Below are 119,563 nucleotides of genomic sequence, written 5' to 3'. Positions count from 1 at the left end.
ATGGTTTAGTTAACACATCTGCTACATTTTCTTCACTTGATACATAAGTACAGGTGATTACATTGTCTTGTACACAGCAATGTACATTTTGGTATTTTACAGAGATATGTTTGGAACACGATTTGAAACCCTCTGTTTTACTTAAGGTTATACAAGCTTGATTATCAATGTAAACTTGTACTGGTTCTCTACAATTTACATTTAAATCTGTTAACAAATGCTTGAAATAAATCACCTCGTTGCACAATTCACTCAACGCGGCGTACTCTGATTCCGTTGATGACACACTTACAACGTCTTGCTTGCGTGACCGCCAGCTGATTAAAGCTCCACCGACCATTATGACCAGTCCTGTGACAGATTTTCTATCCGGCAAATTTCCCCAGTCACTATCACAATAGCAACTCAACATTTCATCCTCTGAAGAATTTAATTGTAACATATAGCCAATTGTCTGTTTGAGGTATCTCAGAACTTGTTTTACCCCTTTCCAGGCATTTAGTGTGGGTTTTGAGACCAATCTACTTAATATGCCTACTGCATAGCTAATATCAGGTCTGGACCACTGTGCTAGATACAATAAACTTCCAATTACAGAATGATATACATCAGGATGTTCAAATTCAGGACTCTCATCTGTATGAAGTGTTTTTATGAAACCTGGATCCATAGGCACCACTGCCCCTTTGCAATCCTGCATCCTGTATGTAGTCAGTAGTTGTTTAACTTTGTTCTGCTGACTAATTAGGCAGCTGCCATCTTGGGCCCAGCACACTTCCAACCCTAGATATGTCCTAACCGGGCCTAAGTCTTTCACTTTGAACTTACTGGACAATTGCTTGGCAAACCTTTTAGTTTGTTTATCTGTTTTGCAGGCATACAATACATCATCTACATAAATCAGACAAAACTCTTGATCACTGCCTGTACCACGTACATAAACACAATTGTCAGCTGTACTCTGCTTGAAACCAAATGACACTAAGGCCTCATGGAAACATTTGTTCCAAGATCTTGCAGCCTGTTTAAGACCATACAGAGCTTTGTTTAATTTCAACACTCTATTGGAACCTGTCTCATAACCAGGCGGTTCGGCCAGATACAGGTCTTCTGATATTGATGCATGTAAATATGCAGTCTGGATATCAAAATGGTTTAACAGGAGTTTTCTCTTTGCTCCAAGCGTTAAAATCAGCCTTACACTGTCCCCCTTAGCAGTAGGGGAAAAAGTCTCGTCATAATCTTTTCCAGGCCTCTGAGAGTATCCTTGAGCCACTAAACGAGCTTTGTATTTGTACTCTCCTGTCACCAGAGGTTTAAGTTTGTACACCCACCTGCAGCCTACAATCTTTGCCCCCTCAGGCGCTGCTACTGGTGTAAAAACCTTGTTCTCATTCAGAGAGGACATCTCTTCCTCCATTGCCTGCTTCCAGAGCTCTGCCTCCTCTTTTGGTAACTTTAACACCTCCTGAAAACTCTTGGGTTCTGCAATCACACTAAACACATTTGCAGTATCTGGAGAAAAACGCACTGGAGGCACTCCTTTGTTTTGTCTTTTAGATCTTCTGGGAGAAAATTTTTTTTCTGACCCACTTTCCTCCTCAGAACTACGACCTCTCTTTTGTTGCTTAGCAACTGGTCTCTGGCTAATTCCACTTTCTTGAGAGCTCTTATCTGAACTTTCCTCCCCCTCAGACTCTGATTCTCTATGTTTACCTTCAGAGTCATGAAGCTCCTGGGAAGGTTCAAACCAAACCTCAGTATTGGCATGTAGTCTCTCCCAGCCACTATGTTCACAAAAACTGGCATTCCTGGAGATCACAATGCCATTTGTCCCTTCAGCAAAGCGAAAACCTTTTCCCAGCTCCTGGTAACCCACAAACACTAACTGTTTGGTCTTAGGATCTCCCTTCTTCCTCATTTGTTTTGGAATTAAGACCCAGGCTTTTGATCCAAACACATGCAAATGGTCAATTTTGGGTTTTTTCTGAAACAATTTAAAGTACGGGTTTGTACCTATTGTTTGATGAAAGAGCCTATTTTGGAGATAACACGTGGTGAGCATGCTCTCCCCCCAATAAGACATGGGCAAATCAGCATCATCAAGCATGGCAAACATCATATTTTGTAAAGATCTGTTTTTTCGCTCTGCAACGCCATTCTCCTCTGGGGAAAAAGCGTTCGTTTTTCTATGCCCAATGCCACGCTTTTGTAACCAATCTCTAAAAGCATTTGACATAAATTCGCCACCTCTGTCCGTCTGAATCCTTCTGAGTTTAATGGACAGAAATCTTTCCACAGATGCCACCCAGCCTTTAAACTTAGTGAACACGTCACCCTTATTCTTCATGGGAAAAACCCAAGAATAACGCGTGGCGTCATCCACAATTGTTAATGAAAAACGCGATCCACCCCTGCTTACAGCAAATGGACCAATTACGTCCATGTGAACCAGCTGTAGCGGTGACTCACTAACTCTGTCACTTCTGGGGTAAGAGACTCTGTGGGTTTTAACCTTTTTACAAACATTACAATCAAGGTACTTGTTACAACTCTTTAAATCACCCCCATCAGCCAATTCAGACATTTTTAGTACACTTTTCCAGCAAGCATGCCCCATTTTCCTATGCAATAAGTGCACACAGTTGTCATGTATAGCTTTGTTATTCACTGCAGGCTGAGATTTACTGACTACTGCTGCAACTTGAGATCCTGCTTTAAGCCAAAACAAGCCTCCCTCTGACTTAGCAGTGCCTAAAATTTCACCAGCCTTCTTAATAATGCAACTGTCTCCTTCAAAATGCACTTTAAACCCAGCTTTTAGCAAACAATCTACAGACATCAGATTGCTCCTTAATGACGGCACACAAAGTACATTTTGCAGGCATTCACGAAGACAAGGAACAAAAACTGCACCCCCCGAAATCACTTCGGAAGTACTTCCGTCTGCTAGAGCCACCTGGCTGCGCTGTGCTGAGTTCTTGGAAACAAACAATTCATCTGAATTTACAGTGTGCCGAGACGCTCCCGAATCGACCACCCAGACAGCTTGTTTCTCATCAGCAATCTTGACCTCGGCGGTCACCAGTTGAGCCGACTGTTTTTGTTTGAAGAACTTCTTTTTCCGCTGCTGCTGCTGCTGCTGCTGCTGATCTCGACTCTGCTCCTGCACCGGCAACTGAGACTTGACCAACTCAGGACATTGTCGTTTTAGATGCGCTGAAGACCCACATCGGAAACAACGTCTAACAGCAAACACTGACTCCTCACCGGTATGCTGCTTTTGCTTCACCTCTGGCACGGCATGAGAACTCCTTCCAAACCGCCCGCCTGTAGAAGCCTCTGCAGCAAACGACCTTTCTTGCCTCTTCTGCCATTCTTCAACCAAACGCCCAGTAACGTAACTGATTGATAAATCACGCTCCTGTATGCCTTCTAGAGACAAAACTAAATTACAAAACTAAATTATCCCAGCTTTCCGGAAGAGAACTCAAAATAATAGCCACCTTCTCCTGCTGGTCTAATGCACAGTCTCTTTCCTGTAGCGCAGCAAACTTTAACTGTAAACTGTGTAGGTGTTCCTGCATTGTAACCCCAGGCTGTAACATTGCCTTGTACAATGCCTTGCGAATGAACAGCTTGGAAACCGCTGTCTCACGCACATGGAGTTCTTTAAGTGCTTGCCACACACCTCTAGCTGTCTTGATTCCCCTCACATACGGCAACTGGGAATCTTCCAGCCCCAAGACAATTGTGGCCCTTGCTCTTTGGTCTTTATCGAGGTCTTCATCATCAGGCTTCGCAGGAAACTTACTCACCACTTGCCAGAGACGATCCCTCTGCAGCACTGCCTGCATGCGTTCCGACCACAGCAAGTAATTGGAGTCATTCAGACGCCCCAAAGCCATCTGAACTGGTTGTGAGGCCATCTTGAGAGTGATGTCCCTGGAACCCGGAACCAGCTACTCACGACCACCGAGAGAGAAAACAGGAACCACAGCACCCAGCACTCACACGCTGCAGCTGTTGTCCTTGTGTCCACTGCGTCACCAGCTCACAACAGTCAGGAACCAGCCAGTGTCCATCTGCTGCACCAACAGGAGCAACAACTTCTGGAACTACTGGAACCAACACCGTTGATGCTGACACCACCACAACTCAGGCTGGCAGCACAATACCCATAACCTCATGGAACTTTGAAGTGTCAGGCATAGCTCTAATGGCTTTAGCCCAAACGTAGCAGAGTTTCCTGCACAGCGAAGAAGCTAGTTGAGGTGGAAATGACTAGTCAGCTAGACTCAGAATAACTATTTACAGGATTTATTAAAAGGAAAAATAAAACCAGCAGAGTTTCTGCATACAAAACAAAGCAAAATAAATCCTTTCTTTCTCTCTCTCTCTTAACCATGCACAGCACTCCTACCCCTAACACACCAAACTGTGCTAGCAATCCCTAGATAACAGAGTTGAGTGCTGGTCGTTAACCAATCAGAGTAAGTAGTTTCTAGGTCAAGCTGACCTTGGCTTTCTGCCAAGACTAAATTGACACTGCCTTGAGTTAATTGTGTGAAGCCAGAATCTGTAAGTTTCCCATGAGAACCAATTAACAGAAACTGAACAGAGGTACCACTGTATATGGTTTGAGGGGGAACTCATCAAGCAGAAGCATTTCTCAAGAATTACAGGATATATATGAATTGTGGCTAACTTCATGTACGCTCTGCTTCAAACACCAGCGGTGGGAGCGCATTGGAGCTGGAGTAGTGTGTACATAGCCCATGTGGCTGAGCAAAAAGCAAGAAAACTCAGAAGTCCATTGTATTCAGTGGAGCTTACTCTCAGGTAAATATGCATGGATCACAGACTCAATCATGATATCAATGTGGGCTCTTTGTTGACACCTACTTTTTGGAAGGCTGGAGCATAACCCCTTCCCTTTCTCAGCCTTTTGCTTTCCAGATGTTTTGGACTGTTCAGGGCTGTGTGGAGGGCACCAGTTCTAAGCCTAAAACCCTATTTGTAATTGTGGTACAAGCAACGCTTGTATTTTTAAAGGATAGCCTAAATCTGGCAGGAAGGAAACAATTGAGCTAGACGGGAAGAACAGAACTATATGCCTTAAATGGGAATGTATCCCTTAAATAGGCACTGTGCTTTTCCCACATCTTGAATGAGTAATTTTGGAAACATCTGGAGAACCTTTCTTTAAAAAAAATACCAAGTTCATACTTCATGTTTCCTCACCACCGCCCTCAAAGCACACTGCACGTCATAATGGGATATAAATGCTACTGGTAGTAGCTGGTGATTTAACCATGGAGCTTTTTATTGCTGCAAGGTTCTCGTGACAAGGAACACAAACAGCAACAGGATGATGAACGTTCTTGGTCTGCTTCGGGATAACAGTTCATGTGGCCTGCAACTATCTACCTAGGCTGGCCTACGTGCTCACATTTTGTGGGATTCAGCAATCTTTGGGAATTTCAGCAACTAGTATTCAGAGACCTCCAACAATGTGGCTTGTAGCCTTTGACAGCCTTATCTTCCGTGAATTTGCCTAACCCAATTTTAACGCCCTCCGAGATGGCAGCCATCACTACGACTTGTGGGAGCAAATTCCATAGTTTAACTATGCGTTGTTAATTTATTTTTTAAAAAAAGAATAGCAAAGAGCTATGAAAAAGGCAGCTGTGGTTCAATATAAGCAAGTGTAGAAGAAGAAGAAGAGTTTGGATTTGATATCCCGCTTCATCACTACCCTAAGGAGCCTTTCCCTTCCTCCCCACAACAAACACTCTGTGAGGTGAGTGAGGCTGAGAGACTTCAGAGAAGTGTGACTAGCCCAAGGTCACCCAGCAGCTGCATGTGGAGGAGCGGGGAAGCGAACCCGGTTCACCAGATTACAAGTCCGCTTCTCTTAACCACTACACTACACTGGTGTAGGGCAATGCACATTGGGACACCAAAAAAAAACCCCCAACTTCACATATAGCCTGGTGGGGTCTGAACTGACAGTGACCGACCAAGGAAGAGTTATTGGGGTCTTGATGAATAGATAGATGTTGACCCAGTATGTAGCAGTTATGAAAAAAGGCTGAAAATAAAACTGCCAATATCATAATGCTACTACGTTCAACACTATGGAATTCACTTGCACAATATTCAATTAAACACATGAACTCGGACAGCTGTGCTACTTCCTTCCTTTCACCTGCGTTCGGCTTGCATATTTGTGAATCACCCACATATTGCAGAAATGCCTCGTCACCACCAGAGATTTGGCTCCTCCAAAACTAAGCCAAACCCTGGTACCACTTCCTCTTGAACGTCACACTGTTTGGGGAAGTAGGGTGTGTGGCAACAACAAAAAGTGAAGAAAAACCATGGAGACACGAGTCCAGATTGCAGCTTCCTCTGCCGGATTCATCAGCCACCTCTTCAAAAGCTCTTCAGGACTTGGCAAGCCACATGTTTGCAGGCAACCGTGTACAGATAATAAATACTAGATCTCATCCAGCAATGACAGCCTGATAATTTACGTACTGCCCTTTGACAATAGACAACAGAGCAGTTTAAAATCAAATCAAATTTTAGAGAACACAACAGACTGCAAATCAAATCTAATATCAGCGGGGAGAACAATTCTGTAACCAACACGCAGAAAAAAAAGGAAAAAGGAGCATTAAATTGTTCACCATGGCCATCAAAATTGCCCTGTTCCTCCTCCAAAAGCTAATAAAAAGAGGTGCCTCTTGACCTGTTTCTGAAAAGAATAAAAAGCCAGTGACATCTCAGAGAGGAATTCCACAAATATGGAGCCACCACTGAAAAGGCCCTCCCCTGCCTCTCGCGTTAGATTGACATGGGTATAGAAAATCAGTTTCATGCCTGAAGCTGCCCCACCAACACCTTCTTGACCACCTTGCACCCCAAAAAGAAAATATAGCTAGGAGAGATTCATTTCAGGGGAATTCAGCCCATTTATTTAAAAATTATTACGTACCACTTCAGATCCAAAAAGCAACCATGTTCTCTAATCTCATACAAGTAAGTAAAATGATAACACTGACTAGACCTGATAGTAAGTGGCTTCTGATCTGGTTGGTTTCATTCCTAAGAAAATTTACACATGCACACCAGAACAAAATGTATTTTGATGTGCTGGAGAAGACACATTTGTACTGTGGACACTGTTAACTCTACCACATCTCCTCCAAGTCTTTGAAAAGTTGTATATACATACAAATTAAGAATCATAGAGTACTTCCATATGCCACTTCGGCTGTGCATTCATGATGACATGCAATCGTGATTTTATGTGGGATGCAGTCATATACAACCCAACTTTTAATGCTATTCACATCTGCAGAAGTTTTGGGGTGGTCACATTGTTTCATTTCCAATCAGTGCCTATCCTGTAACTTGCTGCCAAACTCCTTTTATAGCACAAATGTTCTGGGGGTTTTTGATAATTATTATTATTATTGAAACTTTTCATCATACAATACAATACAATAAAAACAAATTAATCTAAATAAAGATGACAACAAAAAGGAGAGGAAAATAGATGGATGAGGGAAAATACAATGCAAAGTCCTCTCTCAAAGTTCTCACACAGAAGGGGATGGACCCTCCCAGCTCTGACCTGGGAGTTCCTTTTCTTCTCCCAGCCTCCACCCTGGGAGATCTTCCCTTCTACGCCTCTCACACAGGGTCTTTCATGTTCTGGTTTATTTTTGTCCCCACTTTGTTGCACAACACTCCCTCTGGACAGCAATAATGTGCGGAATCCTCAAAGAACAACTGAGAAAACAGAATAAATCCACCACCAATGCGCTAATGTTGTGTCAACAACATTTTGCAGTATCCTCTGTTCTTGCTTTTGCTCTCTTCTCTTTTGTACTTTATGTGGTTCTTTGCTTGGGGTTAAGGAGGGGTTAACGTGCAGGTGGTGATGCTTAGCTATTGAAGGACCCTGTGCTAGAGGCAAGGTAGGAAATCTCTCCCAGGGTGGGAAGATGGGAAAAGAAAGGGATGCCCCCAGGTGAGAGCTGGGACATGGGAGGGTTCACTTTTCTCTGTGTGGGACAAGTTAAGATTTACCTGTGAAATAGGACTTAGTAGCCTTCCCCCCCCTCCCCCTCAATTGTTGTTTAGATTGTTTTTATTGTGATGTATTATGAATAATCGGGACGCGGGTAGCGCTGTTGTCTAAACCACAGAGCCTAGGGCTTGCCGATCAGAAGGTCAGTGGTTCAAATCCCCGCGACGGGGTGAGCTCCCGTTGTTCGGTCCCTGCTCCTGCCAACCTAGCAGTTTGAAAGCACGTCAAAGTGCAAATAGATAAATAGGTACCGTTCTGGAGGGAAGGTAAACGGCGTTTCCGTGTGCTGCTCTGGTTCGCCAGTAGCAGCTTAGTGACCCGGAAGCTGTACGCCGGCTCCCTTGGCCAATAAAGCGAGATGAGCACCGCAACCCCGGAGTCGGCCACGACTGGACTTAATGGTCAGGGGTCCCTTTACCTTTACCATTATGAATAGTCATAATAAAATCTTATATAAAAAAGAAAATGTCGCATAATGTACCCCTGAAAAGGCAACAGCCTGAAATTGCCCATAAAAGAGAAGGGGCTGGAAGATAGATTTTGAAACAAATGGGAAAGAGGATAGTATCCTTAAACCTTTCAGAAAACAGTGCAGAGAAATCAGGAACAGAGCAGCACCTTGGCTTAAGACCCTATGCATAATTTGGTCTCTGTATACAGAAACACATAAAGTCATTGTGGGGAGGAAATCAAAAAGGAGTTTGCTGCTCCGTCAATTCCTGTGGTTCCAAAGAATTTGGGACATTTCTGTTGTTAATAATAGAGAAGTGGCACAGCAGCAACAAAGGGATCTCTCTTGGAGTGATTTCAGACGAAGGGTTTTTCCCAAGCTCTGGACAGCCTGATTCAATATGCCAAACACATGCACACCATCTGGAGGCTGTGGCAAACCCTGTCAGCTGATCATTCCTAATCCCAAAGATGAGCATCATGAGAACTGCATTGCATCAAGTGGACTGGATGGCTTTCTGGGCTTTTGCATTGGTAATTGCTAGCTTAATTGCCTTGGGTGGCCAGTGGCTATTAGCTACTGCACACATCCCATTGTTTCCATGAAAGCCAAAATAAACTGTTCAACAGTTTAAATGTAGGCAAGAAAGAAACAAAACTTGCTCATCCTCCTGACACCAAATGGCCCAGACACCACCAACAGAATTTGCTGCTGTAGTAGCAGGATCAGGCCAGCTTCTCTACTTGGGATGTGTGTGTGTGTGTGTCTGTGTGGTAAAGTGGGCTTGGGAAGGGATTGCAGCATTCCTCCTTTCCTCTGTCCAAACTTCTGTCCTCTAGGTGGCAATGAACAATATTTTTCCCTTGAGTTTCTGCAGATTGCCTCTCAACATGGCATTTTGCCACTAGCACCCACACCCTGGGATAACTCAGTTGGTAGAGCAGGAGACTGTTAATCTCAGGGTTGCAGATTCGATCCCCATGCTGGGCAAAAGATTCCTGCTTTGCAGGGGGCTGGACTAGATGACCCTCGGGGTCCCTTACAGTTCTATGATCTTGCATTGTTCATAGACTCTTCCAAAGCAGAAGCTATGCCTTCAGAGAGCCGTGACCGCTTGCGCTTCTGTTTTTGCAGATTAAGCACTGGGTGGAGCTCATTTGAAACAAACAGATAAAATGGAGCTCAGTTTCATTAAAGGGAAAGGGTATTGGGGTTAGGGTTCCTGCATAAATCTGAAATTACCCATTAAGAAATAAGTCAGTGGGGAGGGTACTACCTTAGAGAGATGCAGGAAGATGGAAGCTGTTTCCACCCTATCCTTCTAGCACCATTTTACTTTCCAAAAAAGTATTGCTGTAGGAGTGCGGTGTTAAGGCTTGGACAGGAAACAACTGCCAACTGCCTTAAGAGCCCTAGAAAAAACCCCAAGACACGGGTGGCGCTGTGGGTTAAACCACAGAACCTAGGGCTTGCCAATCAGAAGGTTGGCGGTTCGAATCCCCGTGACGGGGTGAGCTCCTGTTGTTCGGTCCCAGCTCCTGCCAACCTAGCAGTTTGAAAGCACACAGTGCAAGTAGATAAGTAGGTACCGCTCTGGCGGGAAGTTAAACGGCGTTTCCGTGCACTGCTCTGGTTCGCCAGAAGCGGCTTAGTCATGCTGGCGACATAACCTGGAAGCTGTACGCCGGCTCCCTCAGCCAGTAAAGCGAGATGAGCACCGCAACCCCAGAGTTCTCCACAACTGGACCTAATGGTCAGGGGTCCCTTTACCATCCTTTGTTAGGGAGATTGTCCTTCTGAATGGCTAGGAAAGACCAGCTAAGGGTGAGGTAATCTAAGGGGCCCTCCAGTGTGTTTTTGCAGGTAATAACATTGCAGGTGTTTGGTTTGGTTCCTAGACCCTTGATCCTCTTGGTCGCTCTCCTCTGCACATGCTCCAGCTTGTCAATATCCTTCTTAAATTGAGATTCCCAAATTGGACACAGTACTCCAGGTGTGGTCTGACCTAGGCAGAATCCCTTCAAATGTTACTGCTTCTGGCAGGGGATGCCTCTTTTCTGTGACTTCTGCAGGACCACCTACACTGACTGGCAACACCTTTCCAGGGCTTCAGGCACGTAATCTCTCCGAGCCCTACCTGGAGATGCTGGGCGTTAAATTTGGGACCTTCTGCATGCAAGCTCTCCCAATGAGTTACTGCCCTCCCCCTATTATATATTGTGTTTTATTTTATTTTATTTTGTGAGCCAGCCAGACTGTGGCATTTGGGCAGCCAAACAGGAGGGGATTGTTGTAGTTATAAGAGAAGCTGCACCTGTTGGATTTCTTTTCCCTTTTACCCAAGTGCCAAACATCTAGTAGTCCTCTAATGGCCTCGAGTTGGCACTTCGATGCTGCAATCGTCCTTTGCAATTCTCACTAACTAAAAACAGGAACCTGAGGTTATTAGTGTGCCTCTTTATGTCAAGAACATTTTGCCCAGTGCTGGAATGCAGCTGTTGCTGTGGAAGGAAGCACAGTAGACATTCTGTTTATGCCAGCATTATTGCACAACCGTTAGTTCAGAAGGGAAATGGAGAATATTTCGTCTGTCCAAAATAAGCTGTGGAAGTATAGGCAGCCTCAACTAGCTCATGATGAATGTGGTGTATGTTACTAGTTAACAGGGAATCTTATTTGCATGCTACATTAGAGAGAGAGATTATCTCAAGAAACCTCCATGCCATTTCCATTGCGCTGCATTTAACATCTCATTTCTAACAGTGCTTTAAAAGTAATCAAAATCTTGTTGACCTAACTAAGCTTGTCAAGTCTTAATCCAGAGATCAGGCCTATACCAACCATAAAAAGCCCTGTGATTTGCCAGACTATGGGTAATGCCATATATACTTTTTAAAAAACAAACGTGGTTAAGCTGGTCATTTTTAATCTGAAGGAAAAGCAGTCATGTGGGGCCCTGATCTGGAATAGCCAGATAGTTCCAGACTGAATGGCCTCCTCAGCCATTCTGCTATTTGCCCTCCAGGGTGGAACTAGCTATCAACTTATCTTCCAAGTGTGCCATTATTATTTCATAGGATAATAGAGTTGGAAGGGACCTGCGGATCATTTCGTCCAACCCCCTGCAATGCAGGAATTTGCAGCAGCCCCATACAGGGATCGAACCTGCAACCTTGGCGTTATCGGCACCACGCTCTAACTGAGCTTTATTGCATTCATAGGCCAACTTTTCTTTGAGGAGCTCAAGGTAGCGTATGTGGGTTCTCCTGCTCCTCATTTTATCTCAAGATCAAACCTGTGAGATTAAGAGTTGGTGAGTGGCCCAAAGTACCCAGTGAGCTTCATGGCCCATGTGGGGATTTGAACCCTGGTCTCCGGGTTCCTAGTCCAGCCCTCTAACCAATGCACCAGGTTTATTGTCCGTACTACTAGTTTGTTTTGCTTTTTACTGCTCCTGTCTCATCCTGTTTTCACAAACTGAGCAGCATGACTGAGCAGTAAGGACATACCCCCTCAAGTGTCCCAGATCACAGAAGCCATTCGTCTTGTTTTTTGGTCTGGCAACGGCATGAAGCAAATTTTTTTGTAGGAGAGAAATTAGGCACCAGCCTGTGAGGGCAACTGGGGAGGGGGGAATGACACGTTTGTGAACATCATGCCTCCCTCCCTAAGTTGGGCAGAAGCTCCCTGGGCTTTGGGAAGGAGGCATCAGGGGAAGATTTAGGGGACTAGCCTGGTCCCCCTAGTCCACTAACTGCACAATGCTGCTTCAGTGGGTGAAAGCTCATGTGGCAATGCCCATTCCTGGGGGGGGGGGAGTCTCCCTGCACATAGAAAACTAGCAAGTCAGGCATATGAATTCTAGCCAAGGCCTGGTGAGGCAAGCTTGGGACAGCTGGGTGGGGTGGCAGATCGGGCCCACGAGGACAGCGCCACTCGCTGCTTGCCACTCGCCTCCTCTGCCTGCCTCTTCCTCCTCCCTTGCCAACACTGCTGATGTCAACTCCACTGTTGCTGTCAACCCCTGCATCACCCTCTTTTTTGACCTCCTCCCCCCTCCCCCTTTATTGGTGTGTGTTTGTGTGTATCACATTTTCTATTTGCAGCAAAACATCCTGGGCCAGCCCTGATTCTAGCTAAGTTGTCTCTCCATCGTGCTAGCTTTCTGTGTGCAGAGAAGTCCCTCTTCTCCCACCACAAACAAAATCTAAGATTCCATTCTGAAGTTCTAGGGGCCAAGTGAATATCCAGACCATGTGAGTCTGCTGCATGTGAAGATCAATCTTATATCTGCAGGCTGCAGTAAGGTGCAGCATCATTAAATCATGGACTAAAAGGATATTTATAAAACACAGAAACCTGCTGTTATTTTATTTTTTTTACTCCAGGTTACCGCCGTGTGATTTTCTTGTGGTTCTGGGATTTTTCTAACAACTTAAAAATAAAAATTGGGAGGGAGACAGATGAAGCTAATGAGCCCTCCTCCCAAAATTGCCTGCTTCTAAAGTTAGGAGAAAGCTTTGTTGGGTTTTTTATCCTCCCTACAGTTATGTACATGGGATACTTTCAGGTTCTGCGGACATGATGACTAATATTAGCTTCTATTGTACATTGCCCCAGTCTCTTTTATGTCAAAATGTGAGAAAGCAGTGGCATTTTCCCCTCTCAGCAAAGGAAAAATCATGTGAACCATATTTGCTATTCCCTTCTGGGCCATTTGTCTTCCTTTTATTTTTTAACTCACAAAAGCTCGAGTAAAATTAGCTGATGCTTGAAAGATATATTCAGTGCTTTTTTCCATTAAAAATGTTTAGGGGTACTCTAATTTCCCTACTCATATTGAAATACTGCCAAACTTAGATTCACAAAATGTTTAGGGGTATGCGTACCCCTGCGTCCCCCCAGAAAAAAAAGCACTGGGTATATTTAAAAGAGCTTTCTGCAAAACTCAGCCCCAGATTGTTTGTGGGTCAAATGGTAAAGGATGAGCACAGATTTGCACACAATGTACTAAGTCGTGATTGCAAAAGAAAAGAAGACCGCAGAAGGAGTCACTACCACCCATCTAGACTTCTCCTCTCTTTACAGCAATGTGGACAGGAATCTGAAGTTGGGGAGTCAGGGGCTGTGTCATGGACTGGATGGATGCAGAGGAATGATTCGAGGCACCAGCTGGGGAACCCCCAAGGGAAGTAGGCTCAGAGCCAGGGAATTGGTGGTGGGACGACGACAAGTTGTCAGAGGGAGAAGACAGAGCTGACTGGGAGGAGGAGGAGGCATCAGATGCTGAAGAGGCAACAGGGTTTAGTAAGCAGGGAAAGGCTGTGTCAGAGAACAGTCCAGAATCAGAGACAGAAGTGGAGGCATTGATGAGTCAGGCTGGTGAAGAAGCCAAGGTGCCTCCCCCTACTGCTGTGACTAACTTCTCTCCCCACTGGTACCCGCTTCTGATGCTCCTGGTACCCGCTTCTGATAGACTGGGAGTTCAGACCCAAGAGCAATCAGGGATCAGAAAACAAGCCACAAGTGGACAGAGAAAATGTGTTCTCTCTCTCACTCTCATAACACTGGCTGAACATTGGAAGATTCAGGACAGATAAAAGGGATTTTCCCCTGCAGCCTATGTTTGAATTATGGAACTGGCCCCCACAGGAGGCAGTGATGGCCACTGACTTGGGTGGCTTTCAAAGTGTGGTGGACACATCCCTGCAAGGAATATCCTACAAGGCTATCTATGGCTACCAGCCAAGATGGCTATGTTCTGCCTCCACAGCCAGAGGCAGTAATGCCTCTGAACGCGAGTTGCTCAAAAACACAGGAGGGGAGAGGGCTCTTGAGTTTGGGTCCTGTTTGAAGGTTTCCCACAGGCATCTTGTTAGCCATTGTGAGAACACGATGTTGAACTATATGAGCCATTGGCCTAATCCAGCAGATTCTTATGGTCTTAGGAGTCAAGACCCATGAGTCAGAAATGAAAATCCAAGAGTAATCGGAAACAGAGGACATACCAGAAAGCAGAATGACCAAAGAACGAGAACCCAAGAGTAAGGCCAGTTACGTATGTCAGATCATATTGTGCAGTCAAAGGACACTTTCTAGACTGTCCTTATTTTGGGGTTGGATTCAATCGCATACTGGCAAATTCAAGTTGGGCAATTATCATTTCAGAGCCAGTTCTGAAAAACTGGCATTCTTAGTTGCTGGAGATTATGTTAAATGCACAGGCCGGGGAGACAGCAATCTTCCCCACTAATATATCTCTCAAAGGACCGAGAATAAAAGCGTGAGTTCACACTGGGAAACTGGCATCTAGGCTTGTCTAGGAATGGGACACAAGACCCAAGATAAAGAGACTGGAGCATTTTGTTCCAGCTATTTTCCCAATGTGGAGGCCACACAGAATTCCAAGCAAAAATCTTGTCAGATGTTTGGACTGACAACAAACTCTTTTAATTAAACAAGCTGCTTCTAAGTGCTTCTTCATCTTCAGTGATGACAAACCAAACCTTATTCGTTTAGTGCTGAGGGTTTCTCTCTTTGTGTGTGTATGTGTTTAAGGGAAATTTTAGGGCAATTGTTAGGGCTCAGCCAATATCAGCACAGCTCTAAGGCAGACAGCAAGTCTCCCAAATGGATGGGTTTGAATTAGATTTTATGCATTCATATTTTTACATGCACTAATTAGCAGAAAAAAGACCTGCAATTCTATCCACACTTGTCTGAGAGGAAATCATACTGAACTCATAGGGGGTAATGTGTATACAAGTATGCTGTAAGACTGCAATTCTGTGCGTGCTTATTTAGGAGCAAATCCCATTGAACTTCATAGGGCTTTCTTCTGAGTAAACATGTATATTAAGTTAAATGCCAGACATATTTTGTACAGTCTGCTAGGGTTCTCGATTTCTGAAGCAGGCTTCTTTCCCTGGTCATTCCATATCAGTATGCTCAACTACAGTTAGCAGGTGGTGATGTTGCTCTCTACGCCATTGCTTCCAGGCTGGATCACCGTAATTAAGATGCCCACATGCAAAAGATGATGGCACCCTTGAACCCTTAATAGTTGTAGAGAATGGGGATTATCAGCAGTTATATGTAGCTTGGGATTGCCCTGGAAGACAGTCTAGGTAGAAGCTTCAATTGGTTCCAAAGGCTGTGGCCAAATTTGAGTCTGGAGCTGGTAGGATGGACCATATAAGCCAATTTAATGGGATTCCTATTTGTTTCCGGGCTCAGTTCAAGGTGTCAGCTTTGGCTCTTAAATCCCTAAACAGACTGGGACCAGCTGTTGGCACCCACCTGCCTCAAGAGACAATGGAGTGCACCTGGGGGGGGTGAAGCCAAACTGCTCTGATGGCAGCACTGAAGTGACCTCTCCGGGGCACAAGCCTGGGCAGTGTGGATGGAGGTTGTTATGTACTGAAGTTCTCACCTTGGGCCAGCAGGGGGATACTTTAGTTTTCACTCAGGTCCACATATGCAAATAAGGAATTGAAAGTGACGTTCAGTGATTGGATAGTTACAGAAAGTTGTTACTGTTGCATTGTACTGGAGCTCTATATAAGCAGGCTGGCTGAACCTGTCAGTTCAGTTCTGTTCTGGCCTGTGAATAAACAAGAGCTGGTTGAAGAATCGCTGTGTCGTCTGATATGTTCACCCACAACTTAACAGAGGTCCTGGGCTGCTCAGATGACAAGACTTCCCTCTCGGCTTCACTGATGTGGTCCAAAGGAAAGCAGAGCAATATGTTAGGCGCCAGCTTAGCTGCAGGAGTTGCCAGAAGGAGACGTACAAGGCGCCATCCAGCTGTCTTTGGTACACCACTGCAGATTTGTGTAGGGTTTATTCCTCAGCGTTTTCTTTTCCTGAAGATATCCCACAAGGCAGCAGAGCTTTAGGAGCAGAGTTTTCCTTCTCCTAGGTGGGATACCTTCCCAGGCTGATGAGCTCCATTTGCCTCTAACCTCCGTCTACATCATGTACAGAAACCACCTTCTTGACTATGGGTAGACAAACTAAGGCCCAGGGGCCATCTCAGGCCCAATCACCGCCTCAATCCGGCCTACAGACAGTCCGGGAATCAGCGTGTTTTTACATGAGTAGAATGTGTCCTTTTATTTAAAATGCATCTCTGGGTTATTTGTGGGGCCTGCCTGGTGTTTTTACATGAGTAGAACGTGTGCTTTTATTTGAAATGCATCTCTGGGGTTTTTGTGGAGCATAGGGATTCTTTCATTTCCCCCCCCCCTTCAAAATATACTCTGGCCCCCCACAAGGTCTGAGGGACAGTGGACCGGCCCCCTGCTGAAAAAGTTTGCTGACCCCTGCTCTTGACTGTTTAACCCACTATTGGGTCTTATCAGCAGCAGGAAGAAGCTGACAGGCATTGAGTTGGTTGCAAGGAGGAAGGCAGGCTGGTGGGCCCTGGTTGGGGAATGCTGAAGTCGGTGGGACGGTGGCCCCATTTACCCTAATGGACCCACCTTTCACTGGAGATACCAGAGATTTAATTTAAACCGGGACTTTCTGTACACAAAACATGTGTTCTACCACATAGCTATGGGTCTTCTTGCCAACATATTTAGTCATTGGCTACAGGCTCCACCTGGCAAGCCCTTATTCCCCTGCTCCTTGCCTGCAGTCTGAACTAGTTCAACTATGGATACATATCATGGCGCTGCTGACTTTGTGTTTTGTCCCTGGCTAAGGGCCAAGCCTAACAATTATATTCTGTGCAACAACTGCACAGTTGTTATTCATCTGTTGTTTTGCAGGATCCAGATGTTTTCCCTCAAGTTCGTGCCCCTGTTCTGTGGAAGTTTTGTTCTCCCCAGCAGCACTCACTCAGGTTGCAATATTTTGCTGCCTGGAAAATACAGATTTCCCTGTGCGTTTATACCCATGCATCAGCATATTTCTAAATTCCAGATGCTCTGCATATGAATTTTCCAGAAGCATCTGCTTGCCAATGTGAAAAAAGAATTCAAGACTAGACTGACCTCTGGTCTGATCCAGAAGGATTATCATATAATATGTTCTTATCCTTAAAAATCCGTACAAGATTATGAAAGGAACTTAATGCCTCTTTCTCCGTCTCATCTAACTTAACACTACTGTTTTGTTAGAATGCTTGGCTTAAGCTTTAATAAAGCCAACATATTTAGCTATGTGTGTTCTGCTTTTAGAAAATAGTTTTGGTTAGCATTTCTTTCATCTGCCAAGTATTACATTTCTTTCCCTTTTCCCTTTCCCATAAAATTGGGACATATTGTACGTCTGCTGATGTCCAACTCCTGGCTATCCTTTAGCTACACCAGGAACACAGTTAACAGATCCATTTTATTTATCTGTTTAAAGTAAACCACAGATGCATGTCTATCAAGAAAATCTGCATTCCTCGACTGTCCCTTTTCACCAGGGACAGTCACAATTAAATATTTCCTACTTCTGGCAAAGTACTGTCCCTAGGCTGTTGAGTTCCCAGGATTATTTGGGGGAGCCAATACTGTTGAAGTGGTATAAGCATGCTTTAGGTGGATTTATTTATTCTTTTATTTTATTAAATAAAATTTATATACTACTTGAAAAAACAAAACCACAAAGCAATTTACAAAAATATAAAGCAATAATATCAAGAGAAATTTACAACAATAGCTAAAAACATACAAAAGTTAAATTACGAAAACAGGTTAAAATTCACATCAACGTTCCAGGTAGGCTAGTCTAAACAAGAATGTTTTTAGCAGGGGCCAACAATAATACAGTGTAGGCACCTGCTTGATATCAATAGGCAGGGAGTTCCAAAGTGTAGGTGCTGCCACACTAAATGATTGAGTTCTTACAAATGCAGAAAAGGTGTTATGTGGCATCTGTAGTAATGCCAATTCTGCTGATCAAAGCATTTGAGCGGGTACCTGTGGGGTATGGCGATCTCATAGGTAAACTTGTCTCCCCAGCCTCTTCTGGGGGGGAAAAAACTTAAACATGTAGCAGAGTTCCCAAAATATAGCCCAGAGGCAATTGTACTTCATCCAGCAGAGCTTTACTTGCTACTTAAGGCAAATGAGCATAATGGTCACAAATCTAGTACATTCAGGATTGGCACAGTCCATAAAAATCCAGTTGCAGCAGACTTAACAATAAAACTTACAATGGCTTATAATAAGAGTAAACCTTAACACTATAGCTTACAGAACACGAGAACAAAGAGGCAGAAAGAAAACGTGAGTGAGACGCAGGCTCCTCCTAGCCTGACTAGAATAGTCAGCACGACCTTGACAGAAAAGATAACAGAACCAGTTTAAAGCAGCTGTACTCAGCTTCCCAGAAGAAATAACCCAAACAAAAACCTTCTGCCTGTTTCTTTCACATAGAAAGAAAACTTCTTAGAACCCTCTTGAATTAGGTGGAATAGGAAAGATCTCTACACATCAGATCAGTGCTTTCTGCACTAAGAAATGCAAACTGACAAAACTGGCCCTAATATGTTAAGGGCTTTATGTACTAATAGTAACACTTTGAACTTGGCCCAGGAGCAAATTGACAACCAGTACAGATCTCTGAGCCCAGGTGTTATATGTGGGCTAGACCTCACTTCTGGTGGGTATGTCCGCATTACAGCTTACTCCACATCCACTACACTCCCACTGGTAATTTTTGAAGCTACATTCATACTACGTTAGCCACAGTCCATACCAATCCTGTAGTTTCTTGACAAATGCTGCTGTCTGATATGTTTGTTTTTTTCAAACCAGCTTCAATCCAATAAGAAAACCGCATGCAGTATAAGTGATGACAACATACCCTAACAGTCATCATTGTGCAGGAAAAAAATGAACGCACAAACACAGATGACAGTTAAATGAACAGGAGTTCCAGTGGGGTTTCAGGGACGGGGAAACCAAAAAGATCATACATGATGGATGAAGCCGTCCCACCGCCCTCTGATGCGAACAACTCTGTGCAAAGGAAGCTTGAAACTCACCCGAGTGGATATGACCTTTGACACTTTGTTGGAGATCCCTGATTTCTCCTGGGCTCCGTCTCTCCTTCCTCTACTACCATTCCCATAATTCTCTAGGAAGAGAGAATGAGTTTTAAACCTGCTTAAGTCCACTGAAGATGATTGAGAAGAATGCCAAGCCTGAAGACATTAAAAATTTGTTCACCTTGCATAGGTCAATGACATGGTTAGCTATATACAATTCCAGTGCAATTTCATTTTTTGCTTTTGATCATCTCCCTTCCTAATTTATTTCATGTCACATTCTGTGAGCTTGTCTGACTTCCCAGTTAAAATTAAAAAGGGGGGAGGGGCAAAAAACTAGCAGCAAGCCTAATTTGCCAAATAAGATTGGATCGCTACGAAGGAAATAAAATACCCCTTTCCATTCCAGGCTTTATAAAGCCCATCTAATAATGGAAAACGGTTTGCTAAGATTGTGAATGGCTTTTGTGTCTTTAAAATGCAGTCATTAGTTTCTGGCCATTAGCAACTGTCAATAATACTTAGCATTTATATTATACTCCATTCCAAGTGTCCCAAGTGCCTCTCATACATTATCTCCATAATCCTTCAAACAGCCCAATGCCATTACCATCTTCCTCCTCCACATATTATGCTCCTCTCAGTGATGTAATTCAGGCTAATATTTTCTGGAAGAGGACAAACAGAGAATGTTGTCGTGACTTTCCCTACCCTCAGGTTTTATAGGTATTTTTGATAATGTGTTTCAATAGCCAGTTGTGTGTTGGCGCATTATCTGGTCATTTGAATCGCCCCAAGCCCAGACGTTATCAACTGGTCAAGACAAGAAGGCTCTGGACACATTGCTGACTTAAAACACAGCTATATTGTTCTTTTGCTCAATTTGGATTGAAGTTATAATAACTAACAAGATGAAAGATGAAAACAAATTTTTAATAATTCCAGTGGCACCTTTAAGGTCAACTAAATATAAGCTTCCAAGGTATGAGCTTTCCTGTGTAATACACACTTCGTCAGATACTCTGAAGCAGAGGTCGCTTCAACCTTATAACTGTCGATGGACTGTTATGGCAGTCGGTTCCACAGGGAAGGGCAAGGGATTTTTAAAGGGATAGATGACCAAATTTAGCTTTAGTATGTATAATGGGACATGAATCCAATATCTCTCTTCAGACCAGGTCTCTCCATAGTTTTTAGTTTGGTAATGAGTTGTAATTCAGCAACTTCTCTTTCAAGTGTATTTCTAAAGTGCTTTTGCAATAAGACAGCTACTTTAAGATCTTGTATAGATTGTCCTGGGAGATTGAAGAGTTCTCCTATTGGTTTCTCTGTTTTATGATTGCTAACCATAGCTGTCAACTTTTCCCTTTTTTTAAGGGAAATCCTATTCGGAATAAGGGAATTTCCCTTTAAAAAAAGGGAAATGTTGACAGCTATGTTCCTGATGTCAGATTTATGCCCATTGATCCTTCCCAAAAGGGACGTGGGTGGCGCTGTGGGTTAAACCACAGAGTCTAGGGCTTGCCTATCAGAAGGTCGGCGGTTCGAATCCCCGCGACGGGGTGAGCTCCCGTTGCTCGGTCCCTGCTCCTGCCAATCTAGCAGTTCAAAAGCATGTTGAAGTGCAAGTAGATAAATAGGTACCGCTCTGGCAGGAAGGTAAACGGCGTTTCCGTGCGCTGCTCTGGTTCGCCAGAAGTGGCTTAGTCATGCTGGCCACATGACCTGGAAGCTGTACGCCGGCTCCCTTGGCCAATAAAGCAAGATGAACGCCACAACCCCAGAGTCGGCCACGACTGGACCTAATGGTCAGGGGTTCCTTTACCTTTACCTTTTATCCTTCCCAAACTATTGGTGGGAGTGCACCGGATGCAGTGTAAATTGCAGGTCTCATCAGTGCTGCACATTTTAAAATCCCAATTGGGTATAAATATACTGGGAACGGGTCCTCCATCTTGCCCATACTTTAGTCTCAAGCTACTCATGGACATAACTGCAAGAAGAAATCTAGTACAGAATGTATGGGGCCTGGTAGGGGAAAACAAGGAGCATAATAAGTTGCAGAAGATGAGTGAGAGCCAACAAAGGCATCTGGAAATGGGCTTGGTCATGGTTAAAGTAGCAGCTGAGGATAATAGATAGCAATGACAGTTCTTTGGATTGTCTGATTGCAGGCAAGTGAGTACATGGAAGGTTCCTGAGCTTGTTACAGTAGCATCTTCACATTTTCTGAGGTGTTGGCCACTCATACATTATAGCTAACAACTCTGCCAGGTATCGGGGTGGGGGGGGGGAGAGAATCTAAATTGTTTCAGCCTTCATGCAGCTTTCCTCCTCCAGCACTGAAATGTCCTCTTTTTCAGAGCTTCAAGTTTCATAGACCTTTGCAGTTGCACACAGAACTGTGCTGCTCAGATGCAAGACACATGACCCATTAATCCCCATTAGGATGATTCATGCCCAACAAGTCTTCACTTGGATAGTTTACCACATGGATATAATCTTTTATCATGTGGTGGATGTTTGCCATATTATGTGGTGATTCAGTTAGGGTTTTTGTCCTTAGGTCATGAGTTTTGCTGTGGTGTCTGCAACATGCTGGTTCAAAATCCTGGTCAAGTCCATACAGTACCTGTAATCCCAAGTACAGTCAGGCATAAGTTGAACTGAAATCAATACGGCTTACTCTCAGGTAAGCAGGGCTAAGAATGGAGCCTTAGATGCGAAAGCCAGACACAGTTCAAATCCCTGCTCAACCATGAAGCTCCCTTTGAAGCTATAGGTTTCTACACCATACATTTAAAGCTCATGGCTTCTCCCAGAGAATCTTGGAAATTGTATGTCTGTGAGGGGCAAACTTCAGTTCCCGGGATTCTTTGTGGGAAGCCATGTGCTGTAAATGCTCTCACAATGTAGGGTTGCCATATTTTGAAGAGCAAAAAAGAGGACACATTTGCCGACTTTTCACTATGGACCTCTCTGATGACTCTCATTTTACATACCCATGAGAAAGAGGACATGTCCTGGAAAAAGAGGACATACGGCAACCCTATGACTTAATGCATGGGTAGGCAAAACAAGGCCCAGGGGCCGGATCCCGCCCAATCACCTTCTAAATCCGGACCGCAGTCAGTCCAGGAATCAGCATGTTTTTACATGAGTAGATTGCGTCCTTTTATTTAAAATGCATCTCTGGGTTATTTGTGGGGCCTGCCTGGTGTTTTTACATGAGTAGAATGTGTGCTTTTATTTAAAATGCATCTCTGGGTTATTTGTGGGGCGTAGGGATTCGTTCATTCCTCCCCCCCCAAATATAGTCCAGCCCCAACAAGGTCTGAGGGACAGTGGACTGGCCCCCTGCTGAAAGTTTGCAGACCCCTGACAATGTACAGTATGGATGTGACCATGCTTGCCTGCATGCATACATACTGGACATGCAGACACATGGGTCCACCTCCTCAGTCGATCTGTGATGATCCACTGAGGGGGGCTCATTGCCCTGCCCCACTCATTAATGATCAGTCTTAAGAGCAGCGAGGGGTGATTTACATCCTCATTATTGGGCACCGGAGCTACCCATATACCCCCCCTTTTGCCACCACCAAAAATTAGTCAAATTTTGAAAGGGAGGAATTTGCTTAGAGAAGCAGGGGTTAGTCACCCATGCGGTAGAGCATGGACAGCTACATATGGAATAAGCTGTTCTGTTAGGCATTGGGGGGAATAGTAAGGTAAAGATGAGCTCCAGGAATCACAAGCATATCCACCCAGTTGTGTTCCATCTTCACTGGCTGTCAATACACATTAGGCTTTGATTCAAGGTGCTAACACTTAACTATAAAACCTTGTGATGACTAAAGTCCCACACATTTCATAAAATCTCTCCTTACACAAGGCTGTATACACATTACTGACTCAAACCACAGCTATCTTGTTCTTTTTTCCTTTTTTTAATAATAATTTTTATTGGTTTTACAATTTAATTTTACATTGTCAAATAAGAAAAATACAGTCCAAAAGTATAGAATTCTCTGAATTCTCAGACTTCCATCCTCCCTTTCATGGGGTCCACTAGTGATCATTTTCAGTGCATATCATTATGCCTCATACTGTATATCCATAAATCTTTATTTTCTCCTATACTTTTCACATTGCATTATTCCAATCCTGCTAACATTTTTAACTATTTACAGTGTTCTGTCAAATATATTACAAATTTTCCCCAGTCTTTGTCAAAGTTTTTATCAACCTTATTCCTGATTTTCACAGTCATTTTGGCCATCTCAGCATAGTCAGGTCGTTCTTTTTTCCAACTTGGGTCAAAGCTGCTTTACAGGGAAATGCATCAAAACGTAGAATTTAATTAAAAATGAAAGGATAGACATGGGTTGTGTTCAATGTCATGTGTGTACACCATTTCCCAAACCTGCGAAACTTATGAGGAATGGTTGATGGAGCTGGGTACATTTAGCCCTGGAAAAGAGGAGATTGACTGGGAGGAGATATGTAAAGGACTGACACATGGAAGACAGAGGAAACTTGTTTTCTTTTTCTCCAGAGGGTAGGACCTGAACTTCAATATACAAGAATGGAAATTCCGACTAAACATCAGGGAGAACCTTCTGACATTAAGAGCCATTTTACAGTGAAAGGGAGGTTTGAGGACAATCTACTATGAGTTGGTGGATCTTGCTGGTGAAGACAGGCGAGTTATTGCTGCTGACTGAGGTGTGTCACTCTTTTGAGTCAGGACCACTGTAGATTTTGGCAATCTGTCATGGATTCTCCAGTTGAGATTCCTGCATTGCAGGAGATTGGATCAGATGAGCCTATGAAAAGGTACCAATATTATGTTTTACCAATAAAAGACAAAAACACCCCAATAAATTCAACCCCGCTTCCTCATTAATTCCTCATGAGCCATGTCATCATCGCTTTGAATGCGGTAATTTCTGCAGGTGCTTGTGTACTTCGCCTAGAGTCCAAAGGGTGGGTTGCCAGCAGAACAACAATATGGGAGGCAAGCCAGGCACGTACGGCGACAGGCCCATCTTTCCCCCTTTTTGGCGGGAATATACCGAGGCCGAGATTTTCCCTCAAGCCCTGCGACGGTTACGAGTTCTCCCCCACCCGCCCAGTCGCTCAGACCGTTGGTGACCGTTGCCGATTAAAGAGAACGCGGGGGGGCGGGGGAGGAAAGAGCGCGTCGCGCGGCAACTCCCGACTGATTTCGTCACCGCGTTCCTGCTTGTTACGCGGGAGAGGGGCGGGGGCAAGAAAGACGCATTGCCGCGGGGTGGGTGCGGGGAGGCGGGCCGGGCGGCGAGGGGGAAGAGCGGCGGCGATGGAATGTCACGTGGCAGGGGCGGAGGGGGTGTGGCCCTAATTTTTTTTAAAGAGCATGTCACGTGGCTAGGCGGGGGGGGCGGGCGGGCGATAGAAGGGAGGGTGGGGAGAGAGAGAAAGAGTAAGAGCGTCACGTGATGCCGGAGGCCCGGAAAGCTCTGAGGTGGAGCTGAGCGTCTCCTCCGTCCGCCATTTTCCTGCGGCGACCAGCTGTGCATGTGTGCGTGAGGGAAGGAGAAGGGAGGCTTACGGTGGTGGCGGCGGCGGCCGAGCGGCAGGCCGCGGTAGTGGTCGAGGCCGAGGAGGCGGGGAAGGAGGAGGAAAGAGGAAGGAGGAGAAGCCTCTTCCCGGGTGACAGGCCCGGCCCTTCCGAAGGCGGAGCGCTGCCGGGCGTCCTCAGCGGCCGCGGCGGCGTTGTTGAGTCCAGCCGGGACCGCCCTCCTTTCCTCCCTCCCTCCCTCCCTCCTTCTCCTTCTCCTCTTCCTTTCCCCGTCCCTGCTTCACCAGCCTGGTTGAGGAATAGCAGCGGCAGCGGAGTGTCTCTGAATCCGGCACCGCCATGTCTGGGCAGAGCCTGACCGACCGCATCACGGCGGCGCAGCACAGCGTGACCGGCTCGGCCGTGTCCAAGACCGTCTGCAAGGCCACCACGCACGAGGTGATGGGCCCCAAGAAGAAGCACCTGGACTGTGAGTCGAGACGGACTTCTCTTCGCTCTCTCTCTCTCTCCGTTTCTCCCTCCCCCCCCTCGCGCCCCGACCTTCGCCATTCTCGCTGTCGCCTTCTCTGCCCTCCCCGCCAACCTCCCCAAGCAGCTCGCTGCCCGTCCAGGCCCGGTTTTATTCGCCGGCCAAATACTGTACTTGGATTCCAGTTCCTGTGCTTTGCTACAATATCTCAACGTAGGAACGAACACCCCCCTTTTTTCTACTCCCACTTTTCCACCATCCCCTCTGAAATGAGAGATGAAAATAGACGGCACCCTCTTCTGGTTTTTACTCATTTCATTTATTTAGCCTATTAGATGCTTGGTTTCCAAACGACATACATATGTATTATATATATATATGCACACACACACATATATACATATGTGTATGTGTGTATGTGTGTGTATAGATAGATAGTACCTACCATATATACACACGAACACTCACTCTACCATAAGGGAATAAAAAGGAGATCATATGGTACATTAATATATCATGTAACATATATTACCTGTTACCTCACAGTGTAATTTTGGGCAGTTACTTTAGAATATACGTGTAATTGGTTTAGAAAGGAAGGGTCTATCAGTGGCTTTTAGCCGAATGGTTGCTGGCACACAAAAGTGGGGAATGGTGATTGTCTTCATGCAGACTTCCTAGACTAGATTGGATTTTGGTTGGACCTAGTAAGACACATGTTGTGTTCTTCAACTTTGGTCCCCAATCTTTCAGTGGTTTTCTACTGTGTCATCTCTTAAAACGTTTTTGATCTGTTGGGAATCACATCATTGCATTCTCTTGATACTCCCCCCCCCCCCGCCAAAGTACAGTGTCTACTGTAACCATGCCAAACCATTGAATTGTTAGTTGATCTCCTCCAGATGTTTAACCAGTGCAACTTCAATATTAGTACCATTTTAGCCTATTGAAAGAAGTATAAGGATTAATGATTTAATTAGCTACAGCTGCTGCTTGTTTCCTGGCTATTTTATTTTTCTTCCTATTCTAATGGTTTGTCAGAAACAGTATAGCGGCTGCTGATAGTAACAATAATAACTCATTTACTGAATTGGTTAACTATTAGACTAATCTACCAATCAAACCAATTAAAGTTTCAGTACAACCATTATCCTTAGGCATTTTTTCCCAGTGTGACACTGAGTAGTTCACCACTTCCTTTATGAAACTTGCCTTTGTTATTTGATATGCTACATCTTTCCCTTGGCACTGTAATCTTCCTCCTAACTGATAAATGAAGCACACCTCCTGATATTTGAAATGTCTCAAACCTGCCTTCATTCTCCTGACAGTCTCTGTATATGTAATTTGAGCCTGTCTCCCTTACCATGTTACTTATTTCAGGTTTCTCTTTCCATTGTACCCCTTGTCTAGTGTATAAATCAGGGATAGCGAACCTGTAGCCTTCCAGATGTTAGTGGATTACACTTCCTATCATTTGTGGTCATTGGCCATGCTGACTGAGCTGATGGGAACTGATCCAACAACTTCTGAGGAGTCATTTCTCATTCCTGCTATAGAACGTGACTTTGGCAGCAACCACTTACTACTACTTCTGTGGCCTAGCTGCTCATCTTCAGGAAATTCTGCTCAGAAGAGGAACTGACAGCATCTACTTATGCATTGAAGTTACATTGTATCAAGATTTTAAATGTTGAAGTACATAAGTAGTGCAATTGTATCTTTAGCTTTGACAGCTTTCTGAGAATAAAAGTTTTCCAAGTTGCAGTTTAGAAAAATAACCTTCTTGCCAGGGCTGCTTGCAGAAAATTCTCAGAATGTTTGAGTTTTGCAGACTGTATATGTCTAAGTGGACATGTATGTCTCTGTACATACATGAGAGATATCACCAGTAGTTGGGAGCCTCTTAAACTGATTCTTCTGTACCCCTGTTAAAGTGAGAAAGGTTTGGGGAAATGACTATTTAGAAGTTGGAATGATGTTTATGCCATCTTGGCACCTTTTGTTAAAGCTTGAAATATGGTCATGTTAATCTATTGCGACCAAATAAACACTTAAGCACTTGAGAGTCCAGCTGTGTGATCCACTGTTTGTCTTCAAATGTCTCCATACTCAAGCAGCTTAATAAGGGACTACTAGCTTGTGACCCTTCAGATGTTCTTGCACCTGAGCTTCCATCATCCCTGACCTTTGGTCATGCAGGCTAAAGGTAATAGGAGCAGGAATTCAGTAACATCTTGAGGGTTACAGGTTAGCCACCCCAAAAATGTGTAGCCATCCATTTTGCGGGGTGGATTGAGGCAGTGGAATTTCACTTTGAGTCTGGCACCTCACCCGTTGATAATTCTGGCTGCCTCTAATGTGAGATCCCCAAGGAAAAAGCTAATATGTAGTATCCCCAAAGGCATCCCTGCAAGCATCTTCTTTGTATTCCTTGCCTATCGTAGTTTCATAAAGTTGTGAATGCCGCTTTAAGGTACTTGGTTCCTCTTTTGAGGGTCCTGTCATTTGTTTCATTTCCTACTTTGTAATATGATGGAAATGTCTATGCACTTTTTAAGTTACAAGTTTGCATAGTGAAAATAAGTTTGAAGTCTTCTGCTTCTTAATGGGTGTGTGGGCTCAGTATTGAAGTAAGTGGGTTGCATGTGACTGATGGGAATCTTAACATTATGAAGCTCTTTAATAGTCTGATATCACCAGGCTTTGAGCAGCACCATAATGGAAGTAATTTTTAATTCTGCTGTATTATCAGGACTGTTGTGTTTTATATGTTTATGAAATTGTCCTATGGATGTAGAACCTGATAGTGGGTGCAAATTTTGGTACCCACTATGATTTTTTTTTTTAAAAAGGCGAGCTTTCTGTGTTCAAGTTGCAACCAACCACTTGGGAAACATACTTCATATGATGCTTTATCCTATGATGCCTATTACTTACTTCATGCATTCTCCATTACAGGTAATTGACCCCAAACTCCATGTTCTTTTATTCCATTTTCCTCTGATTCCTTGTTCCTTAACACACACACCCCCCACACGCCAGATTCTTATGAAAAAGAGTGCTTATGTGAAAATATATTAGTTTCACTATTTAGTTTTTTTTTGGCAGTTTTAAGAATATATAATACATAGTCAGAATTACCATTGACATTAAATGCTGTTGGAACAGCTTGGAGAGGTTCTATGCATGCTTTTACATTTGGTTTGAGAAGATTTTTTTTAATGCACATCTGAACAGCGGGTGCATGATATGTTCTTTGAAATTTTCCTGTAGAAATCTCCTGATGGCAGATGAAAACAAACAACCTTATCTGCCTAGAAGAGTGATCTGCAGCTGTAGAGAGTTCCAGCTGGTTTCTTATCACTTGTCCTACAGATGTTTCAAAGCCTGGTCTCTGCTTTAAAGCTTTTGAAGGGGGGGGTTGGCTTGCTGCACCCTGCCAGTTTTAGAAGTAGAGGACAAATTGTTGGGTTTATTCTTTTATGTTTGACAAGCAGGTAGAGTGCTCAAGTTTGTGGTTCTGATTTGGAAAGATTGCACTAACACAGGCTTCCTCAAACTTGGCCCTCCAGGTGTTTTGAGACTGCAGTTCCCATCATCCCTGACCACTGGTCCTGTTTGCTAGGGATCATGGGAGTTGTAGGCCAAAAACACCTGGGGGGCGAGTTTGAGGAAGCCTGCACTAAAAGCTGTAGGTGTTGCATGCCATAATCTCTTTGGGAAGACGTGGTGGCTTAAATCTTGTTCATATGCAGTGGCATAGGATGGGGGAGCACAGGGACGGTTGCCCTGGGCACAATGCCACTGTGTTGCAGTGGTCCCGAAAGTGTTGCATGGCTGGAAAGGAGGTGGCTTCCTTTCCCATTCCTCCACAGCTGGGATGGATCACCAAATCAGATCCATGTCCTTTGCTTACAGATGCTGTGTACCACACACTTCTCGCACAATTGCTGGCACTGCTGGAGCACCCAGTGGGAACAAAGGTGGCCACATGAGCCTTGATTGGCAGTGTGTTGGCTCCTGGGTTGGACTGGCAGAGCTTCTTGTGAGTGCACTATGGAGAGCTGAAGTGGCTGGTGCAGGGTGAGTTGTGGCGCCTGAGGAGCTCTAGTTGAGCGGGTTGAGTCTGCATCCAGCACCTCCTGGGGAAGCCTGTACCTCAGAGTTTATGCTAAAAATAGGGGAGGAAGACCCATGGCAACATGCTATCCCCCTTCCCCAATTTTGCACCTTGCTCTGGGTGCTGGCAACCCACGCTGTGCCACTGTTCATATGCAAGGTCTGAGCACTATATGTGATATTGGAAAGAAAATTTCAGCCAAGTCACATTGTTATGAGATGGTGGGAGAATGGCTATGCTTTCTCCTTAGCCTGTAGTTTACTGGCTCACTATTGATTCATGACTGTGATAATGTTGTACTCTGCTTGTGGCTATACTGTAGCTTTCATTGCTTAGAGCAGCCTTTCTCATCCTGGTGATACTGATGCTCTTGACCACAGTTATCACCTTCCTGGACCATTGGCCATACTTTCTGGAGCTGATGGGAGTTGTAATCTCAGAAATCCTGGGAGGCAACAGGTTGGGGAAGGCTGGTTTATCTGGGGAGAGCTGGCAGATGGTTCTGTCTTCCTTTACAGAGTTGGAAGTGGAGGAGGAAGATTTAGTCTTTTTTTACACTAAAGTGTGTCATAGCAACTTCCAAAGGAAGTAGATTGCCTTTAGTCTCTTTTAGACTCTTAGAAAACTTGTTTGCTAGTACCCGTAAGTAACACTAGTAATTTCCCTTTAGGATAACTTTTAAGTACAGTATTACACAAATGAAGGCCTGGATTCTGAGTGAGGTATTCCATACTATTTAATGAATGTGTATTTTTGGTTTCTATATTTTAAAAGCATCTCTAGTAGTGTAACTGTATTAATGTGATGGTTGTTGGGTCATTCTCAATAAGGTATTGATGGTATTTTGAGGTGTAACTCTGTCTAGGGTGACAAACAATACATGTCTCAGAAGTGTGTTTGACACAGGCTGCTAAACTATGCCATCTCAGAGGTAAATCTTAGTGTATTCCTTGGGGCTTACTCCCAGGTAGCTGGGATTAGGATTGCAGTTTTACTGGCCCAATAAAGTACCTTGCATTTATACATGTATTACTATTAAAACTACAAGGGAGGGTGCTCAGATATTTAGCATTCAATAAAAAGCCCACATTGACTCAGATTGGTGAATTTAGTTTTCTAAGGTTCTCTTGGCAACGAAGTAAAAACTTTATGAAGGCTTTCAAAGCTGGAATCATGGAGTTCAAGGAGAAACATCTGGGCTTATGAATGTTTTGGACTTCCAAAGCCTGATTGCACAGTGTTCTTCCTTATTTGCTCTCTGTAAGCAGCATGTGGATACTGAATGGCTAATCCCTTAACTGACAACATTCATTTGATACTAGAAGTATTCCAGCTTCCTAGTAATGCCTTTTACCATATGGTCTGCTGCCTCTGAAATCCTGGGATTGAAAAATTCTTCCTTTGCAATCTTCCACTATACCAAGCACCTAATTTTTCTTCCTCCCTTGCTTAAAGCATCATTAGTTGAGGAAATAAAAGTATTCTTATGTGTACATTGTATGTTTAGATTGTCTTGTGTCTCAGTTGTAATGGCTTTGTGGGTTGGAGTGGAAGAGGATCTAATTCTATAGGGGGAAAAAATCTCTTGTGGAGATGGTCTGGCACATACAGTCAGCCTGGCAGTGTTGTTCTCCTTTCACAGGAATTCTTGGAAGTTGGGCCAAACCTGAATTGTGTAATTTGTACAGCTGCTCAAATTGGGATTGGTTGTATAACTTCAGACCTCACACACTTTAATATTTAAATTACAACATGTGGAATTATTCCATGAAGTTTTTGGAGAGCATTTTATTTGCTGGATTTGATGCTTGTTTCCTAGAAGGCACCTGAAAATTCCTTCAAGTATAAAATAAGATTTATTGTTTCAAATTACCAATGCCAACATTCAGGAGGGAAATTGAAAAAGTTTTGTCTTATGTTAGGATTAGGTATAACCAGCTCCTAACCTGCATTGCCCATCTCAACGCAAATGAACCACTGTACAGTATATTCAAACATAATGAGTAAAAAACAACTGTTTCAAAGTGCAATCCAAAAAGTACAGCGCACGCTGGAGTGTAAAGTTTGAGTAGACATTGTATTCCAGCAACTGAAACTCTTCATTCTAGAAAAAAATATGCTGTTTCATGAAATCACAGTCAAATGACATCATGTAAAACCTTTTTTGCAGACTTGGTTATTGACAAGTAAGGTAGCTTTGGCCTCAGTTCAGCTTAGTGGGGAGCATTGTTGCTGAGATGTAATTATCCTAGTTTAAAAGATTTTCTGTCTTAACAATATTGCTATTAGAATACTGTCACATGCTCTATGCTACAGGGAAAACCTGAGAGGTTGTATTGGCGAAAAGTTTTCTAATTCCTTTCAAACTTAAAACTGTGTTCCCTGATTTAATATCTCTCACTGTAAAACAGTTCTAAACTATTAATATATCTGCATGTACAATACATATAGATTTATGTTTCCTACTGAATCCTTCAATCACAGGGCTGTCATACATAATTGCTCTAGTCTGTGTTCATCACAAAAAGGCAGATTGGTCCACAGGATCTGATATCAAATCCCGTTTGAGCTGTGGACTAATTGGCAACAGACAAATCACAATCTGTCTCAGTTTCGAATCAGAAGGAGGAATAATGACCACCTTGTTGCTCTTTTTAAAGGCATGTGCAGCATTGTAAATCAAACATAACAGTAGCTAATTCTTTTTTTTTCCCCCAAGCAGTAGCTAATTCTAAGCTCAGGCAGCTGGTCTGTTTCATCAAGAGCGTTCTGTACTACTGTATATACACCTCACCTGGCTCGTGCATAATATGTGGTTAAGGCATCAATATTTTTGTGTTTCTGGCTGCTGCTTTTAATATTCAAAGTACAATTTCACCTCACTTTAAAAAAGCTTTCTTTGAAAGCAACCCCCTCCCCAAGCTTCTGAAAAGTGCATGATTCATTTCCCAATACTGGAAACATTTTGGCAGAGTATTGGGCACAAGAGATATCATTTGAAATTGCATCGTGTAGCAAGAGGGTGGACCCTTCTGCTAGAGAAAGCGAAATTAAGTTGAAGGAACTCAGCTGCTGTAAACACAGAGGAGAGGGGAGTGCATGAGTCAAGACTTGCTACGGCTCATGAAATGATGATCAGAATTTGTGCTGGGTATCTGTTGTAATGTGGGTGTCAAATAAAGTAACAAGATGTGCTTAATTCATTGTGGAAAATGAGGATGGTAAACTGGACCTGCAACATGCCTACTTCTATTGGGCATCTGTAAAAGAACTACATTGCTTAGTATCACCGTTGACACAATTTGTGTTGAGTCTCTCATATTTTAATCATTGGCAATTTTGAGGCTTTGCTGTGGTTTGCAGCACTGCTTTATTTTGCTTAAAATGTTGAAAATATTTTGTTCCATAAGTAAAACTAACTAAAACTTCCTCTAAAATCAGTTACGACAACTAGACAGATTTTTGTCAACATCTCCCCCCTTCACCATTTTTGAAATATTCAATTAACTCTTATTATTTTAGTCAGGGTTGAAATAGACTCGGATATCATCTCAAATATTTAATTTTGTTTGATTTTCTTGTAAACTGGGTTCTGATTTTTTTTAAAAAAAATGAAAAGCAGTGTATAAGTACTTGAAAAAAATTGAAAAAAAATTAAAAAATTAGATTAGAATATTGTCTGATGCTATGTTAATCCAGGTATAGGAGATGAACTAATTATTTAGGTAGAAAACAATCTTATCCAACAATAGATAACTTTTGTCAGTTCCCTAGCAATAAATAAAATCTAGAATCCATCAACACTTCTTATAATGAGCAAATCCCTGACAGAGTTTACCGTATTTTTCGCTCTATAAGACGCACCCGACCATAAGACGCACCTAGTTTTTAGAGGAGGAAAACAAGAAACAAGAAATCAATGCAAAGCCACTTGAGCAAAGAGGGAGGCGTGCTCCGGCTGCGCTCAAGAGGCTTTGCGTGGCTATCGCTGAAGCCAGAAGAGCAAGAGGGATTGGTGCGCACCGATCCCTCTTGCTCTTCTGGCTTCAGCGATAGCTGCGCAGCCTGCATTCACTCCATAAGACGCACACACATTTCCCCATACTTTTTAGGAGGGGGAAAGTGCGTCTTATAGAGCGAAAAATACGGTATATTCCTTGATTAGGCACCTGTTAACATTATTCTATTGTCTTTCATGCAGCAACGGTGTGCAGAAAAATCTGAATCCTGGATTCCTGGTTTACAGCATCTTTCAAGCCACTTGTCTACATGCTTGTTTCACTTAATACTGCATAGATAAGAGACTATGTAAAGTTCCTGAGTGGCGCCCTGTGACTTGGCAAAGGGCAAACCCATTTGGCTCTGTATTCTTGGTACTTTTTGGTGGTTAAATGGACAGTACCTAGGGAATGAAGTCAGCCAAGGGTTTAGGTCAGGTTTTAGGTTTCAGCCTGCAGCCCATATTAGATTGTTACCCCATGGTACTGTAGAAGCTTACACTTCTTTCGTACAGAGGTGCTTATTTCTGTTCTTGCATGGTATGTGTGCTACAATTTTAATTTGAGATCTCTTTTTGGCATGGCACTCAAGGGACAAGGAATACTTAAGTGTTCCCAGCTTCTGAGCTACACCTTTCCATATTCAGGTCAGTGGTAGTCAAACAGGCTCATAAGTAATCTCATTCCATCTTGATTAGATATTGATGATGAGCATAATGGATGCTGTAAAACTAGCACTGAAGTATTGCGTTTAAATGTCAAGTATATGCTTATTCTCTTTTTTTTTAATTAAATATTTATTAGCATTTTCAAGAATTAAACAAGAGCAAAAAATAAACAAAACAAAAGAAAAATACAAAAATACATAACAAAATTAAACAACAAAAAAAGAAAAAATAGAGAAGAAACACATAAAATTATTCATACTTATTGTTCTTAACCTTATTTCTCAGACCTCCTCACACCTCCCCTTCTTGTATTCCAATTTAAATTATCAGTTCAGCAAGTCCTTAACTTATTTCTTTACCTTAATTTATACATTTATTCTAACATACCATTATTTTACTTTGCTTCTTTTTTCCATTTCCTCCATTTATTTTTTACAATCTTAAGTATATGCTTATTCTCTATATGAAAACTTGGGCAAAATATGCGTACTGCAGTGGCAACTACTAAAGGCAATTTTTTATTTTTTTTAAAAGGAAAACTGAGTTAAGAAAACTAGAGGCATGTTCAGGTATTTGTCTGACCATGTGAACATTTAAAGTGTGAATGCACATGCAGATGTCATCCCAATGTCCTTGTGTACCTCATGCTTCCCCGGACCCTGACCTTCACTGTGTTAAACAGGGGTCTTGTATTTGAGTTCAGTTAAATGTTATTAGGCATACACACACATACCATAGTAGGGGTGGAGATGAGGGTCTCCGTGAAAACAGGGCCGCTGATCATGCTAGGCATTTTACTTGAGTTACTTGAGTGATAGCGTGTAAATCCCCCGACAGAGTCCTTTCTGACCCTTGCTCTTTCCATGATAGTTTTGTAAAGTTATGAACAACCTCATGCCACATGTGCTAGGATATTTTCCGCAGTGTTGGTTTTACTTATAATAGCTTTCTGCCTGCCTTGGGTCTAACTAAACGGCCTCGGTCCTGTATACCCGAAGTAGCGTCTCCACCCCCATCGTTCAGCCCGGACACTGAGATCCAGCGCCGAGGGCCTTCTGGCGGTTCCCTCATTGCGAGAAGTGAGGTTACAGGGAACCAGACAGAGGGCCTTCTCGGTAGTGGCGCCCACCCTGTGGAACACCCTTCAGATGTGAAGGAAATAAGCAGCTATCCTATCATTAAAAGACATCTGAAGGCAGCCCTCTTTAGGAAAGTTTTTAATATTTAATGCTGTATTGTTTTTAACACTCGACTGGGAGCCGCCCAGAGTGGCTGGGGAAACTCAGCCAGATGGGCGGGGTATAAATAAATAAAATAATAATAATTACAACCGTATTTTTCGTCCCATAGGACGCTCCGTCCCATAGGACGCACCTAGTTTTTTGGGGGGGGGAAATAAAGGAAAAATTTTTTTTCTTTATTTCCCCCCAAAAAAGCAGGTCGGAGAAACCGAACCAGGTCGAGGAACAGCGGGATGGCGGCGCTGCGCCTCCCTGCTGTCCCCCGAGCTTGTGGGGCTGGCCGATGTCTGCCCAGCGCGAGGGGCGCTCTGATTCAGGGCGCCCTGCCCGCTGGGCGGCAGGTTGCTATCCGCAGCGTGGGGAGCCCTGCGGGGAACTCCTGCAGGGCTCCCCACGCTGCGGATGTATGCCCGGCACGAGGGGCACTCTGATTCAGGGCGCCCTGCCCGCCCGCTGGGCGGCAGGCTGCTATCCGCAGCGTGGGGAGCCCTGCGGGGAACTCCTGCAGGGCTCTCCACGCTGCGGATGTATGCCCGGCGCGAGGGGCGCTCTGATTCAGGGCGCCCCGCCCACTGGGCGGCAGGCTGCTATCCGGAGCATGGGGAGCCCTGCAGGGCTCTCCACGCTGCGGATGTGTTCCCGGCGCGAGGGGCGCTCTGATTCAGGGCGCCCCGCCCGCCCGCCGGGCGGCAGGCTGCTATCCGCAGCGTGGGGAGCCTTGCGGGGAACTCCTGCAGGGCCCCCCACGCTGCGGATGTGTTCCCGAAGCGCCGGGCGCCCTGAAAGCAGAGCACCCGACGCTCCGGGAAGCAGGCTGTTATCCGCAGCCTAGACATCCCTGCGGGACCTCCCACAGGGCTGCCTAGGCTGCGGATGTCTTCCTGAAGCCTGGAGAGTGAGAGGGGTCAGTGCGCACCGACCCCTCTCGCTCTCCAAGCTTCAGCGAAAGCCTGGATTCGCCCCATAGGACGCACCCAGATTTCCCCTTCATTTTTGGAGGGGGAAAAGTGCGTCCTATAGGGCGAAAAATACGGTAAATACTACTTTCTTGTTCAATAGTTGCTAGCTGTACAATGAGCAGTCCTAAAGAGTTAATGTCATGCAAATTTTTGTTGCACCTTGGTTTAAACAAGCAGTTAAGATTTGTGGGCTTCTTATTCTATGGATAATTTATATGGGTCAGTTAAGGCATTTGCTATCTTGGGTGTATGGATGCATGTTCTTTAAGACTTTACAGATTTTTGGCTTTGACAGGTTACTGGTGGCTTTGGGTCTTCTATAATAGTGTTCTTGTTGGACCCGTGACACTGTCAATACAATTATTGAAGCCCTTAGACTCAAACAAAAACAGGATTTTCCCTGCCTTAAAAATCAATGCATTGTATGCCAACATGTGTCAGTTATACTCCATATGGATGGAACTACTTTCTGACAATTATGCTTTTCGTGAAAGCAAAGCAATCTCATATTCATAATGCTCTGTCATTAATTCTTTGACTTACTGTGAAATCCTTGTTGCAAATTAGATATTTTAGACTTTGTACTTTGCATGCTTGGTTAGGGTATCTGGTGGGCTATAGGTTTCCCATTCTTGACTTGGATATATTTCAGATGCTGCTTCAGATGATTTACTACTTCTTGACGGATTTTTTACCTGTTGAGTACTGCTCCTGCTGGATAGTATTTTGATGCAATTCTGAAGTATGCTCAGCTAAATAAAATTATTGGGTTCTGTTGCAAAATGATGCCAAGAAGGATGCAAGGAAGGTAGCTCTGTGGGCAGAATGTGGTATTGTAACATTGGAAGCCAAGTGATGAAAGACTTGCCAATAGTATTCAGAGCAGAAGCAGCATACTGCTTGTAAAACACCTTCTTAGATTACGTTTCTGTTATAGTATGTTGGTTAATTGTAATTGGCTCCTTGAAATATGGCCACACCAAATGGCATTGTTCCAGAAACCTGCTGAATCTTGGTATGCAGAGTCGATACCATCAAGGAGGTTGTACACTGTCCTTTCTTGTATGCCCATTAATCTTACCATGAAAGTATCTGTCAATGATTATTTAGGATATCTTGTTTTAAGGCTGGTTGTTTAACCTGTTGCACACTTCAGTGCTGCTGTGCAAAGCAATGGGTTAATAATGATCTTTAGGAAGAGCGATAAGTTATTGTATTAATATTGGAGGACTCCTGAGGCCCTGACGTTAAAGATTTGTGCAACAATACTTGATTCGCATAGGATTTTCAAGTCCTCCTTCTTTGTCAGGCAAGCCAGGGATAGACAAAATATTGATCTTGATCTGCTGATTGACTGTTGGGTTATTTGTGGTATATCAACAAGGATTTATGCCTCCTAGTTGTTCAACAAGAGTAACAACAACAAAATGACTCTTTCCTGGCCTAAATTTTATAGCTGAAATGATGGAAACTGGGATAAGCAGGAGGTTGTTTGTTTGTTTGTGGGGGGGTAATAAGTTCCATTTTAATGTGGTGATCAAAACAAATTCCTGGACACAGAATTTAATTATTTAAGTGCTTTTTTGCCCCAGGCTTTGGTTGATGGACCTCAAGGTTTTAGAACAAAACAATCCTGATCCTGCAAGCCTGAAGTCTGCCCACCTCTGAGGCAAGCCACCTCAGACTTGGGTCAGTAGCTGCCTCTGGTATGATGAGTTAATAAAAAGTGGGGTAAGAGAAGCTGTACCTTTTAATGTTTGCCTAAAGGGCCTCTTAAATGGCAGCTTTATTCTGTTTGCCTTTCCCAGTTTTTTTCATTGAGAGCTGATGCATAGTGCAGCATGTGGTAACTTTATCTCTGCAACAAGTTTTAATCATAGCATATAGTACAGCACAAAGTATTGGCTGTCTACCAGCTGATCCCTTATTTAAACCCAGAAAATGATAAATCTCCCTAGCACAATTTATAGCTTGAGATAAAAAGAATACAGCAAAGAGTATTGTGAAAGTCAGAAAAGATAAAAGCAGTTGGACGTTTTTTGATATTAATGTTGAAAAAGACAATAAAATGGCTCATCAATGTTAAAAAACAGAAATGTTTTTGAAAGGTAGACCAATGTGTGTGGTGCTTCAAAATACTGAGGAGAGACTTTGTGTTGTGACAGTGGACTACTAGACAGTGCAGAAGAGCCTAATAATAATAATAATAATAATAATAAAATATTAGCTGAAAAAGGCCCATCTAGTGCAGCTTCCTCTTCCTGCAGTGGCTAACTATGGGAAGTCCATAAGCAGGACCAAGAGCAACAGCACTCCCTCATTCATTTTCTGATAGTGGAGGTTATAAATAGCCATCATAAGTGGGAAACATTGAGAACCGTTTTTCTCGTTCCCTGCTTTATGTAACATGGTATCTGATAAATTGTCCAACTATGGATTTTGGATTTACCTAACTCAAGATACTCCTTTGGCCTGCATTTGTACTCAGACGTTTGAACAAGGGAACAAAGCTGGGTTTACTGAGGGATGCCTCATTTTGAATAAAAGTAAGTTATCTGGTTTTTCATTCCATTTTTTTGACAGTCTCTTATGGAAGTCAAATCGTGTACTGGAAAAACCGATTATGGTAACAGTATATCATACCAGCAGCAAAATTACAATAGACCACAAACACATTTTGACTAATCTTACATTTGACAAATAAGTCAGCTTCTGTCAATAATTAAAAACCTTTTGGGAAGATCTTTAGTATTTGGAAGACCCCCTCATTAATTAACTGTTGATGTTCATGTGCCTTGATTTTGTGTTCATAGAATCATAGAACTGTAGAGTCGGAATGGTCTTGGAGGATCATCTAGTCCACAGTTAATCACAGTTGTGGTGGCCAAGCAGCTTTATTTGTGAAGCTGGTGGTTAGGGTCCATGCAGTTCAGTCCATTTCATGTTTACTCAGAGGCACATGTATTTCCAATATTCATTGTTGGTATATTTGCATAGCTGACATTAGTGATGGACTTTGCTTTGATTCTCAGTGCTGCTTTCTTAGATAATTGGGTATATTTTTTACTGTTCACATACCTCCTGTATTATCATACTAAGTTGTTTCAGCAGATATGTCTGGGAATATATGTAACATTTGAACTCTGGCATGGTTTTTCATCAACAAGAGGCCATACACCCCAAACTGCTTAGCTGTGTTAAGCAGTTCTTCAGTGAGAGCCTAGCTAACATGCTTTCACCATTGACCCTTGGCTCTGCAGGATATATGAAAACTTGAATGGAATTTGTTCTCTTTAGAAAAAGGCATGAGTCTGAAGAACAGCAGTAGTTAACTTTGGATCAGTAACCTACATGGCATATTTTAAGTCTTGTCACAGTTTAACTTTCTCAGCAGCCACATCAGTTTCCTGAGGCCTTAGTGCTTCATCATTTTGAAGTCTGTATGTTGTTGGGAAACATTACTGTAGCCTGTACAGTGCTGCAGTTCAAGTGCTATTCATTCCTTTTATGACATCAGAGGCTCTTCAAAGAAAGGAAGTGGTTCTCATGATATTTTTGGATGCCTTATTTTCAGACCTTTTGGGTTTCAATAAACTTGATCAAATGCAATGATCTCCTGGTTAAGTGGACATTAATCCATGAGCACTTATGCCCCAATACACTTGTTGGTCTTTAATGTGCCATAGGACCTCTAGTTTTAGCTACCACAGAGTTAAGATGGCTATTCCTTTGCAAAGTAATACATTGGATGTTTTAAATCTAACTAAATAACTCACTGTTGGTGGAGTAGGGTTGAAGAGGGAATTCCTGGCCATATTGTGATACAGATTTGGAGGACAAGTAACCTATATCATCTTGAAGCCTATATTGCTGGGAAATGCTCTTATTTGAAAACCTGGAGAGCTGTTGTCCATAAGTATAGACAGTTTGAAGCTGTCTCGCCAATCATTGCAAGAACTAGATTTTTTAAAAAATAAATCCATATAAATGTAAATTGGCCCACATCTGTGTGCCTCAGTTCTGTAGAGCTGCAAAACTGAGGAATAGCCACTGAGGTGTCCTTTGTGTGATCATACTGTAGAGCAGGGGTGCCCAAACTTTTTCCAAAGAGGGCCAGATTTGATGAAGTGAACATGCATGAGGGCCAACCAAAGTTGTTGAACTCTTTTTAGGATTGGAAGTTGTTGAGCTTTTTATACAATTTTACCCCAGAGTTGAGCTTTTTTTACACAAAGTTGTTGGAGCTTTTTGGGAGATTTTAGCCCAGGAAATAAACTGCCACAGAGGCCGGATTAAACGGACAGGCGGGCCAGATTAGGCCCCCGAAACAGACTTTGGACATGCCTGCTGTAGAGCTTGCAGTGGGAAGGGGGGGAAGGGGAGAATCCTCAGCAAGGCCATCTGGCTTCTTGTAATGTACCTGCAATGGCATTTAATTGAAGTCTGGAGAATTAAGTACCATACTGAAGTTTCTCGCATTACCATCCAACCTGTGTTATTGGCAGTACTCAGTTTATGGAACACTCTTCCAAGTGACAGTCATTTGGCTCTCGTGGTAGGTACATTTAAACAGACATTTTTATTTGTCCAAGCTTTTTGATCTTAATTGAAATTTGCTTTTATTGGGGTATGCTATAGTCACCCACTGTATCTGATTTGTGATTCTGTGGTTTTAATGGCTCTCATTATAATGTGTCTTGTTTCCTCTAGTTGATCTTTTTTGCCAGCTCTGGATTGGAGGAAGGGTGGGATATAAAAATAAATCATAATCTTTAACCTGGTTCTCCCTATTCTATTCCTAAGTGGCCCTGTGAGAGAATTCGGGGAGAAGGAGAAACTGACTGGCCCAAGGTCACTCAGCAAATTTCATGGCTGAGTGGGCGTTTGAACCAGGGTTTCCCTGCTTCCTGTCAAACACTCTAACCATTGTGTCATGGTTTTTTCAAATTTTGTGAAAGTTATGTAAACCCACCCCCAATTGTTTGCATGCTTTGAAACAAACTTATTGCTAAAGCAGCTTTCCCCAGCTGGTGCCCTCCAGATGTTTTGGACTTCAGTTCCAGTCAGCCCCAGCCAGCTAAACAGCATGTTTTAAAGAGCAGTGTGGCAAGGAGGGCAACTTTAGGGAAACCTTGAATGTTGTTATTTGTACACTGAACAATTCTAAGTGCAGCTACCTGCTAGTATGGTGAAGGATGCTAGATGATGACTACCAAAAGGCTTATAATTAACACTAAGACCTACATTCCTTTTGTTTTAATAACAGGAAGAGAAGTGAACTTTGATTAAGTGCATAGTTGTCTAAAACTTCCTGGTATTTGGATTTAAGACTTTTGATGTCAAAGTCTGTCTTGCCTCTGCTTCTTCAGCCCCTAGGAATGTCTTTTGTCTTCCTCCTACAAAAGATATTTACCCAAGTGATAAGCCTCTTAGCTAATGTTGCACTCATACCCTTTCAGGATTGTCTTGTCATTAAACTGTATGGATTCCTGCATTTCCTGTAAAAGTGTTTTTTGATTGGTTTGAGATACCTGCAAAGATCTGACGGGTTTTAAGATGAATAATTGTGTGTATAATTGTTTATGACTCAATATGTTAACCTGAATTGACCTTTACTTTAAAACCAAAATTGAAAGCAGCCAAACTCTAGTGCTGCATCTCTCCCCCCCCACCCTGCCCTCTGTCTAGTCTAATGCCAGTCAATTTGAGTAGTTGATTCTTGATTAGTTGCTTTTGAGCTGCAAGGTACAACCGGAAGGCACATAACATATATTGCAGCTATTTTTTGCTTTGGAATCGGCTGCTCTCCTTTGGTGAGTTGTGATTGCCCCAAGAGTAGAAATGTGCAAGTATCCCTACTGGCTCATGAAGCTCCTGGCAGCTGCCATAGTACTGTGTTATCTTTCCCCAGCTAGCAAAATATTTATGGATGTCCTGGGAGCTGCTCCCTTCCATTTATTCTCTACCTCAAACAGTGAAAAGATCCATGAAATCTGGTTCTGTACACAGTTATTTTCAATATACAGTGGTGCCCCGCAAGACGAATGCCTCGCAAGACGGAAAACTCGCAAGACGAAAGGGTTTTCCGTTTTTGAGTTGCTTCGCAAGACGATTTTCCCAAGGGCTTGCTTCACAAGAAGGAAACGTCTTGCAAGTTTGTTTCCTTTTTCTTAAAACCGTTAATACAGTTGCGACTTGACTTCGAGGAGCAACTCATAACACGCGGTGTGCGTCTCCGTAGGGGCAAGAACGCGTGAAGGCGGGTTCTGAGGAAGAGGGAGCTTTGTTTCGGCGAAAAATAGCAAGGCGCGCACACTTCCCTCCCCACAACTCCCAGTTAGGGAGGCCAGGCTCCGGGGCTCTTCAGACGGGGCTCCTTCCTTCTCCCCCCCCCAGTGCCCCGGCGGTGACAAGAGCGCCTGCCCGGGCCCTCCGGCGCTCGCCCTGCGAGGGGCGCCCCCTACCTGCATCTCCGCGCTTTCCAACCCCGCGACGTCGACGGCTGCGGCAAGTTTGCCTCTCAGTGTGTGTGCGCGCGAGTGTGTGTTCTCCTCGCCCCGCTCGAGTTAGTCCCGGCGCAGCGCAGGCAGCAGGTGAGTCTCCCTTTGGCAGCGCAGAAGGCGCCGGGCCAGGCAAGGTCAGCTTGGGAGCCACCGGGGATGCGCCCCCGCGCTCCTCTCCAACGGGCTGGATGCGCCCCTCTCCGCTTGCGCGCTTTTGGCTGGCTGGCCGGCTGCTGCAGCAACAGGGGCAATAGGCATCCACCGTCGCTGACGCTCCCTCCCTCCCTCCTGCCCGTGGCGGGCGGCTGGCTGGGGCTGGATGTGCCCCTCTCCGCTCGCGCGCTTCTGGCTGGCTGCAGCAGCAGCAGGGGCAATAGGCATCCACCGTCGCTGATGCTCCCTCCCTCCCTCCCTCCCTCCTGCCCGCGGCGGGCAGCTGGCTGGCTGGGGCTGGATGCGCCCCTCTCCGCTCGCGCGCTTCTGGCTGGCTGGCTGGCCAGCTGCAGCAGCAACAGGGGCAATAGGCATCCACCGTCGCTGACGTTCCCTCCCTCCCTCCTGCCTTGGTGCTTATTGGTAAGAACATGAAGTCCTACTGCATCGGCAAAGTCCATCTAGCTTGACGTTCTGCTTCCAACAGTGACTAATAGGATGCCTCCAGGAAGCTCAAGCGGGGCATGCAGTCAAGAGCTGTCCCTCACTGCTGTCTCTCCTTCCTCTGACTGTGGAAGGTTCCATTTAACCATCATGGCAATAATGGAGGATATTTAGTATACTGTTCCATAAAGCCACCTTCAATAATGTCAGCATTATAGATACATAATGCTTGATGTTTTAATAATAATAATAATAATAATAATAATAATAATAATTTATACCCCGCCCTCCCCAGCCAAGGCCGGGCTCAGAGCGGCTTACAAGCAATAATAAAAACAAGTTGAATGATTACAACTTTAAAACAAAATTAAAATACAACAGTAAAATATTGAAACATTAAAATATTAAAATGTAGCCTCATCGTAGGAGGAGAAGGAAAAGAAAAAAGAAAGAGAGGGAGGGAATCAAATTGGCTCCAAGCCAATTTACATGGCACGCTGGGCTGATCAAGTCCTGGGTTGTGTTTAGAGTGTTGTAGCCCAGCTATCCATGTGTCATTAAAGCATTAACTACATCTGGCTTAGGGAACCAGATCCTTATCCACCCCCCACACCCATGGGCCAACTTTGGCAGGTGATGAGGCCACCCTCATGTTCTGTCACCTGACATCATGATAGCATCAAGTGGCTGATAGATGGGAAGTCCTACCCACCTGTCAAAGTTGATCTGCGGAGGAGTGGAGTTTGCTTCACCAGCACATTCCCCAGGCGGAAAGCCTCATGAAGCAGCACCCATCAGGATTGAACTCTCCACTCAATGGCAGATGAATGAAGAGTTCAGACCTGCTGGCTGCAGGGATCTACTTTCCCAGTGTCTTCCCTGCAAAGATTGAATTAGCAAAGCACACACTGGCAAGATTGTATTTTGTTCACAAACTGGTGACAGAGGGATCAGTCCTGTTGGTTGCAGGTCTGTGTCACCGGTGCCTTTCCCACAAGGAATGCATTGGTGAAGCAACACCCAGCAGAATTGAATCCTGCCATCAGGTAATGTCTCCCACTGCTTGTGGTGTCGGGAAAGTGGCCTCCCACACCTACATTAAAATATTATAGCAAACTGTCAGTGGCATACGAAATAAATAAATAAAAATATATGAAAGCTTAAACCCAGAACAAACTTGGTTGGTCTCTAAGGTGCTACTGGACAATTTTTTATATATTTTTTTATTTATGTTGACTGCATCAGACCAACACGGCTACCTACCTGTGTCAGTGGCATAGTGTAACATTGGAAAGTGTCAATCACTTCTCCTACCTTGGCAATTACCTTTCCACATTGATGCCAAAATTCAGCATCGCCTGAGCTCTGTGAGTGCAGCTTTCTCCCAATTGAAGTGCAGAGTGTTTGAGAACCAGAACATCTGCAGGGAAACCAAAATGCTTGTTTTCAAAGCTATTGCACTACCAACCTTACTGTATGCATGTAAAACATGGACCACTTATAAACACTATCTCCAACTTCTCGAAAGATTCCATCAACGGTGTCTCCAGAATATTTTACATATCGCTTGGGAAGAAAGGCAAACTAATGCCAGTGTACTGGAAGAAGCAAAGATCACCAGTGTCAAAGCAATGATTCTTTAACATCAATTTATTTGGACTAGTCGTGTGCGATTGAATGGAAGGCACGTTTGGCAAACCCTCACCATGTTAACCTGCTGCCTGGAAACCTATGTCCCCACTGTGGAAGGATGTGTGGATCCAGAATTGGCCTCCACAGTCACTTACAGACTCACTGTTCATGGTCACAATCTTACTCTGCTATGAGGGATCATGGAAGAAGTACCTTAAACTGGTCCACTGTGCTTGTGTCTGCAGCTGAATACCTTTAGTGAAATATGTTACTATTTAAAAAACTTTAGATAAACATGTGTTTGCTTCACATGTATTTCCTGGGACTTTCCACATCTCACAGCAGAGCTAAGGGACCTACCTAACTTTCTGGGCGGTAACAGTACGGTAAAAGTTTTCCCCTTCATGGGTTTGAAGCAGAATGGTATTGGGACATGAAATAAAAAAAATGCTCCCTGGTGATACCGAAGCTTAAATTAACTGGAAGATGGAAGTAATGAGTTTCTGAAGGGTCTACATACAAATACTGAGACAACCTTAGGGATCTTAAATTTTTGGGGGTTGTTAGGTACTTTTTCTTAGAGGAGGAGCACTTAGTCAATTGGGCTTTGTAACACAGAGAGATTGTCAAGTACACTTGTTTCCTGTTCCCTCATCAGCACTCCCAGTTAGGTCCTGTGCAAAACATGCTAAGGAACTTGGAAATAAACAGAAAGGGGAACTTTCATCACTCCCAGGCAATTCCCTGGATGATCCTTGCTTGTCTCCTTTTAGAAAAAGTACACGGAGAAGGCAACTCCAGTCTTGCTCAAAATAGTCAAGTAAGTTTTTGTTTCACAAAATTATAGTGAGAAGGCTTTGAAGAAAGGCTGTTCTACACTCGTCTTGTTCTACGCTGTTCTATACTTTGCTTGGTGAGGAGGCAGAAACGTGTTTTTTGTTTCTACCAGTCTTGTGTAGGTGTTGCCCTTTGGACAGTTGCATCTCTTAAATTACTTACGTGGCTAATTATCCCCCACAGAGATGAAATAATGGCCTGATAAAGATCAAGGTGAAAGCAATTTGATAAGGCTATAAAGTTCAAAGGGCCACATAAAAAGGTAGACAGGTATGGACTATGTCTTACTGTTCCCCACCCTTTTTATGGTATTAATGTGCCTTTACCTCACAGTATGTAAAGTTATGGATAGGGCTTATTCCATCCTGATAATTTCAGGTCAGTTGTCAAATGAAGTAAAATGTGAAGTTAAACATTAAATTCTCTAATTCTTGTCGGGTCCCCTTAATTTGTGTGTTTCTGTCTGCTGCTTTAGGGACTAGATTTTTAATTGAAGTTGTGAGACTCGGAAGTCTGAATTCAGCAGAAAAGAGTCAGGAAGTTGGCTTTGTAAAGGAGAGTTTGGGGATGCTGGACTAGATAGGGCTCTGGTCTGATCTAGCACAGCTCTTACATTCTTAGAGCCCCAGAAGTGGGGGTTTTTTGTGGTGGGGAAGGTGAGTCAGTGAGTGAGGAACTTAAGCTGGAGGAAATTGGAGCTCAGTTGCTGCCCTTTGGGTCAGTCCCTAGAGCTGTTGTGCAGATCTTGCCATCAGTTTTTGAGATGCACTGAATGCATGTGACATGCTGCAGTGTCTATTAAAACAGGGCATCTTGGTTTTACAGTGGTACCTCAGGTTAAGAACTTAATTTGTTCTGGAGGTCCGTTCTTAACCAAAACTGTTCTTAACCTTAGGTACCACTTTAGCTAATGGGGCCTCCTGCTGCCGCCACACTGCAGTGGCGCAATTTCTGTTCTCATCCTGAAGCAAAGTTCTTAACCTGAGGTACTATTTCTGGGTTAGCGGAGTCTGTAACCTGAAGTGTCTGTAACCCGAGGTACCACTGTATGTGGTTTAAGGCTGCTTGTACCACAATAATTTATCTGCAAAATATTACAGGTCTTTGTATCACCTTAACTATAAAAATAGGATATAATTAAAATTTAAATACTTTTTGTATGTCCTGTGAAAATACCTCCAAGCAGCAAATTGGCATGGGCCATTTGTTCAAAGGGACCCAAATCTCTCCTCTTTTGTACTTAAATATCTTGGTCTTTTAAAAGTATTCTTTTGCCAGTGCTAGCCTAAAGGGTTTTGACAGGAAATGAAGCCACTCCTTATCTTAGTGTTCTGCTCTTTGAATAGCTTATTACTAAAGCATGATACATTTTTTGTTATATGTTAAATGTGGTTGAACTGAAGCTTGAACTTCATTTATGTTTGATTCTACCTCCAAAAACTGCATCCCTGTATCAAATTTCTCCTGTGGAACATTGCATAACTTATCTGTATCAGGATATTGTGCATCTGTATCAGGATATTGTGTTTTGCATTTTCCTGCCCAGTATATCATTGGCTGAGGTAAACCTTTGAGATATCCCAACACTGCTAGGTGTGCTGAATCATTGCAGGGTAGAAGCGCAAAACGAACTTCACGTGGATATATCATTTTAGGCAGTGGCCCTATACTGAACTTATCTTGAAAACTGCTTTTAGTCTTTGTACTAGCCCTACAGTATTGTAGAGTTTCTTCATGTTCAGAAGTCAATGAATCGTTTCTCAACAGGTGTGGAAGACCAAATGCTATGTGTTCTCTTTTTAGTTAAATTTCCACAATGCCCATCAAACCTTATGAGCTCTTGACATGTCCAGATGTGGTGTGGGGAGGGGGGCTTCTTTCCCAGAGAATGGTAGATTGGAGACTTAAAAATGCTTCCAGATTATTGGATATGAATGAGAACATTGTATGAAGTGAAACTTGGAGGCGGCAATGAAAACACAGAAAATATGCAGACACTGGGCACAAAACTAATAGTTTTGGCATGTGTTTGGTCTGCAGCTTGCTTTTGTAGGTGTGAATGATGTAAGCCCCAACCAAAAGTTGAATTCAGAGAGCTTCGTGTTTCCTTTCCTATTTTACAAACCCTCGTCTTGAACCAGCACATAAGTAACACTCTCCATATGGCCAAAACTTTAAAGGTCTTTGGAAGCTAGGTGTTTATAGCCCCTTGAGTCTTGAACAAAACCTATAGAATAGTGCATCTTTATATAAAGCTGAACAGTGGTTGGATTTTTTACAAGTTGCTTCAGTTGACAGCAACTGGAAGCTAACATTTTAGTCATGAAAGTTGGAGGCAGGAAACTATTTGGGCTGGTAAGGAAACAGTGAATACTACATCAATGAGTATTTTAAAGTCTTTATTTCTAAGACTCCATTTACAGAATTTTCAGGCAAGAAGAAAACCAAGGGTTGGCTTCTGTGTGTTTTTTCCTGTAGACTGTTTTGCTGTCTTCTGCCCTTGCCTCCTCCGTTCTCTTCTTCCTGGGCTCTCTAACATTAAAACCATTAAACTAAATCTTGGCAGCCCGGCTAGGTTAGATGACTGTAATGCTGCTTTAACATTTTTAATCTGCTAAATCGCTTAAGTATTTCTATGGCTGCCAAAGATAAGTCTCTAACTTTGAAGAAAGCATTGGTGTTGAGCTTTATTCTTGCTAATGGTCAAAGCCTTTGGCTGGCTTTTGTTTTCCTTGTTTCTGTTTTATTTTGAAGGGAGAAAAGTTGGGTTCTCACATGATTCCAGCACCCATGAGTAAATTTAAGCCACTTCTCACATTAGGCATGTATTAATATTTGGAACATAGTATTGCATTCAGTGCTTGCATATGGAAGAGTTTAGTTTGAAGTGGCCCTAGCGGTATACAGATAGGGTTCCAAACATGACTCATTTTATGCAGCACTTCAGTGGGGAACTAGAATTGCATTTTTTTAAAGGAAAGTTGCTGCTTGTGAAACTGTTGGAAAAGCTACTTTGGTGCCATTCAGATGTTACTCCCCCCCCCCAATGGTACTTAGGGTGAATTTTGCAGTGGCTTTGGGTCCACAAAGATTGCAAAATTGGATAAGGTTTTTGCCATTTTCTGCTGTGGGGAAGGAAGCATGATCATCAAAGGCAACTTCCCAATCTTTCTGATGGTACAATCTGTCTGAAAATAAACAAATGACCTGCTTGCTATGTCTCTAGCCTGTTAAGTCTGCTTTGTCTTCTTATTCCTCCTTCAAGTCCTTTAACATGGCTAAATTCCTCTTGAGTTGCATACTTGTGGCTTGGAGCAATTGGCCTTGCTATCACTCGGTCTCCAGAAATCAAGTGTGTGTGTGTGTGTGTGTGCGCACACACACACACACACACACACACACACACACTGATATAGTCAACTAGCCTACTTTGGCTGTATTAGCAGAACTATTGGAGTAGCATATTGTAGGACAGGGAGGACTAGTACAAACTGGCTTTCACAACATAACCATTTTGATTTTCAAACTGCTGTGGTTTCATGCATGGATGACAATCTTACTTGGCTACAAGTGATCACCAAAGAAGAATGTAATTTTTTCCATGTACAGCTGTCTTTTGGACCTGGTAGTTCAGTAGCATGTGTTGACTACTACTGTGTATACTACAGGCTTTGCTCGAAATGTGTTTAGGAACTGTAGCTGGTGCCAAATGTTGCTGCCCTGTTTTATTAACATGGTCAGATTGTAAAGTTTAAGTACGCTGGTTTTGGTTTAGATATCTGATTACTACATGTAAAGCTCTAGAATAGATGGTCTAAGTACAGTAAACTTGAGTCTTCTCTCATATGAAACCCCATGATTAAAGTCTTAAGAACCTTTACTTGGGGTTCTGTATAACCATGAAAATAGATCTGTGGGCACATGGAACAGCCCCTGTTTATGGCATGCACTTGATAAAGTTCAGGCTACATCACTTTGCAGTTAAGACATCAGTAAGAACTTTTCTTGTTGGCTATATTGGGGGCAGGTCTGGGTGGATTCTTGTGTGAGAAGAACACCTCTAGAGGTGTCAGTGTGGGTCTTCTGCATTTTATACTCTATTTTCATGAATGTCATGTGCTATTTCTGTTCACATAAGTTTAAAAGACTGTTTCAATAGAGATGTTAATGAATTTCATATGTTAATTTTGCACTGTATGAAGAGTGATTGCTTTTTGCTGTATCTACCACCCATCAGTTTCACTGAATTTTGGTGTGGTGAGGATGAATAGAAACTGTTCTGCATGCTGTTCATAAGTTTCATTAAACTTTTGTCTCCACCCCCTCTTTTTCTGAACGAAAAGCTTCCAGTGCATACCTCATTCTAAAGTCTTAGTTACCTGCTTCATTTTCTCTATCTCCCCGCCCCCTCAACTGTTATCCTTCAGGGAATCTGAGGAACCCTGAGCATTTGCCAGGGGATCATTGCATTGTGCAGAGGATACTGGGGCATATGCTCCAGAGTGTACTGTTACTCTTGGGTCTCATGCTCCCTGCATCATCTGATGGTGCCCTGGAAATCCCACACCAAATGAGCAGCTGTGTTCACATGTCATAGAAAGCCATAAACTTACTACGACATAGCAGCTTGCTAGTGCACACTGCTGAATCACTCCTGTTGCTTTCTTCCCTTTGAGCTGGAAACAAGAAACTGCACACCCTGGTTTAGTGTGACTATTGGAACCCAGTCCTTTTTGTCTTTCTCACCAAACAAACCACAATGTTAAGCCAAGATTTGTTACTGACTTAGCAGTTCTGGTTTGTTTGCGAGAACAAACATGGTTTGATTGTATGCTATTTTTGTAAGTTGCTTTGAGTTTTCATAAAAAGACTAATCAGTTCAATAAATAATAATATAATGAGCCTTGGTTGACTCATCACCCTAAGCCAGGACTCAAGGTTTATGGCTCCCAGCTAGATGAAGAGAGTAATTCAGCAGTGTATAGTAGTGGGCTTCTGCTCCATAGCAAATCAGTTTATGACTTAACGTGATGTGCAAATGCAGCCAGTAGTCCATAGAATTCTCTCCTCACTCATTGAATGGAACCTGTTGCTGTTTTAAATATCAATGAGAATTTCTTTGTGTTGCAGATTTAATACAGTGCACAAATGAGATGAACGTAAATATCCCACAGTTGGCGGACAGCTTGTTCGAAAGGACAATGAACAGTAGCTGGGTGGTGGTATTCAAGTCACTCATCACAACACACCATCTAATGGTGTACGGAAATGAGGTAACTTATTACTGCAGATCACTCATACATTAGAGAATTGGCTTATTCAGTGCAACCTGGCTTTTTGCCCTGCATTGGGGATAATGAATGGTATTTAATAACAGCCTGAGGCTTAACTAATGCATGTTCCCTGGCAAAAATTGTGAAAGCTTATTTGGATGATCTTGATCACTTACATGCCATAAATAAGTTTGTAAGTGTCTCTGAAACAGGGATTGGTAACCTGTATTCCTCAGGACTTCAGCTCAGATTAACTGCATCTAGCATGGCCAGTGGTTAGGGATCTGGTCGAAAGACATTGAGGATATAGATCAAGTGTGAACAACTTGATCTATAGTATTATTAAAATTGTTAGTGTTAATTTTGTCTACAGCTATAGAATTGAACTATAGAAAATTCAAAAAGGGTGGGAACAAGTAATAGGGGCAGTTTAGAAATAATCAGCTTGCAATAATTTCTGAGGAGTAATGTTGCTTTTTGCATTCCACAGTCTTCCTTAGGTTCCACATCTCAAAACAGGTTTTTTGTTTTGTTTTGGTTAAATATATATCACCCCTTCAGTAAAACTACTAACACATTTGTTCAGTTGTGCATTTCCATAATGCATGTGGTCAGTCATAACTTGGGAGAATGCTGAGGATAGTGTTTGAACATGAATGATTATTTTTTAATTTTTCTGGCTACATATTGCCTGAATTCATTTGTATCACAGAACCATAATCCTTCCTGTTGAAGGGGGAGGGGAGAAGAAGTAGGGCATTTTGCAGAACAATGGTGCCACATCACCATGTGAAATACATTCACGATCTCATTCTTAAAACACTTCCTTACCTCATACTATGCTATTACAAAAGTTTTATTTATACTGCTCAGTTCATGTATTTGGCATTGATGAGGGTGTAACCAGAGAAGGAAACGGCACTTGTGGGCTGGCTGACGAATGAATGGGACTAATATGAGTCATTTGAAGTCTGCATCATTTACCACATGGTTAAATTGTTTACTGGCTAAATCTCACCAATGCATGTAAGTTCATTCACTGTTCAGAGTAGGTCATAGTTGTAGTGATCCAGTCTTCTTGTCCAAATGGGATTCAATGTGTGCTAGAATATATATTTATCTTAATATAGTCTTTTGCTGATTTTTACACCAGTGCTTCCAAGTGACTTATAGGACGACACAAAAAAATACAACAAGAAGAAAAATATAAAAACAGCAGTAAAACAAGACCTAAAATGCTCACCCAGTATATACTGGGGGCTGTGCTCCAGCTTGCATTGCTCACCAAACTCCACACTCCCCTTTAAATCTTACCAATCCCCAGGCTGAATGAAGGGTTGCAGCCGTGAGAAAGATGGATGGGCTTCCTTTGTCCACCTTGGGTGTTTTTTTTCGTGTCTGTGTAGTCAGTCATTATAGGACTCAGGCAAAGGAACAAGGGGGCAGGGTGTGTGCATTAAGGGCAGCCTTGGAACGCTGCGGATGTTGCTTTTGGCCCAGTTGCTTCTCCTGAGGGGTGCTCCTTTATCCTGCATGCTGCTGACTTATCTGCAATGCCTGGTACGTGGTGTAGGGGATAGCAGTGGATCCACATGCTGGCTGGCTGCCACTTCTGGCAACTTTCCTCATTGCCACGGTGCCAGCTGCTTGGGATGTGGAAGCAGCAGATGATCTCCAGGCTGGCTGGGGATGAAGAAGATGGCCAGTAGCAGTGACAGCCAGCCTTGGACTGTGGATCCTTTGGGTAGACATCCCAGGGCTGGCAGACAGTGGAGCCAGCAGAGCAGGGTGGCTGCTGCATCCTGTTTCAGCTGTTTGTCTGAAGCTCAACTGGGCTGCCCACTCACTGCCTCTCATCACTCTATACTTCATATTGCCACTTGCTGTGACCAAGCAAACCGCAGCATGATGACACTATTACAAGTTAAATATAAGAAAATGAAAGAGAACACACTATGCCCACCCCAGTTAAAAGGATGAGCACAAAAATATTTGTATTCAGAACTAGCCTTACATTTCTTGAGACTGCATGCACTGTGGTTCGACTTACAAGGTGAATACCTATTTTTTACTTCCAGGATGGTATTCCTTTCTAAATAGCTCTAGCTCATCAACTTGGATAGTTCGCTTTAAAAAGCAGGCATTTGAAGTGCCTTTGGATCCGTGCGTGAGAGGCCAGCATGGGAACTGCTCTGGTTTGCTTATTTGGATTGGACAATTTGAGAAGATTTCTCTTCTGTACTCACCACATCACAGCTGAATCAATTCAGACATTACACCAAACTGTAGTTTGAGACCCAAACTGTGCTTGCTGAGCTAATGAAAGCTGTAATTCCAAAACCTGGAGGGTATCAGATTGGGGAAGCCTGGCTTATAGGCATTCTGACCTAGGTCACTCTATGTTAATGATAAGATACACAGAAAGAGCTACGTACAATTCCAGTCAAATAATCCAAAGTCTTTTTATCCCTTCTAGCGTTTTATCCAGTATCTGGCTTCCAGGAACACATTGTTTAACTTGAGCAATTTCTTGGACAAAAGTGGATTGCAAGGTAAATCATTTGGTTTGTTTCAAGTGAGTCATGACATCGTTGAAGGTGTCTTTATAGCAGCATCATTGCTTCGGGACTCAGTTATCATTCTGAAAAGTGTAACCCTTCTGGTGGAGACCTCTCCCAAGTGCTTAAAAGATATTTGAACTTCTCTATATTCTACAACAGCCTGCAGTTGAATAGTAAAATGTCCACACACACACACCCCCGAATTAACATTCATAAGCAAATTCATTAACATTCATAAGGAAATAACAGATAACACAGACATCATCTTTAGTATGCAGCTAATGAAGCTGGCCCATAAAATTATTTCTACAGTTAGAGAGTGAGATGTACAAGTTCTAATTTAGTCAAAGGAGAAATGTGGGAGAAGAGGAAGCTCAGGGCATGTCTTTGTCTAAAATCACTTGTATATGGAAATCTGTGCTTTTAATTTATTTGATTCTCACAGTAAGTTAGATATATTTGTCCATAGGGTCCAAATGATGATCCTGTGAATTTAAATTGTTACGTTCTTAATGTTTAGTCATAATTGTTCATGCAAAACAGGGAGCTAATTTGTTTTGTCTTTCTCTTCTTTAGGGTATGATATGTCCACATTTATCAGAAGATATAGCAGGTATTTGAATGAAAAAGCAGTTTCCTACAGACAAGTAGCTTTTGATTTCACAAAAGTAAAAAGAGGGTAAGGATTACATTGTCTGGAATAAATTTATTTTAAGGTGTAGCTTACCATTTATAGCTTCTGTTCTAATTACTCATAAGTTTACTTAAATGTAAAAATGCAACTTCAAACGAATAATTGACCTCTAAAAGGTTAAGTCTTGCTACCAATGGAACCAAGATCTGTTTTTACACCACTGTGCTTTGTGTTCCAGCTAGGTAATGATTTGGTTCCCAGGTGTTTTTTATTCGTATGTTTTTTTAATTAGAAGGCTATGTGCATGTGTGTGTGCTTTTGGGAAAGGAAGAACTTTGCAGATCAGAGGGTTGATGTAGTGCTGATCTAAATAACTGCAGTGAGTTTTGCAGCTTCCACAAAACACATTTTGTCAAGACAGTCATATTAAATTTGACAATTAAAAGTGCCAAGTGACAAGCAAGTTTAATTAAGAAGTAATTCTGGACTTGAAGTTGGAAGCTCAATATTTTATTTTTTATTTTTAAGCTGGCAGCAAGGGCTTTTAAGTTGATGAAGGCTGAGAAAGGAAGGCAGTCTTCGAAAAGATTTTTGGATATACAATTCTTAAAACTCAAAAGTATATACTAGAGGGAGTCAACATTATGGAGCGTATTTGAATGAGCTTTTAAATGCTGGTGTTTTGTCAAGTAGTCTGGGAGAAGAAACATTCCAAAAGCTCTTCACCAGTAGCATCTGCATTTCCATAGAAGTCCAGCCCTTTGCTCCCATCCCTGTGCCTTGTGCTATCAGGCTTTTATCCTGTCTCTGCCAGCCCTGCATCTGTAATCACTTGCGATTGCAGTCAACTATGTGACTAGTTCTACACGGGCAAGGAAGCTTTAGATTTGTGTTATTTTAACAGCAAATGCTGTCAAATTTCTTTTGAAACTTTGGAAAGTTTAAAAGGCAGCATGTGATATGAACGTAAGAGCCTTGCTGTGTCAGACCAGATGTCAATCTAGTCCATCATACTGCTATAACAGTGACTATTCACTGCTTTATAGGAAGTTCATAAGCATTATTACCTAAGGGCAGAGTAGATTTGAGGGGTTGAGAGGGACAGGAGGAGAAGTTCCTTTGCACAAGCAGAACAACTCACACAGTGATTTCATTGGACACCAACTGATACAACTTGTACTGAAAGTAGTTCAAAGGTCTTGTGACTTCTGTGTTCTTGAAAATTTGAAATGACTGACGTTAAGAGTATAAAAAATAGAAAGATCAGTAGAATTCTGCTTTGCCATTTTTGTTCCTTTAATTGAGTCTAAAATGTTTAATAGTCATGACACACCTTTAAAAACTTGACTGAGACACTTAGGAACTTGGATAGATCTTGAGTTACTCTCAACTTAGTAATGTTTCTCTTGCTGTTGATCTTCTTGCTTGCTTTCACAGCAAGTAGAATCATAAAATCATAGAATCAGAGCTGGAAGGGACGCCGAGGGTCATTTAGTCCAACACCCCCCCCCCATGCAATACTTTTGAGTTTTAAGAATCTCAGTTAAAACATCCGTGACAGATGGTCATCCAACCCCTGCTTAAAAACCTAGAGTAGGAGTGAGTTAAGTAGTTTAACTCACAAATACAATCACTGTAGCATACGACTACACAATGATTTTAAATATTTTAAAATGCCTTGCATATCTAAACATGAAGTTACCAATATCCAATAACTTAACATCCAAATGAAACTGCAAAGCTTGCCAGCGTTAGCACTAAGCTCCCCTTCCCCCAAACCATTTACACCTAGAGTCAAAAGGCCAGAAATACCATGGGAGTTCTCCTTGCAGGCCCACTCCCCCAACTCCTGGGGCTGGAAGTTGGGGCAAGACATCCAGTTTTCCCTGTTGTATTCAGACAAATTCCATGGACTGGGCAGAGAGCGTGAGCTGGACACAGGCCTCCTATTATCCTTAGTGGACTGGCATATTGCTTTTATGCATGCATGTGGGTGGCAGGGGCAGGGGAAAGGGGAGGGAGAAGAGCAGAACACCCTGTGTCAGCCATCTCTGTGTGCATCATGCCAAATATGTTTTGCTTACTGATGTGTTTCTCACTTCTTCTTTCTCTTAGTGCTGATGGAGTCATGAGGACTATGAATACTGAGAAACTCCTAAAAACAGTACCAATAATACAAAACCAGATGGATGCACTTCTTGATTTCAATGTAAGTGTTTCAGTTACGGCATCGATAAAGGCTAGACTACCGACTCCTGGTTTCATAAAACACTACCTCTTAATGCCCTGTTTATATTTCTGCCCTTTCTGGATAAAGGCAGTAAAAAAAATGTTCAAATTTAGTCTCCTATGTGGAAGAAAATGTTTGGTTCTAATATGTGTTGGTGATGCAAGCAGTAATTTTTCTGAGTTGGCAAACGCTAAATATCTTAAACTATATGTTCTCTTGGGAGCGAGAGACAGATGTTCTGATAGGAACTGAGAGCACCAACTACAGTAGCAACTTTCCCCAGCACCTGCGTTGTAGTTGGGGGTCACTGGCACACACCCTTGTCGTTTGGAAAGCCACTTGCGTGTTTTTAAGACTTGTGCAACTGCTGCAGAATTCCCAAAGCCAATGAGAGCCTTTATTTCACCAGGTTGTCATGTCACAAATTTATAGTGCACAATGTCAAAAAGCAAGACCGATCTTTGCCCTGCTTACTGAAGACAGGAGATAGCTGTGGATGTTTTTTCAAACTGAACTAACTTCTTTCTTCTCACTGGCAGGTCAACAGCAATGAACTTACAAATGGTGTAATTAATGCTGCCTTCATGCTTCTCTTCAAAGATGCCATTAGACTCTTTGCAGCGTATAATGAAGGGATTATTAACCTGTTGGGTAAATACTACTTTTTTTACATCTCTTCATTGTACTTAGTAGGCAAGACAGTGATCTTTGTTTTGACTTCCTGCAAGACAATTTTAAACTGCCTTAAAGAGCTGCTTCTCTTTACATGTAAACAGAAATATGTAGGTGCCTAAACGCAAGCTAGTCTGGAGTATTTTTGGCATGAAAAATGACTTGCTTGAACTATAATTTTCTTGTCCAGCTACCACACAACCAATCTGCAAAGCTGACAATTTTCTCTTTGGATCTTAGGGAAGGTGACAATTTTGTTAACTAATTTAGCTTTTGGCACTGTCTCCTTAGGGCGGCTTTCATAAGTGGAATTTGTGGGTTGGAATACTTTACACTTCCTCATGGAGAGCTGCCATACCTCCAGAGGAGAGTGGAGTTGGCTAGGCATTCCTTTGTGCTTCTGAATAGGGTTTGTCCCACATACAATGTGAAGAGGAAATGCTGGAGTTGATATAGGAAAGTTAGTGTGTGGCAGTCATATATGCATTTGTACAAATAAACAATGAATCCTGTTAGGCATGGGTAGGCAACTCCTTTGTATGCTCCTGCTTCTCTTTAATGGCGTCCCAAGCAGCAGAAATATAGCAGCTGAAGCACTTAATCTTTGAAGGTAAAAATGTTTCACCTGATGTATTTCCAGCTTTCAGGCTGCAGTTGAAAGGGACTGGGGCAGTCAACAAGAGCAACAATGGGAAAGAGCTATTTTCTTCGTGCTATAATTTGTGGGCTTCTCAGAGACAGTTGTTTAGCTGCTGTTGGAAATAGGATGCTAGGCTAGATGGACCTTTGGTTTGATTCGGCAGGGCTGTTCTTAGATTCTCCATGCAATGTATCTGCAATAAGATTAGTGCATGGTACGGTATGGCCCAGTTGTGCCATTATTATTATATTCACTTTGGTATACAGTATGTACCTACCTGCTAAATCTTTATGCATTGGGTTGTCCATACAGGAATGAAAGTTGAGCCAGTAAAAAAGTTGAAGCTACTTACTAGCATTTGGTAGGCCACTGTGGTTCTCATGGATTGCTTATAACATGAATGGTTTCTCTAAAGTAAAATGAGGATTGTGGTGCAGCATGCAGCAGAACATGCTCATTCACAACATTAGAATAACTTTGGGATTTTGTTTTGGGTTATGTTTTGTTGAGGAAAATGTTCCTAGATTGCCTGTCCCTTCTACACCAGGTTGAATATTTAATTTCTATCTGAAATCATAATCATTGTGAGAGGGGGTGGTTATTGTTTTGTTTTAGTTTTATGTACTCTCTGGGTTTTTTCCACATTTTTATGCTGTGAATCACCCTGAGATATTTGGATAAAGCTTGGTATACTACTACTATACAACAAATGCTGACAAACTCCTGCCAAATAGGTGAAAGTAAAAGTAAATAAATAAACTTGATTGAGTTTAGTCTGTGAACACTGAAAATTGCATTCAGTAACTCCACAATTTTGACACTTACTAGATTTGCACAAGATTAATACCATTCCCTTCTGGCTGTTGACACCCTCTATTTTGTGCATTTACTGTAAAATAGATTTCTGGACTGAAGGAGTCACATTGCAATCACTTTTTGGTGTCTGGTTTTCTGCCTGCTCCAGCGAAATGGTCACCGTTAACAAAATCAGGCTTGAGTAAGAGGAGTTGTTCTTTAGTGCAAATTCTTAACATGTTGTCATTCTTCAGTAATATGTCTAGAGTGACTTAAATACAGCCTTTGCAAACGCAGGGTTTTACTTTCTAACTATAACCATAGACTTATGAGTCTAACTTTTACTTCAGTCTGAGAACTTGAGGCTTCCTACTATGTCTTACTTTGAAACTGCTGTTCCTGCACCTTATCTCCAGCTCTTGAGCCTAAACATAAACACATGATAGAGTGAAGAAGAGTTTGGTGAAGGGTGAAGGTTATCCATTTGCTTGGCAAACACCTCTGATCTTTGTGACTGGTTTACTCATTTGGCTGGTTTGGATATTAGGGTGAGCCATAGCTGAGGTTGGCAAAAATGAACTTAGCCCAGGCTTGCACACTCACCCCCCCTCCAAAAAAAGAAAAAGAAAAAACGAGCTTGGCTGCACTGAGAACTTTAGAAGCTTTTGCTTCAATTTCAGATTAACTGCAGTTTGTCGTGCTGTCCAAGCTGGGGGTTTTTCACTAACCATCATTAAGATTAACAACAGTTGAGGGTTTTGGGTGACACACCAAACTGCAATTAATAAAAAAAAAAAAGCTTCAAATCTCCTTGTGGCTGCACCAGAGGAGGGGGTAATGTGCAAACTAAGGAGGTGGCTAGGGTAATTCTTGTAATGGTTTAGCATTTTGTTTAAATGACATCAGCACTATTAAACTGTAAACAAATACATTGATGACTCTTATTTTTTAAATTCTCTTATTTTGTAGAAAAATACTTTGACATGAAAAAGAATCAATGCAAAGAAGGCCTTGACATATATAAGAAGTTTCTGACTAGAATGACAAGGATTTCTGAGTTTCTCAAAGTTGCAGAGGTAAAACTTACTGGTCCATCCAGTTCTGCCATCATTCAAAATGACTAGATGCTATTAATGAGAGTTTTATGGAGATCAAATGGTGATCAATATTTTTGAGCTAGAATGCTTAAAGTGAGCTAAAGACCCATCTACACTAAGTTAGGGTGCGGGGAGAATATTGGTTCATTCAGAGCTGCCTAGGAGATCGATCATATGACACCAAGTAATGTGTGTGAATGAATCAGCCTTGTGGTGGTGTACACCCAAGTATTTTGAGCTGTTACATATAGAATGGAAGGATGGCAATCCTGCACAAGTTTCAACCCTGCATGCCTTTCTTAGATAATTCCTCACATGGAAAAAAGTATACTCATGTTTTGGGGTGGAGAATTGTTCCATCTTGCATTAACTTAATATGTGTAATGCTATTTCTAAGCTTCAGTGACAATGAATGGGTTTTGAAGGGACACGTGGGATATTTAGGGGAGAATAGGGTCTATATTAGGGGTTGTAAGCCCATAGTCCACCTCAGGCCCACAAAGCATATTGAAATGCTAGCCCACAGCATATTTGGTGGTAACTTTTCTCCTCCTGTGCCAACACTGTTAGCATGTTAAAGCACTCTAGAAACGAGGGAATGCTCCTTCCTGTTTCTGCAGTGCTTTGACCTACTAGCAGTGGTGACATGCAAAAGGATGAAACTTTAGCTATTCCCACTTTTTGTTTTAGAGGGTTGCCAACAATAAATGCTGCTCTCAGACCAAAGAAGGCTAGTCATTCCTGGACTATATCTATTGTGATATCCAGCTCTCCCCACCCCCTAAAAAAAACTCAAAAGCATTTGCTGGCAAGTGTTGTGTATGCATCCTCACATCACCTGGGACAAGAAGTTGAGCTCGGAGCTCTCTCCCCTTCCCCGTAATAACACTGCAGATGGGGATAAAATGACCTTTCCACTTGCTTTTTTTCCTGGGCCCTCCTGCCTCCCATTGCCACAGCTGTAGAAGAAGCCCCAGTCTATTTCTGCAACTAAGGTGCAGTGCGTGGTGAGTTGGGTCACAGAGAATGTTTGTTCTGAGCTCAGTCTCACATCCACCCTCCGACACACACATTCAGCTCATTGCATTGGGGAAAGAATGAGTGGCAAAGGTTCTCATAAGTTCTCTGCCCTGCTCCCTGTTTCCTTCTGCAGTTCTTTGTAGGTTGCTGCTTAAATGTAAAGGTGCAGTCTTGATGGCAGCAGCAAAAGGGGTGTGCACAAGCTTGCAATTTGACCAGGATTGTAGTTCCAAGGATACAAACAGCCGTCAGGAGTCCAACAGGAAACCTGTTTTATTAGCATTAACTTTGCTTATTCCATTGCTGAAATAAACTATATTGTAAAGAAAAGGCCATTCCTAGTAACTCTGGTCAGGATAGATTTTGATCACTTGTTATTCAGAAAAGAGGCTCTTCATCCCCTTCAATAGCATATGACACAAAAAGTGAAGGACTGCAGAGCTGGTAAAATCTGCACGTGTTTTTGGCAACATCATTAAAAATGACCTTGGCTGCTTTCGGCGTTATTGATATATACCGTTGACACACTAAAGTAAGCAAGTTTATATTTTTCTTTACAGGTTGTTTTTTTTCTTGAGTGATATGATCCTTCATAGTGTGTAGAACAGCCTTTTTCCCCCTTTCATGTTACCTTCATTGTGCTTTCTTCATCCTGTCTTTAGCCAAACATGGTTAAGGCCTATATCTTATTAAATCTATTTGTTGTTACAGCAAGTGGGGATAGACAGAGGAGACATACCAGATCTTTCTCAGGTAGATGATTTTATGCATTTGTCATGCATGTCCGTTTGGCCTGTCATAATCAGAAAACCTTGGTGTAATCACTAATGCTTTAATTGGTTGTTACCATGTTCTTAAATTGGAGGGGTTTTTAAAAAATGGGGTTTGAATCTGTTGTTGGTTCCATCGTCAGACTTCAGAACGTTTCTCAGTTGCTCTGTTTCAAAGCTAATGATCCTTGCTAAACTACTATACTTTGAAGCAGTAGGTTGCTAAATTTAAAATCAGTTTAAATTCTGTATTAGAGGTGCAGCTGTCTATATAAGCATTTGCACCCAAAATACTAATTCAGGTTGGCAAAGATTAATAGTGCATTAACATGTTTATGTGGCTTAGTAGCTGCTTTCAAGTTTTACCCTTGGAACATAGAGAGACTACTCATTCATGAATGTGCCATTTTTTCCTTGTGCTGTCCTTTTGTATTTCTCTTCAATGCATGGATGGTTGTTTTTTTTTTTTAAATGAGCAATCTAGGGCCACATGTACCATGCAGCATTTTAAATAAAATTTTGGCGATGGTGCTGTTAAGAGCTTCTGCCTGTATTTACCTGCTTATTGTTGAATCCTTTGCGACTGGAGGACCTGACATTTTTTGCCTTTAATTTCTCAAAGGCTACTGATTTTCTTTTGTAGGCACCAAGCAGCCTTCTTGATGCATTGGAACAGCACTTAGCCTCCTTAGAAGGAAAGAAAATCAAAGACTCTACTGCTGCAAGCAGGCATGTTTTAAATTCTCCTTGTAGTTGGCACCATATGTTGGGCAATGCTTGAAGATTCCTCAAATATGCTTCACACGTGTCCTTATTTGTAAAAATCAAAAGAATGTTACTTGTTCAGGTGTTCTTATCTGGGTGCAATCATGGTAACACGACACCCTCTGTTATTTCCAAATTTGAAGATTTCCTACGTGGCCATATACGTTTTCCCAAACATCAAATATAAATGTAATAGGTGATGTAATTAACACCAGTTGATTTCAGCAAATCTAAAGTGTAATGGGTTCGAGTTTCAAGCTGGGACCTGGGAGACCAAGATTCAGCCAGGGTTCAAATCCCTGGGTGACCTTGACCAGTCAGTCTTTCAGCCTAACCTGCCTCACTGGGTTGCTAGCATAAGAAGAGGGAGGGAGAACCATGCATGCCACCTTGAGCTCATTGGAAGGCAAGGCAGGATATGCTGCATGACTTGGCTGGATGCAGCCTGCAACTGCTAGAAGAACTCAACCTGCTTATCTCTGCCAACCAACCACAACAGCAGTGCAGAAGGTTGTGGTAGCAGCTTTCTCTTGCCTTTGTCACCAATATAGCATTGGTCACACACTTTAAAATGAACTGATATAGCTTCTAGACTTCAGGACCAGTAAGGAAAAGGCATGTGATCTAGGCTAGACCGAAGTGGTGTCTAACAGCGCTATGTCATTTTATCTCTCGGAAGTCCTAGAGATTGTGTGCTGCTTTGACTTTGTTTGTACAATCAGGCCAAGTGGGGCACATTCCATTGTGAATAAACTGAATCCTGAAATAGACGGAGCATGGCTGACTTCAAGTGTTTCCATCAAATTGCCCTTCCATCAAATATGTACAATCTCTACAGAAACACAGGCAAAATCTGCTTCCCAGGTTAAGTCTACAAAAGAAACAGAAAAAGAGTCTTGTATGTTTATAGGAATAAAACAAAGCGGAGCTCTGTTGATCATCTTTCTCTGTTGTGTCGTCTGTATAACTGCCAGATTTCCTTCTGTCAACTTTTCCTAGGGCTACCACTCTTTCCAATGCAGTCTCCTCCCTCGCAAGCACCGGCCTGTCGCTCACCAAAGTAGATGAAAGGGAAAAACAAGCTGCACTAGAGGAAGAGCAGGCACGTTTAAAAGCTTTAAAGGTGGGCATGATTTTTCCTTTGTACTGAGTGTGGTATATAGGCTGCCTAATGGTTGCACAGCAAGTATGAGGGACCTCAAAGCTCTCTGTCTAGCTCTGAACTCTGCCATCCCCTCCAGGTCACACCCTTCACTTGCCTTGCTCTGCATCCTCCCCTATTGCTTGTGCTTTTGAATTATGATAATACCTCTTGCTTGCCTGGATAGAGGGAGCTGTATGTCTGACCACACTCACCACTGTATGGAAAAAGATTTCCCACCCTTAGTATATATAGTGTTCAAAGACGAAAAAGCAGGCTGTGTATATAAGACAGTGGATCACAGTTGACAAGGATGGCTTGTTCACATTCATTTAAAAGCTGCCTATGAATACTTGGGTGGTTGGAACAAGCTTTCTGTCTCTTAAAGTTGGGATATATATATATATATATATATGAGAGAATGAAATTAGAAGTAGAATATAGAATTATTATTTTCAAAGCCTTTAGCCTGAATTTTTTGTGGTAGTGGACTACTGGGTCACACAGAGAACCATTTATAAGAAAATGTAAAACCACAACAGTGTACACTGTTGCTCATTTGTAGTTTGCCTGCCCCCTTTTAGAGGTCTTAATAGAGCTATTTGAGGGCTTTGTTCTGCTTAACTTTATCAACTGCCTAAGCAAAAAAACCCTTTTTTAAAAAAATTGTCTTTATTTCCCATCAGGAACAACGTCTAAAAGAACTTGCAAAGAAACCTCATAACTCCTTAACAACAGCCTCCTCTCCTGTGTCTAATGCAGCAGGAAGCATAATGACTACACCAGCCATTGACATGTTTTCCACACCTAGTTCTTCAAACAGGTATGCCCTTGATGTATGTCAGAACTGCTCATAATTGGGGGGAAATGTTTCTAGCCAGAGTACATCCTTAAAATGAGACTGTTCTGTAGATTTTATTTATTGTGTAGCTCTTTGGCTTTGACATAAGCTAACCATAAGGTTTGTTTATCTAGTGCCAAGGGAGAATAAGCCAAACATCCTGGTTAAATGTATAAGAAAGGCAGTGATGCTTGAATTCTTAAGTATGCAACTGCTCAGGACACTCTTGCCTTATCAGGAAAAAGTAGAACTATGCTGTAATTTGTAGGGGTTTTTTCAGTGGTCCAGAGCTACATCTTTTAACAGTGTCACAGCCTGCATGCAATACCTGGGCCTGTCAGTATAAACTGTCCTATGCAATTAAAGATCCTTAGGATTTTGGATTTTTTGTTTTTGTATTAAACAGGTTATGGGCAGGGGTTAACAATATTCAGTGCACACTGCTGATCCAGCATTGATGATCTGCAAAAGTATGAGATGCTCCATTGTGCAAACACACACGTATTCTCTAGATCAGTGCTTCTCAAGCTATCTGATGTGGTGGACCCACCTCCAATTCACCAGGGACTGGTACCATATTTGGTCCCTTTAGCTTCCCATCTAACCTGGGCTGTGGTGGTCACTGGGGATTGGCAGCTGATGGGTTATGGACTGGCACCAGTCCGTGGACCACCACTTTGAGTAGCACTGCTCTAAACTCTATAAAGCCTCTCAAAAAGATGTAAAACTGGAGTTTTAGTATGAAATGGATTGCAGTGAAAAGCATTGTGTGTTCTGGTGCCACATGGATACCATCACCAGCAATTGTGGACTTGACCTATGAGCACTGCTTGCTGGAGAAGAACAGTACAACAGTCAGTGTACTGTTGATGCAGTCTGATACCCAGAATGGTTTGCGTGGTGGGACCTCACGAAATGACTGTGTGCACTGTTGCTTTGACTGTAAGCAGCAAAAATAAACATGAGTTTAGCCCAACCAAATGAATGCTTCATTACATCTGCATTTCTGCAAACTGCAAAACTTGCAGCATAGCCTTTAAAAACAGAAGAATTATTGGCAAATGAAAACCTCCTAAGTATCTGCGTGAATCTCCCACTTGTGCTGTATATTCAATGCAACTAGTAGGAGCAATAAACCTGTGCTAGCATGTGAAGAACCACACAACTAATTTGATGAGCCCAGGGAGTCATTGTGCTTTTGTCACTCCAATGGTATGCCTCCCTCCTTCCAAATAATACCTTACAGCAGGCTGCCTTTGATACTGGAAAGAGATGGGGGTGGCTGCGGTTCCAAAAGGAAAAAGTCAATCCCTCTGGGCATGTTGATGCCTCCTTTTGATCCTGGCCTTGGATATCCAGTGAGCTAAATTCTGCCACATTTCATGCATGCACACACATTCCATTTAGGAAAACACTATGATAGTTTGAATAGCTTTGCTAAGTTTTATGAAAGAAAGGCAATGTTGCTCAAGTCTTTGATAGTTGCCCTCATCTGTTTCCATAGTACATCAAAGCTGCCAAATGACCTCCTTGATTTGCAGCCAACCTTTCATCCGTCTGTGCATCCTATATCCTCTGCGCCACAAGTAGGAGGGACCTGGGGAGGTAAGAAACTCACAGTTAAATCCCAGTTTTGGTTACTTCATAGTCACTCATAACCATCAGTAATATTTCATAGACTCTTAAGCTTTCCTGCCTTGTTAAATTAGGTAAAAATATTTTTTAAAAAAATGTCTGGGACAGATAATTCTTCACACCGTATTTTGAAGGATTGGAAAGAAAACATGGTGTATCATAGTGCATAGCTTAACTTCGTTTCCTGTTTAGCCCCAATCATAGTTGTATCTTTGTAGTCATTGTGAGTTATTGTGAGGCTTGATTTCAGGTAAGTCTGGACTATGGAGCGAAGTCCAGAGTATCAGAATGATTTGCCTTTGCTCTGCAAATGCTAATTTGAAATGCTTGCAGGGCCATCTGATTTCCTGTAAAATCTTATGTGAACATCCCAGAGCTGGTGCATTGCACAGGCCTTGCCTCCAAAGGCAGACAGCTTAGAAGCTCCTTACATGCTGGGCAACCCCTGACACAAAAGAGCTCTCCAACGTCCTTGGATTTAACTTGCACAGTTTCAACAAGCCTGCCTTCATGTGTGCATGGCTAAAATCACACAAGTCAAACGTGCATAAGATGTGACCTACCGTGTTGCACTTTTCAGTTGCTTAAGCCATTCAGATGTATTTAATATGTTGGGTAATACCTCAACACACACACACACCAATGTAATATCTATCGATCATTTTATTTGTATGCTGCCTTTCCAAAGTTAAAACCATGGTCAAGGCATCTGTGTACTAGTCAAAGTTGCTCATGTGGGGGCTTCATTCCCTCAAACGAGCCTTCTTGCAGCAATGCACCTTCTATCATGTCCTCTGCCCCACCCCCCAGAAGTATATGCAGTAATTTGGCCAAGTTGCCTTTAATACTTGTCCTTTCTTGTTCATAGCTTTGACAGCTTTGCACTCTTTTTCTCTGGCCGCAAAATATTTTGTGGGATAGTGGAGGGCCAGGCAAGATGGTAGACATGTTTTTCTGGTAGCTTCGTTCATGCTTGTGGTTGCTGAAGTAGAATAAGCATATTCTGTTTTTGTAGACAAATCCTTGCTGAAAATGTTAACTAGAATTATTTAGAAATGGGTAGAATTTTCTGTATGAAGAATGTAAGCCTGCTTTTCAGGGTTTTTCTTTCAGAAGATGGTAGACCATGTTCAGGCTTCTCTCCCCCCCCCTTTTTTTTTAAATCACTTGATAAATAAGTTCTACTTAAATGTAATCCGTACAGCAGGAGTGGGAAATCTTTTGAGCCCAAGGGCCATATTCTGTCATGGACAACCTTTGCGGGGCCAGAAGCAGCAGTGGGTGGGCCGACAAATGTGGCTCTTGCCATTGTGCAGTCAGCTGCAATAGCCACAAAAAGGTTTCTCTGTGTATGCACACATCTCATCATCTCAGCAAACATCATCACAGTTCATGACCACTTTTCAACCAGGCAAAAGTATTTGAGGAGGGTGAAGCAGAGGCGTGGTGGGATGGCACAGCATGGACAGAGTCCTGAGGATTGAGGAGAGACACCCAGAGCACTACATTTGTCCTCCAGGCCTGAGGTGTCGCACCCCTGTCCTATAGCTGTGATTGGCAATTTGTTTTTCCTTACCATTGTGCAGGAAGTAAACTTCTCAGCTGTTTTACATCTTGTTTTGGGGGTATCAGAAAATGGTTTTGAGAGGTGGTTCTGACCTGGAAGTTAAAGTACAGCCCAGGAAACAGAAATGTGAGGGAGAAAAGAAACGTAACAAATTATGGGAAACAGAAATTTAAACAAAACTCTACTGCCCTTATGATTGGCCAAGAGTTTGAAGGAGAGTGGAAGCGAGTTTGAGTGGGTTTTGGTTGGTTAGAGTTGGAGCACACTTGGCAAATTTAAGGCTTCAGTCAGAAATAAGACAAAATGGAGAGGACTCCAGAAACTGAACAGAGCGGGCTGGAAACAGCTTTACTGATACACACTGAACAGGGTAATAGTTTAGACAAGGTTTAGCTGGATGTATTTGCTTATATGTTTATTTGGTCTTCTGGTTGACTGATTAGAAAAAAACTCTAAATTACTACCTTACAGAAAACCTTTAGTACAAACTACATTTTTTTTGTCTGATGTCTTGTTTTGTCTGCAGTCTTGTTCATCCCACACCTAATTTCCTCACCATCCTATCTAGTAAAGAGAGCTGGTTGGGCCACTAAATACTGTTCCAGAGGCAATCAGGGATAAAAAAAACATCCGCTTAGTAATAGCAATGAAGACCAAAGGAGAGGTTGGGTTAGCCGAGTTACTCTTCTCCTTCTCATAGTGAAGCCTGTGCCATCACATGTGTTTTTAACTGAGTGAGGGCTGCATGACTTTAGCCTAAATATTAATTCTCTAGCAGCTTTAGCACACCATGTTAAACCATAGTTAATAGTTTACCACGAATGGGCAGGTGGCTTCTGCTTTGCTCCTCCCCCAGTGCATGCAGGAGCAGCAAACCATGACCCCTTAGTGTTGCTTCCATACCAGAGATGGTGGCTTGCTTTGCTACAAACCGCAATGTTAAATCAAGGTTTGTTCTTGACTTACCAGTTGTGTTTTGTTTAAGTGAAAAAAGCCACAATCCCCAGTTGGTTGATCATGGTTTGTTGCTTCTGCGAGGGAGGGGGTGAAGTTGGAGTGATCTGTGCATAACTGTTAACTATGGTTTAACTATGGTTTACCATGGTGTGTGAACTGAGCCCAGAAGTCAAAACAGGAAGGGTTTTTTTAGAACTTGAGAGATAAAAAGGCATTTAAGAAAGGAAATTGTATGGGCATAGCGAGGGCTCATGGCAAGTCTTGGGAAAAGCCATGGGGCTGGGGGTGGATGATCCAAGTTAGAGGCACTGCACTGAAGGGATTCTTCTATATCAAAGGTGTTGTGCAGTATGTTGTAGGTGGATTCTGACTTCCAGAGACCAGAGTATTAAGACAGTGTCCTTTTCAGAAAATACCTGAATCAGGATAACTTAGAGAATGCCTGTTACCTCTTGCCAATAAGCCATTTATGTAGGTGTTGGGGGGGAAATGCAAACTGATACTCTTAAAGCAAAACTGACTTACAGAACTGCTTATGCTGTTCCTGATTACTAATGCACAGCTAACCTGGTCCCCCACCCCTATTCCTCTTCTTCTCCTTCTTGCTCTGCTTGGACTGCACAGATCCTTTCACTTCTACCGCTGACGCTGTTGATGATGCCGTTCCAAGCCTAAATCCTTTCCTCACAAAATCTAGCGATCACCTCTCTGTCTCTTCTGACGTACTACCCACTTTCACTTCTAGGACACCAACTCATGAGATGTTCGTTGGTAATGTACCATCTGACTGGCTTTTCCCTTTCTCTTAACTATCAGACTATTCTGGGCAAATTTAGGATTTTCAAAAGAGAGAAAAGAAAGATAAAATGAATGAGCTATTACCTAATGACAGTTTGAGTTCCCTTCCCAGTTGTAAATGCATGACCTACAGAATGTAGTGCAGTGGTAGCTGTGTAAATTCAGATGGGCAACTACTTAGGGATTGAGGGCGGAGAGAGGAGACTTTATATTCCTTCCCAGCCTTATTGTTTTATCTAATATTTGTAAAACAACAACAAAAACAACACCCAGAGGTTACTGAATTGGGGACAGTTCCCCCCTAAAAGCAGGCAAGCCTTTGCTACAGGCATATCAACTACAGTGTTGCTCATCTAAATGAGCCACATATAGAGTTGCACTACCTACTGTGTGCAGTATGCAGTCCATGGGGTAATCTTTATGTCCAGCTATGTGCCCTTGGCCGCATGGAGTTTCCATTCCAAGCTAGATGTGGCACAATTTGACCTCCAGAAGCGTAAATTCTAAGATTACCATGTCATCGTATGACTTTCGATTTAACTCTTTCTGGTTCTCTAGATCGCTTCAATCCATTTACTGAATCAAACCCCTTTGTGGAAACCAAATATGCATCCACTTTTCAGCTCTGTCACTTTACTTCAGGTATAATACAAATGCCTTGAGGGTTTTACACTTGCTTGTTTTCAGAGGTGTAAAACATGGCATTTGATGATGTTTCCCCCCCTGTCTTTAGATAGTGTAAAATCTTCCCTTTTTTTTAGAAGTTGTTGCTAGATTGCTTGTGTGTGTGTTATAGGTCACGTAGTTGTTGTCTTAACTTAATGTCCAAATAATTGGTTAAGCCGATAAGAGTGTCCTGTTCCTTTCTCTCTGTAACTGTTCCTTCTTTGCTCTTCTGCTTCCTATGCCTTTATCAGATTCTTTTTGTGGTCCTCAAGCTTATCCTCCTAACGCTTCCCATTTCCGCAGTGAGCCCTCAACTGTAGCTGGCCTATTTGGAGGTAGGTAAAAGGCTTTTGAAGCCCAGGAACTTGGTTTAGTTATGTAAACTTGGGTAAAATTATGCAGACATGCCCATTTCAGTTTGTAAGCAAGCTGGAGAGTTGTATGCTTTTCATCAGCTGATCAACACTTAAAAATACCGTATTTTTTGCACCATAACACTCACTTTTTTCCTCCTAGAAAGTAAGGGGAAATGTCTGTGCGTGTTATGGAGGGAATGCGTACGGGTGGCATGCCTACGGATTTTCCTCCTCTAAAAACTATGTGCGTGTTATGGTCGGGTGCGTGTTATAGAGCGAAAAATACGGTAATTCCAAAACTGATGCATCAAAATGGGTCCAGCTTGTTTTTAAAAATAACTTAGCCTGTCCTTGCTGAAAAGGTTGCAAATCTAAAGACTGCTTTAATCAGTTTTTTCACTGTATCACTTTTTGTTCATAGAAAATCACAGATTGAAACGAGTGGCAATTGACAGCGATTTGGCGGGTGCACTTCTAAAGCACCCAGCATGACGTTATAACTGAAAGCCACTGTCTTTATTTTCTTTTATCCTGGAAATGTTTAGGTTTAATTATAAGAACTTTGCAAACATTGATCCCATGAAACAGGCACATTGGTCTTCTCATTAAGTGGTGTGTGTGTGTGTGTGTGTGTCCATGTCCTTGTCCTTGTCCTTGTCCTTGCAAGCATGCACTGCTCTCTCTGAAATGGGCCAACTGTACTTAGTGCAACAAGTTCCCTTGTGGAACAGTGCCCAGTGCTGTTTTTGATTTAGCCATCACAGTGCTAGCGTAATACATGTTCCAGTCTTGAGAACTTAAGGACCATTTGGATCAGATCAAAGGTCCATCAAGTCCATCTTGAGATGCTCACAAGCAAGAGCATAGTAGTGATGACCACCCCTTGTTCCTCATTGAAGTTTGATCCATTTCTGTCTTGATTATCGATAGCCAGTAATGAGAACTGATGCATCTTGTTATAACAAATTCTGTTGCGTTTTGCCTTTTATCCTGAAGCTGCTGACATTTCACTGGCTGCCTCTCATGCTATAGTCAGTGCCTAAGTTCCAGTGTTCTGCTGGTCAATACTGTTCATCACTATTAAATTCTATTGTGCCCGTGTTGTTTCTTCTAAACTGTCTTCAGTTTTCCTTTGTAGGGAAAAATGCTGCGTCCTGTAATGACTTTAGTGTCTCTCTTCTGTGCTATCTACAGCTTTATAAACTAGGCTGGGGGAGCAACCAGAGTTGCTTACAGTATACAAGATGTTAAAAGGACCATATGTTTATATAATAAATTTGTATTTCAATCCCTTGCCACCGTAGTCCACCTTCATGTTTCCCATTTCTTCTGTTGCATGGTACTGATCTGATTAGGGGAGCCTTCTGGAGCAGACAGTCTGTATAGGATTTTAGCAGTATAGTGTGTTGTAATAAAATGAGGAAGCCTGGTGCTATATGCAGCTTTAGCATTCTGCCTAAAGAAACTGGTAGCTGCTACATGTTAAACTACCGAGTTGCTTTCAGTGCTGAAGTAGCCATAAGCATTCATGTAATACTGCAACTACATGAGGTTTTTTTAAAAAAAATCCATCCATTTTAGCAAGAAGTTCTCAAGTCTCTAAAAAGCAAAATAGGTCAAATTGGTGCCAGGTGGAAATGAATTTTAAAACACGTGCCTGACCGTGCTTATGGGCATTTTATTCAGAATCCTCAGGATTAAAGTAGGTGATATGTAGGTCCTAAGTCCCATTGATATGTTTGGGATGTAGCAATTTATGTGCCTGGGAAAATGTCTGAAAATGGGGAGTGGGGGATAGGGTGGGAAGAGTTGGGAGCACCAGTGAGTGATTTTGAATACAACTCAATCCCAGAGGTGGCTATTTTGCAAGTAGTGAACTGAAATAGGAAACTAGGAGTCTATTATCGCTTCAAAATAAATCTGCTCTCAGATAGTATAGCAGTGACAAAATTGAATAACTGCACCAGGCCATCTTGTTTTGAAAAATTCTGCTTTAAAGGGCTGAAACTGGAAAGGCTTACTAGTACTGCAGAACTCTTGCTGTGAAGCCTACTCCAGTGCCTTTGGGGGGGGGGGGGTGTTGCTCCTTGCCTATATGCAACATGCAAACTTGAGTCCATCAGTTCTTGCATCATGGGTTATTCCTCTCAAGTTGCAGTAACATGGAGTTCTGCAAGGAAAGCTTTCTTTGCAGGCTCCTTTTCAATGTCTGAATGCCCATAATCCTTTTATGGCTATAGAGCTGCTACTTACATGCAAGTTGAGAGTTCACATACTGCATATAAATAAGCTCTTTTTAAATGTCTTGTTTGTAGGGTTCACCCAGTCTCCTGTTGCTCCATCGCAGCCCTCAGCAGGCCTTAATGTTGACTTTGAGTCTGTGTTTGGCAACAAAACTTCAAATGTACCTGTGGATTCTGGTGGTAGGTCTTCCTTTCTTTCTTTTTAAAGTACCCTTTTTAAAATACTGCTCAAAGATGCACAAAAATCACACTGGGTGATGGAACATTTGGTGCCAGCCTTTAAAAAGCTGTTTGGATCTTTTGGCTTGTTAAAAAGGGTTAACACATTTGTTTTGGATTAAGCTTTCATGGACAACTTCCTATGATGCCTCAACCTTTTCAGAAATCTGTTTTTTTTTTTTTTTTAAATTTAATATTTATTAGGATTTTCAAAAAACACACAACAAACAAGAACAAGAAATAAACAAAACAAAAGAGAAAAAAACAAACACAAAAATACAAAATATTCAAAACTAAACAACAATAAAAACACATAAAAGTTTATGATACTTATTGTTCTTAACCTTATTTCTCAGACCTCCTCACACCTCCCCTTCTTGTATTCCCATTTAAATTGTCAGTTCAGCAAGTCCTTAACTTATTTCTTTACCTTAACTTATACATTTATTCTAACTTACTATTGTTTTACTTTCCTTCTTTTTTCCATTTCCTCCATTTATTTTTAACAATCTTATTTTCAATTAATTTAAAAAGAAAAAACCAATTTTACCTTATTAAAAACACACATCCATACTTATACCCCATTAATTATTCTTAAACCTTTTTCCTGAAGTCGACCAACATTTCCCTTCCACGATTTGCCCAATTTCCTTACCATTAACTAAATTATAAAAAACAAATTATCCTTATACACCCTTTGGATTCCCAACCTCCGCCCACCCTTTTCCCGGTTCCAGACCCCAACCAATGTCCATCAGTCTTTATGTTATTTATTTAGCCTGGAGATCTCACGTCCGAGGCCCTTATATCTCTCTCAGTTCCTTTCCGCCGGTCTCTTTGATGGTCCTTAATGTTAAGCCCCAAGTCTCGGAGGGGCTCCGGCCCAACAGAATCCATGTTGCTTCCAGCCAGTCCTCCATACTTAAAAGCAAAGCCTATGGGGTGCTCCAACTCTTGTTTCAGATTTCTTACAGATCCAAATGTCCCCAAAGCTCCAGCTTTCACCTTCAACCAATTTGTAATCCTCAGGTCTTCAGGTCTCCTCCCGAGGAGATCTTTCCATTTTCCAGATTCCCATTCAGACCAGGCTTTCCACATCCAATTTTTATTATCCTTTTTTGTCATCATGTCAGGCCTCATGTTGTAACTCTCCTTTAACTCCTGCAAATCTCCTGCTCCTCCTTCATTTTCTTCAAAAACAACACATTGCTCCATCGTTTCTACGCTTTCAGTTTCATTTATTTGTTCAGTTAAATAGGCTTCCTGTTTCAAGTCCTTATCAGGCTCCAAGCTGTTGTTTACTGTCCAGTGTAGTAATGATACGTTTGTAGACAAAGCATTGTATTCATCTTTCAAGTTTCCCAAGAGAACGAAAACTCTGTCTAGTTCTGCTTGGAATTTACATACTCCAGTCATTTTTGTAGTGTCATGTCCTTATTCCCCCTCTAGGGGGATTTTAGTTCCTTAATGTTCCTTTCAGCTCAAAACCAAAAGTCCAGTTATTTTGTATCAGCCCTCCTTGTTTTTAACAAAGTTGTACCAAATAAACCAGCAGAAACAGCAGAAACAATGTTTTCTTTTTCCAGCTGACAGCTAGCTGACTAACAGCTCACTTGACAGCTGTCAAAATCTTCCATACACCAGGCTTTCTCATAGGGCGTTCCCGGGTCTGGGGGGGGGGTAAAATTTCAGTCCCCAAGTTCTTTTTATCCTCCAGTAAATCTTCTTATAGTGTCAAAACCGTGAAATCAAAATCTTTTCATTAAAAAAAACAAGAAGCAAATTCTTTCGACCTTAGCTGCTCAGTCCTTTGCTTTAAATTGTTTACAAAGAGGGGGGGGTGACTTCCTTTTTAGCCCCTTCCCGCTCGTTCCAAATCCAGAATTAAAATTTTTTATAAAGTCCCAATCTCCGTATTACTCACGGGTTTATATTTTAGAGTCCAGTCGATCTTGGAAGAAGTTGGCGCTCTCTGTCTATGGCTTGCGGCTTCACTCCGTAGGCGAGGGAGTACTCTCAGCACCACGCCTCACCCTGCCTCCGTTCCGAAGCCTTTAAAAAGGCTCCGTCGCAGATTGGGGGGGCGCAAATGGTGCCCGCCGAGTCTCTGTGTTCACAGGCATCCGCGCCTGTGATTTTAAGGGTCCCCGCTTCGCCGCAGCGGCCAGACCCAGACGCTACGGAGCCGATTCCCTCCGGAGCTCGGAGGGAATCCGCCATTAAACAATGGCGCCAACCCGGAAATCTGTTAAAGTAGTTTCTCATCCATAAAAGCTTACGCTACAATAAATCTGTATTGTTGCTTGAGACATTTTACTGAAACAGCAAGGAAGGCTAGGCCAGGGCCCTGTAAGGGCCACCAACTTTGCCTTGACTTCTGTGGCAGAAGGACAGCATATGAACGCAATCAATCAATCAATCAATCAATGTTTTCCTGCTGCTGCCAGTGCTCTTACCATTTCTTTTTGGATCTTGGGTGCTGAATGTATGGATTTTCCATTTCTCCACTGCAAAATAACAGTAACAACAATAAGTGCAGCTTTATACCATTTAGACTTTAAAAATACTGCTTTTAAGATGTCTCATGCTACATTGACATGGATTCCATTGCCTTTAATACTACTTGGCTTTTCTTAAAGGGTTTGATGAATTAGGTGGACTCCTAAAACCGACAGTGGCCTCTCAAAACCAGAGTCTTCCAACTTCAAAAGGTCCACCTAACAAGTTAGTGTTGGATGATCTGGATTCATCTTTAGCCAATCTTGTGGGCAGTAAGTAGAGTTTATGTAAAGTTTACAGTACCAACTCTTTGGATAATTGAAATAAATGAATGGGCAGCTTCCAATTGTTTATTTCTTGTTTTGTAACAGATCTGGGCATTGGAAATGGAACAACTAAAAAGTGAGTATTTCTCATTGCAGCAATATGCAGGTGTTTTAACCCATTAAGCACATCTTTGCAGCAATTTTGTACAGCAAATGCAGACTAAGGTTCTTGAGATGAACCTGGCAGGGAGGGTGTAACACTGCCCCTTTCCCCTCCCAGGTTTTCCATTTCTGAGTAGGATAGCAAATGTCTTTGAGCGGGGTGGGAGCAAGAGAACTCTGAATGAAGGAAGCTGTATATGAACAATTAATCTTATCTATCCATATCTTGCAATAAATCAGTTCACCTCAAGATTACAGACTTCTAGGTACCCAAGTCCAATTATCCAGGGACTGTACACTCTCTTTGCCTGCTTTCTTGCTTCTTTCTGCATGTTTGCCTTAGACTTGGTCCCTTTGGCCTATTTATGTGAGGCTTGAGCCAATTGTGTGCTGGTGTCTCTAGAGTGGTGTGCATTAATGGATAGTATTTGCCTTCATTTTTATCTATTTTTGGAGGCTTGAACAGGGAGATGTTGAGGTACATAGTTTCAGGATGAGAAATATTGCTCTAACCTTGTTTAAACTTCATTTATTTTTAAACATGTCTGCAAGAAAGGCAGCTAGATTCCCCTCCATCCCCCGGATTTAAGATCTTTTCTTTTCTTTTTTCTTTTCTTTTTTCTTTTCTTTTCTTTTTTCTTTTCTTTTTTCTTTTCTTTTTTCTTTTCTTTTTTCTTTTCTTTTTTCTTTTCTTTTTTCTTTTCTTTTTTCTTTTATTTTAAGTGATGTGAACTGGACACAGCCAGGAGAAAAGAAACTAACTGGAGGCTCCAACTGGCAACCCAAAGTTGCACCAACAACAGCATGGAACACTCCAACAATGGTAAGCAGTTGCTGTAGGCATATTGAAAGAATTCCAGCAGCTCAAAATATACTGTGAAAGTGTAGGAAGACTATAGGAATTTTGTCAGGAGAGGCAGAGAATCTTAGAACTTATTGTGGGAGCCTAAAACAACCTGACATGTTTCATTTAGGTGATGTTTAATTGGATATTTATTGGCTAGAGTCATCCCAGTGGAGTCAGGTTTGTGTTTTAAGGTTAGCAACCTGGGGACTCAAACATATGGTGCTGATACCGTATCCTTGAGTGATGTAGAGGTCTCGTGGCATTGACAGCCTCGTGATGATTGCACAGAAAAATGTGTATCTAACCTGGACTGCCATACTCAAAACAGGTTGAAGTTTTAATCCATTTATCTCACAATTCCACTATGATACTTCAATAGAAGCATACACAAAAGGGGTTGAGATGAATTTTGAGCATTGATTATATCAGGGATGGGTTGGAGGAAACATTCCCTGGTGGGCAACTTTCAAGGGCCTGCATGTCAGTGGTAGGTGGAGCCAGAGGCAAAAGTAGGCGGGGCAACATATATGACTATTCCGTTAGTACCATAACTGGAATCTAGCCTGTGTAAACGCCAGAGGTTTCTACACATGCACGCAGGCAAGAATCATTATCCTAGTTGAAGCATACATTGCAGCCATGTGGAATCACCTGAAGAAGGTGCAGAGCAGGACTACATTTGAGGGACATGGCCACATTTGGCCTCTGGGCCTGAGGTTCCCCACCCCTGGTTCATATGAAGCCAGGAAATAGCTCAGGTGAAATGGGGAAATCTGGCTTAGTACAAGCAAGGAATGAAGCACTGGAGCCATCACAAGGGGACCAGTGAAGAAGGAATGCTCAGCCCCAGCACTTGTTCACAGCTTTATGAAACATGTATTAGGAAGCCAGGAAAGATGATTTAAATCAAGCCATAGCCTTATACCATTTTATTCACAAAGTTTGTGAGAGAGGTTGCACTGAGAGAGAGACTGGTTTTGTGCGAAGTCAGCCAGTGATTCTGGTTGATACTGGATTTGAACCCAGGTCTCCTTGTGCCAAGTCAATGCCCAATCCACTGCACCATGCTGACTTTTAATAAAGGTACATTCTAATGAGGGAAGCATCATAATTTAAAGTTTTATTTCATCATAAGCCCTGTGAAAGGAGACCTATGTTGGATATTAAGCCTTCACCAGAAACTCTGTATTTTGAGGTGCACTGTTCCTTGAAGCCTGAGCAATCTTTTAAAAGAGAAACAATTGTAGTCTCAGTAGGTCATAAAGGACTTGTAGGGGCAGAAGCCCTCCACATCCCAAAAGTGCTCTAAAAGGTTCCAAGCTGTGACTTCTCCAGATCCATGTGATGGCACAATAGCCACAAAGGAGGATTTGAATTGTACTAAAAAGATATGGTGTGACTGAAAGCAAGGCAGGGAGCAAAAACTTCATGTCTGATGCTGCCTGTATTGTCATATAACTTGTTAAGAGAAATTGGAAAGAGATGCCTCATGTGTTCGATCAGTTGCCTTCTTGCTGTTGACTTGCCTGCAGGAAAATAATAATAGGTGACGGTTGCTAGCCTGGTGTATTTTTTTAACATGCTTGGAAGTGGTGGCTCATAATCATTTACCAGTAGATATATGTGGCTTTTCAAGTAATAAATACTACAACTCTGGGCAGGCATGTGTGACAGGAGAGGATAACTGTGGAAGGAGGGCTAGTGTTAAAAGCTACAGAGAGCAGCTTTTTGCCTCTAATACAATCAGGATCAAATGCGTAAGGCCATCTACACTGCTCTGAATTAAGCACGTGCTAACTGCTAGACATCCTGGCCTGCCTGTGCTACTCTTTTTGTGCTTTAAAATGGGAACTTAGTGACTGAACTGGGCACCATTCCAGCCATGTGTATTTTGAGATAATGGTCATTTGACAATGACCTTCAAATGCCACTTTCCCACCCAATGTTAGCTGCAACCTTTATAAACTACTTGGGAGAAAGACACTTGTAAAAGGAGGGGCGGCTTGAATACGCTGTCCTTCCCTCCAAACCTCTCCAGCAAATGTTCCAGCCCATGCACTAGCCCTGTAAGGGAAATCTGATTCAGTCCCACATAGCATCTCGTTCTGCCCTAACTTTTCATTCCTGGAGATGGTTGCTTCTAAATGTTTAATAATTTCCTTTTAGGAGCTGTGCTGAACTGCCTTGTGACACAGCTCCTGTCTGATAAGTCTCACCTGAAGCTATGAGATTCCTAAATGGTTTTCATGAGCTGTTAGAATAGGAAGGTCTAACTCACTTCCATTCATCCTCTGCCTTAACTCTGTTTGTCCTGTTCTGGTTCTCTTGTGAGTGCTTTCCCTTTAATTGGTACCGGTAGATTCCAGTATTTATGGAAAACTTGCCAACTCAAAGCATGTGAAAAACATGTACAAATGCAGAGGTCATGTTGCGGCTTCGTCAACCTTGTCTGTGTCCTTTTTACCAGATGCTTAAGTGGCTTTGGATTACAAAAATTATATTTCGGGGAGGGGTTTGAACTCACTTTTTGACTAAAATGCTCTGTGTGTATATTCTGTTGTGTAAGTACTCATTTCTAATCCAGTGTTATTGCATTATGTAATTGTTCTTCCGGGGGAAAACAGAATGGCATGCATTTTCCACAATACGTAAGTGAACAAAACCTGCAGCCTTTTTTTTTCTTTTTGCAATCAAAACTGGCATGCTGATATTAACCACTACAGCAGAATCTCATAATCCTGCTATTCCACACTTTTTTTTCTCTTGAGTTAAGATCTTTGGGCATGACGACAACCTTGAACAGCTTCTATCTAGCTTATCCAGATCTCAAGGTGTCCTGTGGGCCTCTTTTCTCCAATGATGGCATGGAAAAATACTAAGATGATTTTTCTTGCTTTAAACTCTGCCATTTGCTGCGAGATAGCTGGTGCGTGTGTCTGTATTGCCTTTTTTAAAAATGCATTTGGTGGATAAATCAAACCAAAAAAGGCATTTGTGCGTGTGAAATAACTGCATGAAACTTCACAGGCTTCTGTTCGACTTCACAATTCACTATCTGCAGACTTGATTTCAAATAGGGAGAGACCAATACGTCCCCAAATACTAAACCAAGTGAAAATGCTCACCCATTTGGTTGTGTATCTGAAAGACTTAAAACTTTTGAATTATCCTTCAAAGATGGGTGGCATCTCCCTTCAGCACTAAAAGGAGAAGTAACAGTGGTTAAAATGACAAGTCAACCTAATTTCTCTTGTGTCAATAAGAGCTAAAGAATGAAGTAACTAATGGGTTTGTTTTCCAAATGTTTTAAGGTAAGTTTATTCATTGACTGTGGGGTGTTCCCTCACTCCCGCTTTTCTACAGCTACCGTGTGTGTGGTTCACCCCATCTGCTTTACACGTGGATATTGCAACTGTATTGTTTTACATCCAAAATCTTAAGCGACTTTAATTCTTTAGCTCTTAACTATAGTGATCCCAGTTTAGCCCAATTGGTTTCTCCTTCCATGTTACTGTTGGTCTTTCCCTGTATTCTCTTCATTGTGGGGAAATCCTAAGCCAGCCTTCAGCTCCTAAAAGCCTAGCAAATGTATGGCCATATGTATGCAAATGCATAATATTTTGCTTAATGGCTGTATGAATATTAATCATGGTCATTTCATTAACCATGTTAGCCAATAGCAAGTTGGATTCCATTGTCCAGTGGCTATTACAGTTCAAAGGAGTAAATATTTTTGAAACACTGTATGGTTCTTTTCTTCCCATCCCTACCCCAGAGAGTAGGGATATTGTTTCTGGAGAGTTAAATCTCCTACGGAAACAGTTCTTACAGATTAAGGGCATGATACAAAACAATGCTGTTCTATTTGTCCCTAAGCTCAGAGGGTTTGTATAGGAAAAGTTCCAGGATTGCTTGTGCGCGTCTATATTTTTCTGCTTTGCCATATTTTTTAGAGATTCCTCCACTTTCTAGGACTTCTGCTGTATGATGCAAGAGTGTCAAAGCCAGAGGGCTTGAGCAGAGTTTCAAAGTACTTACTCCAAGCAAGAAGCCCAGTTCCTGTAATAGTTGTCTTGCATATGGAACTGCAGATTTTTTTTTTGAAAAAAGTATCACTGGTTTGGAGGAGGTGGTAAGCTTCATAAGTTACCCTCCTACTGTCAAACATCACGATATCTGGCAGAAAGAACACCCCAGTCTGTCCCTTACAGATGCTGGGAGGTCTTTTTGGCTGTGATATCTTTGTTAAAATGGGATTTCAACTTGTGCATTGATGTAAAATATCTTCTTGAACTATTTATACTTCCATATAAGTCTCCGGGGCAGCTGACAAGATATGCCAAAACAAACAAACATCGAGTCCTACATAAAAAAGAAACATTCCAAATTTAAAAACTCCCTATAAATGCTGTAAGCAGAAACAAACTTTTTACCTGGCCCTTTTTAGAAAACTCAGAACAGCTCCTGTTCAGACAGGCAGCTGTCTGCTTTATGCTTATAGCCTGGGGTGTTCCTTGACTATTCAGCTACTGGTTGCATGAAGCCCATCAAGTGAGGCTTTGTTTGACAGCATTCGACTTCTTGTTTTGGGGAAGCATCTTATTATTTATTTATTTATTTATTTATTTTATTATCCAGGATGCTAGGTTCACATTGTCTGTAAAGCAATCCTGGGCCTGAAGTGATGCCCTCCCAACTTATTGGGCACCAGCTATATAGTGTGTTACCTTGTACATTTGTAGCCATGTTCAGCTAAAGAAACTCTAATGGCTTACCTGCAAGGATGTTACCATGATGCTCACTGGCCAGTTTCTGGCTCTGTCAGATATCAATTGATCAGCTGTCAGAGATGCTCATATTTACAGTCAAAAGCATTTCATTGCTGTTTGTGAAGCCTTTTCCATTTGCATGCCGCTTAAGGTTGTCTCTTTCTCATTAGGCACCGCCCGTCATGGCCTATCCTGCTACAACGCCAACAGGAATGATGGGGTATGGAATGGTCAGTAAATGTTTATATTCATTTGAAGTATTTTTAGGAGCGCTTTTATCGTAGCTTGCTCTTTCCATTTCCTTTGGGTTTCTGGGTGTGCTTGCAACACATATGTTGAACAAGATGCCACATACCTGGCAGATTAATTTTAGCCCCACTTGTTTGTTTTTTGACCTTTTTCATTTTGCCAGACAAAAAAAATGCAATACTTAATGTTCTTTACTTCCACCTATCTTCTGTTACAGTGACTACTTTAAAAATAAATTCTAGGAAGCCTTAGCATTTCTCACTGAGACTATAAGGGGGAAATGAGCTTCCTTGAAAAACAGCTCCCCCTGCCCCACAAATGTGCAGCCATACAGTGTGTGTTCTAAGGGCATTCTGTTCATACAGAGCAATGGTGAAGCCTAGTAGGTTTGGCCAACACCACATGGGAACAGTATCCATCCTAGAACATATGTAGAATCCTCTGGCAGATATAAAGAGGCTCCTACCAGGCAAGATACGGAGTTTGTTTGAAACTTAGGAAGTTTGAAAGCACTCCTTTTTAAGGTGACAACCTTGTAGATTAGCCTCAGATGTTGGGCATGCCTTGTGCTAAATGCAACAGGAAGCTAAACTGCAGATTAGTTCTAAAGTGTTCAGGGCTAAGTGGAAAATCAATGCCTCCTTAACAACCCAGCATTTGAAATCTAAATGAATTTCTATTCGGCCCCCTCTGCAGTCTTCTGATCCTTGGTTAAGACACTTTATCTGAGCAAATTTTAAATTTGCCTGTTGGTGTTTTAATGGCTGGTCTTAAGATATTTGTTGATTTTAATAGCTGCTGTCTTATTTCCTCTTTAGCTTTTTAAAAAATGAAAACATCTTAGCCTGGTACAGGAATGAATAAAGTGAAAGACTTGGTATATCACACTAGATGTTGTTCAAAGTTTTCAGCTCAATGTAGAAACATGAAGCAGTAGCCTATCTAAAAGCGTGGAAAGGTGCATAGGAACACAGACCAAAAGTTCCCAATGTTTGGTTGCTGGAAGCTTTTTTAAATGTTCCATTAATTATTTCCTTTACAGTGCCACTAACTAAACTGTACAGTTGGAGTCAATTTCTGGTGGTGGTCTCTTTTAAAGAGCTGTGCATGAAATTAATTCTTTGCTGTTCTGGATTTTTAGCCATCCCAAATGGGAGGAGTACCAGTAATGACGCAACCAACCTTAATATACAGCCAACCTGTCATGAGACCTCCAAATCCTTTTGGTCCTGTATCGGGAGCCCAGGTGGGTGTGGAACTGGCCTACAAAGCCGTATGCTTCTGGCAGCTCACAAGCTAGTCGACAAGAGCATTGTGTGTAGATTTGGTCATGTTGTCAGGTGGTGCATTACTTTTGCTTAAACCGTTAAGCCTGCTCAGCCTGGGAAACTTGCAGCCCCAAGGAAGGAATGGTGAAGATGGGATGGAGGAAAGCTAACAGTGCCAAAAGGGTAGTCCAGGAAGAGATGACACTGAAGGAAAGTTTGAGAAGGCATCTTGTCATTAGAAGAGAGTGCTTTCAGGTATTAAGAGACAGAGGATGGTAAGGAAGAGGGAGCAGCAGTTCTTCATAGTTAGCAGTGGCAAACATTGTGGTGTCGTGTCCCCCCCCCCCCCATGTTTCTGGACTACAACTCCCATGGTTCCTAACACTGGCCATGTTCACTGGGACTGAGAGGAGCCAGAGTTCAGCATCAGAAGAGTAGGCAGCAAATAGTACTGTTCAGTTTTCTGTTGAAAAGCTAAGCTAAGGTGTCAGAGTGGCACTGTTTTTAGCAGGGGTGTTCTAGATCTTTATTAAAGAGAGAAGAGGTGATAGGAAGAAAGTCTGATTAAGGCTGCAGATAAAACTTAGCTTTTCTAGGTGCCACTTCAGGAGTGGCAATTTCCTCCATTAATGGTACTACTTCGTACAAAACCACAGGCTAGCCAAGTGTAGCAGGCACTGATTGGTGCCATGCATGCAGTTGTTTATCTGGGAAGGAGTGGCCAGTTGTGGGTTCACATTGCGTTTGTACACAGCAGAAGAGATGTGTGTGCAATTGTCATGTTTGTTCATTTGTTGCAGGAAACTTTTCGCCTTTGAAATCAGCCCTAAATTTGCCCTCAAAAGGACCCAAGCTTGTTCCAGTAGGATGTGGCACATACAGTTCTCCTTTTTCTATTCTAGTATGGAAATCAAGAGGTTTAATCATAGAGTCTTGCCTGCTGTAACTTTTAAACTACTACTTGGTTTTTTTCTGTTACACACACACACACACACACACCATTTTCATCCCTTATATTTGCACTGTACTCTGTGGCTCCTCTTTTACTGCTTGTGTAACATATTCAGAATTTGAGACAATCTAGAGTGGTGGGTACAAGCTATTCTTTAGCTGTGCATACTTGGGAGTTGAGCTTAGGACATTAATGTAGGTCTTTCAGATCTGCCAGCCATTGGACTGACAAATATTTGACACAACTCACCCTCCCTAGCAGGTGCACTTCAAGTGAAGAGGCCTGCTGGCCACTGCCACTAAACTTTGCTTCATTGATGTTTGTCCATGGAACATTCCCTGATGTAACCCTGCATAAAATGAATCAAGGCTGTTTGGTGGATTGCACCCATTGGTGATTTATTGATGATATGTTGAACAGCAATCTAAAGCTTATTGGTTCAGTAAAAATGAACAAAGATTGTTACTAAAGAGATGTGCTTGGCCGAGAACTCCAAAGGTAGTGGCACATATATTGAGATGGAAGAAAGAAAGTTTGATATCCTGAGGCTCAAACTCTTCCCTGATTTGGATGTTTATAGTTCTTTTCCCTTTTGAAAGAAACAGGTATATTTGTTCATGTCGACCTAGGTATTACGTGAATGCATCCAGTTCTTAGTAAATATTAGGTTATAGGGCATGGTTTCTGTACTTCCCTGGTGAGAAAATGTGAGGTTTGACTCTTGGGAGTTATTCCTGAGATTGAGATGGAATGTCATGCTACAGTAATCCTACAGTGTCCTTGAGTCTGTTGAATAGTTTCTTAAAGCAATGGAAGGTGCAGTGGCTTTCACTTGTAAGTCTAAAATAGCTTTGGGGAACTATGTTCCTTAGTAAGCAGGGAATGAGAATTTGGCTGTTCAGCTGGATGCATAAATTAGAAAGCCTTCCTGAAGATGGGACTTTACCACTTCAGAATGCAAGTAGGTACTAGCATTGTTGGGGAACATTTGATATGTAAAGGACCCACTCATAAAAATCCTAGTATATCAGGGAGAAGACCTGGGTCAAATCCTGCTTGGTAGTTTCATTCCGGACAGTGGAAGCATTATGTCGTCTGCTGTTCTTCCCTGGCACATATTCAGAAGTGATGACATGTCTTACAGCAGTTTCCACTATGCATCTCTTGTGAATGTCCAGATTTATCTTAACTATGTACATAATGGGTGAGGAAATAGGTTTCCTCTGGAAACCCCAGATGTTGGGAAATGTACCCTTTAATTGAGGCACTTGCTGAGTTTGCTCCTGGATGGAGCTGTTTGTCATTCCTCCTTACACTCTGCTTTACTGGGCTGATGTCAGATTTATTTGCGTTTCTTGGGAAAGGGAACAAAGGCCCGTTGTGGGAGCCTGTTTGCTGCTCTGAACCCTGGCAGTATTTGGCTTCTTGCTCTGCCCCCTGTTCCTCCACACTAGACGCATTGTGTACCCAGCGCCTGCTTCAGGGTTCTGAAAGAGCGTCTCCCCTTTGGTCACCTGTTGGTCTTGGCAGCTCTTTTGTTAGCAAAACTGCACGAGCGGGAGCGCCTTCCACATAACACGAACTGAGCATGTTGCAAAACTAACTTGAGTGGATGAGTCTTGACTTCCATCAGTGCCATGAAGCTGAAAGAGACCATTCATGGAACCTCCCTCCTCTTCATTCATCTACATAATTTTCGCTTTCCTCTTCCATATCCACTTAATCATCTCCAGACACCGCCTACTAGAAAAAAAACAACAACATTTAGTTTCTGCCTTGGTTAGCCAATGGTCCCTTAAACTCAGAAACGGCAAGCCCTAGTTCATGTAGGCGTCCATTGATTTGGCTTCCGTGTGGTAGGAGGCTTGTAGCAGCCAGCAGAGATGGGGAGCATGTGGCTCTCCAGATGTTGGACTCCAGGAATTGTGGGAGCTGTAGTACACCAACAGGGGACGCGGGTGGCGCTGTGGGTAAAAGCCTCAGCGCCTAGGGCTTGCGGATCGAAAGGTCGGCGGTTCGAATCCCCACGGCGGGGTGCGCTCCCGTTGCTCGGTCCCAGCGCCTGCCAACCTAGCAGTTCGAAAGCACCTCCGGGTGCAAGTAGATAAATAGGGACCGCTTTCTAGCGGGAAGGTAAACGGCGTTTTCGTGTGCGGCTCTGGCTCGCCAGAGCAGCGATGTCACGCTGGCCACGTGACCCGGAAGTGTCTCCGGACAGCGCTGGCCCCTGGCCTATAGAGTGAGATGGGCGCACAACCCCAGAGTCTGTCAAGACTGGCCCGTACAGGCAGGGGTACCTTTACCTTTTAGTACACCAACATCTGGAGCACCAGTTTCCCCATCCTCAAGCTACCGGCTCCCAACTGCAGCAGCTCTCCATAGAGAGCTTGTTGCTCCATAACTGTTGCAGCAACAGAGGGAAAAGGAGGTCAACTCTCCTGTTTGGTGTGCTTTTGGAGGTGAGCAGGGGGCACAAAGGTTGGAAGGAGCTTCTTCGCAGGTGGCTGTAGCAACTGTTAAAATATTTCAGCTACTATAGCCACCAGGAGGCTTCTCGCCACTTGGAACATTTAGAGTGCTGGGTGAACCAGGACTGCGTCAGAGGCTGCATCTCGCCTTTTTCATGTGTGGAAAATTGCACCTGATTGTTCCCATGATTATTCTTTCTCTGTACAAAAGGGGAGGCGACTTCTTACATTCAGAGAAGAAAATTTATCACTGTTCAAGGATTTTGATTATAATAACTTCCTTGGGAATGACTGAAACGATTTGATTCTTTCAAAGAGAAGCCAAAAAATGTTCCCTAGTCTCAAAGAAGGCTAGTAGATGTGTTTGATTGATTTTATATATAAAAAGCACAAATCAATCATGGTGTGTGTGTGTGTTTCTATTTGAAATAATCAAATTGGATTGCCATCACCAAGGACTGGAAATGCACTGGAAAATCTTCTCCACAGCTCTGAAGTTGCCTTTTCTGTCATTAAGACCTTTCCAATGTGTCATCTTTGGTCACAGCTGGGAGACCAGCCATGAAGATTTAGGAAGGGGCTAGTTGGATGGTGAGGGCTTGGTAATAGGTCTGAGCAATGGCCATGAAGTGGCCGTATCTTAAAATAACTGTACGTGACAAATAAACTACATCTTGCATAAAATAAGTATGCTGCCAGTGAACGGCTATGGGATGTATAGGTTAAGCAATTGCACACATTGATGCTGTGCAGATCATTTGGGCGATAAATGTGACCGGGGGGGGGAGGCAGTCCCTTGCACTTTGTGCAGGAATGTGCACTAACAAAACAGAGAGACCGTACCCATCTGTCAGCTGCATTTGACTCTCCCTCTGGTGGACGTTTGCCGTTCTGTGTTGATCCAAGCAAATTGAGGAAACTGAATTGTTTGGGCGTGGGGAGAGAACATTCCGGAAGAACAAAACAAAAATACACAGAGCATAGTAGAGCTATGGAATTTGCTCCCACAGGAAGTAGAGACGGCCACCAACTCTGGATGGCTTCAGAGGGGGATTAGGCAAAATTATGCAGGATCAAGTTGTCAGTGGCTACAAGCCATGATGATTGTGTTCTGCCTCTGCTGTTGGAGGTAATGCGTCTCTGAGAACCTGTTGCTAGGAATTGCCAGTTGGAGTGCTTTTGTACTCGGGTCCTGTATGTGGGCTTCCCATGGGCATTGGTTGGCTACTGTGAGCCCAGGATGCTGGACTAGATGGGTCTTTGGCCCGCTCCAGCAGGGTCTTCTTATGGTCTAATCTTATGCTCTTAATAGAGAGAGTCCTGGGCTTGGATACAAAGGGCTGCTTCATGCATGCGTCAGGCTGCCCAGTGGATTTTCACTTTCTAACAGTAGGCTTCTCCTCCCCGCTCAATTACGCCATGTAACTATTACTGGAAATCAGGTTTTCTTTTCTTAAAAAGTGTGCCCGTGCAGAATGCATTGCTGCTGTTCAAGGAACGGAGTACTTGGCTGTGAAAGTCTAGTTTGGCCCATGTTTGTCAACCTCATCCCTTGCAAGCCACTTCTGTCCTTCAGGCCCTACTTTCCCCCTGTACCAGAGAAAGTGTAAGACCACAGCAGTTAACAGTGAACAAGTGTTTGTATGGTATTTTTCGTGGTTAATGTTAATACAGATACGTATGTTTCTCAAGAGAACATAAGGATATACAGCCAGACACATGCGGCCCTCTTTCTGCTGCTTATGCAGCTTTTGGCACCTAATGCTGCACATTGGCCATCCATGGAATGTAAATAAATGTTAAGTGAGGCCTGGTTGTCATAAGTTGTTTTGAAAGCTAACTTCAGGTCTAGCTTCTGCTGTTTTCAGAAACACACTCTGTTGTGCCTAGTTGGGACTGGTAACTATTGGAGACCATTGCCATACCCTCTGGATAAAGTGCTGGTGATTTCTGCCAGTCACATGCCAGAAATTCACCTTTGCCTATAGGTAACCTTCTAATGTCTGCATCTGTCATACCATTGGGGCAGATTTCAACTTAGCATGCAATCAGACCTTTTCTTTTTAACCAGCCCACTTCAGTCCTAACTACCTTTCTTAAGCCCCTCCTCTCCATCACTACATTTTCTGCCTTCATATTTCTGTCATTGAGGCCTTCTTTTTCTCTTTCCTTCTCTGACATCTTCTTTCCCAGCTGTCTGCAGCATCCAGCCCATCCACTCAGAGTCCACACAGAGCTTCAGGGAAGGATCCTTTTGCAGAGCTCTCCCTCCAGGATTTCTTATAGGACAATTTAGGTATTGCATGTTAACTCTGGGGGCACTGCAAGCTCGGATAATGCCTCGTTTGCTAACGTCCCTAGCAATATTCATCCTCACATTAAAATGACACAGTCTGGGGCTTTGTAAATTTGCATGTTGTTATTCTGTGACCTGCTATAAACCACGGCTGCTAATGTGGGATGCAAGAGAAGAAAAATTATTATTATTATTATTATTATTATTATTATTATTATTATTATTATTATACCACCCTTCATCCAAAGATCCCAGGGCGGTTCACAACAGAGAAATACAAAATGAGAATGCCTAATAAAAACAAAAACTCATAGCCCCCCCTCCCACAATCACCTTTAAAAAGGCCGGGTTGACAAGAAACATTTTCACCTGGTGCTTAAAGATACATAATGAAGATGTCAGGTGAGCTTCCCTGGGGAGAGCATTTCAGAAACAGGGAGCCACTGCAGAAAAGGCCAGTTCTCATGTTGCCACCCTCCAGACTTCTCGTGGATAAGGCACATGAAGAAGGGCTCAGATGATGGTCGCAGGCTCCAGGTTTGTTCAAATGGGGAGAGGCAGTCCTTGAGGTATTGTGGTCCTGAGCTGTTTAGGGCTTTATATGTCAAAACCAGCACTTTGAATTGGGCCCGGAAACTCATTGACAGCCAGTGCAGTTGGACCACGATTGGTGTAAATAATGCTCAAACTGCCTTGCCTGGTGAGTAAGCTGGCCACCAGATTGTGCACCTGCTAAAGGTTCCAAACCGTCTTCAGAGGCAGCCCTACATATAATGTGTTGCAGTAATCCAGCCTAGAGGTGGTCCACCAGCATCTGGAGGGGGTACAGGTTCTCTGCCCTTAATGCTAGACTTCTCATGCACCCCAACCCTCTTTCCCCATGTGAAATAACTGGACCTCACATTCTCCAGAACAGAATCTTCACTAGCCCTGCAACTGAGCACATTGTGGGAAGAAGGCAAGTGGATTGACAGGCTGTCATTGCATAATTCGTTCCCATTTATTGGAATGCTCATGCTCCAGAAAATGTACATTCCCTCCCCCCCCACCTCTTGTCAACACCTTTGTTTTGTTTTGTTTTTTGCATAGCCTCCTAGGTCTAAAGCCCTCGTCTCTTTCAAGAGAGATGTGCTTTGACGTACTATATAGAAATCCATAATCCCTCCTGTAACTGCCATAATGCTGTTTTCTGTTCATTTTATTGTCACCTGAAGAAATGACCTGAGATTCCTTCGCCAGTTTTATGACCGCAGTTTCCCATCCTCCCGGCTGCAGCTCAAGGGTTGCGGCCCACAGTTTAATTGCTTATCGCCCCAGAGGGCGATACAAGTGCAGTCGTTGCCAACGTGCCCTCTGGCTCTCTGGAAATGGGAATAGACCTGCACATTCTACATGCAATAGGGAAATGCTGATCTTCGTTATACTGAAGCGCTATATATCTCTATATTCCTGGTCTGCCACCTTGGAACCTACTTAGCCTATGGCCAGTGAATGGACGTTTGGAGGGGGAGGGCAGGTTAGTTGTGCAAACCCGTAAAACGGATGCCTTTCTTGTCTCCTCAGATACAATTCATGTAACCGCACCAGAAGGGGTGGGGCAGGAACAGTTCCAGAAAGACCCGTGCTCAACAACAGACCCTTCTTTCCAGCCAAATCAGAACTGATGCCTCAGCTCTCCTCTTCACTAGAACGGCCTGGTAAAACCACACAAGGCCCCACGACAGCAGTAGGAGCACCAACAACATAGGGAAGCCTTGAACCCCCGCAGCACTCTCGGTATAAAACCAAGAATTGCCACAATTTTGGTGTGGGATCTCTTTTTCTTTTTCTTTCTCCCCCTTCCTGGTGACTTCTAATCATGTCAGTAACTCGCCACCTGTTTTAACACTCTCCGTCAATAACACACACACACACACAAAAGGAAGCCTCTTATTTTGCCACGAAGGGTACAACAAGCACCTGGAACTGCCGCTTGGAACGAAGAGCTGGGCATCCTCTTACCGTTAACTCCAACGACTTTCTCTAGGGGATCAAATCCGAAAACACCCTTTTAATTCTGCCATTTCCTCTCTGCAGTCATCGCAAATGTTAGACTCAATAATGGAAAGTTTTAACTTTTTAAAAAAAGAATTATATATTCCGTTTGCATAGACATTCCTTTATGTATTATTGTTTGTATTTATTTATGATTATCAGTTTAAGTAACAATGTATCACAAAGCCTCCTTTGCGGGGAAATGAGCGTGGATGTATACAGTATGTCTCCCTTTTGGAGTTTCTTTTTCCCCCCTTCCCTCCCTCCCTCTCTTCCCATTTTTATTCACGAGAACTATTCTGATTCAGAGTGCATCTTCACTCCAGTAACGCACCCAAACTACACAGAGCACTGAGTACGTTCAATGGTCTGAAAACACCAATTGTCCAAACTCCATGGGAATTAGTTCTGTTAAGGATTTTGGCAAGGGGTGGGGGGGAAAACAGCTGACTGGTTGGGAAGAGCACAGAATTTCTCGACCAGATGTTGGTGCTTCTGGGATGAACTTTTTTCCTTGCTTTGTGCTTGGCATGTCATTTATCTTACACTTGACGTACGGCCTTTCCAAAATGAATGTGAGGAATTGCTTTCATTTTTAAAGACTTTCCTTCTTCTCTGTACAAAAACCAAGCAAACCCCGATACAAACTTCTGAGGTATTACGTGAAAAAAAGCCTTCAATCTTTTCTTCTTCTTTATTTGCTAGTGCCAGCTCCATGATCATGTATCGTGAAATAGAATAAAAACTCAGAAGAGAAGTTGTGTCTTTACTAAAGGGCACAACCGCAACCACCAAGTTCCCCAGCAGAAGCTCCATTCAGTCCGGTCTGGTGAGGGGCTTGTGCAGGAGAACTTCCTGGCGGGGTTGGCCTTTCAATGTTGTAGGAACCCTTTTAGTTTTTCTGCAGAATTTGAAGCAGCACTGTTGATCGGTGCTCTGTGTAAATACAATCATACCAGTTTGGGTGGCATCTGGGGCCTTAAGAAGGATAGTCAAAAGGCATGAAAGCAATTCTGTACATGAATTAAGCATACTTGCTGCATTGTCTCCGCAGATTCTATTTTTGTTTAAAATGTTTAAAAGTACGTTAGCAAAAAAAAAAAAGGTGGATTTTCAAATAAAATGCAGCTTCCACAGAACTTCTGTTTATAGTATGAAGGTCTACAATGGTGGGTTGGCATGTGGGGGGGGGTCTGTTTGGTTTTTTGGTTGCCATTTTGCAAGGTAAAATGTGCTTTGATACACTGTGAGTGGAGATTGACATTTTGGCTGCTTTTGCAACTTGGTCCATTGCAGTAGTGGAGATGTATGTGGACAACTTTTAAACACAGCTGAACATGGTTTGCATTTAGGGCTCAGCTAGCCTTCTAAATCCAATTTCATCAAGTCCTGTGCTCAGGTTAAAAACCCTTTGGGGGTGGGTGAATTTGCCATTAAAGGGGGAATGCCTGAATTGTGCCAACTTCACACTTGTGCCATTTTTTTTTTTTTTGTTCAGCTATGCCCAATGACCTTTCAAGATTGAGGTAATAAAATTTGACTGGGCCGTACTGTTGAGGCTGTGTATTAGGGAGAAGACCAGACTGGAATTCTCAAAATGGTGCTTTTCTATGTTAGAGGGAGCACTCCTCCCTTCACTTCTATAGGGATGCCTGAACTATTGAAAATAGGCTGCATGTCCAAACCTTGATGGTAACCTCCACAAAAGAAGCAGTATTTGTGCTTAAGACTGTGCTTACAAATTTGGGACCTAAGCCCTGCCAGCTCAAAAAATCAGGTGGTCAGCCCTACACTGTTTCTCTACACACTCAACCATGCCCAAAGAGCATCTCCACCCCCATCATTCTGCCCGGACGCTGAGGTCCAGCGCCGAGGGCCTTCTGGCGGTTCCCTCATTGCGAGAAGCAAAGCTACAGGGAACCAGGCAGAGGGCCTTCTCGGTAGTGGCACCCGCCCTGTGGAACGCCCTTCCAGCAGATGTCAAAGCGATAAACAACTACCTGACATTCAGAAGACATCTTAAGGCAGCCCTGTTCAGGGAAGCTTTTAATGTGTGATATTTTACTGTATTTTTGGTTTCTACGGAAGCCGCCCAGAGTGGCTGGGGAGGCCCAGCCAGATGGGTGGGGTATAAATAATAAATTATTATTATTATTATTATTGTGAATGTTGAGAAGTCCTCTCTCTCCCCTTGTATTCATATGGAACAGGACCTATCTCTCATGAGGTACCTAACTACAGCAAAGAGCAGCCAAGTTTAGCCGAGCAGCCTTTTGTAGAAGGAGCTTTGTTTAAGCCACAAATCCCATTGTCCAGCAGAAAGGAAAAGCCCGCTCAAAGGTTGTGTGCTAGCTAGCAGTTTTTCTTTTAACCAGAATGGTGGAAGCTAAGCAACTTAGAAGCCCAGATGAGCAGAAACCAATCTGAAGTTGGCTACTAGTGGAGTCAGGGCCAACAAAAAGAACATTTTCACACAGCACATAGTTAAGCTGTCAAATTAACTCCCACAAGAGGTAGTGAGAGTTACAAACACTGATGTCTTTAAAAGAAGATTGAGCAAACTGAGGGATAAGGCTGTGTTCTCCCTCCACTCTTGGGGGCACTGTTTCATTTAATCTTCACGCCCCAAGGTGATGTACAAAATGCTGAAGATGTTGCAAAGCAACATAAAGAACTTGAGTTTTAAAATACAGTAATGCAAATTGGGTACATATGACAGAGATGCACACATCCCACTGGAAAAACTTGTCAGAACAAATAAAATAAATGTACGTTTGATGTGATCTCGCCCCTTTCTACAAACTCCCAAGGCGGTTTTAAACAAGCCACTATTCTGCAGGTTGGTTGTAAGAACTGAGAACACGTGTGAAGGTCTTCGATGGCCCTGATAACACTGGTAAATGTAAGTTGGTGCCATATCTTGTGAGACTCATGGGTCCAGGAGCACTGAGGATTTTTCTCCAGTCAAACGGTATAAAGATTTCATGAAATGACTACATTAAACCTTCACGGACGGCAAAAATCAAACCAGAGCCACTTGCAATAGTAATTCAGATCCTGTACTTGGTGCATAGGAGGAATGGGAATACAATATATGCAATCTACATACCCTTGTAAATGTACCCAATATTAACATCTTTGCTATGCAAGTCAACATTTAAGTGTCATATGGGGGAGTTCCAACAACCGGAAGCCTATTTTTGAAAAGAAAAGCAGTAGCCTCTACCTTCCTCGCTCTCAATAAAATACGGATTTGATCATCTGGTAGGTGATGCGCTGCTGAGGCTGGCTGGCGTCATATTTTTCTTCAAGCTTTGTTCTGCTTGGCATTTCCCTGGCATCCTCATGAACTGGCATAGTCTGGCCCACCGTAGTCATCAATTTCACTGCCAGGGGCCCCAGATCCTTGTACTCCTGGAGTTCAGATGCACACAGATTAGCATGTTACCCAGTAGAAAACATTCCGCCCTCTCCTGCATCTTAAAATGACCATAGCATAACCGAATAAGCAAATCTCTGATAGAAATAACAACAATCCACAATCGCCACGCTGTTAGTGGCTGCTGCTGGAGGAGTACTAAACGGCTCCTGTTCAAATCCTTGCTCACTTGGGTATGCTTGGGCCACTTGACCCAACCCCTCAGGGTGGCTTGTGAATAAAATGATCGGGAGAGCTATATATGCTGTCTTGGGCTTCTCGGAGGCAAGGCAAAGTTATAGATACGATAATTAAATGCTGGGAAATCTAGGTTGCTGCTGCATGAGCAGCAGCTAACGAGCACCCAGGCACAAAGGGCCATCTAGCCAATTTCCTGGGGTGCCAAAATTTCAAGAGTGGCTGCCTCAACCCTGCAAAATGTCTTAAGTGAGAGTGCAGGGTGAGATCTCTGCGTTCCGGGTAGACTTTGTTGATCATGCACAAGGGGAGGAAATAATATCCTGGTCAACTCCTGACCGTTTTTAGGAGCTATGTTGCTGAGGGCATGATCAGGCTCAAACGGACTGTGTGTGTGTGTGTGTAAAAACAAACAAACCAGTTTTAATTGCCCAGGTCAGCACAAACCTTTTGGGCACATTATTACCTCACCCTTTCTACCTAAAATCCTAACGCAGAGAAGAGGAAAGTAGATACTTGCCTTGAAATCATTTGAGTCTTCGTACAGGATAGGGGGGAGAATTTGACCAAGAGAATCTGTTTGCATTTGAATCACTTCAAAACTGTCATCTAGCAGATTTTCTGCTGCCTCCTGTCTGTCTTTGTGATCCACGTTGAGAACCATTTCCGATATTAATGATGTACTTTCAGCTTCCACTTCTGCAGAGGCGAGGGGAGGGAAAACACTTTCTGCAATACTCCTGTTAATAAAACTTTGCTGCAACAGTGGTGGTGGCGGAGGGGAGGGAATTCTATCTATTACTGCTTGCTGGGCTTTGAAATTTATTCTGCTATGCAATGGTGGGTGGCGAAGCTCTTTCAGTCCGAGGGCCACATTGTTTCCTGGGGAAACTTCTGAGGGCCATATGCCAGGGCTGGCAGGGCTGGATACAAAGCTGGACACCTTTGTACAGTAGTCTAATTTCTCCCCCTATGTCCTCCATCCGGACCGACGAGGCATTTTTTAAAAAACCCAGATATTGCCAATCCACAACTAGCAACGCTGTTCATGGCCTGGTATTTATTAGGATGGAATAATAGGACTGTCGTGTTGGAAGGACCCCAAGGAACATATAGGCCAACCCCCTGTAGTACAGGATCTGTCCCACACAGGGACTGAACCTTGGCATTATCAGCAACATGCTCTAACCTACTGAGCTGATGTATTTACCTCTGTTCTTTCTGACAGCCAAATGAGAATAGTACAGCCTGCCTGGCCCAGTCTACTGCGCTTGGCCTAACCGTGCAGCGATCAGCTGTTTTATTAGGGATGGGGGTGAAAACTGAACATAACACCCGTGAGAAGCTTGCTGGCGAGATTATTGCATTTTTAGGACAGCTTCAGTCCTACAGCAAGTGGAATGAAGAAAGGCAATACACACACACACACACACAGGACATATTTTGTGTGTGTGTGTGTGTTTGTTTTCCTTATCCAGGTAGGGATTTGCACACTATTAAGTTTTCTTCCATGCTTGTTTGACCCTTGCTTGCTAGGGGCAAAAGCACTTAACCATACAGTAATGATTGAGTTCACCTTCACAAGTGAGGCAGAGCATGGCAGAGTTGGTTCTTAAGTCCCAACTTTCCAGCTTTCCAGTTACACCAGCTTCCAGGATGTCCACAGTGGGATATTTCTCACCGATAAACTATCACGGGGCTGTGAGGGCCATTTCTTAGGGAGGCAAGGCTGTAACGTCTGCATCACTATTACAATCAACTCAATAGAAAGGGGATTACCAGAAAGGCCAACATATTCCTGGTCTCCAAGCATCTGCAGGCCAGCTCCCTGGGTAAGAAATAACTTTCTGGAAAATTAAAAGGAGAAGAAGCAACATCAAAAGGTTTGAAATTCTGTCTTCCCTTGTAACATAGAATGGTAGCACATCTTTAAAGTGCATACTCACATTGTTGCCACTGGAATTATTCCCTTGCATGCCCTGAGCTCTTGTTAACGTTCATATTTTTCTTTAAATACTTATAAACCGAGCTTTCATAGAAATACACGAAGGCAGTGTACAAAACTACAATAAGGCCACACCCAGGGTTGAACATGGGACCTTTTGCACGAAAGCATATGTTCTGCTACTGAACAACAGCCTTTCACCTTCGAAGGCAAGGATTGGGTGCCTTTTTGGCTCCCCGGCTCAAATCTTCATCAGGATTGGCCATGTGGACCAAATTTGGCAGGTGGGTGGAGTCACCCACCTGATGTCACGATGACACCACACGATTTGGCCACTTTGAAGTCCCTAAGTCGGGACTTCAAAGCACCTTGCTGAAGCAGAAGGGGGGGGAACCTGAGTTTTAGCAGCGAGGTTCAGTGCAAAACCCTTTGCGATTGTTAAGGGGCTTGCACAAATGAAGTGTTTTCTCCTGCGTTTTAGGATGAGCTTCACTACAAAACTCTTCCTGATTGATCAGCTGATGAGTGGGAAGGTTAAAAGGCCTGCTCAGTGTGGCCCATGCACCAGGTAAATCATGTCGCATTGGCTGAGCATGCCAGTTCCCCAGAAGGAAGTGACTTGCGTAGCCAAACTAAGCAGGATTGGGTGGGTGAGTGGGAATCTTGGCCTCTTGCCTTCATTAATTTACCATTTAAAATGCCTTTTGTTTCACAATTGGGATGGTTAGCCAGCAATGAAAGCGGGCAGGGCTTTTATTTCCTTGCCAAGCGCAATTTGCAGCGACTCCAGTCAGTGTGGCAATGATAGCTACTTGTCCAAATTACTGATTAGGGGAGATTTATTCAATTTATTCAAAATTAATGTGAAAGAGAAGAGCTGCAGCTTGTTAATTCTGTCCTTTCCATGCCAATGCTGCTCCTCTGAAGGATATTTTCCTTCATAATTATCAAGTGGCTTACAGCTATATATTTAGCTGTTTGCTTGCACATTTGTTTATTTATTCGATTTGTCAATTGCTTCCTATTAAATGTCTCAATGCGATTTTGCAGCAAAAGAGCAAGAATAACACCAATTGAAAAACAATTTCAAATCCAATACAGGTATGTATAGACTAGGAAATCGGCTTGAATGTCTCCAACAGGTGCCGAAAAGACAATAGAGACAGTGCCTGTCAGAGAAGCACTGGAAGCTTACATTGGTAAGTGGTACCTTGGTTCTCAAATGCCTTGGTTCTCAAACACTGAAATCCTGGAAGTGAGTGTTCCAGTTTTCGAACGTTTTTCAGAAGCCAATTGTCCAATGTGGCTGTCGGCTATTGTTTCCAGGGCACCTGCACCAACTAGAAGCTGTGCCTTGGTTTTCAAACATTTCAGAAATCAAACGGACTCCTGGAATATATTAAGTCTGGCGCTTTTGTTTTTGCTATTTATTTTGCGTTTTTGAAGCTTTTTCAGTTAATTTGTTTTTGTGAGTGTGTGGAACCCAGTTCAGCTACTGATTGATTGATTGATTGATTGATTGTGTGACTGCGGAAATGGATAAAAGCCCCCCATCCAAACAATGACCATCTTCAGTGCAGGTAAGGAAAATAATTAATTTTTATCATCTACAATACTGTCTTATTTATTTTACAGTACATTGATTATTGCTTTCATTTTATGGATCAATGGTCTCATTAGATAGTAAAATTCATGTTAAATTGCTGTTTTAGGGGTTGTTTTTAAAAGTCTGGAACGGAGTCATCCATTTTGCATTACTTTATATGGGAAAGCGCATCTTGGTTTTGGGACGCTTTGGTTTTCGAACAGACTTCCAGAATGGATTAAGTCTGAGAAACAAGGTACCACTGTATGTGTTTTAGTAAATAATAAAACATCAGGATTTTTATTTATTTAATTTTTATTATTTTTTTACTGTTTGGCATACTATAGTTTGCTCAAGGGCCAAAGAGTCAAGTCAACTCTTTAGCTCCTGTGCTTCCTCAGTGTTTGTGCAATGCTAGGAGAACACCTTTACCTGGGAACTTTAAGGAACTGCATCCTACGCTCGAAGAGTTTGTTGATGAGGTAGATGTTCTCCTTCTCCAGTTCGTGGACCGAGGCTTCCAAATCGCTCACTTCCTTTTTGTACCCTGCCACCTGCCATGAGATATGAAACCCTGAGTTGAAGTCCTTTGCCTTCTGCCAAACCAGACCGTTGGCCCACCGAGACAGCCCTATGCTAGGCATTCAAACTGGAAGCAGCTCATTTCTGCAGGTGGCCCAGCTGTGTCCCTACCTGGACAGGGACAGGCTAACTTCTGTTGTCTATGCTCTGATAACCTCTAGATTGGATTACTACAATGCGTTATATGTGGGGCTGCCTCTGGAGACGGTTCAGAAGCTTCAGGTGGTGCAGAATTTGGTGGTCAGGGGCAAAAGAGTTTGAGCATATTACAATGGTACCGTGGGTTAAGAGCTTAATTTGTTCTGGAGGTCCGCTCTTAACCTGAAACTGTTCTTAACCTGAAGCACCACTTTAGCTAAAGGGGCCTCCCGCTGCCGCCGGAGCACAATTTCTGTTCTCATCTTGAAGCAAAGTTCTTAACCAGAGGTACTATTTCTGGGATAGCAGAGTCTGTAACCTGAAACGTCTGTAACACGATGTACCACTGTACACCGATCCTGGCCCGACTGCATTGGCTGCCAATGAGTTTCCGGGTCCAATTCAAAGTGCTGGCGTTGACCTATAAAGCCCTAAAACAGCTCTGCATTCATCATCTGAGGCCCTTCTTCGTGTGCCTCCTTCACATGAGGTCCAGAGGGTGGCAACATAAGAACAGAGCCTTTTCTGCAGTGGCTCCCCATTTGTAGAATTCTCTCCCCAAGGAAGTTTGGCTGGCGCCTTCATTGTAGACCTTTGGGCACTAGGCAAAAATGTTCCTCTTCAACCCAGCCTTTGGCTGACTGACATCCGATGCCCTTTTAAATGTGACGTGTGGGCATTATGGTTTTTTTGTTACTCTCTTTTTTCACTATGTATTTTGTGGTTTTAATATTATAATTCTATGCTGTGAACTGCCCTGAGCTCTATGGATGAATGTCGGTATACAAATTTAATTTATATTATTATTATTATTATTATTATTATTATTATTATTATTATTTTTATTATTATTATCCACCCAATATCCTTTGAACTGTGGATGTCAGGGAGTCAAACTGTGTTCCACCTCTGACCACCCACCACCCTTCCCTGTCTAGGAAGCAGTGGGAGACAATCAGTCCATCTAGTTCAATACTGTCCACACTGATTGGCAGTGCCTCTCCTTGGAAATCCAGATTACCCTTCCAGATATGTTTACCTCCTCCTTTAGCCACTCGTATTCTTTAATCTCCCGGCAGCTGGTCTTGTCGATATGCTTGACAGCATTCTGAGGAAAGAAAGCGTGAAATCGCAGCTGAAGCTGGAACCTTTGCATTGAAGGATGTGATAGTCTAGACAGGATACCCACAGAGGAACATGCAAAACTTTGAACAATAAAAACACAAAACTTCCTTCTATATATCTATTTTTACATTTCTTTTTCGCTTTCCCATTTTTCAAAAGAGCTTCGCAGCTGCTTATTGATGTGACGCATCACGTAAAACGTTAACAGTAATAAATCATAAAGACACACGCATTCCGAGAATGAAATATGGATGCGATCTGCGCTATTCTGAACACCAGGCTAATGAAAACAATTTTACGCTGCCTGTGGAACACCAAACGAATGAGCTAACTCTCAGTTTGGTAACGGATTCTCGTAACGTTGAGGAAAGAGACAAGAGAAGGTTCAGCCACAAGATACAACAGGCTTTTATTTGACAGGAAGGCTTAAGGGGGATCTTGGTGGTTGATGGATTCCAGAAGGTGGAAGCCACCACAAAGGAGGCCCTGCCCCAATGGCCAAGCAATCGCATCTTAACAAGAGGCTGAGAAAGGCCTCTAGAGAGCATGCAGACTAATCTGAGGAGAAGACAAGAATGTGAAGGCCTCTATTTACCTTCAGAAAGCAGGAAAAAGCTTTTATTTTGCCAAGTACAGTACAGGTTTTGGAGGCACAGTATACGTTTTCTGCTTTCCTCACTCCCAATCTAACCTGGCTTACCTTTCTTGCTCATATTTTAACTCTTATTTCAATCACTGCTGTTCTAGTGTGTGTGTTTTTAATAAGTTGTGGAGCAGCTGGAAGGCAGGATACAGAAGCAAGTCCATTTAAAAGGAGTAAGTGAGAGGGGCATTTCTGTTTTACTTTCTAAGGAATGTCACAAATAAGCTTGTGAGGTTGCCATGTGCCCTCTTTTTCCAGGACACGTCCTCTTTTTCAGGGGTAAAATTTCTTTCCAGATGGATTTTTTAAATTTGCCAAAATGTCCCTGGCTATACTTTCTGAAGGAGACATAGACATAACTGGTGGCTGAAGAACTGGTGGCTTTCCTCTTCTCTTCTCCCGCCCCCCCCCCCAGCAATATATCACAGTTTCAATAGCCTACCTATAGCAGGGGTACTTAAAACAAGAGCCGTCACAGCGTCCTCTTTTTTTGCTCTTCAGAATATGGCAAGCCTACTTTATGAGTATAAAACCCAGCCAGAACTAAACACTCTTGGACCTCATTGACTTAAATTGGAAGTTAAGTACGTGCTTAGTGCTGCAGTCCTGTTCCCCCATACCTGGGAATAAGCCCCACAGTATACAGCGAGACTCAATGGGTGGGGTATAAATAATAAAATTATTATTATTATTATTATTATTATTATTATTATTATTATTATTATTAGCAAGAACAGGATTGCACTGTAAATCTCTCCCGCAGAAGTCAAATGAACTTGAAAGTGCTCAGATCATGTGGAAAGTAAATTTGAAATTTACAGATTGTTCTCTTTTGAAAGAAAATTGTATGAAAATGATGCATAGATGGTATATTACACCAGTACAGATAGCAATAATGTATAAAACCCGGTCAAACATATGTTGGAAATGTAAAGAAAAAGAAGGGACTTTTTATCATATGTGGTGGGAATGTAGAGAAGTTAAAAAAATTGGGAAATGATATACAATGAATTGAAAAAAAATGCTTAAAATGACATTTGTAAAAAAACCAGAAGCATTTTTGTTAGGGATTGTAGGACAAGACCTGCCAAGAAAAACAACTGCTACAACAGCGGCAAGAATCTTGATAGCACAAGGATGGAAGAATGAAGAAATCCCAACGAAAGAACAGTGGCAAGAAAAATTGATGAGCTATGCAGAGTTGGCTAAATTGACATATAAACTGCGGGACAAGGACAACTGTGACTTTAAGGAAGAACGGGAGCCTTTTACAAATTATCTAAAAAGATAGCAAAATGAATTGGACTCCCTGGCAGGTTTTGAATAAACATACACAAATTTATTGGTTGGTAACATGATAGATAGATAAGATGAGGATATGTATAGCTTTATAACATGCAGAGAATAATATGTGTAGAGAAATCAGAGAGAGGAGTTGAGGGAAGTCCTTGGAGGGAGGGAGGGATTAAGGGGGGGGTAGGAAAAAAGGTGAGAGCTGGACCATAAAGAAGGCTGATCGCCGAAGAATTGATGCTTTTGAATTATGGTGCTGGAAGAGACTCTTGAGAGTCCCATGGACTGCAAGAAGATCAAACCTCTCCATTCTGAAGGAAATCAGCCCTGAGTGCTCACTGGAAGGACAGATCCTGAAGCTGAGGCTCCAATACGTTGGCCAGCTCATGAGAAGAGAAGACTCCCTGGAAAAGACCCTGATGTTGGGAAAGATGGAGGGCACAAGGAGAAGGGGACGACAGAGGACGAGATGGTTGGACAGTGTTCTCGAAGCTACCAGCATGAGTTTGACCAAACTGCGGGAGGCAGTGGAAAACAGGAGGGCCTTGCGTGCTCTGGTCCATGGGGTCACGAAGAGTCGGACATGACTAAACGTCTAAACAACAACAACAGGAAAAAGGGGGGAAATAATGTATGTGATTATATGGTCTGATAATTTGTTATGTTGAAATTGCTGAATAAAAACATTTTTTTTAAAAAGAAAAAAGAAAGTGCTCCGATCATGCCCATAATGATTAAAAGACTAGAACTGCAAAGCCGTATCAGTACCTCAAGCGCCCATTCTTTCTTCAGCTCCATTTGCTTCAGCATGTATCTGTCGGTTCTTTCCTTCGTCTCTTCCAGGGAAATCCTAAAAAACTCTTTAGGGGTGAAAACAAGAACACAGCCCCGGCCATCAGAAAATAGAAAGGTAAAGCAGAAAACGGGGGAATACGTTTTAGAGGAAATTGAAATACGTGTTCCTTTATGCACACGCTGGAAACGATAATTATTTCTAGTTCTTGGCGTCTGGGCCGACATTTCTGGTCTTAGGTCTCTGGTTTAAGTACAAGCCTAGGGCAACTCATCATGGGACGCAGGTGGCGCTGTGGCTTAAACCACAGAGCCTAGGGCTTGCTGATCAGAAGGTTGGCGGTTTGAATCCCCACGACGGGGTGAGCTCCCGTTGCTCGGTCCCTGCCCCTGCCAACCTAGCAGTTCGAAAGCACGTCAAAGTGCAAGTAGATAAATAGGTACCGCTCCGGCGGGAAGGTAAATGGCGTTTCCGTGCACTGCTCTGGTTCTCCAGAAGCGGCTTAGTCATGCTGGCCACATGACCCGGAAGCTGTACGCTGGCTCCCTCGGCCAATAAAGCGAGATGAGCGCCGCAACCCCAGAGTCGGCCACGACTGGACCTAATGGCCAGGGGCCCTTTTACCTTTTAGGACAACTCACCAGTCATTTCCTCAAGGTCTTCCTTCAGCTTCTGGATGTCCTGTTCCAGGCACTCAATCTGCTTGGCGTGTTCGGCGCTTCCGACGTTTTTGTACGCCAGCCAGTAATCCACTTCGGCTTGCTTTTGCACGAGTTTTTGTTCGAGGTAATGTATCTGGCACCGCATGTCTGGTTGGAAGAAAAAAAGGCTGTGTTAGGAGTGATAGCCTTTGCTTTCCCAAATTGCTAATGAGAAATGATCATCTCCACCTGGGATTTTTTTTTTCCATTTTCCTGTATTCCCCGTTTCAGATCATTAATATTTATCAGACAGCACCAGCTCTTGAGCTCCTTGCTTGCTTTCATGCTAAGTTCTAACAATTTGATGTGTGTGGAGCGACGGAGTCTCAGCATGGTGTTTGATAAAAGGGGAGGAGGGAGGAAAGGAATAGACATAACTTGGTGCTTTGGTGCTCCACGAGCATTGCCAATGTTTGCTCCCCAAAGATACGACACTTAGACATGGCTAGGCAAAGACTGTTGCAGAATTAGATTCAAATCCTATCTCTCCACCCCCCCATGGTGCATTGTTCTTTGTCCCCCTTGGTGTTTTCAAATAGTGCACACAGAAGCACACAGAGAGATCAGAGGTGTCTGAAGATATTACAAACCTGAGGAAGTCCAAATGCTCTCCTCCTTTCTAATTAACAGGACTCGCATAAGAATCTGCCCATACCTTAAAAGCTGCATTAGAAGACTTTGGAGGTTAGGTGACTGGCAGCTGGGGATTGGGGGGGCCACCACAGAGAAGGCCCTGTGGAATGCTCTTTTGAGAAAACACTCACTATAGCCTACATTGTATAAGGCACCAGAGATCTCAAATTGTGCTGGGCCCAGGCACCACTAGGGCTACTCTTGGCCAGACTGTATCTATAAAGGTAAAGGTAAAGGTACCCCTGCCCGTACGGGCCAGTCGTGTCCGACTCTAGGGTTGTGCGCCCATCTCACTTAAGAGGCCGGGGGCCAGCGCTGTCCGGAGACACTTCCGGGTCACGTGGCCAGCGTGACGAAGCTGCTCTGGCGAGCTGGCACCAGTGCAGCACACGGAAATGCCGTTAACCTTCCCGCTATAAAGCGGTACCTATTTATCTACTTGCACTTAAGAGTGCTTTCGAACTGCTAGGTGGGCAGGAGCTGGGACCGAAAGATGGGAGCTCACCCCGCCATGGGGATTCGAACCGCCAACCATACGATCGGCAAGTCCTAGGCGCTGAGGTTTTACCCACAGCGCCACCTGCGTCCATAGGTCCTTGTATCTATGGGTCCTTGTTTAACTGATCTGGGTCCCAGATCGCGTCCTCCACTCCACCTGGGATTTGAGCTAGCAACTGAGGGATTTCAGCGCCAGCTCACCTTTAATAAGTTTTTCCTGATCCCTAACGTACTGCCACTTCTCCTTCATCGCTTTTTCTACATCATCTCTGGTAACAACTTCAACTTTCGCCAACGCTTCTTCCTGCTCCTTCAGGGCGGCTAGGAGGGCTCGGATGTGCGAAGTCTGTTCGTTCTTTAGCTGCTGATTCTGAGGGGAAAAGTTTTTTGAAAAAATGTTACTTGTTTCACTTTAATCGTGCCTTTTCTTTGGGATGGTCAAGTTGGCAAGCGAAGCAACACACAGTGGTACCTTGGTTTACGAACCTAATCCGTTCCGGAAGTCTGTTCTTAAACTGAAACCATTCTTAAACCGAGGCGTGCTTTCCCTAATGAGGCCTCCAGCCGCCGGTGCCCTTCAACCATCCGACTTCCATTCTTAGACCGAGGTAAAGTTCTCAAACCGGGACACTGGTTCCGGTTTTGCGGAGTTTGTAAACCAAAGCGTTCTTAAACCGAGGCACCACTGTATATCAGAATACATTATGGGAAGGTGGGGTATAAATTGCCAACGGAAGCAAGAAATTGCAGAATTGAATATCCAAAAAGGAATTCACAATAAACCACCATACCCCTCCCCCCCCCGTCCGCCCTCTGCAATGGTGACAATTGTCAGACTAATCCAGTGGAAATAAATCAGCGGATCTCTATCATTCTATTGCATGTGACAGATCTACTTATATAAACGCATGCCATTTTCCTGAGTCCATCACCTGTCTAACATCATTACGAAAGAAATTAGAGTAGGGATTTTTATCCCCTATTTTGGTTCACAAGTAGCTTCCAAACTTGCTGGTAACTACACCACTACATCTCTCCATATGTTGCTGAACTGCGTCTCCCATCAGCCCCAGCAAGTATGGCTAATGGCCAGCGATGATGGGAGTTGTAGTTCTGCAACATCAGGGGGACCAAAGTTTCCCCACACCTGAGCTACATAATAATAATATACAGCACCCACTTAGATCTCTCCAGCCCCCTTCCCTTTAGACAGTATTGAGCTAGATCAGGCACCCCCAAACTCAGCTTTCCAGATGTTTTTGGACTACAACTCCCATCATCCCTAGCTAACAGGACCAGTGATCAGGGATGGTGGGAATTGTAGTCCCAAAATACCTGGAGGGCCGAGTTTGGACGTGCCTGAGCTAGATGGACCAATGATGTGATCTGGTATAAGGCAGCTTCTTATCTTCCAAATAGAGAGGGCAAGTGAACAGGCAACAGCGAGGAGAAGGAGCCCCCCCAAACTGTATGGGCAGAGCCGCTCTTCCTCCTAATCCTGGAACTAGCACTGTTTCCCATCTCCTAATCTACCTGATCCTTTGAACTGCAGATGCTGTCTTGCCTATGATTCCTGGAAGACCAGCTCCCTGCCTTGCAGGCCTTTTTCCAACTGGCCTGGACTGACTCCAGCTACAAATGCAGAGGCTGCTGAGCAGACTCTCTGTCTGGGGTGTTGTTGTTGGGGGGGTTGTTTGGGGGAGTTGCTGATGTTGGTTTTTTTAATTTTTATTTTAGACCTTGTATGCGGAAGTTGTTCAGTTCTGCATTTTTAAAATCTTTTGAAATTTTATTACTACTTCTGTTGCAGGTGTGTACTTTTTGCATGTTGTAAGCCATCTTGGGCATGGTTTGAATTGTGGAGAGGCAGCATACAAATAAAATTATCTATGCATGTGAATAAACCAACTGGGGCTGAACCTAGAATCTTCCGCTTGCATGCAAAGCTGAGCTGTGCTCCCTCCCCCAAATCAAAACAGAAGCATATGTTTACATACCCTTTCTTTGTTTCGGTCATTCTGCGCTTCCAAGTTTTTTATTTCAAAAAGAAGCTCATCGATGATCTCTTCCTTTATCTGAATTCTGAAGATAATTAAAATGCAGAGGATAAGAAAATACACTACCTGAGCCTCTTTGAGGAAAAGCAGGATACAAATAAATAAAACATTCAAATATTTGTGCACTATATTTTATTTTATTTTTAAATAGCCTTCAGTTTAAAAGAAGTGTTAAGGCACAATTCATGTATCCAAAAGCATGGAATATGTAAGTTTCTAGACACCGCAGGAAGCCAGACTGCTCTTGCACTTACATACATCATAGGTTTTTGTTCCTGAAATGTGATGACATTATACTTTTCACACTGAGGTCCAGCTCCGAGGGCCTTCTGGAGGTTCCCTTAATGCAAGAAGTGAGGTTACAGGGAACCAGGCAGAGGGCCTTCTCAGTGGTTTGACTTCACCCCAAGAGGCATACTCCTTTGCTTCTCAAGACAGTTGGGTGCCAACAAGCAACAACAATACCTACTGATACTCTAGCAGAGCTTCTGGAAAATAAACTCGAGGCTCTTTGGACATGTGTCCTAAGGGCTGTTTCCTCTTCCCCTTCTCCTTCTTCTCCTTCTTCTTCTTGTCTTTCGCCATGGTTTAAGTTTTCAGAGACTGAACAAGACCTTGGGGAAGCAAAGAAAACAGATCAGGGCAGAATAGAAAGGTTTTCTCTTGTTTTCCCTGTTCTTATTTTATTCTGAAACCGTTCCATGCATTCTGCAGTCACGGCACCAGTGCTTTTTTGGGGGGACGGGGACGCAGGGGTACACATTTTGTGAGTCTAAGTTTGGCCTCATTGAGGGGCAGTATTTCAATATGAGTAAGAAAATGAGAGTACAGTGGTACTTTGGTTCACAAACTTAATCCGTTTCGGAAGTTCGTTCCAAAACCAAAGCGTTCCAAAACCAAGGCACGCTTTCCCATAGAAAGTAATGCAAAACGGATTAATCCGTTCCAGACTTTTGAAAACAACCCCTGAAACAGCAATTTAACATGATTTTTACTATCTAACGAGACCATTGAGCCATAAAATGGAAGCAGTAAACAATGTACTGCAGTCACACAATCAATCAATCAATCAATCAGTAGCTGAACTGGGTTCCACACAGTCACAAAAAAAGAAAGAAAAAGAGCCACAAAAACGCAAAATAGACAGGCCTCAGTGTAACACTCAAAATGGAAATGTGGCACTCCAATCAGAAGCGTAACACGCAAAATGGAGCATGTTTGGATTCCGAAAAAAGTTCGCAAACCGGAACACTTACTTCCAGGTTTGCAGTGTTTGGGTTCTAAGTTGTTTGAGTACCAAGGCGTTTGAGAACCAAAGTACCACTGTACCCCTAAACATTTTTTTAGAAAAAAAGCACTGCACAGCACCGTGTGTGAAATGCTGAAGACAGATAACTTTAGACTCTGGACATAATTAATGTTTTTGTGCATTATGACGTATCTGAATACGTAATTTAAAGTATTTGGTCAAAATTACCATACACAACAGAGCAACTGCAGGTCCTGCAACCTGCTAACATTTATACAACGTGAGCTCAGAGATCCCAAAAGTAATACAAGACTCCTGTACTTTTAATAATTGTGAGGCAATTACAGCAAAAAGCAACCTCCCAACTAGTTTTAAAAACACAACCCTTGCAAGGAATTCTGCCTGTCTATTTAAAAAATGGGTTGTCTCTTCAAATACTCTCCCTGGATTTAATTAGGCTTTGTTGTACGTTGCCTATGCAAGTTTAAACACAGAGGCAAAAATTGGGGTGATTATCCCTTATCTTCCTTTGGATTGATGTTTATTACATTTACATATTGGCCCAGAGAGAAAGTCCATTGTAAACAGTTAAAATTGTTAGTAGGATTAGAATAACACTTGTAGTTTAATGGTGAATTTTTGATATAATGGAGATATAAAAGATTTGGATTATTATAAAGGATGCTGGAGGAAATGATTAACTATAGGACCTACAAAGGGGAGGAGAAAAGTCCAGGAGATTCTTTATGTTGTATGTTGGATATGTGATTGTAAAACTGCCATTTGAAAAACCAAATAAATATTATTATTATCATTTCAAAAAAGATATTTATTACATTTATTTGCCGCTTTCCGCAAAACAAAAAGAAGTCTTACAACTATGGAAAACACAAAACGGCTTGTTGGTAGTTTAAAACGATGGCTATTCTCTATTGCTATTGTTTGTTATATTTATCCATTGCTTTCCCAAAGCAAGCCTCGAAGCAAATGTCACAGAATTCTCTGGCCCCTCCAATCTCTCACCTATGAAACGCCAACACAAAAACCCTGCACAAACACTATGCAATAGAATGAAAAGACCATTATTCCAGCCCCCAACCCTCTCCCCTCTCTCCCCCCCCCCCAATGTCTATGGCAACAGAGTCTCACACCAAATATAAACTCTGATAAAGACTCTCTGAATTGGAAATGTTGACTCTATATATCCTTTTCCTTCCTCGTTTGTTTGTTTGTTTTAGATCACAGAAATCACAGAAAAAGAATATATATATATATATATATATATATATGTATGTATGTATATGAAACTGCCGCTCCTCCAAGACATTTTTAAAAAGTTTTTAATTGAAGATTTCCTTGTGTTGCAAAATAAACAGACGAGGGAAAGTACATAGAGTCTCTACTTTCGATTCTGTGAGTCTTTTTCACAGCTCCTTAATGTCCTCCAAGACATCTAAGTTCAAAGGCTTGAGTAAAAGAAAAGTTTTTGGGGGTGGTGGCGGCGGCCCAAGCCATGAAGCCAGGGGTTTAAAAACAACCCAAAGGGCTCATGGATAAGGTGCGTAAGACAGCCGATCCCAACTCAGCCTAGGATTTAAAACCAGAAGCGGAATAGAACAAAAACTTTGCACAGGTGAGAGCAAGACTATCAATTGGTACCTATAGCTCAGTTGCAGGGGATGCCCCAATGCACAGGTGTCTCAACATCAGGATTGCGTCATTCCCTTCAGGGGTGTCCCTAGGGGAGCTTCCCAGCCCCCCATCCCGCCCAGGGCAGAATCCTTACCCTATTTTTCTCCTGGGGGCTGGTAGGCAGAGTCTATTACCGGCTGCTGCCTCCTGGTTGGTTCCAGACATAAACTCTCCCGGTCACCATGGTAACCGCATCAGTATGGCCGCCCACAGACCTCCCCATTGATTAATTGTTTCCTCCTTTTTTTTTCATTCAGAGAAAAGTCCTTGGCAGTTTTTTTTTTTTGTAAAAAATAAATAAATGGGGAAACATCTCCCTCTTGTGCTTCACTGAGGAACCTCTACGTGGAAAAGGCAAACATTCAAGGCAGCGCAAAGGACAGGGGGAAAGCCTTAGAAATCAGCGTTGTGAAAAAGATTTTAAGAAATAATGAACAGCATTTTGTAGGGCTGCGTTTGCCTGTTACAGAACACTGTCTCTTAGTCATCTGCCTGTTATTCATGGCCTTATTCTGACTTGTTCTGCTGTGAAGCACTTAGGAAATGACCGGCGGGGATTAAAAGACCTAAGAACTGAACTGGTTTAAATTGAATTGTTTTTATCTGTTTGTCATTTGTTTGTTTGTTTAATGTGCATGCCACACTTTGTCTGTAGATCTCAGGGCTGTGCACAACATAAAAATTCATATAAATGCATATTAGTTGCTGTGTTTATATCATACCCTTTCTCCAAGATCTCTCCCCCCCCCCCCATTTTATCAACACAACAAACCGGCAAGGTTGGGTGATGTTGGGAGATGGTAGCTGCTCCAAGTAACCCTCCAAATTCATAGCTGTGGGAGGGTTTGAACCCAGGTCTCTCTGGTCATGGTTCAACACTGAAAACCGTAACAGAGGCTTGTTACCACTTTTTCTTCTTCTTACCGCTATACTCATGAGAATAGCCTGACACTCAAACATGTAGCAAACCCTCATGCTTGCCTTCATAAATTTAATTTTTAATTTTTGTGTCTCACCGCCTCAAATCCACAAGCATTACAAATGCGAAATGAAACGATCACCAATTAAAGCCATCAAAATGAAAGCAAATTTAAACTAATCCACTCCTGGGAGGCTTGTGAAATGTGGTCTGTTTTGTTATTTTCGTTCTTATCTCATTGCTTTAGAATAGTGGTGGCAGAGTCTACATCCTGTTCTTTTCCAGTCAATTCATTTTTTTTTTTTTATTTTTTTTGCAAGCTGCTACTGTGCAGCCGAAACTTCTCCTGCTGTTTGATTCAAGGTTTTGATAGCTTCAAGGTTTTGATAGCTTCTGGGTGGCGAAGTGACGGGTGGCGAGTTCGAACTTCCTTTCTGCAGGAGTTGGGTGCACAGTTGAGTTCTCCATAGGGAACTTGGTCACTCGGTGGATCCGTTGGGCTTCAACTCCCCACCCATCGGCTTCTGGGTGCTGAGTTCATACCTGTCTCCTCCAGGGATCAGTAGCACAAAGTGGTTTGCATCAGCGCTTCAGGTAACCTGGCACATTTCCCTTCTATTGTAGCAGCAGTTTCAATGCAAACATCTTTGTCTGATGCCCCCATTCATCAGCTGATGGGGTTAATAATAATAATAATAATAATAATAATAATAATAATAATATTTATAGCCTGCCCATCTGACTGGGTTTCCCCAGCCACTATGGCGGCTCCCAGCAGAATATTAAAAACAGAATAAAACATCACACATAAAAAACTTCCCTCAACATGGCTGCCTTCAGATGTCTTCTAAAAGTCAGATAGTTGTTTATTTCCAAGACATCTGATGGGAGGGCGTTCCACAGGGCAGGCATGACTACCGAGAAGGCCCTCTGCCTGGTTCCCTTATTTCTTGCAGTGAGGGAACCACCAGAAGGCCCTCAGAGCTGGACCTCAGTGTCCGGGCTGAATAATGGGGGTGAAGATGCTCCTTCAGTTATACAGGACCGAGGCCATTTAGGGCTTTAAAGGTCAGCACCAACACTTTGAATTGTGCTCGGAAACGTACTGGGAGCAAATGTAGGTCTTTCAGGACTGGTATTATATGGTCTCGGTGGCCACTCCCAGTCACCAGGCATGTGCCTTGCTCCAACAAAGGAATCACTTTAAGCTCCCGGTTGTTCCTTTGTAGCCACTTGTACCTGCTCCACACCTGATGATGTCACGTATAACGTCACATGTCAGAGTGGATGAGCGTGGTTTGGGGAAAACAGCCTCACGGGCCAAATTGGGACCCCTCTGGGCCAGAACTTCCCCACACCTGCTTTATATTTTCAACACACCCACAATTGTGAGGCACACCCAATATCATATGGATGACAATAGGAGCAGAGGAAAGGCACCCAGTTGAATGGAATGACTCCTAAGGAGAACATAAGACTGAACTGGAGGATATGTCTGTGTGCCCCAAAGTGGTCAGGAAATATTTCAAATAGTATATTCAGGTATATTCAAATAGTATATTCAGACATGCTCTTCCGCTTGGTTAAAAAGCACCAGTGAATCTAGGTGGTGCTGCCTGAGTCATTTATTAAACCGTCTGCTTTCTCACTCTCCAAGATCTGTTTTGCAGGTTGACCGGTGCTACCACATTCTCTGTCGAAAGATCCACTCCTACAACATCAATATTTGCCAAAGGTGACTTTCCCTTTGCTGGAGAAGGAGGGCTTTTGTTTACACTGCCTTCCTGTCTATTTAGAACTGTTCACTTTCAAAAAGCTGCTGGATTCTGTGGAGGTGGCAAGACCGTGCCTTTAAATCAGTCGCCATTGTCATTTGCTACGAGACAGGGCGGCCCCTATGAGCTTTCTGCCTGGCCTCCAGGATTAGTTCTCAGCCCAAGAAAACCAGTACCTTATTCCCTGTAGCAACTTACTCCCAATGAGTCAGGGGCTGCCAACCATTTTAGTCACACTGGCACTAGTGATGGAAAGATATGTCAGTTTTGATTCTCTCCGTCGCTCATTTATCCAATCTTAAATTCAGCTATCAACATTCCTAAGGCAATTTGTGAATTTTACTCATCCAGTGCGAATTTATCCTAATAAGCATGTTTGTATGTAGTTTGGACTACACAGATTTGCCAGCAATTTTCTCTAATATAATGCACTTTGTATGTTTGTATTTTCATTAATATATTAATTTTATGCACATTCCCCCTAATAGTTTTTATTGTGTAATTAAGTTTAAATACAACAAATACTGTTTTAAAAAGTATAGAAAGAAAACAAGAAGATATATATAGATAGATATAGATGATATAGATTAGATATAGATTAGATATAGATATAGATATAAAAAGGTAAAGGGACCCCTGACCATTAGGTCCAGTCGTGGAGGACTATGGGGTTGCGGCGCTCATCTCGCTTTATTGGCTGAGGGAGCCGGCGTACAGCTTCTGGGTCATGTGGCCAGCATGACTAAGCCGCTTCTGGCAAACCAGAGCAGCACACAGAAATGCCGTTTACCTTCCCGCTGGAGCGGTACCTATTTATCTACTTGCACTTTGATGTGCTTTCAAACTGCTAGGTTGGCAGGAGCAGGGACCGAGCAACGGGAGCTCACCCTGTCGCGGGCATTCGAACCGCCGACCTTCTGATCGGCAAGTCCTAGGCTCTGTGGTTTAATCCACAGCGCCACCTGCATCCCAATGTAGATATAGATATAGATAGCATTTTTGCAAGCACCATTGCATCAGAGAACTGCATTACAAAATTCAGTTAAGTGTGACTTTTGAAGGATTGCTGTGTTTTGGTTATTGCTTTGGAAAGTGTGAATTGGGTAGGTTTACCTTTATATGCAAAAGGGGTCAAATTTCTTTCCAATTCATAAGTGGGCACATTTGGATTTGTGAGTGAATGCCATGAGTGTCACCCTCTTTTCACTTCTTTGGTTCTCCACAAATCAGTCCCTGCCTCCCAACACAGAAAGAATAAGTATGTGTGCACACACACTTCACTTTTTCACTTGACCTGGACAAAAGTCGGATCCAGTACAATTACTCTGAATCTTGAAAAAAAAAAACCAAAAGAAGAAGTGGGAGAAAGGAATTTCCCTGGCAACAGGGGCGGAAGAAGGGGGGTGCAGTGGGGGTGGGAGAGACGTGGTGACTTGGGTGTGCGCAGGCTTCCTCTGCTGCTGCTTGGCAACCCTGGCTAGATTTAGTCATGGAGGACTCGGTCAAAAAAACCTCTCTCCCTGTTCACACTGGAGTCAGTGAGTGGGAGAGGAGAGCCACATTTGAAAATATTGGGTTTCAAGAGGTTCTGTGGCTGCAGTTCAGCTATCAGCCGCCATTTTGATTGCCCGCCAATGCATTGGCCCAACACAATGCCCAGTGCATTGTAGGAAAAACAAAATGGCTGCCATCAGGAGGCTGCCTCTGAAGTGATTTGTGGCTCCTTCTAATTAGAAAATAATATAGTCCACAGCTCTGCCCTGAGGCAGAGCCCTCCACAAACCTTAAGGGAGGGGGCGCCCATCCATGTAGGAGGTGCACAGCAGACAAGACCAATGTGGGAAAAGATTTCTTGTCACATCTCAAATGAGAGTGTTGAGGCGGGGGGATGAAAGTCAACGGGCAAAGTGTCACCCGTTAGCCAAATGACATATGCTGGGCTAGGCCTGCAAACAGATGACTCAAGCTGACTCAAGACGCTCGATTAAAGCATTTATTGGCTAAAGGATGATAAATCAAACATGACAGGCATGCCATTAAGAATCATGAGAACTAGAAACAGGAGAGAGGCAGGCTTTAGGACTTGTAGCATTCGTATTGGGAACTTTGCCTGTTCCAGGCCTCAGGAGCAGACCCATTTTAACTAAATGGAGAAAAATTATTTCAGGCCTGATTTCTTTCTTTCCCACCGTGAATGCGAGTACCTCAACTTCACTTCCTCCACCCCCATCCAGCTCACATCATTAAGATGTCCCGAACATGATGACTGACCATTAAGGCAAGCCACCCAACAGCACTGTTATCAAAGCAAAGCATTTGCGTCTTGCAGAAACCCTGAACATATAGATAAAATAGGAGTTCCTTCGAACGCCCCAGTTTCCTTGAAAACTGAATTTTGCTAAATCTGAACTGTTAGGAGACTTCGGTCTTACAGGTCCTTAGCTGCAGTAGAAAGTCATTTGTGTAACACCAGCTAAACCTGAGTTGCTAAACAGCTCAGAGAAAAACTTTAACCCTTCCTGAGTTGGGCCCAACACTCTACAAATCCTCCCTCCCCATATTACCTATGTCAACCTCTGGATTTAGAAAAGATTTTATATGCCACTTAAAATATAAAATATCTCTAAGCGCTGTACAGAAAATTTAAAAACACAAATATTATAAAGATATACAGACACCCCCCCAATTATGTGGGGGTTACATTCCAGGCCCCTCCATGCATAAGCGAAAATCTCGTAAGTGGAGAGCACCCTCTAAATGCCCATTTTTGCTGTTCTCCAGCTCTCTTTCCAATCCAGACAAAAATATCTAGAGTTGGATCTCTGGAGCTGGCTGGAGGCTGCAGGATGTGCAGGAAAGCAGGTGCCTCTGCTGCGCTGCCCCAAGTGTCAGCCGTTAGGCAGGGAGGCCAAGCAGCATAAACAAAGCCCCTCTGCATCTATGGCCTCTTCGGGGCTTTCTCTGCCCTTACTGATGGGCTCTGGGGTCTCCTCACAAGCCACAAGGACTCTTCAGCTGTTTCCCACCATTTTCTGGTATGATTCAATTAATTTGTTTCCCAGCACCAAGCGTATATGCGGTTGTGTGTGAGTCGATCGCACATAAGAGTGTAGGGGTATGCCTGTACAGTTGTACCTTGGTTGTCGAACTTATTCTGTTCCGGGAGTCCATTCCACTCCTGAAATGGTTTGAAAACCAAGGTGCGGCTTCCAATTGGCTGCAGAAGCTTCCTGCACTCAGTTGGAAGCCGTGTAAGCCGCATCGGACATTCGGATTCCAAAAAACATTGGCAAACAGGAACACCCACTTCAAGGTTTGCCTCATTTGGGAGCCAAAACATCCGAGGTGTTTGACAACCAAGGTAAAAAGTAAAGGTAAAGGGACCCCTGACCATTAGGTCCAGTCGCGGACGACTCTGGGGTTGCGGCGCTCATCTCACTTTATTGGCCGAGGGAGCTGGTGTACAGCTTCCAAGTCATGTGGCCAGCATGACTAAGCCGCTTCTGGTGAACCAGAGCAGCACACGGAAGCAGTTTACCTTCCCGCCGGAGTGGTACCTATTTATCTACATGCACTTTGATGTGCTTTCAAACTGCTAGGGATTCGAACCGCCGACCTTCTGATCGGCAAGCCCTAGGCTCTGTGGTTTAACCCACAGCACCACCCGCGTCCCAACCAAGGTACGACTATACATTAAAAGCATCACTGCAGACTACTAAGAATAGCAATCAGAAGTGCAATAATGCATTCTAACATAGAAAAGGTATGTCCCAACTGCAATAATCAAGGAAAGCCTTGGGCTGGAAAGCTGTGTCTTCAAAAAATGACCGAAGCAGCTAAACCAACGGTAATAACAGAGGCGGCATCATACTATGCGGTGTTTTAGCAAATTTGCTCACTCCTCACTTTGCTTTTGGGGAACTGTCCCTAAATAAGTAAGGACAGCTAACATTAATGGCTCGACATGAGGGGATATAGCAGGAGATGCTTATCCTGTTTCAGAGATAAGAAGTGGGGAAACGGTTTTGCTTATCTCTGCTGCTAAAGCCAGGGGTGGGTGGGAGATGGCAGCCCTAGCTTCATGCAGACTTCCATGGAGTGTTACAAGTTTTATTACTGTAGCCTTCCAACGGTGCTTGGTTCGCAGGCAGAATGACCGTCTTAAATTGTGTGATCAAACTTTTAAAAAGTCAGTTTCGGTTTCATTCAAATGCTCTGGGGAAGGAGAGGTAGGGGAGGGCGTGGCAAGTTTTGTTGCAGCTCATCGAGCAATCGTGCATACTTTTCACACTCATCGAGCAATCGTGCATGCTCTTCACATTGAGCACAAAAATTGTAGGAATACCTTTGCTTATACATTATAGCATATGTATCCATATTTGTTAACTGATGTGGTTAAACTTAAAAAAACCCAAAACCTTAGACTGAGTTTTAGCACACATGAAAAACTTAAAACAAATCCTTCTTTCCTGATGAATAGGACTATAATGTAACCTAAATAGAAAACTATATTTAGAAAGATTTTTCCTCCAGAAGCATTTTATTTTAAAAATCTGATTTAAATGGGGGGGGGGACCAATTTTTTTTTAAAAAAAACCATTGATTTTTATCCACCCTGATGTAGGATGAATGCTGAGTGTCATACAGCTACCTCCTTTAAAAATTGGGGGCGGGGGGCGAGGAGCTCAATGAAGGCCAGATACAATCTAACCTCCACATAAACAGGTCGTCTGGAGGGACCCACAACCCACATTCCCTGCTGTGCTTGCTTTCTGAATGCAAGGTTGTTGTTTTTTAATGTGGGGGGGGCGCTGAAAAATTCCACCCCCGTCTGCAGCCTGAAAATGTAACAGCTGATTGTACCACTTTTTTTTAAGACTGGCACCTCAGGACCACAATACTTTTACACACATACAACAGGTCTCCATCTCTTGGGGGAAGCATTTGAAACTTTCCCTAACAATGCTGGGAGAGGAGAAAGCTTCTTCTCGCTGCTGCCCAACCAGCGTTTATCTCCTAGCTGAAAATATTCCCGCTTGGTCAAAAACAACCACATAGTCTTCCTATCTGCTGCAAGCTGCCCTTTCTGCTCAGAATACTGACACGACCGCATTCCATCGTCCCAAGTCAGGCCGGAGAAAGAAATGCAATTAGCCTCTTCTAAAACAAACAGAAATCAGCTTAACTTCCTTGTTCCAGTTTATGCAAACCCTCAAATATATCAACACCCTGGTTTCTACTTTAGCACAATAATAATGCATCTTCACTGTGATGGACACCCCCAGATTTGGAGCTGATATTGGTTCAGCTGCTCCAAGGACCATAATTCCCAACGTCTAGTTTGTAAAACAATTGAAGTGTTAGTACAGTGGTACCTCTGGTTGCAAACGGGATCCGTTCCGGAGGCCCGTTCACAACATGAAAAGAGCGCAACCCGCAGCGGCGCGTCTACGCATGCACGGGTTGCGATTCGCCGCTTCTGCACATGCGTGTGACATCATTTTGCACTTCAGCGCATGCGCGAGCAGCGAAACCTGGAAGTAACCCTCTCCGGTACTTCTGGGTCACTGCAGGATGTAATCTGAAAGAATGTAACACGAAGTGGACGTAACATGAGGTATGACTGTACAGTGGTACCTCGGGTTAAGTACTTAATTCGTTCCTGAGGTCCAGTCTTAACCTGAAACTGTTCTTAACCCGAAGCACCACTTTAGCTAATGGGGCCTCCTGCTGCTGCCGCGCCGCCGGAGCACGATTTCTGTTCTCATCCTAAAGCAAAGTTCTTAACCTGAAGCACTATTTCTGGGTTAGCGGAGTCTGTAACCTGAAGCGTATGTAACCTGAGGTACCACTGTACTCAGGACAGATGCCCTGGTGTGATTAGGGTTGCAACCAGTGTGATTTTTCTAGAAAAAGAGGCACTGGAACTCACCATGAACACCTCCCTTGTTCTCTTATACAGTGGTACCTCGGGTTACATACGCTTCAGGTTACAGACTCCGCTAACCCAGAAATAGTGCAAGCTTGCTTCTCCCCCCCGCCAGCCCCACAACCTTGCGGGATAGCGGGGAGGCGGAGCGCTGTCACCCCGCTATTCCTGGACCTGGTCTGGAGGCTGGCGGGGGGGGAGAAGCAAGCTTGCTTCTCCCCATCGCCAGCCCCACAAGCACGGGGGACAGCGGGGCAAGCTGCTGCCCCACGGAGGCTAGAGAGGCTGTCCCTGAAGGCAGAAGAGGGAGACGGAGCGCTGGCTTGGGGATGGCTGCGCAAACCTGGGGGGGAAATAAATTTTTTCCCCTTGATTTCCCCCCCAAAAAAACTAGGTGCGTCCTATGGCCGGTGCGTCCTATAGGGCGAAAAATTTAAAGAAGAGTGGAAAATGTTTATTGAATGTATGGAAAATAATTGTGCACAGCTGAAAACGCTGGCAGCGTTAGAATAAATTCAAGAGAGGGCAATTTCTGTTCTCATCCTGAGGTAAAGTTCTTAACCTGGGGTACTGCTTCTGCGTTAGCGGAGTCTGTAATCCGAGTGTACCACTGTATTGTTTGTAACCCGAAGTACCACTGTATGTTGTTGTTGTCGTTTAGTCGTGTCCGACTCTTCATGACCCCATGGACCAGAGCACACCAGGCACTCCTGTCTTCCACTGCCTCCCGCAGTTTAGTCAAACTCATGCTGGTAGCTTCAAGAACACTATCCAACCATCTCGTCCTCTGTCGTCCCCTTCTCCTTGTGCCCTCCATCTTTCTCAACACATATATATATAGTATAAACACCAACAACTGGGTAACACTGGCCTGCGAGTGCTCCAGTTGGAGAACAGCCTTTACCAAAGGTGTCATGGACTTTGAAGACACTCAAACTCAGAACGCAAGGGAGAAACACGCTAAGAGGAAGGCACGCTTGGCAAACCCTCACCATGATCAGCTCCCACCAGGGAACCAATGTCCCCACTGTGGAAGGACATGTGGATCCAGAATTGGCCTCCACAGTCACTAGGGACTCATTGTTAAAACCGTGTTCATGGAAGTCAATCTTACTCGGCTAGGAGTGATGGCCAGAGAGAGAGAGACAGAGAGAGAGAAAAAAATAATTAAAAAATTAAAAAACACAAATGGAGAGATGTGAAAAGTGAAGTCTCCCAAGGACCAGTAGGGAGACCTGTGCTTTTAACCTGTTCATCAATGCGGGAGAGTTAAGAGGAAACAGTGAGGTGGGGGCAAGCTTGCTTGAGGGCGTTCCCGCTCTGCCTCCGAGGGCCCTCCTAGTCCCCGCTGGCCTCTCATTGGTCCAGAGGGCCCAGAAGGGCGTGGAGGGGCGGCGTTGCGCCTGCCGCGCAGGCAAGGGCGGGCGGCGCACCTTTCGCCTTCTTTCCCCGCGAGGCGCCCGGCTGCCCTTGGAGCTTAGCGCGCGCGCCCCGCGCGACTGAAGCGTCGGAGGGCGGCTGCAGTTCGGGGCACATCAACAGAGGCAGGAAAGAGGAGGTAACCC

General features: G+C 43.1%; 2 protein-coding genes across 13 annotated transcripts; one reads left to right on the top strand and one right to left on the bottom strand.

The window, feature by feature from the left end:
• The first annotated feature begins 25,003 nt into the window (after window positions 1–25,003).
• On the top strand, window positions 25,004–91,964 carry PICALM (phosphatidylinositol binding clathrin assembly protein). 11 transcript variants are annotated; one of them, XM_053385522.1, is made up of 24 exons: window positions 25,004–25,577; window positions 51,266–51,408; window positions 53,885–53,960; window positions 54,546–54,648; window positions 56,719–56,812; window positions 57,373–57,484; window positions 59,910–60,016; window positions 61,769–61,810; window positions 62,471–62,556; window positions 63,592–63,715; window positions 64,420–64,556; window positions 66,079–66,179; window positions 69,358–69,504; window positions 70,090–70,173; window positions 70,449–70,532; window positions 72,869–72,976; window positions 75,655–75,786; window positions 75,886–75,916; window positions 76,666–76,765; window positions 79,414–79,437; window positions 81,729–81,788; window positions 82,949–83,053; window positions 88,689–88,791; window positions 90,355–91,964. In XM_053385522.1, exons 1-23 carry the CDS (start codon window positions 25,448–25,450, stop codon window positions 88,779–88,781), a joined length of 2,223 nt encoding a protein of 740 aa, XP_053241497.1. In that variant the 5' UTR covers window positions 25,004–25,447; the 3' UTR covers window positions 88,782–88,791; window positions 90,355–91,964. The 11 variants fall into 11 exon arrangements, 10 of the variants coding, with proteins under 10 accessions (XP_053241497.1, XP_053241498.1, XP_053241501.1 ...); XM_053385523.1 differs by lacking the exon at window positions 79,414–79,437; XM_053385525.1 differs by lacking the exon at window positions 70,090–70,173 and having other exon boundaries at window positions 25,005–25,577.
• A 1,898-nt stretch (window positions 91,965–93,862) lies between these two features.
• Window positions 93,863–109,548, bottom strand: CCDC83 (coiled-coil domain containing 83). 2 transcript variants are annotated; one of them, XM_053385520.1, is made up of 11 exons: window positions 109,470–109,548; window positions 106,904–107,048; window positions 106,375–106,459; window positions 104,579–104,747; window positions 103,187–103,354; window positions 102,521–102,612; window positions 99,731–99,799; window positions 98,404–98,525; window positions 96,221–96,288; window positions 94,962–95,140; window positions 93,863–94,239 (listed from the first exon to the last, which is right to left on the bottom strand). In XM_053385520.1, exons 2-11 carry the CDS (start codon window positions 107,017–107,019, stop codon window positions 94,063–94,065), a joined length of 1,245 nt encoding a protein of 414 aa, XP_053241495.1. In that variant the 5' UTR covers window positions 107,020–107,048; window positions 109,470–109,548; the 3' UTR covers window positions 93,863–94,062. The 2 variants fall into 2 exon arrangements, with proteins under 2 accessions (XP_053241495.1, XP_053241494.1); XM_053385519.1 differs by lacking the exon at window positions 109,470–109,548 and adding an exon at window positions 109,343–109,454.
• Between the last annotated feature and the right edge of the window lie 10,015 nt (window positions 109,549–119,563).

Source organism: Podarcis raffonei, chromosome 4 (assembly GCF_027172205.1).
Source record: "Podarcis raffonei isolate rPodRaf1 chromosome 4, rPodRaf1.pri, whole genome shotgun sequence".
Classification (NCBI taxonomy): domain Eukaryota; kingdom Metazoa; phylum Chordata; class Lepidosauria; order Squamata; family Lacertidae; genus Podarcis; species Podarcis raffonei.
This window is presented reverse-complemented; position numbering and strand designations above follow the sequence as displayed.

Coding starts and splice junctions, on each gene's coding strand:
- PICALM (XM_053385522.1), top strand. CDS start 25,448: ATGTCTGGGCAGAGCCTGACCGACCGCATCACGGCGGCGCAGCACAGC. Junction 54,649..56,718: donor TTCACAAAAGTAAAAAGAGG/GTAAGGATTACA, acceptor TCTTTCTCTTAG/TGCTGATGGAGTCATGAGGA. Junction 83,054..88,688: donor GTCCTGTATCGGGAGCCCAG/GTGGGTGTGGAA, acceptor CTTCTTTCCCAG/CTGTCTGCAGCATCCAGCCC.
- CCDC83 (XM_053385520.1), bottom strand. CDS start 107,019: ATGGCGAAAGACAAGAAGAAGAAGGAGAAGAAGGAGAAGGGGAAGAGG. Junction 96,289..98,403: donor CAGTTCCTTAAAGTTCCCAG/GTAAAGGTGTTC, acceptor TTAATTTTCCAG/AAAGTTATTTCTTACCCAGG. Junction 95,141..96,220: donor GGAATATGTTGGCCTTTCTG/GTAATCCCCTTT, acceptor TCGCCTCTGCAG/AAGTGGAAGCTGAAAGTACA.